This window comes from Xenopus laevis, chromosome 3L (genome assembly GCF_017654675.1).
Source record: "Xenopus laevis strain J_2021 chromosome 3L, Xenopus_laevis_v10.1, whole genome shotgun sequence".
In the NCBI taxonomy this organism is placed as follows: domain Eukaryota; kingdom Metazoa; phylum Chordata; class Amphibia; order Anura; family Pipidae; genus Xenopus; species Xenopus laevis.
In genome coordinates this window covers 140778997-140907546 of record NC_054375.1, presented here as the reverse complement: position 1 = coordinate 140907546, position 128550 = coordinate 140778997, and the positions used below count along the sequence as shown (strand labels likewise).

The following is a 128550-nucleotide window of genomic DNA, read 5'->3' as shown; positions in this document are numbered from 1 at the left end:
TTTTTATGCAACTTAAACTTGCCTCCAATCCTGGAATTTAAAAATAAGTGCCTGTTTTGAGGCCAATGAGAGAAACATCCAAAGATTTGGTGAGCAACTTGCTGCTCATAAGACACTGGTTGTTGGTCACTAAGTTAAATAATACTTTGGTTTTGAAGGATATAAAGCCCTGATTTTAGATACTATACCCAAGACATAATGATATGCTACACTATTTTATGCATACTTACCAATGAATGCTTGTTTTTCATTTTGCTCACTAAACATGTAGCAACGAGGGAAGAAAGTGTGTGGATTCACATCACAGAACAAACGCCATTGCCTTAATGCCATGCACAGACCAATCTAGAATACAGAGAACATATTTAGTTATCCATTTTATAAAAATAAAAAGTCAAAGTCAAAGAAGATTGTAGCAAATTAATATACAAAAAATTCTAGGAATTGGAATGCAACAACATCTAGAGAGCCACTGATTGGCCACATTTCTGGCTTCTATATTCCCACCAGGTCAGAAGAAGTTACACTGTAAGTATGACCAGTAACAAGAGGCATCACATTGTTTTCTCTTGGAAACCCTATGTAAAATAATTTCCACTTCCATTTACTGGAAACCGTCTGTGGGTCAAATTTACTAAAGAGCAAAGTGACTAACGCTAGTGTAAATTCAGTCACCGGCATAACTTCGCTAGCAAAGGAGATAGATTCTAGCGGTACTTCGCTCCCTAATGCCTGACAAATTTGCGCTCTGGCGAGTGGACGTAACTACGCAAATTCACTAAGATGCGCATTTTACTGAATGTTACCTCTTGTTCCTAAAAAAATATTTGAAAAGTCCCTAAAAACACTAGCGTCTTTTCCTTTCTCAAGGAGATAGGCTGAAAAAGAGTGTAAAATGTTTTTGGGGTAACCAGCTTCCCCCCTACATTTCCTAACATATGGCACATAAACTATACACTGGGCTCATATGTAGGGCAATACTTTATTTTATTTAGGTTTATTTTTTTTTAACTTTATTTTATTTTATTAAGTTTTCCTGGGCTTGTGTAGTGTAATGTATTTGCTGCAACATATACGTCCATTGAAATGTAACTTCCCGCCGTATGCAAATTAGCCAACGCTAGCGCAACTTTGCTTCGCCTGGTGCAGTAATGCTAGGGCAACTTCGCCAGAGTTTGGCACCCTGGATCCAACTTCAGATTTTAGTGAATTAAAATGGCGAAGTGTTGCTCTCTGAGCGAAGCCATCGCTAGTGAATTTTTGGTGGTTAGTAAATTTGCCGCTTTGACTTAGAAATAATGGGTTCCAATCATGTTAACTGGAAGCCATATGATTCAGCTGAAATAAGCAGTCATGTACAGGCAGACTGTAGACAGGCAAATGTCAAAATGCCATGCACCAGTATTTATTAATGGGCTAATGTTGGGCTATTTGGGCCTTTACACAGTTTAAATACCAGGGCCTACAGTTCAGACATGGATCAAATTATCTAAATCAAGTTGCATTTTATTTTTTGTTGGGCTATTATAATAAAATGGCAAGTGACAAGGATGTGGGGTTGATTTACTAATACATTTACAAGTAGCATTTAATAAACAATTCATTTTGATCAATCTACTGCAAGATATACATTAAATGGGAGACCTAATTGGTTGATATGGGTCATTGTAAATCACTGCAGTTGGCTCACCTTGCTTGTGAAGGGCACACTGTAAAAGTTATTGGTTATCTGATCCTCTTTCAGAAGACTGGGTTGAATTGCTCTGAATGACAGGATGAGGCTGGGTTGTATATCATTAGGACTGCTAAACTAAAAAAAGGAAATATAAATATAAAAGTTTATTCATGGAAGGCAAGTACACTCAAATGAGTAGTAAACTTCTGGAGCATTATATTACTACTTTTACCACAGAAGAAATAACAACTGGCCTAGTAACTGCTAGTTATGCTGCTACCATACTCTGTAATTAAGTTGCACTAAGTACTGTAGCTTGCTAACTTGCTTGGCTCCTCTCCACCAGTCACATCATGCACTTTAACTGAATAGTAAATGTAGTGCATTTATATTTATGTTCATAGAAAGAAATATGTTTAGCTAAAGGAAAGGGAAAGTCATTGTACACTGTTCTGGGTTGAACAATGACAGTGGTGTGAAAATAGAAAACATATAATAGTAAATATTAACACTATTTATCTTAACGCTCAATTAAATTGGCCATATCCATGAGTGGTTAGATTAAGATTACCCACACATTTCTTACATAGATCTTTGTATTGTACTAACTTAAATATGGATTTACCTTCTGCCCATTTGTTGGGTCGCAAAATAAAGTTTCCTTGGGACCAGCATCTATCAAGAGAAAAACATTGCATTAGTATCATTATAGCAGTTTATTAGATTGCTCAGAAAGGTTCCACTAGTAGCAGGTTCTGCCATATATTTTAGGCACATTAGGGAATATAATATTATCTCTATAATATTAAGGCTTAAGACTAGAGTACTCAACTGTATAACAAAACCATGGTTTTTGGTGTCAGGTGCCTGCAGAAAAAGTATCCCTTATAAATTCTGGCCTAAGGATGTGTTTACATGGAAACCTTTCAGATCAAATAATCTTATTCAATGTACCTTAATTAATCAATCATTGCTGTATCATATATCACAAAATTGTGTCTAGAATCCTAATGTCCCAATTGTACCGTAACCTTTACTTTGTAAACTCTAATTTGTAGGGCCCTATTGTACTCTGTAACCCCTTGTTTGTTATCCTCCATATATTCCTGTTTGTAACTAAGGTATCACTGCGTATCTTGTCGGCGCAATATAAATAAATGATGATGATGATCAGAAAGTCACTGGAAGATAAAGTTGGATGCAACTTTTATGCAATTGTCGCCTATTCCATGAGGTTTTATCCAACTCTACTTCATCAACTTTGTGCTCATGAAACCCCAGGGCAGACATTTATATGCTAGCATGTGGGGAGCACTAGGTTCATTTTTATCATTAGCAATTCAATATTACTGAAATCCTTGAAGAGATATTTTTTAAGCAGACTTACTGAAGGTGGGGGCAATTTTCTTCACCCATCCTCTACTCATTAGGCTGCTCTCAGCGTCGTTTAATATTTCATCGTCCATCCAGAAAATTTTCTTTTTCTGTGGGATATTTAAAGAGAAACATATTAGAGATTCCACATATAGAAATTTCTTAAAAGTGGCTTCTACAGAATAAATTGCTTGCATGGGATCATGTTTCTTATGTGCGATATTAAGGGACCTTAAGTAATGTAAGAGAAATTAATTCATAAGTGGTTTGTAGCTGAGCAACAGTTTAATGCATCTAGGTTGCAGAATCCTTCACTTGGGCTATACAGAGAAAAGCTAGTGGTGTTCATCGTTCCCACCACCTTTATACATGGAAATAACTGTAGTGGAAGAACATAACAGTTTGTTCTTAAAAGAAAAAGGCTTGTAATACAACTAATACTAACTGTGTACTTGTTGCATATTGGGCAGATATCAGGGATAAATGTAACAATGCTCTTCACATCTACCTATTTCCTTATGAGTTGGCTATCAGCATATCTACTCACAGCAATACACTGGTACCAATGTAAAATATTGTAGTTTGCAAAAATGGCCATTACAGGTAAATTCAGAATTTCTATGTTACTTTAGTGGATTGTGTCTATGTTAGACCCAGGTGCCTCCTTCCAGCCAATCATGGCTCTCACAACAGGACACATGAAGAGCAGAATGTGGCTTATCTGTTATTCACTCCTAGTGTTCTTTAACTTTTCTATGTAAAGTCATTATAGCCTTGGGGAAGTCAGGCACCAAACTAAGATCATTTGTAGGAGATGGACTCTCTGTGCAATGTCATTTTTAGTTTTTTTTCTCCTAATATACTTATATTCACAACATAGGCTAAAAGAATTCCTGGTGCTGGTACATTACTTACCACAATTGCTGTTTTAACCTGGTCTTCAAAGCATATGTTTTGTCTGGATACGCATTCATCATAGCAACATTTATCCCGTTCAGGTGAAACTGCATCTGCAAAAGAGATATAACATACATATATTATATTGTAATGATTTATGAATAATGATGTATTATTTTAACAAACTATTAAATGAAGATGGCAATTTACTACAAAATACCCACAACTGGAGAAATTCAGAATAAAACCATAAACATATTTTATGAAGCCACATGATAACACAAGACAGTTCTCTGAAATAATCTTGTAGACCATCATGTAGTAGGACATAAACAGGGGCAAATCTATTTACTGACAGTTAGGAAAGTGTTAACTAATCACAACAATTTTTCACAGTTGATAAAGGTGTAGATTAGAAGCTGAACACATTCATTAATTTGCTCATCTAAATCATGTTCCACCACTATTATGAAAGAAGTGTTGGACTATAAGGTTGAAGATAGTACAGGTACTAACTAATCCATAAGGTTAAAGATGGGATATGGAGTAGTAACAGGTACCAATTAATCCATCCACTAGTAACAGGTAGCAACCGCTCATCCAATCAGAACTTAGCATTTAATGTCCTGCTACATTTAGCCATATTAGAGGCACTAGTATTTATGTCCCCCACAGGCACTACAACACTTGCCTATTCTGCTTGGTTTTTACTAAATGTTTACTTACCATTAGGCGTCTCAGCAGTTTCACTTTTACTAGATGTATTAGCCTTCTTTCTTTTCCTCTGAGCTTTTCTTTTGATATTAGTGATAATAGCAGTTGTTTTTCTTTTGATATTAGCTATAATAGCAGATTTTCTTTTCCTGTTGGCTTCAATAGTTGTTTCAATTTCGCTATTAGCTTCATTTTCTATTTCGCTGTTAGCTTCAATTTCTATTTCACTATGAGCTTCAATTTCTATTTCACTATCAGCTTCAATAGGTTGTTTTTCTAGTGATTCCTGTTTGATCTGTTAAGATAAAATATTGCAAGAATAAGAAATTGACAAAAGTAAGGTAAAAGTGTAAAGGAAATGCTACAGTTCCACACGTTAGGCCCATAACCCACTGGTGCAATGTGGAAATGTGTCTAATATTATAGGAAAAAACTAAAGATTCATGAGCAGCCAATGTCCTCTCTTGTTTAACTGTGTATAAACAGGTATGGGACCTGTTATCCAGAATGCTGGGGTTTTCCTGGATAACAGATCTTTCTGTAATTTTGGTCTTCATACCTTTAGGGGCACATTTACTAAGGGTCGAATATTGAGGGTTAATTAACCCTCGATATTCGACCATCGAAGTAAAATCCTTTGACTTCGAATATCGAAGTCAAAGGGTTTACCGCAAATACTTATAGATCCAGCTATAGAAGGAAAAATCATTCGATCGAACGATTAAATCTTTCAAATCAAATGATTCGAAGGACTTTAATCCATCGATCTAACGATTTTCCTTCGATCAGAAAACGCTTAGCAAACTTATGGGGAAGGTCCCCATAGGCTAACATTGAAGCTCGGTAGGTTTTAAGTGGCGAAGTAGGTAGTCAAAGTTTTTTTTAAAGAGACAGTAGTTTGACTATCGAATGGTCGAATAGTCGAACTATTTGTAGTTCGAATCGTTCGAATCGAAGTCGTAGTCGAAGGTCGTAGTAGCTTATTCGATGGTCGAAGTACCCAAAAAAACTTAGAAATTCAAAGTTTTTTTACTTCGAATCCTTCACTCGAGCTTAGTAAATGTGCCCCTTTGTCTACTAGAAAATTGTGTAAACATTAAATAATCAAGTACAAGGAACTATTTATTATTGCAGAAAAAAGTAAAAAATATGGAATTATTTGGATAAAATCTATGAAAGATGACCTCTCTATAATTTGGAGCTCTCTGGATAATGGGTTTCAGAATAATGGATCCTATACCTGTGTATATATAAGGTGTTTTCACAGCAATACATGTGCCTTTTCAAGAAGCAGCAATGTAGAAGTTAATATATATATATATACACACACTTGTTTTTATTTTTTAAATAAGAAGGAAAGGGGCATTGAAGATACTTTAAAAACTCCACATGCACCTTAACGTCCATTATATATTAGGTCAGTATGTAGGAAAGTTGCTAAAGTAAATCTGTACTATGAAAAGAAAGGCAGTCTGAAGAATAAAAGAATGTTCTGTTTTAATCTACAAATATCTCCTGCCTACCTCAATTTCTTCATTAGGATTTTCTTTTGTTTTCTGATAAAGAAAGAAAATATATATTATCAGTTTATAGTTAAACGCTTCATTTGACAGTAAAGAATATTCTAATACTGGGTATTTAAACATAGCCCTTTGGCAAATTATCACTATTAATATGGGCCAGGTGTAGAAAAATGGAGTGTAGAAAAATTGCATTAATAACAGTCGGAGGCAGGGGCAGAACTAGACCTCCCCAGGCCAGAAAAACCTATTTGTAGGTCTCCTCCAGCCCATGATTTCCATATACCCAACATGTACTGTATACATCTGGCAGCACAAGTCAAAGGGGAGGTATCACTGATTCTTAACAGACCCCTGCTGCCTGAAATGCTACACATTGGATATCTGAGGTATACACTGAACATACATATCAACTGTAGCATATTAAAGTATGTTCATGTACCTACATTCTCCACAATATGTGGCCCAATATGGAGTGGGTGCCAACTGACAAATACCTGAATCCAAATTTTATATGGACTTTTATATGGACTTTGCACCTGTGGCCACAAAAAATAGCAGCCAGTCAGTGACTATATTTGTTCTGCCAGCTACAAGTACAACAATGAAGCAAAAAGTCTATTGGATACGGCCCAGGCACAACAATTCCTTGTGTTGGTAAATAAACAACAGTGTGTTTATCACACGTATCAAATGAATTAAGAATTGCTTTGATTGTGATGATTGGAGGGTTTAAGATGCACATCTTTTTGACAGAAAATGATTCAAAGCATTTTGTTATTCTTAAAATGATAGTTTAGCTAATATTATGCAGATAACTGAGATTAACATTTCTATAAAAGGTAAATAAAATATTTGTGAAATTCTGATAAATTTCCACTGCAGATTTTACAACTTTTGAGACTTTTTATTGGTGAGCTGATTCTTATAACTTAACAACATATTGCAATTAATTATATTATTTGAAATCTTACCTTTTTACAATATGTGAAACAATAAGAAATAGATTTCCAAAGTCTTTTAGTTAAAGTGTTCATTGTAGAATCTAGATGTTATTTGATTTTCTATAAAGGAAGAAAAAAAGAATATATGTTATACTATATATATATATAATAATACACAAGAGCCATAAATATCCTGTAAATTATATCCTTATAATACACAAAAGCCTTAAATATCTTGTGAATTATATCCTTATAAATGGTGACTAGTGATGTCATCAGTTATAAACGTGAGTAGTAATGTCATTTTTGTCACACAACTCACTAAAACTTGTGTATTATAATAAATAAAGTAACCTTTGGTGCAAAATATAAAGATATTAGAACTCACTTCAGAGTTCCATGGCCTGGAACTCCTCGCTAACTTCTAAGATCCTTATATTTTACAAGGGGTACTTTATTCACTATATATACACCTCTCTTTCTCTTATTTATTTATATATATATATATATATATATATATATATATATATATATATATATTTCTATCCTTAATATCAGTTTTAGTAGTTTTAATATACCACACACTCTGCCTCTGATACTTACATCAGTTGGCTGGAAAATCAAATGACAACTTGGATCCTGTTTCCTGTACTACATGTACAGAAAGCTTAGGGTCCATTATGACATCACTATGGTGTTTTATGACCTGTATAAAAGCACTCAGCCTTTGACCTTATATGGTCATTAAATTGATATCAGTGTTGTAATCAGAGCTCAGTGATGTCATTGTTGTAATCAGAGCTTAGTGATGTTATTTCTGTCATGACTCACACAAACTTGTGTATTATAATAAATAAAGTATCCCCTGTTGCAAAATATGAAGATATTAGAACTCACTTCAGAGTTCCATGGCCTGGAACTCCTCGCTAACTTCTAATTTGCTTATATTTTACAAGGGGTACTTTATTCACTATATATACACATCTCTCTTATTTATTTATTTATTTATATATTTCTATCCTTAATATCAGTTTTAGTAGTTTTAATATACCTATCTCTCTGCCTCTGATACTTACCTCAGTTGGCTGGAAAATCAAATGACAACTTGGATCCTGTTTCCTGTACTACATGTACAGAAAGCTTAGGGTCCATTATGACATCACTATGGAAGCACTCAGCCTTTGACCTTATATGGTCATTGAATTGATTTCATTGTTTTAATCAGAGCTTAGTGATGTCATTGTTGTAATCCGAGCTTAGTGATGTTATTTCTGTCATGACACATACAAACTTGTGTATTATAATAAATAAAGTATCCCCTGTTGCAAAATATGAAGATATTAGAACTCACTTCAGAGTTCCATGGCCTGGAACTCCTTGCTAACTTCTAAGATCCTTATATTTTACAAGGGGTACTTTATTGACTATATATACACCTCTCTTTCTCTTATTTATTTATTTCTATCCTTTCTATCAGTTTTAGTAGTTTTAATATACCTATCTCTATGCCTCTGATACTTACCTCAGTTGGCTGGAAAATCAAATGACAACTTGGATGTTTCCTGTGCTACATGTACAGAAAGCTTAGGGTCAATTATGACATCATAATGGTAACAAAAGAGGTTCATTATGATATCACAATGGTAACCAACGGCAACCATTGTGAGGTCATCACAATGGTAACCCATGGCAACCATTGTGATGACATCACAATGGTAACCCATTGCAACCATTGTGATAACATCACAATGGTAACCCATGGCAACCAAACATCACAATGGTAACCCATGGCAACCATTGTGATGACCTAACAATGGTAACCAATGCAACCATTGTGATAACCTCATAAAGTCTAAAGTCTATTTTGTTTTTATTTTTTGCAGTTGTTTTGAATGAAACAGATTATGCACTTTTGTGAATAAACCCAATAGAACGTTAAGGTCCAGAAATATAGTCTTTGATGGGGTGTCAAAGATTCTCCATTGTATGTCACTAGCTTCTACATGAAATCAGATCCTGATTTAAAAGATTTCCAAGAAATACATATAACGCTGTCTGTACTGTATTTCACTGACTCTTCACTTTGTAACCTTTTTAAACCCAATGAAATCTATAGATATCATTATCTTTATTCTTATATACACATAAATTACTCATGCTCAATGGAGCACATGGGAATTAAATATATCAACAAATGAGTGATTCGATTTTTCTAGTAAACTCCAGGTAGTACATGAAAGCAAAACTTTAATGGTTGCCATGGGTTACTGCTAGGGATTCCACCTTTTACCAGGCAGGAGGCACTGGGATGCTGGAGGTGGGTAATGACAAAGATTTCAGGATGATGGTATAAATAGACTGGCCAGTGATTTAAAGGGGCAGATCAATGATGTAATGGGCCAATCCTTGCAGTGGATTCTAGACCATCACAGCAGACATGAGGTAAAATGGAGATATATTTGGGGTGGATCAGGGATTAGGTAGGCAGGCCAGGGGTAACATTTATAGAAATGTATTGACAAGTATATTGTTGTTAAATTTGAAATTCAAGTCCCATTTTGACTGGACTACTAAAATACCAGCCAGGTGGCAACCCTAGTTACAGCCCAGGTGCAAATTTTCCCATTGAGTTCAAATCATTTATAGTCCAGTTTGTGTGCAAGAGGTGCAGGGACATTAACAATTCCAATGGAAGCCAGCATTGTTTTGCAGTTTTATGTATAAATATCTAAAGGGTCAGTTGGAATGTAGACTTCCAGATATCTGAGTTATCTCCCAATTAACTTCAAGTGAGGGAGGAAGAAACGCTGGAAGCACTTCTGATTTGTCCATATTGATAGTATAGTTGAAGAGAGCTTTCTAGGAGAAATAGTCATTGGTCTAGAGGTTAAATGATCAGCCTTGAGGTGGGAAAAATTCTGACCCGCACCCGACCCTAACCCGCCCTCCCTCAGCCCACCCATGCCCGACCTCTTTTATAGACCTGCGCCTGCCGCACCAATTGCATCACAAAAGGGGCGGGGCAAGCAGGCACACATCCAGAGTTGGACTGGGGGGCCTGGGGCCCACCAGGACTGCTGTCCAGGGCCCAGCTCTGGCCCCACACCCCCCTACTGTGAAGTGCAGAAAAAGCATGAAGGCGCTCAGCGCCCAATTTTTTTAATAATCGGAATATCTGGACAGAGGGGCCAACCCTGCACGCGTCTATAAAAACAGACACCGGAAGTTGGAAGCCGGCAATGCAAGGTGGCAGGCGGGGAGAGCAGGAAGAAGAGCTCAACCCGCCACCCACAAATGGGGGTGCGAGGTCGGCCCGAACCTGCCAGACCCGCAGGTCCCACGGGTATTGGGCTGGCCCACACTTCACTAACAGACAGGAGTCCTGCAGTGGGGAAAAAGTTTTTCAGAAATAGATGCGCTTCAACTAAAACAATTGCAAGTGAAAAGTATAAAACCATTACCATTCTCTCTGTGTACAGAGGCTGGAGCGATTCATTCAGTCCATTCATGGGGATAGTTCTGCAACACAGAAATCAATATTAGAAACCAGTACTCATAATTTCACACATGTCAAAGAAATATAGTGGCAGAATAGAGGGAATTCTCAGTATTAAGAAGCCAGTGAATATGTAGAACTGAATCTTTTGTGGGGAGAAATCAAAGTGCAAAAACAAAACACAAAGAATTCTAAGCAAATGTTTTTGTAATTTGTTGAACTATTAGCGCTCCCACATATTAGAACCTCATTTTAATGTTTTCTTTGACTAAGTAGTCAAGAACTTTATATAGGCATGGGCATCAATAATCCCTGCATGTGTCATTGTAGCACAATGTGGAGCCTATTTACTAACTTTCGAATTTCTATTTTAAAAAATTTCTCAAAAAATGAGTTTTTTTATTTCTTTAAAACTTTTATAATTTGAGATTTATAAAGTGTAAAAACCATGAAAACTGTAATACAAAACTTCACCAGTAAAAGATGTCAGGGTGCTATTGAGGTCAATGGGAGCTGTGGTTATCATATTTGTCCATTTTTAATTAATTCAGACTTTTAGAGGTTTTCAAGTTTTTTTTTATATTTATTCAGATTGTTAAGCATTTTTTTTTGTTGGCACTTTTTATATTCAGATCTTTTTTAATAAATGACATGGCATTTACAAAAACATAAATGGGCCTCCCGCATAACCGGCAAGAGAGACCAATATACTATGGGGACAATACTAAACTCTGAATGCAAAAATCACAAATTTTTTGGAATTTATTAAAACCCGTGGATGGAAAAGTCAGAATCTGAAATCCGACATCTCAGACTTGTTGAGGTTGCATATAAGTCAATGGGAGAAGTCCCAATGATTTTTTTTTGATGTGTGCTGGGTTTCATGCAATACCCTGAAGTTTTCAGGAAAAAATCTGAGTTTTTGGGGTAAAAAATCTGAAAAAATAGTGAAAATCGGATGAAAAATACGAAAAAATCATGAAAATGTGATTTTTTTCCCGCAAAGCTAATTTTTGAGAAAATGTAATAACCTGAGCTGATTTGAGTGGACCATTTTACAACATGTAAATAAATATGCAGTTTCATATTTCAAATGAATATCATACAGATTTTTACTTGAACAATAAACAAATATTGCTAACTATTTTGACCTGTTTCCATTTATTTAATATTCACTTCTGCTCAAAACACATGAATTTTAAAATTCAGAAAGAAAGAAATATTAAACGCATTTTAAAAATTACATGAATGGGGTGAAAACCTAGTTTAATTCCTGAATTTGCTCAGAGTTTGTAGCAGATAATGTTGAGGTAAAATCGGACATTGATAAATAACCCCCTACATATCTCAGCACAGTAAGGGGGTTATTTATCAAGGTCCGAACTTATCTCAATATTGGCTGCTACAAACTCTGATCTAAGCCGCTCGGGTTTTTAACGCTTATTTATTATTAAATTTTCCCAAAATTTAGCTTTGCCGTAAAAACTCAGATTTTCATGATTTTTTCGGAGGTTCTTTGGGGTTTGGCACCAGACCCAGCGCAAATCAATAAAATCATTGGGACTTCTCTCATTAACTTATATGCAACCTCGACAGGTCTGAGATGCCGGGATTTCAGATTCTGAGTTTTCCAGCCTCAGGGTTTAATAAATTCTGAAAAATGCGTGATTTTTTAAAAGCCCAATTTTATAATAAAATAAAAACATTTTCATGATTTTTGCATTCGGGCTTAGTAAATAACCACCGAGCTTTTAAATGTTCCAGGTTAAAGCTTCAATACTCAACTTTTATGTTGCTTGATGTAGCTCCATCTACATTTGTGGGGTATTGCCATTAAAATGAGAAGAAGCTGTAGATGAGATGCTTTATGTTTAGGCATTTTCACATATTCTATGCAGAAAGGGTACAATGTTAAGTTGATTCAAGTTTCCCCTATGTTAGAGAAATCATGGGAGGTTGCATGGTCTTATTGCTGGATATATGAGGGGGAGAAATGACTGTGCCCACTGCCGATACCTAAAATATTTAAAATTAGCTGTTACCCCAACCTGACTATTTTAAGAAAAGAGGATAATCCCATTTAAGAATATTTAGCATGTACTATATTTAGCATTGCTTAGTAATGTCCACAGCACTTGATTAATGTGTCGTACAAATCTGTGATTTCAAAAAAATTCTGCTGAATGGGACAGTTGTCTTTGCAGAGGGAATAAAGACTACACTTCCAAAAGGCCAAATTAAATATGGGGAGATTAAACAGGAGATAAAGTACCAACAGAACCGTCAGATGAATCATTCAGACTGTACGGATTCCAGCAAAGTTAATTTTCTACTAAGTGTCGTTCACTCCTTGTAGAAGTGATTGTGCTGATACTCAGCTGAAAGGCTGGGTTAGGTAAAAGGCTGCATCAAGGAGAAAGAACAAATCAAGAATATACAAAATTGTGATCTGATAGCAAAAGCAATACAGCTTGCGATTATGTATCCACAGATGTGATGTTGGGGTTTTTACTGCAAACAGTGGGGCTTCTTGCCTGAAAACAGCTCGAGCTGCTTTAACAATCCTAAAAAGAACTGTGAGGAGCATAGGGGATTTGAGAGCCTAATGAGAAAGAATCCCCAGAGACTAATTAATATAAGTATATTGTGGTTTTTAAGGGAATATATTAAATTCAGAGAAAAATACACTATTTAGTTGACATTAAAGGAACAGTAACATCAAAAGATTAAAGTGTTTTAAAGGGGACCTGTCGCCCCAAGAAATAATTCCAAATAATTTTTATCATGTTAGTTGAGCAAAATAAAACTTACTGTCACGGTTGGCACCCTAAATTCAGAACCGATGCTAAGCGCCCTGTTCTCGGCTCTTGCTTCCGCCTTTAACAGCCGCCTTTCACCTCGGGAGGAGCCCTCAACTAATTGGATGCCACCAGGTCTTATTAAGAGAGGTGCAAAGCGAGGGGTTCTGAACAAGCAATGGGGCACAACTGTAGTACAGAGTCTTTTGGGCAGATGGTCACGGTACAAGGCGTAAACAGAATCGTAGTCAGATCAGGCCGGGTCGGGGCAGGCAGAGTACAAAACGGAGTCAGGCAGGCAAGGGACAAACCAGCAGATCAATCAGCAGGTATACAGAATAAGCAAAGTGGGATATCAGGCAGGAGTCAGGATACAGATGTCAGAATCATCAAAAACCCAGGCAGGGGTCAAAGCAGGAATCAGATCACAGAATTCAGAAGCTATAACAGGACAGAAACCACCAGGAAACTCACTAGGAGAAAACCTATAACGGGCAATGATTACACCAGGAAGTTCCCTTTTAAACATTTGGATTTCACGCCAATGCGCGCTGGCGTAATGTGCCTGCGCCTTTAATTCATGTAGAGGCACGCTGCGCATGTCCTAAGGAACCGGCGCCTGTGGCAGTGAAGACCGGCGTGGCGGGAGTCCCCACTGAGGGGGCGGCAGGCGTCCCTGCCGTCCCCCCATTAGACCACCATGGTATGTTATTACACTAAAACTACATTTATTATTTAAATTTTGTTTCCTTCAGTTTTGGAATTATACAATCACAGCAGGCAGGAGCCATTTTGTGGACACTGTTATTAAGACAAGTTGTATATCACCCCAAAATCTTGTGTATGCGCCCGAATGGGGGACCTAATGCCCATACACATTGCCCTACACAATTATATAGTGTGAGGAGGGAGGAGCCTCAGGCATAGAGGTGGAGCAGGTAATATTTGATAGACAGCTCAAATATTTAAACGCCTTTAAAACAGGTATTGATGCCTTAATGAAAAAAAAACAATTTGGGTTCCATGTTTAATTTGCAAATGACTTTTGTTATACAGCTTTTTATGTGTAGGTGACAGGTCCACTTTAAAGTAATAAACATATTATGAAGTTGTGAGAACTCACAATCTTATTTTATAATGAAAATACGGTTGGGGTGGGTACCATGAGTTCTTGCCAGTGCACTGAGCGACTTTATTTCCCACTAGGGCACTGCAGCAGGTTTCAGAACGGTTGAGGAGGCCCCACTGAGCAACCAGCAGTAAAGCTGGGCATAGACGCAAAGATTTGATCATACGAATCTTCGTTTCGTACGGTTTTCGGGCCGTGTGTGGAGTGTCCCGACATTTTTCGTGTCATTGCGATCGGTCATTCAGCAGGTCGGGAGATGGCACCAAATGATCCTTCGTCCAATGTGAAGGTAAATCTGCACGACTATGGATATACTGTAATTATGTGTAATTGAGACCACAAGGTCAGACTGGCCTTTTACAATATCGCAGGATCTTCCAGTCCTAAGGGCCCCAGTCAAGGGCTAAACCCATCAATTTCTACTTTTCATTGCACTAGTCCACTTTATTTAGCTTCTGTCATCACGTTCACTATTCTCTAAACTGTATTGGATAAATATGAATAACAATATTCTGCCAACGTTCTGCCTGGTCCAGGTTTTGGTGCTCTCTGCTTGGCACTGTTGAGACTAAGTGGTGATGTGGGGGAGGGAGTGGGTCCACTGAAGGGTGCCTGGTGTGTTTATGTGTAACACTTAAATGGAAATCCATATTCATAAAAGTAGTGCCTGGAATGTGAATGTGAGACCAAATTATCCAAAAAAAACTTTATTCATAAAAGTTGAGTTGAGGAATGTAACTTCCTTTATTCCACTAATCTTTCTTACTTGAGTTGTATTTACCCCACCCTTGTGATCCTCCTCGCCTTATATTATCTCTTTTCCTTTATATGTCTTATGCACTTCTGCAAGCGAAAAATCATATTCATTCAGATGATTCTTTATTCTATTTGTTTGTCACCAGTCATTTAAGTCTTTTAGCTTCTCTACATGTTATAAACAGAGGACCACTCCAGCTACGACGTCTTATCTCTTCACTTCCAGCTCCGGACAAATCCATCAAATTAGCTAGAGAACAAGTTGTGGCTCCAAAAATGATATTTGAGTTAACTTTTAGTATGATATACAGAGTAATATTCTGAGACAATTTGCAATTGGTTTTAATGTTTTATTATTTGTGGTTGAGTTGTTTAGCTTTTTATTAAGCAATTGTTCAGTTTGTAATTTCAGCAATCTGGTTGCTAGGGCCCAATTTGCCCTAGCAACCATGCATTGATTAAATAAGATGCTGGAATGTGAATAGGAGAGGGTCTGAATAGAAAGAGGAGTAATAAAAAGTAGCAATAACAATACATTTGTAGCCTTACAAAGCATTTTCTTTTTAGATGGCGTCAGTGACCCCCATTTGAAAGCTGGAAAGAGTAAGAAGAAGAAAGCTAAAAAATAAAAAACTATTAAAACAAATAATAAAGACCAATTGAAAAATTGCCTCAAACTGGCCATGCTATAACATACTAAAAGATAACCTAAAGGTGAACCACCCCATTAAGAATCAATTTTTTATACAGTATGTAAAGGGGGAGGGGAAAGGAAAAGTAGATGATGTGTGGTAGAGAACATCCAGGTTATTTTAACCTATCAAGGGTATCTGGTTGATATCATTTTGGTATGTAAATTAATAACGGTGAATGTGGCTTGGCAACTCTATGTATTTGTGTTAATTGTTATTGTGATATGTTTTATATGTTTGTTAAAAATAAAATACAGTAAATACTAAAAGAAAATCTATTTTTATTGTTGACTATTCAAAATCATTTGGAAAAATACATCATTGCATTTAAGCTTCTCTGCTTGCCAGTATAATGAATTGCTAACTGCCTGGGACTCGTTCCTAAGTGAGATAAAGGACCAGTAATGTCAACATTATTTAAAAAAAAATGTGTTTGTATATTGTTTGAAAAAACCCATCAAGACATGTTTAACTTTAAAATCGCAAAGTCTTTATTAAAAAATAACACCGGAACTCACGCACGATGGATCATAGCTTACGCTCCTCTTCAGAAAAGGTGACAGGGCAACGATCCATTGTGCGGTGCTCGATTTCTCCTCCCTGCCTTCTATAGGAGATCGCCATGGAGGAGAAATGGAGCAACGTGTGATGGATCATCACCCTGTCGCCTTTTCTGAAGAGGAGCGCAAACAGAGTTTCGGTAAGTTAATTATGTCTTGGTGTTTTTTTCTGTTATATACAAACTAATTTTTTTTTAAAAAAATGTTGATGTTACTGGTCCTTTAAATAATAACTCAATGGGGTATATTTATCTAAAAGTGAAGTTAGAGATCACCACAGTCCTCGAGAGTGAAAGTCCGCTACTCTCCATTAATCCATTAATCCATGGGATTTTTAAAAGAGTATTTATCAATGGGTGAATGTGAAAGCTCATCCTTTGATAAATATCATACCTCTCAACATTTCGGCAATAAAATGAGGGACAAAAAAGTTGGCAAATGTTTTTGACAATGACTATTTTTGAAGGTGAATTGCCCTTTTAGCTGTGTGTCTAACTTCTCCCAAGACACCTGTTATCTTATATTGTTATAATTACTAATTGCTTATCTGAAATTGTTACAAAAGTTTCCAAGTGCACCTGGTGGTTGTTCTGGGCTCTCTGCCAAAAGCCAATTAAGTTAGAAACTTTGTTTCTTTTTCTGGCTGTTCAGTGCAGAGAAAAACAGGATTTTCCAGTACAAAAGAGGGACTGCGGGTTCAAAGTCTCAAAAGATTGACTGTCCCTCTAAAAACGGGACAGATGGGAGGTATGAAATATGCCTTTCAAAATCCCATAGAAATGAATGTCGAGTGGCGGAATTTCACTCTAGAGGACTGTGCCCATCTCTAACTTCGCTTTTTGATAAATATACCCATGGTTTTCTGCTGGCCTATGCACATATAACTGGACAGGGAGATTGACATTTGCCTCTGCAATTATAGGATCCCAACTTCAAGCACAACAAAGGTTTTAATACATTATTTCGTCTGTCTGTCTCCAGCCATTTGTCTGAACAGAGAGACTCCTTTCTAAACCTGCAGAGATATTTACAATCTAACGCCCATACGCACAAAAAAGTGGGGTATCTACAGATGCAGCCACTTTGGTTTGTCTGTTTGACACAGAATAACTAAACACAGATATCCCATTTATCTCATTTAACACAGAAAACTGTGACACAACATCCCATCTAATTAAAGCATTCACCATTGTGAACAATGGTGCTTTGGTATGCTAATGAAAAGGTTAAATGCATTAAATGAGTTAAGATAACTTTAGATAACACAGTTTCTTCAATTAACTCTGAGTCATGACGCATTTAACTCACAAATCCAAGTGGCTTCATCTGTACTTGTCTCATGCCATACACATAGACAGTTAAATACCTTTTGAAACATGCAAATCACTCCTTTTGATCCTGTCAATGCACAATGGATCTGGAAAAAGGCCAATATATCGGTGAAGCCTGAGAGAAGGGTCTTCATGATGGAGGCCAGTTAACAGATTGGGATTGGCTCATTTAATTCATGTGATGTTAAAAGTCAAAAATAGGGAAGGCATAGTAAATGAATACACCATGTAGGGAAGTGGTTGCCATTTTAGTTGGCATGGGACAGCAAAGGTTCTTTGGAATTTGGTAAACTACTTACTTTTTTGTTAAATATATAGTCAGAATTCTAAAGTGAAATCTGCCAGCAAGAAACAACATTTTATAATTAAATTATTTAGTAAAATAGAATACAGTACAACAGCAATAAAAACATATGTAGAGATATGCTCAAATTTGCAGTGTGATTTACACATAGCTGTGAAATCGGAGTCAGAATTGTGGAGTTGGAGTTGGAGTCAGAAGCAATTTTGTGTATCTGGAGTTGGAGTCGCCAAAAATGTTTCAGACTCCGACTTCTAATAACTTTAAATACAAGCAGATTTAAGAGCTTCTAAATGGCAGCAGCAATTCTCTTTCTAAGAACAATACTTAGTTTTGTATTGTATTTTACAGCTAGATGCCAGGTTTAATTAATATATAAGTTGTATATAGGTTTTCCAATTGTGTTTGGTTTATGTAGTTTAACTTTGATTTTGGTTTAAAATTACCAAAAGATGTAGTTTTGAGCTTTGGAAGTGATAAAATGCCTTGTATGTTGTGTTTTTAACTTCTTTCAATCAACATGAAAAATACATTAGCATATTTAAGGGGATCTATGGTCGAAAACTATTATCCCCCTTAGCCTGTGGGGAGTGAAGATGAGCATATTTCCGATTGCAAAACATTATTTTATATTAGTCATTTTTGAATTGTAATCACGTTAAACCTTTATGGCCATCACCCACCTCTTCTGCTAGTCCCATCCGCACACCAATAAAAAACGTGTAGGCATTCTTGTTTACAGACTCCAGCTGGATGTGCTGTCATCTCTAAACAAGACCCCTTCAACCCCTTAGTACCTGAGGAAAAACAGGCTGATGGCAGTAATCATTGATAAGGACAATGGCACAAGGGAAAATGGTGCTACCGCATGCGACAAATCTCCATAAAACGTCACCCCTTTGCTAAATCTTTGGAAGTAAAATACATAACTGGCGGCAATATGGCTTAATCCTGGGGGAAATGCCTTCTTTCACATTTCCAACAATTACTCGGAATCTCAGTGAGTAATGCAATTTACTTGCTGTGATTCAAATGTTAGAGAAAGACATGGCATTTTACCCTAATGTTATGGAATGAAATGCCCAGCTATGTAAACAGGATACACCCATACGGTACATAGCTATTGTCTATAAAGTACACAGCTATGTAAAAACTGGAAATAATTGGAAATAATCAGAAAACTGTACCGCATAGCACAGGGTTTGGTGAAAAAGGAAACAATGGTTTATTAGTTTGCTCCCCATTGTGACCTTTATAATTTCCTTTGTCCTTAGCTAGAATTACGGTTGGGATTTCTTCCCCATTAGGTTTTGCCCACTTCAAGTCTTGGGGTCGCTGGCAGGTTCGGGTTGAGCAGTTCTGTCCATTCTTCTGCCTGGCTTCTGGCTCCTGCATTTATAGATTTGCGCCTGCCCAGCCCCGCACTTATTGTGACATCACTGTGGGGCAGAGGTGGGTCTTTAATTGCAGGAGCCGAGTCAGATCAAGTCAGGTATGGGTTAGGTGAGGGCACATTAGGGTTGGGTGTGGGTCCAGATAATCTGGACCCGCACATCACTATTGGCAACCAGCTCTTGTATTCACAGGGTAACATGGTGATCCCCTGATCCCAGGAGTGGTTTGATTTGATATAGTAATATGTATCTCTGCAGTTGCTGCCTTCTCATTATCTGGTGTGGCTCATTTGGAGGGTGGAGGGGATAGTTATTTAGCATTAGCTGGGGTTTTTTATACCTAACCCCTCTAACATCAAAAGGGCCTGTGCAGCCAGGGGCTGATGAATAGGGATGTAGCGAACGTCGGAAAAAAAGTTCGCGAACATATTCGCGAACTTGCGCAAAAATGCGAGCGGTTCGCGAACGGTTCGCGAACCCCATAGACTTCAATGGGAAGGCGAACTTTAACATCTAGAAAAGACATTTCTGGCCAGAAAAATGATTTTAAAGTTGTTTAAAGGGTGCAACGACCTGGACAGTGGCATGCCAGAGGGGGATCAAGGGCAAAAATGTATCTGAAAAATCTGCCTGTGTGTGCTTGGAAGAGATAGTGTAGGGGAGAGCTGTTAGTGATTTCAGGGACAGATGATAGTAAGTTTGCTGGCTAGTAATCTGCTTGATACTGCTCTGTATTGGAGGGACAGAAGTCTGCAGGGATTTGAGGGACATTTTAGCTTAGGTAGCTTTGCTGGCTAGTAATCTACTGTTCTCTTTAAACAACTGCCATACGTTGACCTTGTAGGCATTGTTTGCCCAGTTTTTTTGGACGCAGCCACTGAAGCACAGTTGCCAGAAAAAATATGCCATATAAATGCTGAAAATAGTCATTTTTCGCCATACGTTGACCTTGTAGACATTGTTTGCCCAGTTTTTTTGGACGCAGCCACTGAAGCACAGTTGCCAGAAAAAATATGCCATATAAATGCTGAAAATAGTAATTTTTCGCCATACGTTGACCTTGTAGACATTGTTTTCCCAGTTTTTTTGGCCACAGCCACTGAAGCACAGAGGCCAGAAAAAATATGCCATATAAATGCTGAAAATAGTCATTTTTTTGGTCGCAGCCACTGAAGCACAGTTGCCAGAAAAATTATGCCATATAAATGCTGAAAATATAAATTTTTTTGGTTGCAGCCACTGAAGCACAGAGGCCAGAAAAATTATGCCATATAAATGCAGAAAATATGCATTTTTTTGGTCGCAGCCACTAAAGCACAGTTGCCAGAAAAAATATGCCATATAAATGCTGAAAATAGTAATTTTTTTGGTTGCAGCCACTGAAGCACAGAGGCCAGAAAAATTATGCCATATAAATGCAGAAAATATGCATTTGTTTGGTCGCAGCCACTGAAGCACAGTTGACAGAAAAAATTATGCCATATAAATGCTGAAAATATAAATTTTTTTGGTTGCAGCCACTGAAGCACAGAGGCCAGAAAAATTATGTCATATAAATGCAGAAAATAGGCATTTTTTTGGTCGCAGCCACTGAAGCACAGAGGCCAGAAAAAATTAAACCAGTAGGGTTTGCACCCTAGTTTGTAACGGTGGCGGAGGGAGGAGGAGGACGCTAAAGGACAGCTGTGTGTGGAGTCATGAGGCTTGAAGAGAAGGACAGCTGCATAGAAGTCAGAACAAGTCTTCCGGCGTGCAGTAACCCTCCGAGATCCACCCCTCATTCATTTTAATAAAGGTCAGGTAATCGACACTTTTGTGACCTAGGCGAGTTCTCTTCTCAGTTACAATCCCTCCTGCTGCACTGAAGGTCCTTTCTGAGAGCACACTTGAGGCTGGGCAAGACAAGAGGTTCATGGCAAATTGTGACAGCTCTGGCCACAGATCAAGCCTGCGCACCCAGTAGTCCAGGGGTTCATCGCTCCTCAGAGTGTCGATATCTGCAGTTAATGCCAGGTAGTCCGCTACCTGCCGGTCGAGGCGTTCTTTGAGGGTGGATCCAGAAGGGTTGTGGCGCTGCCTTGGACAGAAAAACATTTGCATGTCTGACGTTACAGACTGGCCAAAGGGCTTTGTCCTTGCAGGTGTGCTCGTGGCAGGATTACTGGCACCTCTGCCCCTGGAATGTTGATGAGTTCCTGAAGTGACATCACCCTTAAAAGCATTGTACAACATGTTTTGCAGGCTGGTTTGTAAATGCCGCATCTTTTCGGACTTGTGGTATGTTGGTAACATTTCTGACACTTTATGCTTGTACCGAGGGTCTAGTAGCGTTGCGACCCAGTACAGGTCCTTCTCCTTAAGCCTCTTGATACGGGGGTCCTTCAACAGGCATGACAGCATGAAAGACCCCATTCTCACAAGGTTGGATGCAGAGCTATCCATCTCCGCTTCCTCATTATCAAGGACTGCATCATCCACGGTCTCCTCCCCCCAGCCACGTACAAGACCAGGGGTCCCCAAAAGGTCACCACTAGCCCCCTGGGAAGCCTGCTCCTGTTGGTCCTCCTCCTCCTCCTCCACAAAGCCACCTTCCTCCTCTGACTCCACTTCTGGCACCTCTCCCTGCGTTGCAGCAGGTGCCTGGGTTCGTTCTGGTGATTCCGACCAGAAATCGCGCGCTTCCAGCTCCTCGTCACGCTGGTCTACAGCCTCATCTGTCACTCGTCGCACGGCACGCTCCAGGAAGAAAGCGAAGGGTATTAGGTCGCTGATGGTGCCTTCGGTGCGACTGACCATATTTGTCACCTCTTCAAAAGGTCGCATGAGCCTGCAGGCATCGCGCATAAGCACCCAGTAACGGGGGAAAAAAATCCCCAGCTGTGCAGATCCAGTCCTACCACCCAGTTCAAAAAGGTACTCGTTGACGGCCCTTTGTTGTTGCAGCAGACGTTCCAACATAAGGAGCGTTGAATTCCAGCGAGTCTGGCTGTCAGAAATCAAACGCCTGACTGGCATGTTGTAGCGCTGCTGAATGTCAGCAAGGCGTGCCATGGCTGTGTAGGAACGTCTGAAATGGGCCGACACCTTTCTGGACTGGGTGAGAACGTCCTGGAATCCTGGGTACTTGGAGACAAAACGTTGGACTATTAAATTTAACACATGTGCCATGCAGGGCACATGTGTTAAATTGCCTAGTCTCAACGCTGCCAACAGATTGCTTCCATTGTCACACACCACTTTTCCGATCTGCAGTTGGTGTGGGGTCAGCCACCGATCGGCCTGTGACTGCAGAGATGACAGGAGTACAGATCCGGTATGGTTTTTGCTTTCCAGGCACGTCATCCCCAAGACAGCGTGACAACGGCGTACCTGGCACGTCGAATAGCCTAGGGGGAGCTGGGGGTGCACAGGTGTGGAGGAGGAGAAGGAGGACCCAGCAGCAGAGTAAGAAGAAGAAGAAGACGAGGTAGAGAGCGATGGAGGAGTAGAGGTGGTGGCAGAACCGCGTGCAATCCGTGGCGGTGACACCAACTCCACTGTTGTTGTTGAGCTACCCATTCCCTGCTTCCCAGCCATTACCAAGTTCACCCAGTGGGCAGTGTAGGTGACATACCTGCCCTGACCATGCTTGGAGGACCATGCGTCAGTAGTCATATGGACCTTTGGCCCAACACTAAGTGACAGAGATGCGGTAACTTGGCTCTGCACATGTTGGTACAGGTGTGGTATTCCCTTTTTAGAAAAAAAATTGGGGCTGGGTACCTTCCACTGCGGTGTCCCAATTGCTACAAATTTGCGGAAGGCCTCAGAGTCCACCAGCTGGTATGGTAAAAGCTGGCGGGCTAAGAGTGCAGACAAGCCAGCTGTCAGACGCCGGGCAAGGGGGTGACAGTCAGACATTGGCTTCTTACGCTCAAACATGGCCTTCACAGAAACTTGGCTGGTGGCAGATGACTGGGAATGGGAACAGGTGGTCAAGGTGGAAGGCGGAGTGGAGGGTGGTTCAGACGGGTCAAGGAGAGCAGAGGTAGAGCAGTAAGATGCTGGACCAGAAGGAGTGTGGCTTTTAGTTTGCCTGTTGCCTTTGAGGTGTTGCTCCCAAAGTGCTTTGTGCTTGCCGCTCATGTGCCTTCGCATAGAAGTTGTACCTATGTGGCTGTTGGGCTTACCAAGGCTCAGTTTCTGACTGCACTCATTGCAAATTACAATGCTTTTGTCAGAGGCACACACATTAAAAAAATCCCACACTGCTGACTTTTTGGAAGTGTGCGATCTGGCGGTAACAGTAGAAGTTGGCGGAGTTTGCGGTATTGGCGGCAATGGCGGGTGCGTTGGCCGGCTGAACACAGGTGCCGATACATGTTGTTGCCCTACTGATCCCTGCGGGCTGTCCTCCCTGCTTCTTCTAAGTCTTATTCTCCTACTGCCTCTCTGACTCTCCGTCTCTCCATCTGAACTACCCTCCTCTTGCTCTCTTCTACTAGGCACCCACAAAACATCAATCTCCTCATCATCATTCTCCTCAGATGCATCAATTTCTTCTGACACATCACAGAAGGAAGCAGCAGCGGGGACCTCCTCCTCATCACTCATTATGTCCATCTCTATCGTGTTCTCTGCCAGAATTAAATCTGGTGTAAGGTCCTCATCTCCTTCATCTTCTTCTGGCAATAATGGTTGCGCATTACTCAGTTCAAGAAACTCATTGGAAAATAACTCCTCTGACCCCAGTGAAGAAGGGGCACCGGTGGTGGAGGAAGTGTTACGTGGGGTGGCCATAGCAGTGGAGGATGAGGAGGATGTTGTGGTAAAGTTAGAAACGGTAGAGGATGGGGTGTGCTGTGTAAGCCAGTCAACTACCTCTTCAGCATTTTGGGAGTTCAGGGTCATTGGCTTTTTAAAACTGGGCAATTTGCTAGGGCCACAGGATTGCATAGCAGCACGGCCCCTAGCACGGCCTCTGCGTGGCGGCCTGCCTTTGCCTGGCATTATTTTTAAAAAAACAACAACAACAACAAAAAACTCAGTTGGTTTTTCTGGAAACGATAATACACACAGCTAGATGGCGGGTTGAAGAAAACACTGTGCAAATAATGCCTACAAAGTCAACGTATACACTACTACAGCGGTGGATACGGATTACGTAAAATATATGAATGCTGCTTGAAAAAAAGTAACTCAAGTGGTTTTTCTAGAGACGATAATATTATCAATATTTAGACAAAATGTGAACAAGGTCACACAGCTCCATGGCGGGTTGAAGAAAACACTGTGCAAATAATGCCTACAAGGTCAACGTATACACTACTACAGCGGTGGATACGGATTACGTAAAATATATGAATGCTGCTTGAAAAAAAGTAACTCAAGTGGTTTTTCTAGAGACGATAATATTATCAATATTTAGACAAAATGTGAACAAGGTCACACAGCTCGATGGCGGGTTGAAGAAAACAGTGTGCAAATAATGCCTACAAGGTCAACGTATACACTACTACAGCGGTGGATACGGATTACGTAAAATATATGAATGCTGCTTGAAAAAAAGTAACTCAAGTGGTTTTTCTAGAGACGATAATATTATCAATATTTAGACAAAATGTGAACAAGCTCACACAGCTCGATGGCGGGTTGAAGAAAACAGTGTGCAAATAATGCCTACAAGGCCAACGTATACACTACTACAGCGGTGGATACGGATTACGTAAAATATATTATGGCTGCTTGAAAAAAGTGACTCCGGTGTTTTTTCTGGAGACGGTAATATTATGGATATTTAGACAGAATGGGAACAAGGTCACACAGCTCGATGGCGGGTTGAAGAAAACAGTGTGCAAATAATGCCCACAAGGCCAACGTATACACTACTACAGCGGTGGATACGGATTACGTAAAATATATTATGGCTGCTTGAAAAAAGTGACTCCGGTGTTTTTTCTGGAGACGGTAATATTATGGATATTTAGACAGAATGGGAACAAGGTCACACAGCTCGATGGCGGGTTGAAGAAAACAGTGTGCAAATAATGCCTACAAGGCCAACGTATACACTACTACAGCGGTGGATACGGATTACGTAAAATATATTATGGCTGCTTGAAAAAAGTGACTCCGGTGTTTTTTCTGGAGACGGTAATATTATGGATATTTAGACAGAATGGGAACAAGGTCACACAGCTCAATGGCGGGTTGAAGAAAACAGTGTGCAAATAATGCCTACAAGGCCAACGTATACACTACTACAGCGGTGGATACGGATTACGTAAAATATATTATGGCTGCTTGAAAAAAGTGACTCCGGTGTTTTTTCTGGAGACGGTAATATTATGGATATTTAGACAGAATGGGAACAAGGTCACACAGCTCGATGGCGGGTTGAAGAAAACAGTGTGCAAATAATGCCTACAAGGCCAACGTATACACTACTACAGCGGTGGATACGGATTACGTAAAATATATTATGGCTGCTTGAAAAAAGTGACTCCGGTGTTTTTTCTGGAGACGGTAATATTATGGATATTTAGACAGAATGGGAACAAGGTCACACAGCTCGATGGCGGGTTGAAGAAAACAGTGTGCAAATAATGCCTACAAGGCCAACGTATACACTACTACAGCGGTGGATACGGATTACGTAAAATATATTATGGCTGCTTGAAAAAAGTGACTCCGGTGTTTTTTCTGGAGACGGTAATATTATGGATATTTAGACAGAATGGGAACAAGGTCACACAGCTCGATGGCGGGTTGAAGAAAACAGTGTGCAAATAATGCCTACAGGGCAAATAATGCCTAAAAGGTCAACTTATACACTACTACAGCGGTAGTAAAATAAAAAAAAGTAAAATAAAAAAAAATGAATATTAAAAAAAAAAAATTAAAGTTGGTGCTGCTGAACTACTAGGAGCAGCAGATTAGCACACCAGTCCCACTCCCCAACACTGCTAGACTAATAGCACTGGGCTCTTATAGTAGTAGTAGTAGTAGTAGTAGTAAAACAACAAAAAAATAAATAAAAGCAGTCCTTACAAGGACTACTGTTATTGCAGCAGTCAGCAGATGAGATCAGAAGCAGGACAGCTGCCCACTGCAGCTACATACAGAGCACTGCAGTAGAAGGTAGATTACTAGCCAGCAAAGCTACCTAAGCTAAAATGTCCCTCAAACCCCTGCAGACTTCTGTCCCTCCAATAACAGAGCAGTATCAAAACGATTACTAGCCAGCAAACTTTCAACTGTCCCTGAAATCACTAACAGGCAGCAGCTCTCTCCCTACACTATCTCTTCAGCACACACAGGCAGAGTGAAAAAACGCTGCAGGGCTTCGGTTTTTATAGGGAAGGGGAGTGGTCCAGGGGAGAGCTTCCTGATTGGCTGCCATGTACCTGCTGGTCTGGGGTGAGAGGGAAAAAAAAGCGCCAACAATGGCGAACCCAAAATGGCGAACGTCGCGCGACGTTCGCGAACTTCCGGCGAGTGCGAACACCCGATGTTCGCGCGAACAAGTTCGCCGGCGAACAGTTCGCGACATCTCTACTGATGAATCTTTTTCAAGGCACTCACTCCACATTATGGTACCACAATGGTAAATAGGGATTTTTATTAGGCTAAACCCACTAACAATAAAGAAAAAGATACATAATACACTTCTCGTACTAATAAAGTAAGTACTGGAGGGGTAAATTTGCTTCATAGCAGTCCAGCTGTGATACCCATCACAAGGTTGCTCCCCCTTCCACCTGTTTGAGAAAGGAAAACTATGAAAGTTCACCCTTTTTTTCCATACTTACCACCCTCATTCTCCCACACTAATCCTACCAACACTGAATTGATAACCAGTTTCAATGTCCTCTCTCTATCCAGTTTGGCTTCCATTCCCCTCCACCAAAGCAAAAAGTCCACATTCCACACCCACCCTAATCCTTTCTTCGCCCCAAAGAACAGGGCCCTAATCCAAAACCCAAACAAAATGGGAAGGCATCCTCAAAAAATAAAGAAGACTCGTTCAATCCTCAACAAGCTGGACTGTATCTTCTTTATTGTGCTACATATCACACATCAAAACAATACAGGCAGTTCTTTGGGACAGACCTTGCTGTGCAGTAACATGTCTATATAAGAATTAACATTAATAATATCTATAGAACTGCTGGCTGTTTGTACATATTTATAATAGTTTCATGATAAATTTAATTGCATTAATAATATCTTTGTTCCTCAAGCTATACACTAATGGATTAAGCAGTGGGGTGACAGCCACGTACAGTAGAGAGAATAGCTTATCTATTTCTTGGGAATTCTCAGAATCTGGCTTCATGTACAAAACTAAAGTTGTCCCACAGAACAGAACCACAACTGTGAGATGGGATCCACAGCTGGAGAAGATCTTGAGTTTCCCTGCTGAAGTACGGATCTTTAAGACAGAATATATAATGTTTCCGTAGGAGATCAAAATGAAATCAAAGGGTAGGAACCCAATGAACACACATACCATCAATATTACAAATTTAATGTTTGTAGTGTCACTGCAAGAAAGCTTCAGAATGGCTTTCAGGTCACAAACAAAATGGTTAATTTCTTGATGATCACAGAACAGTAAATGAACTACAAGCCAACAATACAAGAATGAAACTGTGGCACCGATGAACCAAGAAACAGAGGCAAGAAGAACACATACACTTTTCTTCATGATGAGAGAGTAGCGCATGGGGATACAGATGGCTACATAGCGATCATAAGCCATGGAGGTCAGGAGGAGAAATTCCACCATAACACATAATGCATATAGATACATCTGAGTCATACAGCCTTGGAAAGAAATGCTGTTGTCACCTGTTATAGTGATGGCCAGAAATTTTGGAATGACGGCAGTAACATAGACAATATCTTGGACAGACAAGTTGCACAGGAAAAAGTACATTGGAGTGTTCAGATGGGGCACTAAACATACAAGCGCAATAATAATCATATTTGCACATACAATTAGAATGTACACCAGTAACATAGAAATAAAGATCAGAAGTTGTATTTTTTCATGACTTAAAAATGCCAAGAGGTGGAATTCTCTCTGTGATGTTTCTTGCTTCATTTTCATCCATGATATGTGTTTGGGGAAAGACGAGTAATGTAGTTGAACATGTGACTCATGCAATGGTCATCTCAACATATTGTATCCTCATTTCTTATTTGAGGCCACAACATTAACTGCAAAACATTGGCATACTGATCCACCTCCCCCATGTGGGTTTTGGACTCATTGGCATCTGTAGTCTTGAGATTTTTTCAGTACCTGTTAAAATAGCACATTATGGAGATTAGGCAAGTAGGAACGATATATAGTAGTTTCATTAGCCCACTGCCAGTTAGAAAATGAAAACAAACATCTTGTTAATTGGGGCAACTATACTTGTGCCATTTAATACCTGTGTTCATAAATGAGCCGTCTCACAGATTTTCTTTTTTAGTGGAATAATTAGCCAGTACCTTGTCCATGGTGCTATCGAAGCCGTATAAGCCCATGCTAATGGAATAATGTTAAAAAACATTTAATATTTAAATGTTTTTTTTAGTAACCTTAAGACACAGTGCTCCAAGTTATGAAAAGATCCCATATGTGGAAAAACCAATGTCCCAAGCATTCCGAATAATTTTTATTGTTCTGTGTTCAACATATGCCCAAAAAGTTGATGATACCATAGACTATGCATTTGAAGCAGGCATTATAAATGCAACTACAAAAGAGTTTTTAACAACCCCACATCCAAGAACCCCACTTATATACTTGCTTCCTAAAGTACACAAAAATGTGACTAATCCACCTGGCCGCCCAATAGTCTCTGGGATGGGATCAGTACTACAACCACTTTCACAGTATGTTGATACATTTTTACAAGAAATTGTAATTAAATTACCACAGTGCCTTAAGGATACCACAGACTTTTTGACTCGAGTATATAACTTAGGCACGATGAAAGAAAATTGTATACTGTGTAGCATAGATGTACAATCCCTATACACATCCATACCACATGAAGAAGGGATGAAATATGTTGAAGACAAACTGCTACTTGAAAATATACCGCATGCTAAGATTTACTTCCTGTTAGACCTAATTGCACTTGTACTGAAGCAAAATTATTTCAGGTTTAACCAAGACCACTACATACAAACTCAAGGGACGGCTATGGGAAGTAATTTGGCCCCTAGCTATGCCAATATCTTTATGGATGCCATTGAGCATAAACTAATCCTTGATAACCCCATATACAAAGCCAAGATAGCATGTTACTATCGCTTTGTGGATGATATTTTCTTGATATGGGAATCCACAAAGGCAGAGCTAGAACAATTTATGGCCACCCTGAATACACTGCATCCAACCATAAAATTTACTGCAGAATACAGTGAACACAAAATACACTTCCTTGATGTACAAATAAATAATCAAAAAGGATTACTTACTACTGAATTGTACACTAAACCACTGGAAAGGAATAACACCTTAAGACATGATAGTTTTCACACACCTGGCACAATTAGAGGGATACCAAAAGGACAATTCATGCGTATCAGAAGGATTTCAGGTGATGATGAAAAATATATGGAAGCCTCTAATACCTTGATTAAAAAATTCTCTGAAAGGGGATATGACAGTCGTCAATTGCACCTAACAAGAGATGAGGTACTTAAGATACCACGTAATACCCTACTAAAGGCCACAAAGAAAGACAATGTGTGTGAAAAAATTCCCTTTGTTATGGAACATGGACCACTAAACAAGAAAGTGGAACAGATTGTGAAAAAACACTGGTCTCTATTAGGACAAGACTTCACATACGGAAAAGCCTTTAAAGAGCCCCCATTGTTTTCATATAAACGTGGGAAAAACATAGCAAATGCGGTTGTAAGAGCTGAATTAACAAAAAGTGGTAATGCTAGCAAAAAAACTAGATTCTTGGCCAAACCAAAAAATGGCACCTTCCCATGCCTTAATTGTGGAAATTGTAATTCGATTATAAAGGGGGATAACATTACTCATCCACATAAAGGATATAAAATCCCCATTAAGGATTACTATACATGCAATACTGAATATGTAATCTATGCCCTTAAATGCCCATGTGGAAAACTGTATGTTGGACAAACATCACGTACAGTGAAAACTAGAATTGGGGAACACAAAAGATCCATTACAAACTTTGACCCAACAAAAACAAAAACACACACACCGGTTGGCAGGCATTTTTTTAATGAAAAACATAATGCAGCAAGCCTACGGTGGATGGTCTTGCAACATATTGAGTTACCAAGCAGAGGAGGAGACAGAAAAACAATGCTTCTAAGACTGGAGGCAAAATGGATAGAAAAATTACAAACCATTGAACCAAAAGGAATGAATGAGGCATGGAGCCTAAAATGTTTTTTATAATAAATTTATTAGTACTAATGAAAAAAAAACAAAAAAACTTTCTTCACAGGTTTTTCCACCATCTGAATTATCCTATAAGGACTCTTACTATGGACTGAATACTAACAGATGGTAGGATTACATACAATATTGTTACATATTGAAATGTTGACACTATTTGTTGCCATGTGTGTCGGTTATCAGATAGACCTTAGGTAGTTTCTCAAATGTATATATATGCACCTGGCCAGTAGATGGAGCTGGTGCACCCAGTGTTAATCACCTGTAACTTGATATCACTTTTCTATTGGACACATGTAATTGGTCACATGATGAAGTGTGGGGGGTGAAGGCCTTTAAAAGGACTCATTTTGCTTAAATTTCTTCAACTGCACCAGAGGAAGGACCTGTGAGGTCCGAAACATGTAGTGCTTATGCATCTTCAATAAAAACACTACACTGAATTGTAACCAGCTCTCCAGTGGAATCATTATTTGTATCCTGAAGCTTATGTGGACCTGGCGAACCCCACCACTGTGTGATTGAGCAACTAACTTTATTACACAAAGGGGATATCCAATTTATGTTTGATTTTTTAAAGAGAACCTCCATAACCCACTGCCCAGTCATTCTCTTGAGATTATTGTAAAACCAAGTTGAACTTGGGGTTGCCATAAAAACTGGTCAAACTAATCTTTATCTGTCACATAGTTTGACAACGCATCTTTTAGAGTAAACAAATTATTAAACTTGAGGAATGGAGCATGGAACTAGGGCACCAGGGGCTTTTTAGAAAACCTTAGACCATCAGCTCACCCTCCAAAATATTGTTCTTCTTCTAATTCTTCATTCAACTACCCTTTGCTCTTGATATACTCTCACATGTCCATTTCTCAATTTCCCCTCTTTGTTTTTATACAGAATTGAAGATTTAAAAAATATAATAGTTTTTGGGGTGAAGACAGGGTTCGACTGGCTTGACACAGTATCAAAAATCCTTGCCGTGGGCCTCAGCTAGACACTTTCTTGTTTTTAACATAGGCTTATATGAAACCTATAACATTTAGCACAATCTACATCTAATTGCTGAGAGAGTGGTCACTGTATATCAGGTTTTCTGGTGAACCTAGGAAGAATCAGTACAACGGTGGTTGAAGATAAAAACCAAACTGTTTATACTGATACTTATCATACACATGGGGGGGTAGGGCAAGTAAGGTGTGTTTCCCCTCTAAATGTTCTCGCCTGAACAAAACTATCAGGGAAACTGTAACCTGGAAAGAGAAAAAGCTCCACCATTGAAAACTGAATAAACCCAGCTCAGTGCTGGAATTAAAGGAGAACTATAGCATGAGTGAAAATTACCCTAATCTTGTAGGCAACAATAAGTACTATATGTTGCTGGTTTCACTCTGGGCTACAAATGATCATTATTTGGCCCCTTTATAAGATCCTTTAGATCCTCTCTGGTCCCTGTCCATGTTTTTAAATGAGGAGTGGACATTTAACAGCCCATGCCAGAAGCATAGTAGGAGGGGGATAGCCAATCACAGCCCTGCAGTCACGCAAACAAAGTCATGCTTCAGTTCCCTATCAGGTCAAACTAGCTGCTGATTAGTTCTTACAACAGTGAAATGTGGCAGCAGGGACTCACTCTGAGGCTTATTTATCAAAGGTCGGATTTTAGTGTTTTAGAGGTTTTCGAAACCACAACTAAGCTCACTTTCTCTAAAACCATGAATGTCATGAGATTTATTAAAAGATCCGAATTAAAAAAAAAAATGGAAAATAACGCTGAAGGGTGCCCTACAAATCGAAATACCTCTAAAATCTCTAAAAAACAACAAAATTTTTTGGACAATTCCTAGTGGAAAATAAATCCAAAAACCTCTAAAAGTCTAAATTAATTTTACAGTCCAATAGGATTTGCACAACTCCCATTGACTTCTATAGGACCCCAACTATACCTGGCAACTATACCTGGAAAAGTTTTGTATAAGTGTTTTTAATGGTTTTTAGACTTAAAGTGGACCTGTCAACCAGACACAAAAAGCTGTATAATAAAAGTCCTTTTCAAATTAAACATGAAATCCAATTTCTATTTTTTATTAAAGCATTCATAGCTGCTGTAAGCTCATTTAAAATCTCCGCTGTCAATCAAATATTGACTGCCCCTCCTCTATGCCAGTGGCATAGAGGCGGGGCAGACAATTACTTTCACTTTCCATTCAGCACTTCCTAGATGTCACTGCTCTCCACACATTCCCCTCTCTTAACCATTTAATTGTGTAACCAGGGCATGGAAATGGACATTGGGTCCCCCATTCTGGTGCACAAACAAGATTCTGAGATGACACAAGGCTTGTCTTAATAACAGTGTGCACAAAATGGCTGCTGCCTGCTTGCTATAATTTTCAAATCCCAGACTGAAGGAAACAAGATTCAAATAATTTATATAGTGTAATTAAAGTTCATTTTGCTTGACTAATGTAATAAAATAGGATTTTGAATAATTTCTTTGGGTGACGGGTCCCCTTTAAATCTCCAATTCTAAGAGCTTTTAAAACCAATAAGAGGACCACAAATTTTTAGAGACTCGTGAAAAAAAATGAAATTTGATTGCTAGTAAATGGGCCACTCTGTAATGTTTATTGCTTCATTTTCAGTTATGATGTGTTTGGGGAAAGTAGAATTATTCAAAGGTGACATAAGTATAAGGGAGAAGTCATCAAGTTTGTTTCAGAAAGCATTTGTTATCATAACATTTGCCTATCTTCTTAGGAATATTTGAAAAGCTCAGATTAAATAGAGACTGTAGTTGAACAGAGATTCTTGCCACAAAAATATAACTTTTACTATTAACTAAGTGGTTCCTGCTGCTCATAGGCAGATCACATGTTTTTCTTAGCTGGGCCCTAATGGTAGTGCATGAGGAAAGAGTTTCAAAGAGGATACACTCACTTTACAAGTGGTTTAAAAAAATATAATGAATTGCTGCACAATAGGAGCTTTATGTAGTACATGATACAGACACAAATGACATACAGTAATCAAACACCAGGGGGGTTAGTTACTTAAAACTCATATTTATCTCATATTTTTATTAAACCAAGTGGGTCAGGAAAAAACTCAGTAAAATCAAGTGCAAACCCGAATCGTATGCATATTGTGCAGATCACAATATCTTTAAATTGTAAAAAGGAGATCTGCCATTGACTTCTACATAACCTCGACAGGCTTCTTATCACTCAATAGCTATTACAGAGGCTAGTCCTCAGTTCTGCTAACCCTCATTCACAGGGTCCATTCTACCTGATTTCCAATGTGATGCTCTCCTAATTTAGTACCATCTTCTTGCTATTGAGGGTTTACTGGTGTATTTATATAGACATTTCTGATAAAGCTTACATTATTTTAGCCTTCTCCTTTAACAAAAGCCATAGGTACAAAACAACAATCAAATATGCACCTTAAAAATGTCAATATCTTGGCCAGCAAAATGACTAATTGGGTGTATTTTAAATATTATAGCAAACTATTGTGAAATGTTCATGAGTCCACCAAAATCACACTGTGGACACACACTACACAGACTTCTTGGATGCAATTAAAATTCAACAAAACTTTATTTCATATACAAAGTTAAACAACTGACGCGTTTGCATTTAACCACACATAATCTAGCATCATATGAAATAAAGCTTTGTTGAATTTTAATGGACTCTCTCCCCCTTCTATAGGTTTGGGGCACAGCACTTAGACCACCCTTGGAGAGCGGTGAGTGACCCTAATTTTGAGACTGCCTGTGGGATTAAAAATACGGCAGGTTCAGGGCATGGGCACCCAAACCATGGAATGTATCTGGGGAAAATATAAAGGAGTTATATAGCTGTGTGAATATGTATAGCTCACTGGTTTTAAGGAATGCTTAAAGAAACATTTTATAAAGTTTTGAAGCACCTAAAAAAAGGTGCTCCTGATAAAGAGATGTGCACGAGTTCATAGCTCTAATTGCAGTCTTGTGGCAAGCTTTACACATGCTGTTAGGATCCAAAATTACTTGGCCAATAGATGCAGTATTTTTCTGAAAGCATCACAGGATTTTTCACATCATTTTGTATAAAGGGGGAGATTTGTGATATTTTTGATGGCATCAATAATATCTTTGTTCCTCAAGCTATACACTAAAGGATTTAACACGGGAGTGACGACCACATAAAGTAGAGACAGCAACTTATCCATTTCTTGGGAATTTTCCGAATCTGGCTTCATGTACAAACTTATACATGTCCCACAGAACAGAACCACAACTGTGAGATGGGAGCCACAGCTGGAGAAGATCTTGAGTTTTCTTGCTGAAGTACGGATCTTTAAGACAGAAGATATAATGTTTCCATAGGAGATCAGAATTAAACCAAAGGAAAGTAAACCAATAAGTACACATGTTACAGTCATTAGAATTTTAATATTTTCAAGGCCACTACAAGAAAGCTTGAGTGTGGCTTTCAGCCCACAAAAGAAATGACTGATTTTGTGATGATCACAGGTTAGTACATTCGAAATTAACCAACAATACATGAATGAAACTGTGGCACCGATAAACCAAGATATAGAGGCAAGAAGAACACATACACTTTTCTTCATGATGAGAGAGTAGCGCATGGGGATACAGATGGCTACATAGCGATCATAAACCATGGAGGTCAGGAGGAGAAATTCCACCGAAACACATGACCCATAAAGAAACATCTGAGTCATACAGCTCATGAAAGAAATTATGTTGTCGCCTGTTATAGTGATGGCCAGAAACTTTGGCAAGATGGCAGTGACATAGACAATGTCTTGGACTGACAAGTTGCACAGGAAAAAGTACATTGGTGTGTGCAGATGGGGCACCAAACATACAAGTGCAGTAATAATAAGATTTGCACATACAGTTAGAATGTACATCAGTAACACTGAAATAAAGATCAGAACCTGCAGTTTTTCATGACTCAGAAATGCCAAGAGGAGGAATTCTCTCTGTGCTGTGCTGTTTCCTGCTTTACTTTCAGTCATGTTGTGTCCTTGAGGGAAACAGAAGACAGAAGTTCACCAGTAACAACACAGGGTGCAATGCTCAAGACCTTCATTAAATATAATGAATTATCCAGGAATGTATAGAGGGGTAGACACACATAAAAGTCTCTACCAGGCCAGAGTACAGCAAACGCTGAATACATTATAGGGACATGCAGGGCCGGACTGGGAGTTAAAACCAGCCCTGGCAAAAAAATCTAAGCAGCCCACGTGTGAGCAGAATATACAGGTATAAATGGCAACAAATGTTATACATAAAACACTATATTCAATAAAATGCACAAGGTTTGCTCAGGAAAAGTAACCCATGGCATCCAAGCCCAAGTTCGAATGCAGTTATGGGATCCTGTAAAGCTCTGTGGCAGATACGTTTTTTCTATATGTGGAATTTCTCTGAATATAACAAGGTCACCATGAAGCATAAGTTCACTAAAAACCAAGAGAGTTTGAAACCACATAAAATAACAAGCATTGTGAGTATTGGTATGATAATTACCTGCTGCATTCTTTGAACCATTAAAGGGGTGGTTCACCTTTAAGTTAACTGTTAGTATGTTATAGACCGTCTAATTCTAAGCAACTTTTCAATTGACCTTTATTTTTTCTTTTGTATAGTTGAATTATTAATTATTTTAATTATTTACTCTTCTGACTGTTTTACAGCTTTTAAATGGGGGTCACTGACCCCATCTAAAAACAAGTGCTCTGTAAGGCTACATATGTATTGTTATTGCTACATTGTATTACTCATCTTTCTATTCAGGCCTCTTCTATTCATATTCCAGTCTCTTATTCAAATCAGTGTGTGGTTGCTAGGGTCATTTGGACCATAGCAACCAGATTACTGAAACTGGAGAGCTGCTGAATAAAAAGCTAAATAACACAAATAATAAAAAATTAAAACCAATTACAAATGGTCTCAGAATATCACTCTCTACATCATACTAACAGTAAATTTAAAGGTGAACAACCCTTTAAGCCTCTACCAACACCCTGCATAGGTGGTTATATAAATAGTAGATATTATTGTAAAGATTCTTTAAAACATGGCCTATCAAGTGCAGTAAATAGATTAGTAATACAGCATCAGGCACGCAGACGCTGCTATAAAATGATTACAGACAAAGTCAAAAGAACTAAAAATTTCCATCGATAAAAAAGGAGACGCAACTGTGAAATGTGTGTCAGATATGAGAACTTAGAAACTGTACCTGTAATGCTAAGTATACATTATTGGTCCTATGAAGACTCTCAACAACAGGAACTCAAATAAACTGGCATAAACATAGGAAACATCTTGCCTCATAATGTAGTTTGTGAGAGAGAACACGGGAGTTGGTGTTTATGCATACGGCCCTACCTGTCAGTGCAGGACGACTGGGGTTAAGTTCTCCTCTCTGGAGGCAGGACAAACTTAATGAAATCTTAAGCTCCTCCTCTTCCTGTGTCTCCTTCCATCCTCAGTTTTTAGTTTGTCCTGCTCGGAGGTGGACACATCATTCTTCCTCTCCACATTTATTATTTTATTTCCTTTTTTCCTGTTTTTTATTTGTGTGCTCTACACTGTATTGAGCCCCCTTATATGGTAGTGTGCTTGTTAGTGTATCGAGCCCTTCCTCTACACTTCTACTCAGGTGAGCCCTCTTCTTTCTATTGTGTGCTCCTTGTTTCACTACTATTATTGCTGAGCCCTATGGTTGCATGCTCCGCTCCTCTCTGAGCAGCGTTTATGTCACTTTTTGTGAGCCCTCTCTCACCCAATCCTGGCTGAGATTCGCGAGCTCCATTCTCCCCTGTGTATATTTATAGGCGCATTCAGGATGACCGGCGGTTTCCCCTACCATCCTGCAGCCCTTTGGTCTCTGTTCCTGCGCACGGCTGCTTTTAGAGCGGCAATGAGAGCCGCGGGCGCCAGTCCTAGGCCGCATCCTGCTCCCAACGTCACTTCCGCCGCGCCTCTCTTCTGTATACGCGCCAAGGCTTACCGCGCAGTGCGGTGACGTCATCAGGGAGCGAGACAGGCTGGATACACGCAGCACAGATAAGTGCGATCGTTTTACTGCTATTGGGCTGTATTATTATTGATTCACAAGGGAGACAATCTGTATTAGTCTGTTTGACCAATCTAATCATCATGGCACATTCTAAAGAGCTTTTTGATTTAATTGAGGATTTCTCTGAAACCCAAAAAAGGCCTTCCAGACCAACTAAAAAGAGGGGAAAGAAAAAGGAAGCATTACATGCCTCTCCTTCTCCTCCTATCCTACATAAGATGTCAAAATCTACTCATTCAGCAGATTCTGATGATGGTTTAGATCCTCCAATGCCTATATCTACTATTGCCACAGTCCATGCTATTCAGGACCCTCCTACACCGCCACAAATTTCGCCGGGCCCAGCCAGCCCCGCTCATACTTCTCAATCACAGTCTGTACCACAAGATTTTTCTCCAGCTTCTAGTGCTACAAATCAACAATTTTCACAATTCTTTGGATGGTTACAACACATATCCAATCATCAGTCCAGCAGGCTGTGGCTGGCCACGTACAAATTCCTACTAGGTCTAGACCTAAGACTAGGCTTCCACGGAATAACCATTCTGATTCTTCACAGTCTAATTCTAATTCGGTTTCAGACTCCGACTCTAATGGCAGTGGCTCCTCTGATACAGAATCTTCGGCTTCTGACGAGGCAAATTCTTCAAAACAACCTGATGATATCAAATTACTTCTTAAGTACCTTTGTGATACCCTTGAAATTAAGGAGACGCCTTTACCTGTATCCAAAATAGACAAGGTTTTGGGTAACACCCACAAGAAATCCAGAGCATTTCCCACTAGCAGATCCGTTACTCAAATTATCTCTAATGAATGGTCTGAGCCAGACAGACGTAACACTGTTCTGCAAAAATTTTATCCGAAATATCCAGTTGCAGATGAACTCAAGCAATTTGCAGACAAATCGCCTAAGATAGATTCGGCTATAGTTCGTTTGTCACGGAACACTACACTACCAGCGGAAGATGCAGGCTCTTTCCGTGACCCTATGGACAAGAAGATGGAGTCGGCTCTGAAGAGGGATTTTATTCATTCAGCAGCAGTCTTACGCTCAGCGTCAGCTTCTGTCAGCGTGGCACGCACAGCTAAATTTTGGTGCCAAGAACTAAAAAAGTCGATTTCTTCCAAACAGTCAGATACTGCTGCTACGATAGATAAACTTTACATGGCTCTATCTTTTCTCAGTGAAGCATAACTGGATGTTACCAAACTAGCCACCAGAGCGTCTGCAGCTGCCATTACAGCACGGCGTGCACTTTGGCTCAGACAATGGTCTGGGGACACTGCTTCCAAGCACAGATTAGTGTCACTAAAATTTGAAGGATCACAGTTGTTTGGCTCGGAGCTCAAGCAAATCATTGCTGAGGTAACAGGTGGAAAGGGTGCATTCCTACCACAAGGTAAAAGGCCTCACAAGGTGGTTCATAAACGTAACTACCATCATCGATCTTGGGGCTCCTACTCGCGACAATCCAACAAAGGTCGTCCAAACTCTACCAACACGAACAAGAAATTTAAGCCATGGCAATCACAAGTAAAGAATACTAGAAAAGGGGGACCTTCCAAGAGTCAGGATTCCTGACTCAGTAGGAGACGTCACTTTCAAGGTGGGAGGCAGACTGCAACAGTTCGCAACAGTCTGGCAAACCTCCATTTCGGACCCCTGGGTACTCAATATAATTTCATCAGGCCTCAAAATATATTTCACACGGTTCCCTCCAGCATACCGGTTTGTCCCCTCAAAACAACCTTCAGACCCTGTCAAGGCAGAAGCCACCTCATCTATTCTGAGAGACCTTCAAGAAAAAGGAGTAATCTCTTTAGTTCCTCCCAAGGAACATTTCCAACTGTTTTATTCCAATCTATTTTTGGTACCAAAAAAAGATGGAGGCTTCCGCCCAGTTCTCAACCTGCATCCGCTCAACAAGGCGGTGAAATACCAGAGGTTCAAAATGGAGACAATTCGCTCCATTACAACGGCCATCCCACCAGGAGCGTTCATGACGAAGGTGGACCTGAAGGATGCGTATCTTCACATCCCAATACACCCAGATCACCACAAATACCTCAGATTTTTTATAAACCATCAGCACTTTCAATTCCAAGCTATGCCTTTCGGTTTGACCTCCGCTCCAAGGGTGTTTACAAAGGTTCTGGGTGCACTAGTAGCAATGATTCGCACATTGGGAGTTCACATCTACCCATACTTGGACGACATTCTCATTTTCGCAGAATCAAGCCCAAAGGCTCATCTTGCAACGCAATTATGCATTCATCACCTTTCTCGTCACGGATGGATAATAAACCATCAAAAGAGTTTATTAGCTCCAACTCAGACTCTCCCATTTCTTGGCATGGTAGTAAACTCTACCCTCCAAAGTCTTTTCTTGCCGACGGAAAAAGTCATCCATATTCAATCAATCGTCCAATCCTTGCAATCCAGGACAGCAACAGCGTATTCTGTCCTTCAACTTCTGGGTCTCATGGCCTCAACCATAGATGCGGTGCCATTTGCAAAATTTCAAATGAGACCTCTGTAAAGAGAATTCCTCAGACAGTGGAACAAAGATCACCAAGACCTCTCACAGACGATAGATCTGTCCTTGACAGTTCAGTCCAGTCTCCGTTGGTGGGCCAGAGAAGACATCCTTACCAAAGGAAAGCCATGGCATCTTCCTGCTCCAGCAGTAATTTCTACGGATGCCAGCCTGTCGGGCTGGGGAGCAGCATGGCAACACAGATCGTGTCAAGGGCTTTGGACTCAGCAAGAAAGAAAGCTCCACATAAATCTTCTGGAAATCAGAGCGATCTTCAATGCACTCATCCACTGGTCGCCACTTCTCAGAAATTCTCATGTTCGAATTCAATCCGACAACAGCACGGCTGTAGCATACCTCAACAAGCAAGGAGGCACAAGGAGTACTGCAGCAAAGCGGGAAATCTCCAAGATCATCCAATGGTCAGAGACGCATACAACGACGCTCACTGCCATTTACATTCCGGGTCTACAAAATTGGCAAGCGGATTACCTCAGTCGCAACACTCTGGATCCAGGCGAATGGCAGCTCAAGACGTCGGTGTTCCACCTCATCACCGCGAGGTGGGGGACTCCCTGTGTCGACATCATGGCCTCCAGACACAACCGTCAGGTACCCAGATTCTTCTCAAGGATCAGGGACCAGCTCGCAGCCCTTCGGTTACCTCTCGTTCCAGACCTGTTGACACAGGGGCCAGCCTGGTATCAGGATGTCCACAAGCTGAGTTTAACGGCTTTTCTCTTGAATCCAGCCTCTGGAGACAAAAGGGCTTTCCGCAGTCTGTTATTGCTACCTTACTATCAGCTAGAAGACCAACTACTGCTCAAACTTACCATAGAATCTGGCGCATTTTTATCTCATGGTGCGATTCGAATAATTTACGATGGCAAGATTGCAAATCTCCTCAACTTCTTCAGTTCCTTCAGGATGGTTTCGACAGGCAGTTGGGCGTTACTTCGCTCAAAGTACAAACTTCGGCTTTAGCAGCTTTGTTTCAATTCCATTGGGCTCTTTTACCGGAGTTCAGATTGTTTTTTCAAGGTCTTTACCGTCTCAAACCTCCTGCTCACAATCCTGTACCTACTTGGGACCTGAGCTTAGTATTAGAGGTGCTTAAATCTCCTCCATTCGAGCCAATTGATTCGGTAGACTTTAGGTTCCTCACACTCAAGACGATTTTTCTTTTGGCCATAGCTTCTGCACGTAGAGTTTCAGAATTAGCTGCATTATCTTGCAAACCACCATGGCTCAAAATTCATCAAGACAAAGCAGTACTCCGTACTAATCCTCAATTTTTACCGAAAGTGGTATCGGCCTTTCACGTGAACCAGGACATAGTCATTCCAGCATTTCGGTCTCAGGAAGTGGACCAAGATTCTGAGAGTACTATTGCTTTAGACCCTGTTCGAGCTTTAAAGATTTATGTTCAAAGAACTCAGGATCTCAGACTGTCTGATGCATTGTTCATCCTTTTTCAGGGACATAAAGCTGGTTCACCAGCGTCAAAGAGAACTATTGCTAGATGGATAGTGGAAACCATTGCCAATGCTTATTCGCAGACAGGATTGCCCCCTCCTATTCAGTTGAGGGCCCATTCCACTAGGAAAGTCAGCACTTCCTGGGCATTCCACAATAATGCTTCTTTGGAATCAATTTGTCAGGCAGCCACTTGGTCTTCTCCTAACACTTTTTCTAAGTTTTACAAGTTTAATTTGTATAATTCCGATCAGTCGGATTTTGGAAGGAAGGTGCTAATAGCAGCAGTAGCACGTAGTTAGCTTCCTTTAGTTCATACCAAATTGCAGTTTTTTTGTTGATAGTTCAAATTTTTTCTGCCCTACCCTGATTTTGACGGCTTTGGGACATCCCCAGTCGTCCTGCACTGACAGGTAGGGCCGTATGCATAAAAGGAGATTTACTTACCTGGTAAAGCTCTTTTGCATAGGCCCGTACTGTCAGTGCAGCATCCTGCCCTTTTTTTGGTGTGGGTGCCGGTTGCTGCCGATCCTTAGCTAGATAGGGAGTTAGTTCCAGGTTTATGTGTGTCTCCATTCACAGACTTTACAACAAACTGAGGATGGAAGGAGACACAGGAAGAGGAGGAGCTTAAGATTTCATTATAGTTTTCCTGCCTCCAGAGAGGAGAACTTAACCCCAGTCGTCCTGCACTGACAGTACGGGCCTATGCAAAAGAGCTTTACCAGGTAAGTAAATCTCCTTTTTGTGCTCTCCTGATCCTTTACCTATGCCTGCCCCACCCCTCTTCTAGGCAGGCTCAGTCTGGGAGAGTTTTGATACATTGTTTAAGAAGAACGGCAGCTGCTGCGCTGAGCTCTTCTGAACCTCCATGATTATACCTGCCAGTCTTGAAACAAGTGCTGCTTCCACCAAATGCGCGCAGCCTTCTGCTACTGCTTCCTGCTCTATGCTCCATGAGGTACACATGCGCTGTCAGCCTCCAGACCCTCGCAGGTAGCTGCTTTCCTTTTTTATTGGTTAGTGAGGCTAGGGGCGGGCTGAAATGTATCGGCACCTTCAGCAGCCTATTTGCACAGCAGAAAGGTCCCAGCAGCCCAGCAATTGCCCGATCTCACAGATGGCCAGTCCGGGCCTGCATCAACATATGAACTAGGAATGCACCAAATCCTGGATGTGATTCATCCCTAATGTGAACTATTACAATAGTATTTAAATTAGCACTAAGAATTTTGATTAGAGTGCTTCCTTGCAGTAAAGGTTTAGGAGATGTTTAAGCTGGTAGTCTTACTTGTGTGTAGTAGCAGCACCACATCAGACTCACCACAATCTATTTTGGCAATGTAAGTGTGAATAACCACTGTAGAGAAGTTGTAGTTTCTACCAGTCATGTCCAGTGGCAGACACTTAATTCAAAAACAAACTGAAGTGGTAATTATTGAATTCAACATTCCAAGGTAATTTAGTATTACTTGGTCCCAAAGCAAAATCTTTTTTTAAGGCCAACCCCAAGCATTCTAGATAATGGTGTATTTTGTGGCTGGAGTATTGGAGAGAAGGTTTCTATACTAGCTTCTCACACATTTGCATGTCTTCATTAACTTGGTGGCAGTGACTATTTTGACAGATTTCATAGTTCTTACAATAGTACACTGAACTATACTTCATAGATTGACTTCATAATATCTTCCTTGATAACATGGACAGAGGTAGGGTATGGGTAAAAAAACAGGCAGGAATATTACTCATTCAGCAGCTATCCCAGAGTTGAAGCCCCTCACGCTGGTTTTCTTCTTGAGATCTCTCAGCACCTAAAACAGTCCACCTCAGGGGCTACACTCGTGCATAGTGTGATGCCAAGCACACCAAGCCTTTTTACTTTCTGTGGTGAAGCCCTAGGTTCTTTTTCTAATGACCCTTATCCTATCTTTCACTCTTACAGTGAGATATTATAGGAAATAGTCCTCACCATAGCTAGCTTACAGGCCATATTCCTGCTGCTGAGTCCTCCTGCCTCTTTTTAGCACCATCTACCCACTGCAATAAGTTGTGTCAAACGAGGCTTAACCCTGACATCCCCTCCCTGGATTGGGGAAACAACCTGATGCCTTTGGCCTGTAGGAAACTCCTACTCCGTCCCAACTCCAATAGGCTCAGCCCATTGCTAAAATCAACTCCTTACTGTAATTGAATTATTAACTATTAACTATTCTCCCCTATACATACCAAGATGCCTTTTTTCTCCAATAGTCCATTTATTGGTTATTTCTAATCTTGCCATAGAGTCATGGGCCCATAATTCTTGTAATACTTATTTACTTTATTAAAGTCTGCTCCAACTGGAAGACAGGTAAATAGAAATATAGATAGCTAGATAGATAGACAGACAGGGGCGACCCTGGGCATTTTGCCTCCTGAGGCGGCCTTCCTTTTGCCACCCCCTACCCCTCCCCATGGCACTCACCTTTTCAGCGCCAGAGGGGGTCGGGGGCGGTCCATGTCGCACCGGAAGGGGAGGTCCACGTCGCTAGTGCAGAGAGCGCAATTGCGCTCTCTGCACTAGAAGAGCCGAATTTCCAGGTTGAAAAACTGAAATTCGGCTCTTAGTTACCAGGAGCAGCATTTTGCCACCCAAGCAGGAAGAAGATCGCGTGGAAGAACATGTCGTCTGTGAACTCCGTGGACTGGACCTGCGCAGAAGGGTAATTAACAAGTTAGGGGCATTTGCCCAGTGGGACGGGTAGGCCAGGGGGGAGGAGGGAGGGTGGGCAACACACGGGAGGGGGGGAGGGTTTTTGCGCCGACTAGGTTTCCTTCTCCTTTAAAACCAGCAGTAGCACACATCCAGCAGGTGCCCAGTCCTACAGGACACTCTTCCTGTGATCTCGTTATCTCTTGAGCCAACTTACTTCATTTCCTATGTTGGCAGATGACACTAGCAAATTAATCCTTTCCGCTATTCTAGCTGGAGTCTCTGGTTGCTCTTGTAGTGTGAACATCATTTTTTCTCTCTCTCTTCTAGCATAAACTACTACCAGAAGTAGCCTTAACAAACTGAACCCAGTTGACATCTTTCGTCTAGTGTACCAGTGTCCCCAGGGTGTGGCTTGACGGGGATTCCTATACCTTCCCAACGCATGTAGATTCAACCCATGGCTTTTAGTAATTCCTTGCTGTAAAGGACGATATAGAAAGCTGCTTGTATAGAAAGCTGCCTGTATACCTGCTATAGCTGTTTTTGGTCAACGGAACAGAAACTTACCTGTGCAGGGCTCATAAGCAGAAGGTACAATACAAACACAATATCTACAATATCAATTTATTGAGCAGCAGTTGTAAACAGACTATTCCTTAGACAAAATACATCCTTCTTCTGAATTGCCCAAGATAAATAAACAGGATGTTATTAAGCTCATGCCCTGCTGTGAAAATAAATAGATTATAATGGTGCTCTAGGTACATATTTTGCAAGTAAAATCTTTGCAGCTGTCCAAACCTGTCTGTTCCTCAAGCTGTACACTAATGGGTTTAACATTGGAACAACAGCAATATAAAGCAAAGAAAGAAATTTCTCTTGTTCTTGAGAATCCTTCGAATCTGGTTTAATGTAAATCCCTATTGAGGTGCCACAGAACAGCAATACAACTGTTAGATGTGAGGAACAACTGGAAAAAGCTTTGAGTTTAGCAGCTGATGTTTGCAATTTTATGATGGTAGTTATGATGTACACATAGGATGTCAGGATCAGTACAAATGGAAGAATCCCTAAAAAAGGCATTTCAGCTGACATAATTGTTTTTACACATGAGGTGTCACTGCACGAGATCTCCAGCAGCATTTTAAGTTCACAAAAAAAATGATTAACATCTTGTGACTTACAAAATGATAAACCAGATAAAAGCAAAGAGTAGCACATTGCATTAGGAATATACAAAATCCATGCCATTGTCACCAGCAGGACGCACACTCTTGTATTCATGATGATGTAGTAACGTAGAGGAATACAAATAGCCACATAGCGATCATAAGCCATAGTGGCCAATAAGAAAATATCTGTATCAATGCAGAATGCAAACAGAAAAACCTGCGATATACAGCTGGGAAAAGAAATGCTGATGTCCATTGTAATTGTGATGACCATCAGCTTTGGCAGGAAGGCAGAGACAAAGATAATGTCCTGGAATGCCAGGTTGCACAAGAAGAAGTACATGGGGGTGTGCAGCTGGGATACCAGACATACAAGTACAATAATCATCATGTTTCCCAGCACAGTAGTTAGGTAGATCATGAGAAGCCCCATAAAAAGTAAAGGTTGATCTTCCTCAGAGTGGGAAAATGCCAAGAGATAGAAATCTTTCTTGGTTGTAGAATTCATGACAAATTTATTATTTTTCACCTTCTGATAAAAAGGAAAAAATACTTGAACCTCACAAACACACAAGTACTGCACCCAGATCAGAGTAAGTAGGATTTGTTTAGTTGGACATAATGGATGACTAGCTGACAAGACAAGCTGGACTGAGCATTTTCACAGAAGGGGTTGGATTGAGTTTGATAAGAAAAGCTTATCTCCTAATGAAGTTCCAAATTGTTCTATAGTGCAAGATGCAATTCAATGAGAATAATTTATCTCACTGTTCACAAGAAAATATAAATGAAGTCCATGGGAAAAGCTGGAATTAATTAGGAGAAACGTTTTCTGTCCTCAAATTGAATTTCACCCATTCACTTGGTAAACCATAGTATATGTTCTCATGGAACGGAATGTAGCCCTAGGTGGTACAGATGGAGCAGTGGCAAAACCTTGCTGTGAACAGAAGAAAGAATGAACGTCCAGGGCAAATACAGTAGATACTTACATGGGTTGGATGAGTTTTAATCATTAATATTTAGTGTAGAGACATGATTAAGGTATTGGCCCCAATGGTATTTTTTCAAGACTATTACTAAAAAAATTAAACTGTAAAAAAAAAGAATATAATTCTACCCTGCACTGTTTTTTTTCCTGACATAAAGTCAGAAAATTCTTATGGATTATAGCTCAACATGACAAGACCTTGCAAAGGGGCCCCAATCAGTACAATGTTGAACAATATGTGTAATGTTGTTCTAAGCCAATTGCTCCATCAAAGTTAACTGTAGATATCTAAGCAGCAAGCAGAAAGTGATGTTTTGCTATGCTTTTTCAAATGACCCTGCATTTGAATTGGAAATACAGCATTTAAAGGATTTCTATACCTCATTAAGACTATATCTAATCCCAATAGAGTGCAGTGAAGTCTTTAAATAACAATATCCCCAGGTACAGAAGGGAATCAAACAATATAGACTTTTCCATTTTATTTTCACACACAGTTCTTTTCCACATAGATTTAACGTAACAAATAATTGAAATCAGAAATTTTCTATTTTGACCTAACATACAGAGAACAATGTATTCCCAATGGCAGAAATAAAGGCATTCTGTCGTGATTTTTATGGTGTAGTTGTTATTTCTGCATGACAAATAATTCACTCTACCATATAAAATGTTTTTCCTGAACCAACAGATGTATTTTTTAGCTGTAATATTGGCAGCCATCTCAGGTAATTTTGCCGGACCCTGTGCTTTCATTAAGAGCCAACACTACATGATGGAACTGGTTTCAGATAAGCTGTTTCTCCTACTAAATGCAACTGAGATTATTTATTATTGAGTGCGATTTTCATATCTCAACCTAGCAAAGCAGGTGTCAGGAAGCTGGTATCATGTTACCTTCCCACTGTTCTGTTGTTGGGCTGCTATGGGGAAAGGTGATATCACTCCAGCATCTAGTAATATAACTACTGATGCATGGTTCATGGAAGAGGAAATTCAGAAGAGACTAGACTATGTAAAGGCAAACAAAGGTCCGTGACCAGATGGTATTCATTTCAGGGTACTAAACGAGCTTAGCCCCTTGTGTGGCCCTCCACATGAAAGTTTTCCTGCTATGTCTGCTTACCATGTGTAAATTTTGAAAGGTATCATTGCAGAGATTAATTGGCCCCTGCATTGTTTAAACCTCAAATTGAGACTGTAACCACCTGTATTGTTCACACATGTAATCTCCCCTGCATTGTTCACACTTGTATTGTTCACACCACTAAAGCCCTGTACTTTTTTACACCTGAGATCCAGACTGAAAGGGAGTGTGTGCCATACTCTGCCTGCCCTATGCTCCATGTGTGTGCCATACTCTGTCTGCCCTATGCTCCCTGTGTGTGCCATACTCTGCCTGCCCTATGCTCCCTGTGTGCCATACTCTGCCTGCACTATACTCTGCCTGCCCTATGCTTCCTGTGTGCCTTACTCTACCTGTCCTGCTTTGCCTGTGTGTGCCATAATCTGCCTCCCCCATGCTTCTTGTGTGTGCCATACTCTGTCTGTCCTATGCTCCATGTGTGTGCCATACTCTGTCTGTCCTATGCCCCTTGTGTGTGCCATACTCTGCCTGCCCTATGCTCCCTGTGTGTGCCATACTCTTCCTGCCCTACTCTACCTGTGTATGCCTTACTCTGTAGGGACCCCTAAGGTGTTCAATCATGTGGGGCATATGGATTTAAGTGTATGTCTTAATATGACTTAACTTTTTTCACATATGAGTGTAAGTGAGTCCTGCAGTGAGCACCAAACATTTGATTTTAAGGTCTGCTACCACAATTAATGTGGACATGATCTTGTGGTAACATTGGTGTGGTTTATAAACAGGGATGGCTAACACTGGCTTCCATTATCGGTCCTCCACCATGTAGGCCAGAAAAATTCCAGTCCCCGGTACCACAGTAGTTGGAAAATACTGCTCTAGTGATCTCTTTCTCACTAAGCCAATCCACTTGTCCCTACACTGGCAGGGTGACACATAGAAAACCAACCCTTTCCACTATTCTAGTCTGAGTATCTGGTTGCTCTTCTAGTGACCATAATTATATCTCACACTGAAAAGTAGCACTTCCATTATACTTAAATAGACTTTAACTTAGCCTTTTGAGTGCTCCCACAACCCCCCTTTTGTATATTGTATTGTAGCCGGAAGCTGTGGCTGAGCTTCATGTGGTTTGTAGCACCCGTACCCCTCCCTTTAAACCAAAAGTGGTCCTATGCTTTTAAAAATGGGCATTGGTTTGGGCAATCTCTCTCTCTCTCTTAAAAGCCGCATACTGGCGAGGGAGGATTTAGCCCTCAGACTGAAACCAAGGTTCTGGATACACTGACTACAAGTAATGCTACTATGCAGAGAAGTAAAAGACGTTTTATACTATTACCAGAGGTAAACAAGTTAGGGACCACCGTATGGGGTTTACCTTGACGTGGTATGGTGGCTTATCAACTTTATGATCATAACTTTGTAACTAAAAACCCCTGTTTTGTAAACACATGCACTTGCATTTATACTGAATTACTTATGAGACACGGGACCAGGGAATGTGCACTGAAACATAGAACATCCATTATACTTAAATATACTTTAACTTAGCCTTTTGAGTGCTCCCTTTTTGTATATTGCTCTTCTAGTGACCATAATTCTATATCTCATTCAAGAATGCACTATTACAGTAAATAGCCTAACAAATAGCTAGGCTTAGCTTACAAGTCTTATTTAGGAACATCACTGGAAGTCAGTAACAGCAAAGTAGAAGACTCATGGGCACTTGTGTTTTGCCTAAAATATAGGATTACCATTGCAAGTAAAGCTGAACTTCAAAATGATACACACAGTAACAGTAATTGAAGGAAAAGACAGGTACAAGACAGACCACTCAGGATTATAAAGGAGCCCTGTGGTTTTTGAGACCTTTATCACATTTCCAACCTCTGAACACCAGGGTGTTGAGTAACCACTGACTGTGTCTGAGCTGGAAACAAATAACTGACATAAATTATGCAACAAATCATACCAATTGTGCTACTTTGCTATAGGATAAGAACTTTGACTGAAAGTAGTAGAAAGGTTAATGCATGAGTGACCAATGGCAGTGATCAAGGGTGAGAAGTAAGAAGGACTAATCAGTGCTCAGTAAGTAGTAGTGCTAAAATTCAAAGTAAAGGGCTAAATTGTGTAACAAAGAATAAACTTACTGGGCATATTTTAATTTTTACTGCCATCATTAGAATATTAAATAGTGCAATCATATGAACTTGCATCTCCTCTAGCTGTATACAGTATTACTAAGTCTGCTGAGGGCACCTGGGAAACATAAGTATGTATAAATCCTTTGGGTCAAGGAGCCAAGCCAACCCAAACCTAAATGTAAATTATCATTAACCAACCTCTACTGAAATAGCCCCTGCACTGTTGTAGTTCACCATGCTGCCTGGAGATTTACATTTTATGTGTTATCAGATTGTTTTCTGCTGATTTGCCCCCTTTCCTAATGTGTGCTTAGCTTACCCTGTAACTGGAAATTTATAATTATTTTTTTTGTCTTTTAGTGGGCTTTGGGACCCCCTTTTTTCTTTTAAAAATGATCAAATGTGGTGTGGATGTGGACTATGATTTTCCCCATGAAAAACAGTAGTTATTACGAACAGCAAATATGTGCTTCATGCCAACGATACAGCCAACAAGCAATGTCACAGTATAAAAAGAGCCACTCCAAGATTCCTATATAACTACGTAGTACATTTGGGTAGAAAAAGACAATTCTTTGTAAAGTTGAACCTTAACATTCCTGACACCTTTTGCAAAAAAAAGAAATGCCCTTGCTCTTGCTGATGTTTTTCAGACATGACAGCTTCTTTTGTTTGACAATTTCATCCTCCACATGTCTGTGACAAAACAAAACAAAGCAAAGCAAATTCTTACTCTGGAGATGAAAATATATAATATCATGCCAATGCATAAATGTATTCCAATAGCACTTCCTGCACTGTTGCACCAAATGGTTTATAACTGATAACCTTTGCTCTGTGTGTTTAATGTTGTGTAGCCAGCTAAGATTCCTGTTATCTCCAGGGAATTGACCCCATAATGCAAACAAGTATGCGGAAAGAATACCAACAGGCGCAAAAACTGCTGCACAGGTACCTTTATTCAGCGTCACACGACATGTTTTGAGCTTAGTAGCTCTTTTTCAAGTGTATATACACTTGAAAAAGAGCTACTAAGCTTGAAACATGTTGTGTGACGGTGAATAAAGGCACCTGTGCAGCCGTTTTTGCGCCTGTTGGTATTCTTTCCGCATACTTGTTTGCATTACTGGATTTTGCTTTGGATGGAAGCAGGGGTTCAAGATACCTATAAGAATATATCCTAAAGGGTAACTATACCTATTCCCTATATTCAGGGAATTGACCCCCACCTGCGAGGTCAAACAAACTAGAACCCTCTGTAACTCAATTCACATAGTTAGCCCCAAGACCCCCTGCAAGAGCTGTGTGCTGTCTGGACCCTAAATTCAGACTAAACTGGGCATGCTCACCAAATGGTAACCCATTGGCCCAGCAGCATTAGCTGTGATTGGCACCATTAGAACTCAGGGCCAGATTAGTCCCTATAACAGCCCGCCTGGCCAATCATGTGATTGTCCCTTCTGGAAACTGCCAGCTGTTCCCTTTCTGGTTTACAAAGTTGGCTACCAAGAATTCTAAACTGTTGGTCTTTTTATATACATAGAAGATCACAGAGACTACCCAAATGTAACCATCGCAACTGTACCCACTTGTTCCAATGACCAGCAGTAGCAGTGCTCAACCCTGGCATCATGATCAGGCAGAACCGCTAAGTGCCAGCTGTCCACCCTCTAGACTCTGAGGAAAACCTGTAATGTTGAAGTTACCATGCTACAATAAAGAGCTTTGTACCCTAAAGGAGTTGTGTGTGTGTTTCCTACCCTATGGCCATATCCTCGCGCAGCATTGTGCCGTTACACTGTCCAGAACTCAATTCCTATAATCCAGTTTATGAGGGTTAAGCTGCTCATTCTCAAGAGTGATCCAAGTAAAAAAAGAGAATAATCTAAATAAAATGAAGACTACGTTGCTAGATATAGAGGCTAGCCAAAGAAATCCCTACAAGTTAAATTGCAGGAAGTTAAACATAGGTGTAGAAAGAAGCCCTATGTTAGATCTAAGACACAAGATGAACGAGTAGCATTTGCATGCCAAACATGGATTCAAAGTGAAAATGTCCTGAAAATATTGTGCAAACATTGGCACCTCTTAACGTTTCTCCTCTTTTGATGCCTTTCTGTAGGGGATAGATGATTGGTAATAGACTAGTCGGAGCAGAGATGCCATTGCCAAGAGATATATTTTAATTAAAGCTGAACATCTCACCACACAAATGACACACACACAATGATTGTGCCAGTTATTTAGGCCAATGATTGTGTCAGAATCTAAATTCGGACTAAACTGAATTTTGCCCATACGTTTTCACATGAATCATAAAATAATGATTTATTGCGGAATTGAATCTGGCCCTTTACTGTATGTGAGAAACAGTGAGATAATATTTTTACATTGAATTGCATCTGCCATTATGAGAAAAACGGGAACTGAATTAGGAGATAAGTATTAAATTGAGCAGGATCGTATTAGGACTGTGCCCTGTTGTGAACAGAATCATACTTTAATAATGTTTCAGGTACATATCTTTCAAATAATATCTTTGCAGCTGTCCACACCTGCCTATTTCTCAGGCTGTACACTAGTGGATTTAACATTGGAACAACACCAATATAAAGCAATGAAAGAAATTTCTCTTGTTCTTGAGAATTCTCTGAATCTGGTTTAATGTAAATCCCAATACAGGTGCCACATAAGAGCAATACCACTGTTAGATGTGAGGAGCAGCTGGAAAAAGCCTTGAGTCTAGCAGCTGAGGTTTGCAATTTTATAATAGAAGTTATGACATACACATAGGATGTTAAGATCAGTACAAATGGAAGAATCCCTGTAAAAGGTATTTCAACTGACATCAATTGTTTTACATGTGACGTGTCACTGCATGAGATCTCCATGAGTATTTTAAGTTCACAAAAAACATGATTAAGATCTCGTGACTTACAGAATGATAAACCCGATAAAAGCAAAGAGTAGCACGTTGAATTAGGAATATACAAAATCCATGCCACTGTCACCAGCAGGACGCACACTCTTGGATTCATGATGAGGTAGTAACGTAGAGGAATACAAATAGCCACATAGCGATCATAAGCCATAGTGGCCAATAAGAAAATATCTATACTAATGCAGAATGTGAACAGAAAAATCTGTGTTATACAGCTGGGAAAAGAAATGCTGGTGTCGCCTGTGATTGTGATGGACATCAGCTTTGGCAGGAAAGCAGAGACAAAGATAATGTCCTGAACTGCTAAGTTGCACAAGAAGAAGTACATGGGGGTGTGCAGCTGGGATACCAGACATACAAGCACAATAATCATCATGTTCCCCAGCACAGCAGTTAGGTAGATAATTAAAAGTCCTATAAAAAATAAAGGTTGAAATTCCCCAGAGCGGGAAAATGCAAAGAGATGAAAATCTTTCTGGGTTGTGCAATTCATGCCAAATGTCTTCCTTGTTTCTTCTTCTGACAGAAAAAATACTGGAACCTTACAAACACACAGTACTGCACCCAGATCTAAATAGCTAGGATTTATTTAGGTGGACATCTTGGGAACTAGCCATCCCCACCCGTAAAGAAATCACAACAGAAACAACCATTGTAGAATTTTTTTTTTCTCTGTGACGGCTTCTCTCTGGTCAAATTATACTTTTATAAGAAACTCAAAATCAACCAACAAGCTTAAACTCAAACAAATCTCATACATTTTTGTACTTACGAAGACACTCATCTAGACTGAATTGTGGAAAAAATATAAAACTCTAAGTAGTCGCATGAATCAAGGTCTTAGTTTGTGGCAGATGTACAAATGAGTTGTCATTAAAGTGTAGGTTTGCCTAGATTTATACTTCAATAGTCAGATAAATAATGCAGGTCTAATGCATAAAATCTTAATATGAAACATCTTGCACAGGAGCACCATCCAGGGCAATGTTGAATAGGATTTCTAATATTGATGTATTTTAAACCAATTGATCCATTAAAGTCTGCTCCAAGATATTTAAGCTGCAAGTAAAACACAATGTTTCGCTATTCTTTTGCAATTGATCCTGCATTCAAAGAAACAGCATGGGAAATTCAAAATTTAAAGGCTTTCTGAACCTCATAAAGAGAGTATCTAATCCCAACGGAGCTCAGTGAAGTCTGTAAATAAGCACAATCCCCAGGTAGACTTTGTTACCAAAGGAATTCTACATTATAGCTTTTTCCATTTTATTCTGGCACAGTCCTTTTCCATTAAGAATCAACCTTACAAAGAATTACTATAATACAACATATTCTATTTTGTCCCAATTTACGGAGAACAGCAACAGAAGTATGAGATACCAATGGCAGAATGAATAAGATTAATCAGGAATTTAATTAATTAATTACTTTTAGAGCGATATATTATAATTCATCTATATAGCACTTTCAAGCACTTTAATTTCATGAACTAATTTTTCTAATTGATGTAGTAATCTAATTTATTTACTTTTTAGAGCAACGTTGCTACATAATTAATTGGGGAGGGTAGAAACCTCTTTTAAGGGACCTTCCCTTCTGTATAAATTGGTTCTATTCTGGGTAAGATCAAAAAGTGGTTTTAAAGCTATTTAATTGTATGAATGATATTTTACTTTATTACTTTTTTAACCCAATCAATTGTGTTAACATATATATTTGATATAGTGGGACGAACTTAATTTAATGCACTGCACTTTACTATTTATTCTAATTTTCCTGTGATTGTTCAAACGTAGAGGACAATCAGGGGGATTTCACTCGAGTGTGTATATTTACATTTGTAAGTTAATAGGCAATTGAAGAGGGCTACAAGATAGCCTATGTGACTGTTTTAGTTTCATTGATCAAGCTGGGTACTTTTCTTTCTTTTCTTATATTGTGTTTTACTAAGTACTGACTGAGGTCAGAACTCTGCTTGAATCATAAGGATAAAAACATTACAATAAACGAATGGATCTTTGATGTGATTTTGGTCTCCATCTCTAATATAGTTTTAAAAAAAACCTGACTGTATGCAGTGAAATTCTTCCTTCATTTACTGCTGTGGATAGGAATTGTCAGACAGTCCTTAACTGCTCTGCTGGGAAACAATTATATCTATGAACAGCAGGGGGAGCTCTGCCTTAGTTCCCAGCCATGCAGAACTCAAGCAGCTTTGTTTGTTTCCCTGTAGAGTAGTCGGCGACTGTGTAGAGATTTGTATCAGATTTTATTTTTGCCTTTACATCCCCTTTACTGTTTCAAACTTCAGCTGCAGGGACAAAGATCATGGAGCCAGATTTAAACAGATAAACTGGGATTCTATTTGGAGGATTATTTTGCTGCAGCCGCTGGTTCTGCAGAATTGGAGAAAGTTTGTATTAAACAATACAAAAACTATAAAATCCACATTAGATTACATGACAACACAGGACCCAGTGCAGTCTGAATATTCTGATTATTAATCAGTCTTGCTGTATCGGCTTCTGGCAGATATTATTTGACTTGTGCTGTTTTTATAATTTATGACGATCCCTAAGCAGCCCAGACCACACTGAGCATGTGCACAGTCTTGGTCTTGCAAAGATATTTAAAAAGTTACAAGATGGTGACCCCCTATGGCCAACTTTGAAAGCATAAATCATTTGTTTGATTAGGCTTGTGGTGCAGTAAGTTCATGTTTATGTCAAAATACAGCATTTCTAGCCTTATTCTATTTCAGACTTTAATTCCCCTTCAATCTTGGTATCCATGGAGCACATATCTCTTCCTAGAAGGGGCATGTACAATTACAAAACATATATCCTCCTAGGTAGGGTGTGTAAGGTACCCCTCAAATTGTTTTTTTTTTTTGTTTATGATATTATTTATAATTTATAATTCTTTCTAATATGGGAACGTGTAAATCATCACTCATGTTACCCATTTCCTATGGTCCTATGGTTTAGTGAATTCTAGATTTTCCCTTAGAGCCAGATGCAATTAAAAAAAACTGCAGGTTACAGTTTGTTACACTGTTATAGTAGTAAAGTAAAGCCAATCTGGCCTGGTCAGAAAAAATGTAATCTGGTTTATACAGTAGCCTGTAATAACCAGACTAGAAAGAGTAGTAGGGGTTGAGAATTCATAATTAATCAGAAGTGAAAGAATGAAAGAAGAAAGAATTAAGTGCAGGGAATACAAAAAAAACCTTATCTGAAAGCAGGAAGTCAGGTGGAGTTACGGTAACCAAGATTACATTATCCAGGGGTTCTATGTATTTGCTGCACCAGTGAATATATATACATACATTCTGGGACCGAGTAGTGATAATTGTTTTCCCTTTTGCACACTGTAGAAATATCAGTACACAGCAATTCAGGCTAACCCTGATGGACTTTCTGCTACAAGATATTTCTTGTAACCCCTGAATTTTCATATGGCTCGGCATACTGCATGATCGTCCACCAGCACCAAACCCACATGTGATCTTCACCACACAAGTGCCATCATCTTTCCCAAGCGATATAGACATGCAACAAGTCTGCTTTCTCTGACTGTGACATTTATCTCTGGTCTGTATCGACAATCTCCAAAACCAAGAAATCTGCAACTCACAATAATAAAACCAAGCAAATGCAAACATGTGGTAACATCAAAAGAAACATTTGAGGTATGACGGAAGGGCAAACCATAACTGGGGTCCACTAGGATATTTCTCAGAATACCTGTGGCTGGGCCAAGTCTGCCTCTGGGTCTGATGAAATCTGCTTAAACTGCTGAAATCTGAAAGTGGGGCTACTTTGGGTATAGAAGAGTTATGGGACCTAATTTGGAACTTTAGAACTAGTATTGTCACATTGATATAAATTGTACCTGGGCGGATGGAGCAGTTTGTTAACCTGTGTAACCTCCAGATAGTTAAACAATAGTTAAATGATTGTGATAGATAAACGATGGCATGGTTGCTGATTAATTAACATTTTTTTATGAATGTTTAAAAAGGGTTTAAAAAATGTATTAGTGATTAGTGATGGGCGAATTTGTCCTGTTTTGTCCTGTTCTGCTTCGCCTAAAAATTCACAAAGCACAAAAAACGCAAAACACATTGAAGTCAATGGGCATCCAAATAATTTTTCCGCATGACAATTTTTGTGCACGTGACTATTCTAACGTGCGTCCAAATTATATTTGATGTGCCGGATTTTTCATCTGCAAATTTTCGCCACAGTTTCACAAATGTATTCGCTGGCGGTGAAACGCAGAAATTCATAGCAAATCCGCGCCTGGCGAATTTATTTGCCCATCATTAATGAGCACTTAATATTTTTGCATTGATGAACTGTTGTTTCTGAGTCCAGTGCATTCACTAGGATGTAGGACAGTTTGTAGGAGAGAAGTATTAATAACAAAATAATTATGTTTAATTTATTTTTGCTTAGAACCCTCCATTGTAAGAAATTGTTTTTAGCAAGCCAACTACATTCATTGTCAGTGTGTGTATACACTAGGAAACTTTTGAAGTAACATTAGCAAAACTTGCCCCAGTCCAGAATCTCAAAGCTCTCCAGTATAACAACAAATCAGATCTTTACATTCAACTTTCAAACTGCACCAGACTGATCAAAGCTCATGAACTGACTAAGCAAACTCATGTAGTGGCCCGATTATTTCTCTTTAGTCTAGTCTTCCTCTTCAGCAACACACCCGTACCCTATGCACGTATACCCCTAATACCTAATACCCTTTTTCTAATAGATTGTAAGCTCTTTGGGGCAGGAACCTCATCCCAACTGTGTATTGAAAACTCAAAGCACTTTTTTTTACCCATTTTAATATATAAACAATAACAAAACAATAATAACTATACCCTTAGATAAGATTGTGGTGGTTGTGGTGCTACATAAATACATACAATACAATACAATATTGCTCACATTTGCTTTTTAAATATACAGAGGAAGCCAAACAATGGCGAAACATATGTAGGCTGCAGAACACGTTTGGAGAGTGGAGAGTATCGTTTGTCACATTGGATTTGGCAGAAAAAAAAGGGGGAAAAAAAGGCTTTTATATCTTTGGGATATGACAAAGAGGAACGCGCTTCCAACACGCTCTTTGAAAACCACATCTATTTTGATGTCAGAAATCCGGTGGACTGACCAGAGCACTAGAGGCAGATGAGTATAAATCTATGTTATACCAGTACTTACAAATGGTCGCAAATAACTAAAAGGAAAAGCGCATGTAGCGTATCTAAACCTTTGATGTTGACTCTAACACTGCCTACAGCAGAATCGTTACCTTACTTTGTAACACGTGTGAATAAGTGCTTCTGATCTCCCTGAGACTGGAAACTGTTTTGTTTCATTGCCTCACGCTAGAAACAATGTAACCAGTTACACCGGATCTGTGAAATCAGTGCGGCTCACAGGGATTAACACAGAGCTGCAGGCTGTACAAAAGGCCAATACTATAACTCTTTGATTTGGCGTGTCCTATCTCACAAAGCCTGGATAATTTGTTACAATAAGCTCCTCTCTCCTCTTCCGTGTTTGTGTTTTTAACAGATGAATTAAGGATCATTGCCTTTCTATTTATAAACTGGTGAAATGAATTCTGGAACAAACGCTCATGGGAGAAATGGATCTAAACTATGAACTTCCGAATATAAATAATTAAAATATCTGACTTAATTATGAACTTAAGTGATGAACGTATAAATTCAAACAGTGCATTTTAAGTAATCAATTTGCATTATTGAACTATGGAATGGTGAAGGGTAACTTAAACCAAACGGTTAAATAAAAATTTGTTGCATGAATTTATAATTACAGAGTGCAATCTGGGATTCTTTTGTTTTTGTTCTAATGATCTGTATTGTTTAATCTCATGCACCGTCAGCTACTGCTGGCTTTGTTATTATTTTCAATTGCATCTGTGTGCACAGCCACTTAATATCTACATAAATACATACAATACAATACAATATTGCTCACATTTGCTTTTTAAATATACAGACAGTTATAATAGATGTCTATGGGAATATTAAGATATAAATATTATATATAATTCTAATTAAAACAATGAAAAAGGTACTATATGGATTCCTAAGGCTGGTTCTGGGCCATACAGTTGCTATATTCAACTCTTGGGACAGCATCAGCTAAAATCAGGCGATAATGGGGTTCCTGGTACATATTTTGCAAGTAAAATCTTTGCTGCTGACCACACTTGTTGGTTTCTCAGGCTGTATACTAATGGATTTAACATTGGAACAACACCAATATAAAGCAATGAAAAAAATTTTTCTTGTTCCTGAGAATTCTCTGAGTGTGGCTTAATGTAAATCCCAATACAGGTGCCACATAAGAGCAATACCACTGTTAGATGTGAGGAACAGCTGGAAAAAGCCTTGAATCTAGCAGTAGAGGTTTGCAATTTTATAATAGAAGTTATGACATACACATAGGATGTTAAGATCAGTACAAATGGAAGAATCCCTGTAAAAGGCAATTCAGCCGACATCAATTGTTTTACATGTGACGTGTCACTGCATGAGATCTCCAGCAGCATTTTAATATCACAAAAAAAATGATTAATTTCTCGTGACTTACAGAATGATAAACCTGATAAGAGCAAAGAGTAGCACATTGAATTAGGAATATACAAAATCCATGCCATTGTCACCAGCAGGACGCACACTCTTGGATTCATGATGAGGTAGTAACGTAGAGGAATACAAATAGCCACATAGCGGTCATAAGCCATAGCAGCCAACAGGAAAATATCTATACCCATGCAAAATGTAAACAGAAAAACCTGTGTTATACATCTGGGAAAAGAAATGCTGGTGTCTCCTGTAATTGTGATGACCATCAGCTTTGGCAGGAAGGCAGAGACAAAGATAATGTCCTGGAATGCCAGGTTGCACAAGAAGAAGTACATGGGGGTGTGCAGCTGGGATACCAGACATACAAGTACAATAATTATCATGTTTCCCAGCACAGCCGTTAGGTAGATCATCAAAAGCCCCATAAATAGTAAGGGTTGATCTTCCTCAGAGCAGGAAAATGCCAAGAGATGGAAATCTTTCTGGGTTGTACAATTCATGGCAGCATTGTTTCTTTGTCACCTTCTGATAGAAAGAAAAAACATGCTGGAACCTTGAAAACACTCAGTATTGCCCCCAGATCAAAGTAACTAGGATTCATTTAGTTGGGCTTCTTGGGAAACAGCTGATGTCATGCAATGAGACAAGCTGGATTGAGCACGTTATGGTTTCTTTTTTTTCCAGTTTTTATATAAATAGAGGGGGTACAGAAGGAAAATGGGGGGCATCAGGTACACCATACAATAGTTTGTGACATCAAGTAATAATACATAATAGTATATATGACCGTCTACCAATGATATACCATGTGAGAGCAGCCCCTCTAAGACAAACATATCATCTCTATGTAGCTCCTATGGGTTTTCCCTTTAAAATGTAGCAGCTATCCAGTCTTTCCAAATGATGTCAAATTTATTGCTGTGAATGGAAGATGCAGAAGAATCCATAAAAAAGTGTAACTTTAAGATCCACCCTTTGGTCTTGAACCAGAATTTGGCTGTAAAACTTCTACTCTATAGGGGCCAATCATGGACAAGTAGGAGAAGTCACTGCTGGGGCTATAGTATATGAAAACCTTGGTAATAGTTGGCCTTCACAGACCTTTATTTGCCTATGGAACTTATGCAGATACAGTAGATACTTTCATGGGTTGGATGGTATAAAGTATTATATTAATATACAGTAGAGCAATTTTTTTCAGGAATTGGTCCAAATAATACATTTGTTAACTTTACGTGCTGTATGCTGTGTTATACCAGTATTCTTTAAGCAAGTTTTCTCCAGCTGTGAGGAAATAACAACAGAGTCGATATTGTAGGTTATAATTTCTCTGGGGTGGCTGCAGACTGATCAAATTATATATTTATATAAGAACTGAAATGAACTAATAAGCACACACTCACACATTTTTTGTATTTCTGGAGACACTAATCAAGAATTCACTGTGGAAAATTTGCAAAGGTTTTAGCTTGTGGCAGATGTGTAAATGAGATGTTATTTAGGTGTCAGTTGTTATTTTATTAACATGTATTTATATAGCGCCAACATATTGCGTAGCACTGTAAAGTAAATGTGATTAAACAACTAAATCACATGAATTATATGCATAAAACATATGGAGTTACATACATCACAATCAATACCGTTACAAAAGGTGAGGAAGGCCCTGTGCAGAAAGAGCTTACGCTCTAAAGGGAAGGGAGTAATACACAAGGTGTGGGAGTGGGCAAGATTGAATTAGGTGGGTGAGAAATGTGGTATTGTATGTGGTGTTGCATTTGGTAGTTAAGCAAAGTGAGGGTAGGCTTCACAAAAGAAGTGCGTTTTAAGAGATTTCTTGAAAGCAGAAAGGTTGGTAGAAATTTGGACAGACAGTGGGAGAGATTTCTATAGGAGGGGTGCAGCCCTTGCAAAGTCTTGAATGCGAGCATGTGAGGAGGTAATGAGAGAAGAGTTGAGTAGCAGGTCAGTAGAGGAGCGTAGTAAGAGGTTGGGAGAGTATTTAGAGATGAGTTCAAAGATGTAGGGGGGGAGTTTCTGAAGCAAACACAACTGTTGTACCACAATAGTACGTTATATTTTCATTGCTTTAAAATGCTTTCATTTATTTGATGTTACTGTTCCTTTAACCTATCACTCACTCTACTAACTTCTGGCACACCCCCCCTTACCCAACATTCTTAGACTTAGCAGTCTTGGCTTCTTCACTTAGAGGACAACATGAATTTCAGCCAGTATAAGTGATACTACGTAGAGGAGGAAACCCACACGACATGGAGATGATAGAGTTCCATAGGAGGGGTGCAGCCCTTGCAAAGTCTTGAATGCGAGCATGTGAGGAGGTAATGAGAGAAGAGTTGAGTAGCAGGTCAGTAGAGGAGCGTAGTAAGCGGTTGGGAGAGTATTTAGAGATGAGTTCAAAGATGTAGGGTGGGGCAGAGTTATGAAGTGCTTTGAATGTCAGGGTCATTAATTTGAATTTGATTCTGAAAGGTAACGGAAGCCAGTGCAGGGATTGACAGAATTGCGTGGCAGAGGAGGAGCGGTTGCTGAGGTGTATGAGCCTCGCAGCAGTGTTCATTATGGACTGGAGAGGTGACAATCTCTGGAGGGGAAAGCCAATTAAAAGAGAGTTACATTAGTCTAGACGTGATATGACGAGAGAATGGATAAGAATTTTGGCAGCATCTTAGTTTGTCTCGATTCTCAACTCTTGCCCTATATAATCCCCAAAATAGTTTTAATGACTTTTGCCTAGATTCTTACCTCAATAATGATATAAATAGAGGGAATGAAGCAGGTCTATTGTATTATATTAGTATATTAAAATACAATATGTTGAAGGAGCACCATCCAGTAAAATGATGAATAGAATATGTAATGTTGCCAATTGCTCCATAAAGTTTGCTCCAACTCTGTATATATGTAAGCTGCAAGCAGAACGTGATGTTTCCCTATGCTTCTGCAAGAGATCCTGCATTCAAAAAATACAGCATTTAAAGGCTTTCTAATCCTCATTAACAGAGTATCTAATCCCAATAGAGTTCAGTGAAGTCTGTAAATAGCCACTAACCCCAGATACTCTTTGTTACAGAAGGGAATCATACAATATAGATGTTTTTAATTTTGTTTTGATACAGTCCTTTTCTACTAAAAATCAAATTAACCATTAAAAGCATGCAATTTTTTTTATTTTGTCCCAACATATGGTGAATGGTGACAAAAGCATAAATTCCCAATGGCAGAATTATTGGCTTAGAATTCAGCAAACTGCATTGTTGTTCAGAAAACAGTAAGCTTAAAACTAAAGTAAAGAATGAAACGGGACTCATTTTCTAATACTGACCTCGGCGTTAGTAGCCTGTCAATCATGCAAAAAGTATAGTGGAAAATATTACAGCCAACCAAATATGATGCATTAAAGAACAGTTACAATAATAAATGAAAGTGCATTAAATGAATGGCAATATAATGTATCGTTGCCCTGCATTGGTAAAACGGGTGCTTTTGATTCAAAAACACAACTAAAGTTTATATGAACAAGTTGCTGTTGTGCCATGGGGCAGCCATTCAAGCATAGGATACACAGATAGATCAGTTCTGAAGAATCCCTTTATATATTATGGAGCTTAACTGTTATTTGCTGTGTATCCTGTACCTTTTTTATTTTTTTTAGTTTTGAATGGCTGCCCCCCATGGTTACACAACAGTTTGTTTATATAAACTATAGTAGAGTTTCTGAAGCAAACACAACTGTTGTACCACAATAGTACGTTATATTTTCATTGCTTTAAAATGCTTTCATTTATTTGGTGCTACTGTTCCTTTAACCTATCACTCACTGTACTAACTTCTGGCACACCCTCCTTACCCAACATTCTTAGACTTAGCAGTCTTGGCTTCTTCACTTAGAGGACAACATGAATTTCAGCCAGTATAAGTGATACTATGTAGAGGAGGAAACCCACACGACATGGAGATTGATATATAAACTCCTTGCAGACAGTGCCTAAACTAGAATCAAATTCAGGACCCCAGCTTTGAAACACAGAAGTGCCACATGATAAATTTAAGGACCAATAGGCAGTCCTACAATGAGACATGGGACAATTTTTCAGTAATTTTGATGTCCTTGTTTTTTGTAGCTCTTGAGGTAGGGTAGAAAAGATAGAGAAGATGCCTGAAGCATGATAAATTGTACCTCACTGTGAAGGTGGCGAGGCTGTAGAAATCCCTGTCCAGTCCGAAACCTGGTGGCAGATTCCCTTATTACAATTAAGAGGGGCTTTTGAGGTCTTCTTGGACAGGCAAAATATTAAGGGGTTCATTTTTAGATGAAGAGTGGTCTTTTTCTAGTTTTTCTAAGAGCAGTTATGACTAGACTCCTCCTGGATGAATGTGTGTAACTGTGCTTTATTAATTGATCTATTGCTGAATTAATTGTCACATATATATATATATATATATATATATTATATATATATATATATATATTAGGGATGGACCGAATCCACTATTTTGGATTCGGCCGAACCCCCGAATCCTTTGTGAAAGATTCGTCCACATACCGAACCGAATCCAAACCCTAATTTGCATATGCAAATTAGTCGTGGGAAGGGGAAACATTTTTTACTTCCTTGTTTTGTGACAAAAAGTCAGGTGATTTCCCTCCCCACCCCTAATTTGCACATGCAAATTCGGATTCGGTTCGGCCAGGCAGAAGGATTCAGCCGAATCCAAATCCTGCTGAAAAAGGCCGAATCCTGGATTCGGTGCATCCCTAATATATATATATTGTGGTAGTTATTTTTTAGCTATTTATTTATTTGGAATAACAATATATGTGTATATATTTATTATGTCTTAATATGCGCTTACATAAATGACTTTTATCTACCAAAACTCACTATCGTAAGCATGAAAGAGATCCTGTCTTGGTAAACTCCAATATATCTTTTAGGCCAGTGATCCCCAACCAGTGGCACTTGAATAACATGTTGCTCTCTGACCCCTTGGATGTTGTTCGCAGTGGCCTTAAAGCAGGTGCTTAATTTTGAATTACAGGTAAGTTTAGTTGCATAAAAACCACATGTACTGCCAAACAGAGACTCCTGTAGGCTGCCAGTAAACATAGAGACTACCAAAAGCCAATCAGAGGCCACATTTGGTACCCCTGGGAAGTTATAGCATGCTTATGTTGCTTTCCAACTTTTTTTTTTTTACATTTTAATGTGGCTCACAGATAAAATAGTTTGGGCATCCCTGTTCTAGACAAAAGCAGTTTGACTTTTATGATCATTCGGAGATCAAAAACTCTGGCAGAGATGGGTCTGAAAATATATATATATACACTAAAAAAAGTTTCTGTTTCTACTGTGTGACCACTGCCAGCATCCACCTGTGATCTGCACAATATATATATATATTATATATATTAATCTTAAAGGAAAAGTCTTGCAGCACTTGGGGGTGCCAAATGTTAGGCACCCCCAAGTGATTGTAGTTACTTACCTGAAACCTCGAGCTGGTGCTCCAGCAGAAAACTATACCAGCCCGGGGTTATACCAGTGAGCACCCCCAAGTGCTGCAAGCCTTACCTTCTCCTTTAATAAAGTTTAGCTATGAAAAAAGAAACACTAGAGAAAATTTGCTTACAACTATTCTCTCTGACAAAGTTTCACTGCCCCAAGTATGCCAGCATTCATTTGCCGAGACAAAACTTTGCATTTAGATAAGTAAGCATATTTGCCACGAAAAACCTTCTGACAAAGTTGAGCTGACGTTTCCCAAATCGAAAATTAGCCCTTTAATAAATTTGCCCACAGTGTGGAGAACTAAAACAAAAAAATGAACAGGATCTTATGAGACCCATGGGCAGTTGCAAAAAGAACTAGGGGCAAATTCACTAAAGAGCTAATTTCCCCCAAGGAAGCCTTCTCCACACTTCCAGCCACTTCGTCAGCACATACGCTAATTCATCAAAATGGTGAAGGTGTGTCTTGTCAGTCTAGCTGAATTTGTCAGCACAAGCATTTCATAACGAGCTTTCGCTAACGTTCATTTCTGCCTAGTGAAACTTCATTGGTACTCTTATGCTTAGGTGAATTTGAATAGGGTGGGAACATATAGGTTGTATGGACGTCTTTATTAGAGATGTTGGTGCAAATGCTTGAAGTGGTAACTTGTTATTAAAAATGTTCAAGGAAGCAAATGAAACACAAGACAAATGTGGCTTGCCTCTCAAATGGTTAAAAAAATGTATTACAACTTTGAAACACAATCCCACTTTAAAAATGTTATTTGTTTGTTTGTTCTTTTCGGCATACAGGACATAATGACACTGACATAAGATTGAGAAGGTTGTAGCTTCATCTTATTATTTTGCCAGGTCTAACCTGGTGAAGGAAGCTCTGGTGAAAGGGGTGACGTTATGGAAAATTTGAACTTTATTGAATAGTATTGATCGTTTGCCTGAGCGAAAATTCGTCTAGCAAAAGGGAGTAAAACTTTGTTAGAGATGTACTCTTTCTCTAGCGAATTGTCCTGCTCGTCTGTAAATAAATTGGCGATGTCCCTGCAGATTGATTTCTGGCTAATTTTCGCTAGTGACGACTACTTCGCTCTTTAGTGAATTTGACACTTTGAATCAGACTATATAGTGTTCCTGGTACATATTTTGTAAGTAAAACCTTTGCTGCTGACCACACTTGTCGGTTTCTCAGGCTGTACACTAGTGGATTTAACATTGGAACAACACCAATATAAAGCAATGAAAGGAATTTCTCTTCTTCCTGAGAATTTTCTGAGTGTGGCTTAATGTAAATCCCAATACAGGTGCCACATAACAGCAATACCACTGTTAGATGTGAGGAACAGCTGGAAAAAGCCTTGAATCTAGCAGCTGAGGTTCGCAATTTTATAATAGAAGTTATGACATACACATAGGATGTTAAGATCAGTACAAATGGAAGAATCCCTGTAAAAGGTATTTCAGCCGACATCAATTGTTTTATATGTGACGTGTCACTGGATGAGATCTCCAGCAGCATTTTAAGATCACAAAAAAAATGATTCATTTCTCGTGACTTACAGAATGATAAACCTGATAAGAGCAAAGAGAAGCACATTGAATTAGGTATGAACAAGATCCATGCCATTGTCACCAGCAGGACGCACACTCTTGGATTCATGATGAGGTAGTAACGTAGAGGAATACAAATAGCCACATAGCGATCATAAGCCATAGCAGCCAACAGGAAAATATCTATACCCATGCAAAATGTGAACAGAAAAACCTGTGTTATACATCTGGGAAAAGAAATGCTGGTGTCCCCTGTAATTGTGATGACCATCAGCTTTGGCAGGAAGGCAGAGACAGAGATAATGTCCTGGAATGCCAGGTTGCACAAGAAGAAGTACATGGGGGTGTGCAGCTGGGATACCAGACATACAAGTACAATAATCATCATGTTTCCCAGCACAGCAGTTAGGTAGATCATCAAAAGTCCCATAAATAAGAAAGGTAGATCTTCCTCAGAGCAGGAAAATGCCAAGAGATGGAAATCTTTCTGGGTTGTACAATTCATGGCAGCATTGTTTCTTTGTCACCTTCTGATAGAAAGAAAAACATGCTGGAACCTTGCAAACACACAGTATTGCCCCCAGATCAAAGTAACATTTAGTTGGACTTTTTGGGAAATAGCTGATGTCATGCATCAGACAAGCTGGATTGAGCATGTTCTGTTTTTTTATACAGGTTTTATATAAATGGAGGGGGTACAGATCGAAAATGGGGGGCATCAGGTACACCATACAATAGTCTGTGACATCAAGTAATCATACATAATAGTATATATGACCGTCTACCAATGATATACCATGTGAGAGCAGCCCCTCTAAGACAAACATATCATCTCTACAGTATGTAGCTCCTATGGGTTTTCCCTTTAAAATGTAGCAGCTATCCAGTCTTTCCAGATTATGACGTATTTATCAGGTCATCTCCTGCCTAGGACTGAGCACTTTCACATAAGTGGGCACATTTACGAATGTGTGAATTTTCTCTTCATCTAACTTCACCAAAGTTCATCTGACTTTGCCAGGTGTATTTTCACAAAACATCTTATATTTACTAAAAATCGGAAGTTCACTTTTTCAAGAGGAATGTGGTGAATTTGTGGTGAACAAACAGAAGTGGGTAAAATTGGCTAGAGAATTTTGGCTATGCAGAAAATTAGCATGGCAAGGGTGATGATGATGATAGTTGGCCTTCACAGACCTTTATTTGCTTATGGAATCTACACAAAGTCTTCCCTGATACTTCCAGTTCAGATACAGTAGATATTTCCAAGGGTTGGATATTTTTTAAAGTATTATATGAATATACAGTAGAGCAATTTGATTCAGGGATTGGTCCAAATAATATCTTTACCAGACTAATACAACTTTCTCTGTATACAACCAAAATTATTCTTTTTCAGCTGGGCCTGACATGACACTTGCAAGGGATGAGAATGCTAACAACATAGTTCTTCTAGGTTTTATTAACTTGATGTGCTGTGTTATACCAGTATTCTTTAAGCAAGTTTTCTCCAGCTGTGAAGAAATAAAAACAGAGTCGATATTGTAGATTATAATTTCTCTGGGTGGCTGCTGACTGAAATGAACCAATAAGCACATACTCAATAAGAATCATACTGTTTCGTATTTTTGGAGACACTAATCAAGAATTAATTGTGAAAAATATGCAAAGCTCTATATGTCATGTCAATCAAGGTTTTAGCTTGAGGCAGATACGTAAATGAGAGGTTATTAAGGTGTCGGTTTGAGGGGGTTTGTCTCGGTTCTTAACTCTGGCCCTCTATTTGATTGGCCATATATAATTCCCAAAATAGTTTTTAACCGAGATTCTTACCTCAATAATGAAATAGATAGAGGAAATGAAGCAGGTCTAATGTATTATATAATTATAATATAATACAATATGTTGCAGGAGCTCCATCCAGTAAAGTGATGAATAGGATATGTAATGTTGCCAATGGCTCCATAAAGTTTGCTCCAACTCTGTATATATGTAAGCTGCAAGCAGAACGTGATGTTTCCCTATGCTTCTGCAAGAGATCCTGCATTCAAAAAATACAGCATTTAAAGGCTTTCTGATCCTCATTAACAGAGTATCTAATCCCAATAGAGTTCAGTGAAATCTGTAAATAGCCACTAACCCCAGATACTCTTTGTTCCAGAAGGGAGTAATATAGCTTTTTACATTTTATTTTGACACAGTCAATAAACTCTGAATGCAAAAATCACAAAAAAAAAAAAAAAAAATCGTTTTTTTTTATATAATATCAGACTTTTAAAAAATCAAGAATTTTTCGGAATTAATTAAACACAGAGGATGGAAAAGTCGGAATCTGAAAATCCGGCATCTCAGACCTGTTGAGGTTGTACATAAGTCAGTGGGAGAAGTCCCAATGATTTTGTGATGTGCGCTGGGTTTTGTGCAAAAAGTTTTCGGGCAAAAATCTGATAAATATCTGATAAATAAACGAAAAAAACAGAGCGGATTTGATCGGAGTTTGTAGCAGAAAATATTGAGATAAATTCTGACTTTGATAAATAACCCCCATGGTGAATGGTGACAGAAGCATAAATTCCCAATGGCAGATTTGGGGGCAGATGTATCAAGGGTCGAATATCGAGGGTTAATTAACCCTCGATATTCGACTGCCGAATTAAAATCATCTTGCACAATTCCTTCGATCGAACAATCAAAGGAATAATCGTTCGATCGAACGATTAAAACCTTCGAATTGAACGATTCGAAGGATTTTAATCCATCGATCGAAGAATCGATGGATTCGTTCGATTCTAATTCAAAGGTCGTAGTCGAAGTAGCCAGTTCGATGGTCGAAGTAGCCAAAAAAACATTCTAAAATCGATTTTTTTTCCCCTCTATTCCTTCACTCGAGCTTAGTGAATGGGCCCCTTAATGTCTTAAAATTCAGCAAACTTCATTGTTGTTCACAAAGTAGTAAGCCTAAAACCAAAAATTAAAGAATGAAACTGGAGTTGTTTTTTAAAACTGACCTCAATGTGAGTAGCCTGTTAATCATGCAGAAATGATTGCTCTCAATACAGCCAACCAAATATGATGCATTGATCTATGGCTCACTCTACTAACTTCTGGCACACCCCCCTTACCCCAGTCAGTGCACCCATTAATGCTGTAAGAGATGGTTATAAATAAAGGAGTGTAATAATGTTTAAGATATTTTCTGCTTATAAACCTCCATTGTTAGAAATTGTTGTTAGCAAGTCAAATCTGTTCACTGTCAGCTCTTAGTAGAAGGCTTTTGAAGTAGCATAGGCAACACTTGCCACAGTTCAGAATTCTATAGTATAACAACCAATCAGATTTTTATATTCAGCATTCTAACTGCAAAAGACTGAATGGTTCCTCACTGTGAGGGTGGTAAAGTTATGGAATTCTCGACAGTTTAAAAAGAAAGAAGGACTCGTAGGAAGTTGCACCTCTGAAAAAGCCAACAAGGCGATAAGCATTAGGCAGCCTGGACAGGAAACATAGAAAGAAAAATGATGAATAATGATGGGCGAATCTGACTCGTTTTGCTTTGCTGTAAATTTGCAAAACGGGGGAAATTTGCCAAAATGCATTGAAGTCTATGTGCGCCAAAAAAAACTAGTTTTTCTCTCTACCAGAATCCAAGTTATTGGGTCTTGATACTCTGGAGTACTTTGCCGGTTTTACTTTTTAAGAACATATGCTTTAAGCATACTGTCATGTGATTTATGGTGTAGTTTTCTTTCCCAAATTACACTGTTTACACTACACTTAATTCACTCTACCATATAACATTTATTCCTGAACCAACAAGTATATTTTTTTTAGTTGTACTTTTGGTTTGTAGGCACCATATGCATTTTCCTGATCCAGTGCTTTCAGAAAGAGCCAACACTTCATGATGCAAATTCTTTCAGACAGGTTGTTGTTTATCCTACTCAATGTAACTGAAGGAGTCGCAGTGGGACCTGGATTCTTACTATTGGTGGATGTTCTCTACCAGGGAACTGTTATCTTGTGTCAGGAAGCTGTTATCTGGTTACCTTCCCATTGTTCTGCTGAAGGTCTGCTGGGGGTATGGGAGAGGGTGATATCACACCAATTTGAAGTGCAGCCAGGCCCGGATTTGTGGTGAGGCCACAAAGGCCTGGGCCTAGGTTGGCAGAATATTAGGTGTCGCCATGAAGCCCAGCCGCCTCCCGTGGAGCACAGTTCCCCATCGCTCCTGTGCAGGCATGCATGAGCCCTGCACCGGAGGGGGATAAGCGGGCAGGTGCTGGGCGTCAGGACCAAGCGGACTTGGGGCGCCCCCCAAGCAGTAAAGAGTGACAAAAGTTTATCAGAACACAAGTCACATGACTGGGGGCACCTTGTAAACTAACATGTCTACAAAATTAAATATAAATATGTTTGCTTTTTTGAAAAACAGAATTCAGTGCAGGATTCTGCTGAAGCAGCACTATTAACTGACGCATTTTGAAAAAAAACATGTTTTCCCGTAAAAGAATCCATTTAAATTTACTACTAAAAGAAGGTTTTACACAGCTGGGTGCTCTTCCTCTCCTATATTTCAGCCAATGTAGAATCTTATCAATGGGTTGGATATTACATTAGTAGTTAAAGTTGCCATAAGATGTGCCTTTAACCCTAAGGGGTATGTTATTACCCACCCATACCAATCCAAACCTGAGTTTAATCAAGAGGGTAACTATCACGAAAATGAAATATACTGTAAGCTTTATCATACCGAAATAAAAAACAGTTCCTTTTAGTTAAATTATGCAAGCAGAAACCTTTCTGGGTATTTTGGGTCAGTAATTTCCGCATGTGACAGCTAACCGCATCTGGAACTTAATTTAGGAGATAAGCATCAAATTGAATCTGACCCTTAGGGGGTTATTTACTGAAACTAAATAATAATTTGGTTAAGGAAAAGTTTCAATAAAATAGTGAAAAAAACATGAATCCTATGAATTTTTGGATTTGACTCCCAAATAGTTAGATCTTTTCAAGTTATCAACTGAATCTCCTAATTGCTTGGATTATCGTATGAAACCCACTATAGACCACAATATCTTTAAATTGGAAAAGAGACATCTGCCATTGACTTCTTCAGGACCTTGACAGTTTTGAGATGGAGTTTTTCCGGATTCAGCTTTGGGGTAGAATAAATTTCAAAAAATGTTAGTTTTTTTCCCTGAAAAATTCAAGTTTTCCTCTTTAAAAACCCGACCAGACAAATTCGAGCTTCAATAGATAACCCCCTTAGTGTGGTGAACTACAACATAGAGAACTGTGCCCTGTTGTAAAACATCAGACTATAATGGTGATCCTGGTACATATCTTTCAAGTAATGTCTTTGCAGCTGTCCAAACCTGCCTGTTTCTCAGGCTGTACACTACTGGATTTAACATTGGAACAACACCAATATAAAGCAAAGAAAGAAATTTCTCTTGTTCTTGAGAATTCTCTGAATCTGGTTTAATGTAAATCCCTATTGAGGTGCCAAATAAAAGCAATACAACTGTTAGATGTGAGGAACAGCTGGAAAAAGCCTTAAATCTAGCAGCTGAGGTTCGAAATTTTATGATCGTAGTTATGACATACACATAGGATGTTAAGATCAGTAAAAATGGAAGAATCGCCACAAAAGGTATTTCAAGTGACATCATTTGTTTTATATGTGACGTGTCACTGCATGAGATCTCCAGAAATTTTTTAAGCTCACAAAAAATATGATCAAGTTCTCTTGACTTACAAAATGATAAACCCGATAAAAGAAAAGTGTAGCACACTGAATTAGGTATAAACAAAATCCATGCCATTGTCACCAGCAGGACGCACACTCTTGGATTCATGATGAGGTAGTAACGTAGAGGAATACAAATAGCCACATAGCGATCATAAGCCATAGTTGCCAATAAGAAAATATCTATACTAATGCAGAATGTGAACAGGAACATCTGTGTTATACAGCTGGGAAACGAAATGCTGTTGTCCCCTGTAATTATGATTGTCATCAGCTTTGGCAGAAAGGAAGAGATGAAGATAATGTCCTGAACTGCTAAGTTGCACAGGAAGAAGTACATGGGGGTGTGCAGCTGGGATACCAGACATACAAGCACAATAATCATCATGTTTCCCAACACAGCCGTTAGGTAGATAATTAAAAGTCCTATAAAAAGGAAAGGTTGAAATTCCCCAGAGCATGAAAAAGCCAAGAGATGAAAATCATTCTTGGTTGTGCGATTCATGCCAAATAACTTTTCTGTCTTCTGCTGATAGAAGGGGAAATACTGGAACCTTGCAGATCAAACTGCAGATCAGAGTAACTAGGATTCATTAGTTGGACTTCTTGGAAACTAATTGATGTTATACATTGAGTCAAGATGGACTGAGTAATTCAAAATATTGTGTTACAGATGAAGGAGTCGCAAATCTTTACTGTGAATGGAAGAAAACCCAAAAACTTTGCTGTGAATGAAAGAAAACCCATATAGAAAGTATAACTAAAAACCACTTTTTGGTTTTGAATCAGAAGTCTGGCTTTAGACCCTGGTCTATAGGGACCCAATAATACACAACTAGGAGAGGGCAGTGCTGGACCAAGCAACAAACAAAGTTGTGAGTTTTTCTGTAGAATAGTAACAAAAATGTAATTAAAAGTTTAAGCCATTTATTAGGACAAACAGGTGAAGGCGTTTCGTGACTGTTGGGGCACTTACTCATAGGCAGTATATGAATCCTGGTAATAGTCAGCCTTCACGTCTGTTATTTTATCTCAATGGAATTTCACTTTCTTAGTGTAAAAAATAGTAAATATTACCATGGGTTTGGTGATTTAAAAGGTATCATATTAATATATAGTGTAGAGTCGAAATGGTATTAATATTAGACTATAACCACTTTCTCTGTCAAAGAAAAAAAATGATTACAAATAAATACGTAAAAGAAAGATGAAAAATGACTAATAGCAATCTTTTTGAGTAAATTAAGATCAACTGAACTTATATATAAATTTTTAAGACACAGCAGATCACTAAAAAATCCCCACACTCAACACATGATTGAGCCACAAAATACTAAGGCTTCCTGCCAAGAACAAAAATAAAAACAAAGCATTATGTCTCAATAAAAATGTATAGTACATTTTCACCCATAAGTGTTAGTAATGTATACTTAACTGAGGCTTTCGGTAAATTATATCCTTTTATTTAACAGTAATAACAAGTGGTGGCCACCAGCATGCTCAATTAAAAAATGGATTTCATTAAATATAACAAAAACAAATTAAGATATTTGTATATCTAAAAATAGCTAAAATTCTCAAGTTTAGCAATATCTAACATGTGTTGCTCAATAAATAACTAAAAATAACTAATATATATTTATATATATATAGACTATTACTACCGCATTTTCTTTTGAAAGAAAACTGAAATAACTCTTATGTGCACTAAATTATTTTCTTGCCTGATGTGACAGCTGCAAGGAATAACATCCATGACCATATCATTGCGTGCTGCATTAGACCATTATTCTTTATGCAGGTCTTCTGCAGCCACAAAGCAATCACAACAGAACCAATATTGTAGAAAATATTTTCTCTGATGGGTTCTCACTGGTCATATTATACGTATTTGCTTATACGAGAATATAAATAAAAATGCTCAAAAAAACATACTTTTTGTATTATATGAAGACACTTATCTAGAATAAATTGTGGAAAAAATATAGAAAGCTCCAAGTAGTCACATCAACCAAGGTCTTAGCTTATTGCAGATGTACAAATGATGCAGATGTTATTAAGGTGTAGGAGAGAATATAATGCAGGTCTAATGCATTATAGCTTAACATGACACAACATTTTGACAGAGGCACCTTCCAGTAAAATATTGAACATTATATGGAAAGCTGTTGGGTTTGAAAAGTCTGTTCCAACTGGAACATTTAAAGGGTTTCTGAACCTCATCAACAAATTATCTAATCCCAGTAGAGTTCAGTGAAGTCTGTAAATAACCACTACCCTCAGGTACACTTTGTTACAGAAGGGAATCATACAAATGTAGTAGGCCTAAAAGTAAAATAGAGAATTAGTCTCACTGGGCTCATTTGCTAATATGAATGCTGTTACAGGAAAACAAATGTATGGTCAATTAAAATATCACAGTTTAACCTTATCACCTTCTCTTCATAGGAACCCTTAATCCAGCAGTCCCTGTCATCATCACAACAACTTTAAAGGAGAAGGAAAGTCGTCTTGCACTTGGGGGTGACAAATGTTAAACTGCACCGGCCCGGGGTTCTTCTAGCGAGCACCACGAAGCAATCTTCTTTCTTCAAAAACTTTGTTAAAGTTCGGCTTTTTGTTCTACTGCGCATGTGCAGCCGCACGCAGAAAGATGAAGGGGCAAATTCACTAAGATTCGTAGTTGCGCCAAGCGTAACTTCGCCGCACTTCGCCACACTTCGGCAGGCGTAGTTTCGCCAGCGCTCCGCAAATTCACTAAAATCCAAAGTTGCGCTCAGGGGTAGCGTAAGGTTGCGAAGTTGAGCTAGCGTTGATTCGCTAAGCGAAGCGAAGTTACGATAGCGATGGTTAATTTGCATACGGCGCCAAATTTCAATGGAGGAATATGTAGCATCACTACACAAGCCTGGGAAACCTTAAAAACATCAAATAAAATTTTTATTTTGCCCTACACATGTGCCCACTGTATAGTTAAGTTGCCATGAGTTAGGAAATGTAGGGGGGAAGGAGGGGAGCCCCAAAAAATTTTTTGATCTTTTTCATCCTATCACCCATAATATAGAAAACACGCCAGCGTTTTTTGGAACTTAGAAAAAATGTGAACTTTTTTTGAAGCAATCCCTATCTACTCTATTGCGCTTCGCCTGGTCTGAGGTGGCGAAGGAAGTCTAGCGTAAAAGGTAGCGTTCAGTACAATGCGCGTTAGTGAATTTGCGTAGTAATGTCCGTTGCGCAAATTCGCCAGGCGTAAGGGTGCGAAGTAACACTAGCGAATTTACGCCAGCGTTCATTAGTGAATTTGCGAAGTAACGAAAATGCCCAACGCTAGCGAATTGACGCTAGCGTTAGGCGCTTCGGCGTTTAGTGAATTTGCCCCGAAGACGGAAGAGGATCTCTCTTTGGTACTCGCTGGAATAACCCCGGGCCGGTGTAGTTTTCTGCTAAGAGGAGCAGCGGGGGTTTCAGGTAAGTCAATTCAATCACTTAGGAGTGCCTTACGTTTGGCACCCCCAAGTGCATGAAGACTTTCCTTATAATATTTACATCTAGAAAAGAGTCCCTGAATTGGTAACACAAACAGTATGTTACCTACTCTATTTGATGTTCACTTTGGTTGGTGATACACTGGTCACATCATAAAAGTTATTGCTCCAGCTAAATTGAGACTGGAATGTAGTAGCAGCAAAGTAGAAGATATTCTTGATAAAGTAGACATTTTATTACCTCAAAAATAGGACTAATAAAGCAAGTAAAGCTGAACTGCAGAAGGATACACAATATAACAGTAGCTGAAGGAAAGGGAAGCCTCAATCACACAGACCAAGATAATCGAGCTAAAGGTCACAAGTGAAGGCAGGTCAGGGCTAAAACAAGTTACTCAGGATTACAAAGTGTTGTTGGGGTTGAGTAACCAATAACAGTTTCTGAGCTGGAACATACATCTCTTGACATATTAGATATTGACAGCACCAGTCAATAGTTTCTTTTCTTAAAATGCCTTTATTAGGACATGGACTCTGACCCCAAACATTTGGCAAAGTTTCAGACCATCCTTGGTCTTTTTTGAAGCCAGAATATTTTACTCTATTGCACATTCATGAGTCAAAATCTAAAACAAATATGCTTGTAAAAAAAACAGACTAGTGATTGGCAAATTTGTCCCATTTGGCGTTGCCACAAAATTCACGAATTTCGTGGGAAATCTGCGAAACAGGCGAAAAATTTGTGAATTTTGACGCTGATTACATCGCCAGCATCAAAACAATTTGACGCAGGCAAATTTGCGAATTTATTTGCCTTCACTGAAATGCCAAAATTCGCCCATCACTAAAACAGACAAAACCCCGTGCAATTTTTATTAATGCTAACTTATTTAAGGGAAAAAAATGTGACAAAATATGCCCACTCTTGTTTTTTATTGTAAAAAAATTACATGCGAGTGGGGATCACATTGTTCTATTCATTTTTAATCAGGCTGAAAATCTCTAATGTTTTAATAAACTAGGAAATAAATAAATATGTTGTTACAGAATATTCCCATTGTTAGATATTTCCTTTAACTTCTACAAAACCTCGCTAACTTGCTGAGATTTTTCTGGTGACTATTTGAGGTTTCAGAAAATACTCGCGCATATTTATCGCATCCTCGTTTTGTCAAATTTGAAAAGGAAACGCCAACTTGATTTTTGAGAATCAGCCCCATAATCTCGCAAGGGATGCCTGGAGAAGGTAAGTATTGATCCTTTGGTTCTGTCTGTCTGCAGGCCCGGATTTGACGGATACAAAGGCCCAGGCCTAAGGTGGCAAAATTTCAGGGGTGGCATGCCGCCCAGCCGCATACCAAGAGGCAAAAGGGGAGCTGCAGCTCCTCAGTGAACTAGATCGTCGCTTGAACGCTGGCTCGTCGCTTGCGGGGGGGGGCGGTGTGCCAAACTGGGCGAGCGCTAGGACCTGGCGGCCTCGGGGGGCCAGGCTAGTAAATCCAACTATGCCATATGCAGATTTTAACAAATTCTAGGAGAGGCCAAGCCAACCCAGCATTTGAAGAAGAAGAGTAGAATTTGGGATTATTTGATTTATGGCAGGATATGGTCATTCAAATTAGGACTCTAATGATTAAAACTCAGAGTATGAAATAAAAATAAGTACCATCAGACAGATGAAAGCAGTAATATGGAGAATAATCTGTATATAGGAACCCCAAAAGTCTCCAAACCAACTAGTAAGAGACAAATGTGTAATTTGGGATACATGGTTGTCGATACTGTCATGATAATCTACAATGTAAGTACAACAATCAGAACCAATAAGGGTACAAACAGGAAATCAAGGGCCAAACTACTACTTATCTGACATCTTCAAAAACGCTGAGCTGTATGAAAATTTCAATTCCACGGAATTTGCATGTGGAATACTGCTTGTGAAGTTTGTTCGTTAATTTACACATAAACAATGCTGCAGACTATTTGTCTAAATTAACAGATTGTTTATATCAGTATGTGACCTAATATTGATTAAATATTTTCTTTAGGCTAATGCCATATATGGCTGATTTTTGGCCTGTGGATAAACACTTAGAATTACCATCAGCGTTCTACCTTGCCTGAACCCAGAACCACTGCATTCAAATGCAGAAGATTTCCATACTTTTGAGAGGATAACTGGGACATAACTGGGAGGATAACTAGGACATAAGTGGAACATCAGCAGACAATCGAGTTTTTTTACTATAAAATCCAAATTTTTAATGAAAAAAAAACTCATATTTTTTTGGGATATACCCCGAGGATGGAAAAACTTCAAATCCAAAAATACGGCATCTCAGACCTGCCGAGGTTTTATATAAGTCAATTCGAGAAGTCCCTAAAATATCCTGATCTGTGCTGGATTTCGTGCAATAATCTGAAGATTTTGTTGGTTTCAAGCAAAAATTCGAAAAAATAGGCCGCAAAATTTGTACGATTCGAATTTTCATACGATTTCCCAACCCCCGAACTGGAAAGGTATTGATAAATAAGGGGGAAATAACCCGTGTGGATTTGCTTGGAGTATATTTCAGAAAATAATGAAATAAATTCGGATTTTGATAAAAAAAAACCCTATGTGAAACACATTCATTGTTAATGCAATGTTGAACTATGATAGGAGAAAAATCAGGAAAAGCAGGCACTCAATTAACTGGGATTGCAACAAAAGTGATTACCTTTTTTAGACAACTTTTCAACTGGCCTTCATTTTTATAGTGTTGATTTATTTGCCTTCTTTTGACTTTTTCCAACTTTCAAATGGGGTCACTGTCAGGAGCACCCGATGGCAGCACATCTCCGGCAGCATCGAGTCCAAGATGGCGGCGTCCACCCAGGTGGGCTGTCAACAGCGACTTTACAACGTTTCGATGATGTCACGTGCGGAAAAAAAAGGACTTCCAGGTCATGGGTTCAATGCCCGATTATAGGAATTGCTGACTTGTGTTCCTGGGTTTCCTAAATTGTTGTTTCCTGGATTCCTGACCCTGTGCTAGACCCTGATTCTGATCCTTGCTGCCTGCATATTGAACTCTTGCCTGAACTTTACTACGCTTACGCCTGACCCCTTTGGATACCCTGAACTTGGACTTAACCCCTAAGCTTCCTCCTTGGTCCAGACTTCTCCGATAGGAGTCGATAGGACCCTCACTGACCCCATCTATAAACAAATGCTCTGTAAGGCTACAATGTTCTGCTATTGCTTCTTTTTATTACCCATCTTACTATTCTGGCCTAGCAACCAGATTGCTGAAATTGCAACCAGGAGAGCTGCTGATTGGGGATGGGCGAATTTGACCTGTTTAGTTTCGCCACAAATTTGCCGCCGTCGAAATGTCGCAGACACCCATTAAAGTCTATGGGCGTCAAAATTTTTTTGACGTGCGTCTTTTTTTGTCGCATGTCGCCATACAAGTCTATGGGCGTCATTTCCGTGGCGAAACAAGGCGAAAAAAATGCCCATCCCTACTGCTGAATAAAAAGCTAAATAACTAAAAAAATCTATCTATCTGTCTATCTATCTAAAAAGGTAATCATTTTTGTTGCAATTCCAGTAAATTGAGTGCCTTCTTTTCCTGAATATTAGCCCCGAAAACTCTCCCCATAAGCAGAACATATGCATCTTATTGTGGATCTGAAAATTAGCAACAAGAAATGGGTATAAACTAATGAATTAGGAGATTATTGTGGAAATTACTGGGGAAATATACTTACTAAACATTACTGAGTGCACTACTTTAGCATCTGATGTGTAATAAAAAACACAAAAAAAAGTTGACTCTTGTTAATGACTTGTTAATGGATCTCTGCACCCCTGAGAAAGATGGGCTCAATTCCAATGCATTTAGCATTCTTGCTTGAACATAAGGTACTGTATATATAGTCATTTCTTACATCATTGCCTGCTATATTATGTACATAGCCTCTGATGAAGATAGTGAAGTTGAAACAAGTTGGGTTTCTTGGTTATATTAATATTGGTATCATTTTGTAAATTAGAGATCCCTGTTTTTAACTATATGTTCTTGAAAGTCTGGCTTCAGGTGTATACCAATAGCTATGATGTACACACAGGGCATTAAGATCATCTTAAATTGAATAATCATTTTAAGAAGGTATTGCAAGTAACATCACATGGCAGATTTATTGCATTTTTTCATCAAGGGGGTTATTCATCAAGGTCGAGTGTTTTTTTTTACCTCGAATAAACTTGAATGAACTCGAATTACCTCAAATGGTATCTTATTTAGTTAAAACTCAAACGTCTAAAATTGAAACTAATTTTACCGACCCAAAAACTAAAATCTAATTCAAACGGAACTCGAATAGAGTTTTTCTTTGAAAAAAAACTCAACTGTAGTGATGGACGAATAAACTCGCCAGGCACGATTTTGCCAGGCTCAAATTTGCAGCAAATTTCCATGTTTCACCGCTAAATTCGCAAAACTCCCGCAGAAAATGGACGCAGACGGAAAAGTCGCTCGTGTCAAAAACATTGCGCATCAACACTATTCAGATGCCCATTGACTTTAATGCCGGCATGAAAATTGACGAGATCGTCAAAATTTACGTGGACATCAAAATTTGAGTTCCGCAAATTTTTCGCCATTTCACAAATTTCGTGGGAAATTTGCAAATTTTCCGGCAAAACGGGAGAAATTCGCCCATTACTACTTGACTGTCAGGAAAGCTATTAACATCTTCAAATAGGTCACCGGATCTCTGCCATTGACTTCTACATGAACTCGCCAGGTTTTAGGTGGCTTACTATCGAATTTGAGTTGTTTCCAGTGATAAGGTATGATAAATCTCAAATTCGAATTTTAGTTTGGCTTGTTTTCAACTCAAAAATGTGAGTTTTGCAGAAAAAAACAACTTGAAAATTTGAATGCACCATTCAAACCTTAGTAAATCTGCCCATTAATGTTTTCAAATTCAAGTTTTAGTAGCTCAAATTTTTGAGATTTTAAAATTGTAACATTTTGAATGAAAAAAAATCCGAAAAAATAGGAAGTGTATTTTAACATTCAAGATTTTTCCTATTTTCGAGTTTTTGCTATGCAATATTCAATTAATTTAGTCTGAAACTTTTATCCAGAACATGTTAAATCTGTGGCAAATAAACATCTTGTCGATCATTTGCCTCTGTGCCTATTGAGGTCATTACTTCATTGGATTCCCTAAAGAGAATATCTCAACAGACCTTAAGACTTATAAAATCTTCCTCATTAATAAATCTGTTTTGTGAATTTGGCTGCAGATTATGGAGGGTAAATTCAGAACTAGACAGTCAGATGAATGAGCTCTTTTCTATAGTTTCCCCATAATATCCATTTAAGGTAATCGGTTATGATCAGATTATTGTGCAGTAAGGACAGGGCTGCAGCCAGAGCCTGGACAGAAGTACTCCATGAATGCCCTTTTGCACCCCTTTGTGCTCTTGAACTTCTGTCCTTGTAAATAACCCATTAAAAATAATATTTATCCCAATGTAAACAAGCAAGATAACTAAGAGGAATCAATAAAGAGAATTCATTCTGATCATTGCAAAATATCTTTCCAGATTGACCCAACATCATGGTTTGTATTGCTCAACACTCTTTAACATCTTTCCTTCTAGTTTGTTCATCACACCCAGCAGGATTGATTAGTTACACTCGTGTTTCTATTGCTATTAAATTGATCCCAGCCCCATCTTCAGCACTGTCAAACCCGAGGGGCAACTACAGAGAAGACGGATATTACCCCTTACACAGAGACTTCTAAATTAAGGATAGTCTTCTCTTCCAAAAAACCCTGGTGTTTCTTGTCTCGTGTATTCAGTCTACCCTTATATTGTTTCTTCAAAGTTGTAGAGATATTTTTCCTCCAAGAATGCAAAAACCAAACCAATCTCTTGATGTTATTTTTTCGTTTGATGGACTCACAAAGGACCCAAAACTTGATGTTGTCCTCTTCATTATCTTCTTGGTAATATACATCTTTACAATATTAGGGAATGGTGGTTTAATCATTCTGGTCATGAAAAGCCCTAGTCTACACACTCCCATGTATTTCTTTTTATACCATTTATCTTTCATAGATATGTGTTACACCTCGGTCATCATCCCCAGAACCCTCTCAGATATTCTGTCCAAGGATAAAACCATTACTTTATTGGCTTGTGCTATTCAAATGTATTTGTATGCTGCCTACTTTAATGCTGAAGTTCTTCTGTTAGCTGCTATGGCTTATGACCGTTATGCAGCCATATGCAAACCTTTACTCTACCACGTTGTTATGAAAAGAAGAGCATGTCATATATTGATAAGTGTCTGCTATTCAGTTGGCTTCTTTGACTCATTCATACACACCAGGAACATATTTAGACAGAGTTACTGCAACGTGTTAGTTATTTCCAATTTCTTCTGTGACGTACCTCCAGTCCTAAAATTGTCATGCTCAGATACCTCTATGACTGAACTTGTTCTTTATGCTGTTATAGGAGTAAATTCATTGGTATGTGCGGTAATCATTGTTACATCATATGCCTACATATTCTCTGCCATACTAAAAATCCAGTCTGGACATGGAAGGCACAAAGCATTCACAACTTGTTCCTCTCACTTAATCTCTGTTGGAACATTATTCGGAACCCTGATCTACATGTACATGCGCCCAAACTCCAGTTATTTGAATGATCAGGACAAGGTGGTCTCTGTATTCTATACAATGGTAATCCCTATGTTAAATCCAATTATTTACAGCTTCAGGAACAAGGATGTAAGGAGAGCATTCATGAAATTGATATAACTAAATAAAAGGCATTCTAATTGAATAAATGTAATTTTAAAAAATAATCTAAATAATAATAAAATAAATAAATATATAAAATAATAATAAAAAAGAAACAATAATACATCTAAATAAATTAATTCTAAATACATTCATTCTAATTTAATAAAAGGCATTCTAATTTCAACATTTTACTGAAAATCATAAAATGTTTACTATTTTCTTTTCTGACTTTTAGATACTACGCATATATAATAATCAACTATGAAGGAAAGTATAAACAAAGCTTTTGCAACTAGTGTCTGTTCTATCCAGATATGCATAAAAAGAAGGCAGCATTTATAATCCTCAGATTAGTAGACGTTTCAGCATCAAAAGTAGTTACCTAGCAGCTTGTATAAACTGTATTTAAAATTAGCAAGTACAGGTATGGGACCTTTTATCCAAACTGGTAGGGACCCGGGGCTTTCCGGATAATGGATCTTTCCATAATTTGGATCTTCCTACTTTTCTACTAGAAAATCATTTAAACATTAAGGGGCCCATTTACTTAGCTCGAGTGAAGGAATAGAATAAAAAAAACTTCGAATTTCGAATGATTATTTTGACTACTTCGATAATCGAATTGGCTACTTCGACTTTGAATTGAACGATTCGAACTAAAAATCGTTCGTCTATTCAGCCATTCGATAGTCGAAGTACTGACTCTTTAAAAAAAACTTCGACCCCCTAGTTCACCACCTAAAACCTACCGAAGTACAATGTTAGCCTATGGGGAAGGTCCCCATAGGCTTTCTAATGTTTTTTTGGTCGAAGAAAAATCGTTCGATCGATGGATTAAAATCCTTTAAATCGAACGTTTCGAAGGATTTAATAGTTCGATCGTACGACTTTTTGTTCGATCGAACGAATAGCGCTAAATCCTTCGACTTCGACATTCGAAAGAATTTAACTTCGACAGTCGAATATCGAGGGTTAATTAACCCTCGATATGCGACCCTATGTAAATCTGCCCCTAAATAAACCCAATAGGCTGGTTTTGCTTCCAATAAGGATCTTATTTGGGATCAAGTACAAGCAACTGTTTTATTTTTACAGACAAAAAGGACTATGGGTGGGAGACCGCCTTTCTGTCATTCTGAGCTTTCTGGATAAAGGGTTTCCGGATAACGGAATTGAATTCTGAATTGAAGCAACAGAGACCATGGTATTGAGAAAGGATTTTTAAGGTGGCATTAAGAAAACTAACTGAAGAGCTAAAAGTGTATAAAGGTGCTTATAATGAGATAATTAGAAACTATATGGCTAGTGGGAGATATATTGCTATATCCTAGATAGTGTGGAGCACCAGTAGGTCACAGTGGGAAGATGTTTTTTGTTCAATCTAAGCCATAATAAATCTATTCCTCCCCATGAGCTAGACTTGTTATGACTATGCATAATAATTTATTTTGTTGTGTCCTTGCAGGTGGTCTTACACATTTAAAGGTTAATTCCTAAACACAGGGAAATGGGCAAAGTGCAAAATTCAAAAGCCAATCACCATGGTTTTTCTACCCACAATTATTTAAGAAAATATGGAGAAAATGCCACAAAGCAGAATCTTATGCTGCAAAATATGTATTAAGTGTGCACACTAAACAGATATTTTGCAGCATACGATTCTACTTTCTGGCATTTTCCCCTCATTTTTTCATATACTACTGAGACTACATGAGTGCCTGGGGAAGGAGTATGTTGGAGTTTTTGCCTTAAATATTAGCAGCCAAATTGGACCACTGGAAGTTTGTGCATATACTTTTTTTGCCCACAATGCAGTACTTTCAGTAAAATTGAAGCCTAATTGTGAATGAATAATACACCAATATCGAGCATACATTTTCTCCATCATTTCCCTTTAAATGGTGCCATTCCTGGTACACAAATCTAATAACAGCATTAGTGTCCAATTTACTTGCCAAAGTCCGTTGTGGTTACTCGCACAATCCACTAAGGGTACCTTGGAATTACCAGCAGATCCAGGTTGATGGTAATTTCAAGGTTTCCTTGTGCAAGTAATTCCATCAGAAAAGGATGAAGGGGCATAGTGGGGCTCATCGCAATTTGCAAAAAATGATCTATGGACCTAAGAACATTTCTCAATATTGTCAATTAAGCATCCAATGGTGTTCATTGCAACATTACATTTTTGTACTTTATAGAATACAAAGGCAAAGGCATTTATACTGGTTGCTTTATTTTTGTAGGGCCTTCTTATGAAGTTTTCATCATAGAGGATTCTGGGAAGGATATACATTATCTGATTTTACATTAATCATGCTACAATACTAAAGATGAGGTTGTACCAATGCAATTGACTCCATAGAGCTGAGACCAGGGGGAAGAAGGCAGAGAATTAGTCCTAAGGAGCAGAGTCCACATGATTCCTTCCTCTTTTTCCCCTATAAGAAAACCTCTTCCCACATGGTTGCAAACAGGGCGGTAAAAAGCTAAGCAGGAACTTTCCTCTTGCTGACTGGACAAGGCAGTGACTCATTTATATCTAACGTTAGGGCATCAGCAGCCACGATTTTGGGTTTGTGTCAAAAATATGAGATAAAGGACAAGTAGCAACCTCTTTTTTAAAAGATATTGCTTTCTGAAGCATATATTTGTAATATAAATGTTTTCTCCTAAACAGTGCAGACAAAGACTTTTAGATGGTAACATTCTCCTGAACATCGAGGGCCTATTTATCAACAGTCTCATTTCCATGGTTTTATAAACCACAACTAAACTCATGGGGGGGGGTTATTTATTAAAGTCTGAATGCCAAAAACAAGAAAATTCTAGTTTGTTTAACTATAAAATCTAATTTTTTTAGTGGGAAAAAACCCTCAGATTTATTAAACTCCAAGGATGGAAAAAGTCAGAATCTGAAAATCCAGCATCTCAAACCTACCGAGTTTCTATATAAATCCCTACCCTACTTGGTAGTTTTTGTGGTCTGCAATGCAATTAGCCCATAAATCTGACTATTTCGGACTTTTCGGGCAAAAATATGAAAAATTCCGGCTTTTCTGGAGAAAGAAAAAATCGTACTTGGATTTTCGCTAGATTTTTTCATGTTTGTCTCAGATCTGATTAAATCTTGATTTTTTAGTAATAAATATTGTGGATTCAATTTTGTTAAACTTTTATGATTAGAATAATGAGATAGATTCTGACTTTGATAAATAAGGCTCACAAACCCTGAATGTCATGAGATTTATTAAAAAAAGGGAAAAAAATAGAAATAAAGAATTACACTAAATTCTACGCTACAAAATATTAATACCTTGAAAACCTCTAAAATTGGAGCTTTATGAACAAAAATATTGAGGTCTGCTATTAGGATAGCAGCACAGAATAACAACATGTATTAAATATGTTAGATAATTTGTAGTTGTGTAGTGTGAGATTTTTTTACTATAAACCCACAGTATATATCTCTGATATAGAGATGTAGTGAATAAAAACAACTCAATCATCAAAAAGTAACCTTGTTTGAATCTTGGGTATCATCCTATTCTGGCTCTGCTTCTGCCTCCCAGGTATTGTCATCTTGGAGATCAGTGTAATTCACTGGTCTTACCTGGACCTAACATCATTGTTTACCAAAATTCAACGTTATGCAGTCCAGCTGGTGGTAAACCTGTGGGTCACAACGTCAAATTTGACCTTGGATATTTAATTATACTAACTAGCATTGTAACATTGACAGGTAACATTTTTTAATGGATCAAATGTAATACTACAGATTATCAAACATAGGTTAGAAACAAAGAATGAACCTAAAAATTTAAACCTAAAAGTACGGATGCACCGAATCCAGGATTCGGCCTTTTTCAGCAGGATTCAGATTCGGCCAAATCCTTCTGCCCAGCCGAACTGAATCCTAATTTGCATATGCAAATTAGGGATGGAGAGGGAAATCATGTGACTTTTTGTCACAAAACAAGGAAGTAAAAAATGTTTTCCCCTTCCCACTCCTAATTTGCATATGCAAATTAGGATTCGGATTTAGTTCAGTATTGGGCCGAATCTTTCACAAAGGATTCAGGGGTTCGGCCGAATCCAAAATAGTGGATTCGGTGCATCCCTACCTAAAAGTGTCTGCAGTTACATTATATTCCTTCAAAAATAACAAGAAGCTTGTCACAATGAACAATTAGGGATTTTAGAAATGGTACATTGAAAATACAAAAATCCATCAAAATCTTGGTTTGCATTTTTCAACTAGAGGATTTTAATTATAATGACACGCATGATGCAATATGTTCAATTGAACATCATGCTAAAATATGGAAAATACACAGTGAAAACTCTTGCATAGTTTTGTTGGCCTTCTAGATAAAGATTTTTACAACACACTAAGGGGGTTATTTATCAAAGTCCAAATTTATCTCAATATTTTCTGAAAAAAACGCTGACCAAATCCGCACAGGTTTTTTCGGCTTATTTATTAATACACTTTCCCGAAAATTCTGTTTGTGGGAAACAAACCCGGCAAGGTCCCTTAGCAATAGCAGATAATTCACGGACTGCACACACTCTATTTATCTGCAGTAGGGGACGTAGCCCCTCTTTTTATTAATTTTTCACCACAAAGATCAACGTTTCGGGGGGTTCAACCTCCCTTCATCAGGACTAGCTACACCCTGGTCTTTCCAGATGGCATACGCATTCCTGCTGATTCTGATTTCCACAAAAATTCTCACTAAGCTTCCAACAATCTTGGTGACCAAATCAAACCTGGTTTGCAGACATCATGTTGGTGGATCAACCTTTTCAGTTACATCTTACACCAGAATTTCTCACTCAAGTCTCCTCATGATGCCCCTAAGTACATAAACTACATTTGACAGTTTTTCTGTTTAATTAAGATTGGAAACAAAAGGGTTTCTCTCCATCAGTAATTAACACCTTATTGTCGGCTTGAATCCCCTCCACAGCCAGGGCATACCATAGAGCAGTGATCCCCAACCAGTAGCTCGTGAGCAACATGTTGCTCCCCAAACCCTTGGATGTTGCTCTCAGTGGCCTCAAAGCAGGTGCTTATTTTTGTATTCCTGGCTTGGAGGCAAGATTTGGTTGTATAAAAACCAGGTGCACTGCCAAACAGAGTCTCCTGTAGGCTGCTAGTCCACATATGGGCTACCAATAGTCAATCACAGCGCTTATTTGACTCCATCCAGGAACAGTTTTCATGCTTGTGTTGCTCCCCAACTCTTTTTACATCCAAATGTTGCTCACGGGTGAAAAAGGTTGGGGATCCCTGCCATAGAGTATGGTGCATTTTCTTGTCTTGGTGTGCTTCTCAAGGAATTAGAGGGGACAGCTGCACATATCCTCAGTTCCAAGCAGGTCTTGACATGCAGCTCAGTATCACATCACTCAAGGACCAGGCCTCAGTCTAGTCCACATTTAATGGGCCATACTACCAGAGGTTAAATTGTTCTTCCAGGTGCTCCAGCAGATCAGACCACCAGCAAAGAACTCGATACCACCCTGGGACCTTTATTTGGTTTTAGCTTCCTTACAAAAAGCACATTTTGAACCACTGATCTCTGCTAATCTTAGATTTCTATCTGGGCCAGAATGAATTCAGTGAGAAAAAGTTTTTTCCAGGAAAATTCATGGACAAGATTCAATTTGAGATGCAATTCAATTAGGAAAAGCATATCACTTAAAGGAAAACTGTACAGAAGTCTATAGGAACAAACTGAAACTAAATTAGGAGAAAAGTTTTATATCCTTGAATTGAATCTCGTCCACGAGTTTTCAAGTGTTAAAACAGGAGATGACTTTTTCTCACTGATTGCATATGGATCATTTTTTGAGATAAATTAAGGGGGCTAAACTCCGGTCGGGCTTTTTGGGGCAAAACTTTAATTTCTCAGGTTTCTTTTTGCCCGATGCAGCAAAAAGCCAGAATCTCAGACCTGCCAAGGTTGTGTATAAGTCAATGGCAAAGGTCTCTATCCTATTTTGAAGTTTCTGTGGTCTGTGCTGGAGTTAGCCAATAATATGACATTTTTGGCTTTTCAGGTAAAAATCTGCAAAACTTTTTGGGGAAAAAACACAAAAAAATAGAGCGATTCAGAAAAAAACTCCTATAAAATTATATGATTCAAGTTTTCACTCAATTAAATTGAGTTACCCGAACCAATTTAATTGGGAATTTTTATTAATAAATAAGGTCAAATCGTGGATCTAGTTTGGTCAGACTTTATTTTAAAAAATTCAGATTTTTTATAAATAACCCTCAAAATGTTGCAATGAACTATACTTTCATTATAACAGCCAATTTACTTCTGTAAAAGCTGAATTAGGTTATTGTATTCTCTGAAGAGAATATCCCAACAGGTCTTAAGACTTATAAAAAGACTCCATTGCAAATACTTTCAGAACTAGAAAGAATTAAAGGAATGGACTAATTCAGTCATACATTGCTGTTAACCGCAATATATATTCTTTGTATACTTATATATGAGACTTTTATGTATGCATAAACCCATTCGACATGGTCCAGCTCAGTCAATTTTATTGCTCAACCCTTGTTCCCTAGTTTCTTTATCTTAGAAGGAAGAATCACCCAGTAGAAAGTAGAGCAAAGGTTTCATGTGGCAGGTTTCATTACATCCATCACATGGAGTCAATCATTCTTTAGTGATGTATTCATTCTACTGATATATTTCTTTTTCTTCATAGTTTTGGATATGCATTTTCCTTCATTTAACCGGTCACTGAAAAATCAGTATTTTTTGCTTGATGGACTTACAAAAGACCCAACACTTGAAGTTGTCCTCTTCATTATCTTCTTGGTTATATACATCTTTACAATTTTAGGGAACAGTGGATTAATTTTTCTGATCATAAAATGCCCTAGTCTACAGACTCCCATGTATTTCTTTTTGAAACATTTATCTTTCATAGATATGTGTTATACTTCTGTCATCATCCCAAGAACTCTCTACAATTTTCTTGCTATGGAGAAAACCATTACTTTACTGGCATGTGCTGTTCAGATGTATTTTTATGGAGCCTATTTTAACACTGAAGCTCTTTTATTAGCTGCTATGGCTTATGACCGTTATGCAGCAATATGCAAACCTTTGATTTACCATGTCATTATAAAAAGAGAAGTATGCCATTTATTTGTTTGTACATGCTATGCAGTTGGCTTCTTTAATTCTTTTATACATACTGGGAACACATTCAGGCAGACCTACTGCAACTCTCTTAAGATATCCCATTTCTACTGTGATGTAGCCCCAGTCCTGAAGTTGGCATGCTCAGATACCTCTACGACTGAACTTGTCATTTATGCTATTGTAGGAGTGAACTCATCTGTATGTGTGGTAACCATTGCTACATCATATGCCTACATATTCTCTGCCATACTAAGAATTCAGTCTACACAAGGAAGGCACAAAGCATTTACAACTTGTTCTTCTCACTTGGTTTCTGTGGGAACATTATTCGGAACTCTGATCTACATGTACATGCGCCCAAACTCCAGTTATTTGAATGATCAAGATAAGGTGGTGTCTGTTTTTTACACAATGATAATCCCTATGTTAAATCCAATCATTTACAGCTTCAGGAACACAGATGTGAGGAAAGCATTTCTGAAAATGGCATAACTAAAAAATTTAAAAACTAAACTTAATTTGATTTTAAAGTGTAATTATTCACTCACCAAAAGTTTCATATATTCTTGTCTAACTTACAGAAAGTTTTGAATGCATATTAGTCAACTGTGTACTGACTTGAGAACTGTATAACACATTTTTAGAAATTAATGCTTTCCATATACAGGTATATATATATATATATATATATATATATATATATATATATATATATGGAGAAAGGAGAACTTTGAAAGCTCTCAGATTACATCCTAACTATATGAATGGTAACCTAATATATTTTTTAGCATCAAAGCTTGTTAGCTACTTCATTGAAGAGCAGGTTTCAAAATTCAGTTTTCTCACATCTGCCTTCTTGATCCTATTTTCTCTGCAATCCCACCACCGTTTAATAAAAATGCAAAACTATATATTCAATCTTTCCTTCTTGACTGGAATTTTTCCTTTATATATACAAAGTATGGTAGCCCAACATCAATTAATTTCTCACCAGGTAATGGAAGAGGCCCAGGTGCACAGCCCTGAGCCTTCAGCAAGTGGAGCAGTTCAAACCAGGAATTTGAAGAGCAGGTACTCAAGTGAAGACAATCTTCCACCAAGCAATAAAATTTAGTAAAATGGTTTATTATGTCACATATATATATATATTTTACAAACACATTGGGGGTTGTTTTTTCTTATGAAATCAGACTTCTAAAAAATCACGAATGTTTCGGAATTTATTATACCCCGAGGATGGAAAAGTCCAAATCAGAAAATCCGGCATCTCAGACCTGTCGAGGTTGCATATAAGTCAATGGGAGAAGTCCCAATGATTTTTTGATGTGCGCTGGGTTTCGTGCAACACCCCAAGGTTTTCTGAGTGTCTCTATTTTTGCTGATGATACCAAATTGTGCAAACTGTTAAGATTTTACATCAAACATACACCAGTAAAACTACACTGTATCAACTGTCTCAGGTGCAACGCAGGAGTAGGATCTTTTACTCATCTGATCTGGGAATGTCTTAATATCCAGATATTCTGGTCACAAATAACAACATGTATGGCTGATGAACTGTACCTACCAAATATTCTTGACCCTAGATTTGCTTATTGGGACCAGTCCACTCTTTTATGAGAAAAAGACTACAGCCATGCACTGGATGAACTCATCACCTCCCAATACATTGGATCAAACTAGTCAATTAACATCTTGAACTTTATAAACTGAGATCTAGAGGACTAGATAAATTTGGTAAAACATGGGAACCCTGGACTTCATCCCCTGCGATAGCAATGGCTCCTTGATACTTCACTCTACATAACACTGTATAAGTTTGTCTGCCAAACATTTGTTTATAATGTATGTTTATCTGTTTTGACAATTAAAGTAAAAGTAAGATAGTACACCTATTGAAAAAAAAACTATATGTTCCATGCAGAATGATGCTGCTTTGCAGAGAGATTTTTCTAAAATGGGCAGCAAATTGGCAAAATAGGTTCAATGTTGATAAATACAAGGTTATGCACTTGGGAAAAAATAACTAATTCCAGTTTACTAAATGGAAGTGTGTTTTGAGTCTTCCTTTATTAAGAAGGTTTTGGGTGGATGGCAGAATGTGAAACTTTAGGCAGTGTCAGTCAATGTTTTCTAAGTATGCCCTTGCACACAAAGGACATTGACTAAAAGGATTAAAACATAATTGTACCTCTTTATAAATCTCTGGTAAGGAAACTCTGGTGAAAGAGGTAACGTTCTGTACAATTCGTAGTTTAGTGAATTTGCAGAGTAACGAAGGTTCGTCTGAGTGAAAATGCGCCTGGCGAAAGGGTGTGAAACTATGCTAGTGATGGTCTCTTTTGCTAGCGAATTGTCCTCTACGCCTGTTAGTAATTTTGCGATGTCCCTTGGATTTATGGTGAATTTTCGCTAGCAACTACCACTTCGCCCCTTTAGTAAATCTGCCCTCACATCTCTGAATGCATCTTCAAGTATTTACTAAACCAATCATTATACTATTTTAATAATATACCATTATCTTTTCACATACATGCTTTCATGATTTTGCTACAGCTATACCCCTTCTCAGAAACTTCTGTCTATTACACTTTGGCTCAAACGTTTAGCCATTATAGAGCGAATAAAGTGCCCCCTATATATAAAATATAAGGATATTATAAGCCCCTGTGTTGGGGGCTCATTCAGCTACCACAGTGTCACTGTTCCGTGTCATTGCCAGGGTTCTAATGTAGTATAGTTAGGACAGTGGTCCCCAACCAGTAGCTTGTGAGTAACATGTTGCTCTTCAACCCCTTGGCTGTTGCTCTCAGCGGCCTCAGAGCGGGTGCTTATTTTTGAATTCCAGGCTTGGAGGCAAGTTTTGCTTTCATAAAAACCAGATGTACATCCAAACAGAAGCTCTTGTAGGCTGCCAGTCCACATAGGGGCTACCAATAGCCAATCAAAGCCCTTATTTGGCATTCCAGGAAAATTTTTCATGCTTTTGTTGCTCTTTTTACATCTGAATGCTGCTCACGAGTGAAAAAGGTTGGGGATCCCTGAGTTAGGATTTCAACACTGCTATGAGCAGTGGCTTAACTAGTCACAAGCAGGCACCCCCCAACAGTGGACCTGGTTGCTGGATTTGCACCCTCCGCCCTGTAGCCCACAAAATGACTTATCTTGGCTCTGAGGGGGGTGAAGGCCCAGTTGCAATCTCACTCCCAGCAGTTACACAACTGTTTGTGAATACCCAGGCTGTACACTCACTCTGGACTTTGGTTAACCCATTCAGCCTACATCAGAGGGAAACCATTACAATTTCTGTCAAGTGATTCCTGTGGTGTCTGATGAAAAAGGTAACCATTTGGGATTCTTTTGACAAAGTTGGCTAGCTTGAATATTTCAATATAAACAGACCCTGTTTTGTTTCAATGAGAGGTAATTTGAAATAGCATGATAAACATCTTAATCTCCTTAAAAGGGAACTCCGGCTTCCAAACCAAAATTTGGTAAAGAGGCCCACATAACACAGAAAACAAAAAGAAGTGATGCTGTTACCTCTAACTAAATGCAACAACGATTGTTCCACCATGAAATCATGTGTGCAGGGAATTGTGGGGGTTGGAGGATGCAGGCTGAGGACAGATGGCTGTTGATACAAATTAACAGTAGTCAGCCAGCTCAGAAAAGTAGTCAGACAGAACAGGGAGCTAGGCTTAGGTAACTGTCAGAAACCATTAAAAATCGTGAAAAGTCTGCATATTTTTTATTGATGTATATTGCAAAGTTGCTTAAAATTATTTTTACTTTTCAAAAAGCTTAAATTATGTTTTTGTGGAGCTCCCCTTTAATTTTTTTTTACATTAATTTGTTTGGTAGTGAGCACAACTTCCATTTGCTATGATTAAACATCAATAAGGACTTGATAAAATATGTCTGTGGCTTTCTTGCATTGCGTTGTTTGCAATGGTTCGTTTTCGCATATTAGCAATTTGTTTTCTTTACATAAAATATATATTGATTTCTTTTACAAAGTATCTATTAACTTGAAAGGTTACTTGAAATGGTTCTGTAGTATTATAACAAAGTTTCCCACAGCGTTTTTCTTTGGGGATTAATGCTATAAGTAATCAAATCATTTAACTACCTTCTTTCAATACATTATCAGCAGGTCTTGTTTGAATTGTTGCTAGCATCCGTTCGCACTCTATCTCCAGGTGACTTTTCACTTTGGCGAACAGTCGTTACTCCGCACATTCAATAAAGTGCAAATTTTACTGAACATTATTTTTTCGCCAGAATACGCCACCTCAGACCAGGCAAACTGCTAAAATGAAGCTACATCTTCCTCAATCGTATATCCTGTCTGTCAGAAATGCGACCTTAATGTACCCGCCCTATTCAAATTGACCTAAGTGTAAGAGGAGTAACAACATTTCGCTAGGCAGAATCGTTCGTTTGCATAATTTCGCTTTCAAACGATCACGCTGCCTAAGTAACGCTAGCGAAAAGTCGCCATCGTTCAGCACCCACGACGCAACTTTGCATTTTAGTGAATTAGCGTAGTGGTAACTAATTTTCACCTGGCGAAGTGTTTGCTGGTGACAATTCGCCCTTTAGTGAATCTGCCCTATAGACTCCAATGCATAAAAAAATTGTTGTGTGTCAAAAAAAAATTGCTGGCCATAGACAATTTTTGTGAATTTTTGGTAAATTGAAATGGGTCAGATTCACCCATAACTATTTAAAGGAAAACTAAACCCTAAAAATGAATGTGGCTAAAAATGCCATATTTTATATACTGATCTTATAGCACCAGCCTAAAGTTTCAGCTTGTCAATAGCAGCAATGATCCAGGACTTCAAACTTGTCACAGGGGGTCACCATCTTGGAAAGTGTCTGTGACACTCACATGCTCAGTGGGCTCTGAGCAGCTGTTGAGAAGCTAAGCTTAGGGCTCGTCACTAATTATCCAGCAGAAAATGAGCTTCCCCTGTAATATAAGCTGATGCTACAGGGCTGATTATTAAATTCTGATGCTAATTGCACTGGTTTCTGTGCTCCCATGTAGTAATTATCTGTATTAATTACTAATCAGCCTTATATTGTGACATTTCTATTCTATGAGTACTGTATATTGTGAGTGGCTCCCTAAGCTCAGTAAGTGACAGCAGCACAGAGCATGTGCAGTGAATCAGCAGAAAAGAAGATGGGGAGCTACTGGGGCATCTTTGGAGACACAGATCTTTACTGCTAAAAGGCTGTGGTTGCCTTAGGCTGGTACAGAATCACAAAACATAATGTACAACATTTCTAGCTACTTCTTTAGTTATGCTTTAGTTCTCCTTTAAGATGTTATGAGACCCAAGATCTACTGTGTAAAGAGCTAGAAAAATGAGATAGAGATGTTCCAAGTATATATTTGCCAAATACTATTCTTGTGGCTGACCAAACCTGCCTGTTTCTTAAGCTGTACACTAATGGGTTTAACAATGGAACAAGGCCAATATACAGCAAAGAAAGAATCTTGTCTTGTTCTTGGAAGTTCTGTGAGTCTGGCTTTATGTAAATCCCAATAGAGGTGCCACAGAACAGCAATACAACTGTTAAATGTGAGGAACAGCTGGAGAACGTCTTGAGTCTCGCAGCAAAGGTTCGCATTTTCTTGATCGTAGCTATGATGTACACATATGATGTTAGGATCAGCATGAGCGGAAATATCCCGATTAATGGTATTTCAAGTAAAATCAATTGTTTAATAAATGAGGTGTCACTGCATGAGATCTCCATCAGTATATTAATATCACAAAAGAAATGATTCAGATCATGTGAATTATAGAATGATAGATTAGACAAAAGCAAAGAGAAGCACACTGCATTAGAGGCATACAGAATCCATGACATTATCACCAGCAGGACGCAAAGCTTTGGCTTCATTATCAGGTAGTAACGGAGAGGAACACAAATGGCCACATATCGATCGTAAGCCATAGTAGCCAGTAGGAAAAAATCTGTATCTGTGCAGAATGCAAACAGGAACATTTGTGTTAAACAGCTGGGGAAAGAGATTCTGGTGTCTCCTGTAATTGTGATGGCCATCAGTTTAGGCAGGATGGCGGAGACAAAGATAATGTCCTGGAATGCCAGGTTGCACAAGAAGAAGTACATGGGGGTGTGCAGCTGGGATACCAGACATACAAGCACAATAATCATCATGTTTCCAAGCACAGCCAGTGAGTAGATCAGTAAAAGTCCGACACTGAGAAATGTTTGATCTTTCTTCGAGATAGAGAAAGCTAGGAGATGGAAATACTCACGAGTTGTGCAATTCATAGACAATTCCATCGTGCTCCTTTTAGTGAGAAAGTTAAAATGTTAAAATGTACTGGAACATTAATGACACACAGACTCATCATTGGGAACTTGCACGTGTTTAGTTGTAGATCTTACGATCTAGGGAGAGATTATGCCGTGAGATGAATTATTTACAGTTCCTGAAGGGTAACAAATTCTTATGCTTATGCAGCAAAGTTTCAGAAAACCTTACCAGCCAAGGTTTGTTGTTTTATTCAATATGTGCTGGCTATAAAAAGAAGAGTAAAAAGCAGCACACTTTTCTGCAAGGAGAAGCAGGAGAAACCAACCTACTATTTCTCTCATCATTGTCTGCCAGGGCAAAGATCTCTGTCTGCAACTTTTTCTCTATGAGCACACAACCTCTGCAATTTGAAAAGTTAAATAACTGGTAGTTTTTTAAATCAGTTAGTTTATTTGGTGTAACTCATGCTACTTGTATTTATTGAATCATTTCTTCAAAATGTATAACTAATACGATTTTAAGCAATAAATCACTCATCCCCCCACCTTGGGCACATTGAAGCCACTAAAATCACAGAAACGATTTCCTGTAGTTTCTTTGCTCTTATCTGTCTGACATTTCTCAGATGACATCTCTATTATGCAAAATGGGATGATATGATCAACAATTAATGGAACGTGTAATTAGCAGATATCCAAACTAATAATCACCTTATCATGGGCATTTTTATGTTTCACCACACCAGAAAAGAAAATGTAGCCTAAGCCTAAGATTTGGGGAGATTTATTTGCTTGAAAAATTCTTCACATGCCTCTAGGGTCACTCATTTATCTAAAGGCTAAAGGGGGTTATTTATTAAACTCTGAATGCAAAATTACGAAAAATTCTTAATTTTTTTTTTTTTATAAAATTGGACTTTATTTAACCCAGAGAATGGAAAAGTCTGAATCAGAAAATCCAGCATCTCAAACCTGTCGAGGTTGCATATAAGTCAATGGGAGAAGTCCCATTGATTTTTTGATGCGCAAAACACCGAAGTATTCGGTCAAAAAACATAAGAAATATGAGTTTTTGGGTGAAAAATACAAAAAAATTGTGAAAATCTGAATTTTTCCTGCAAAGCAAATTTTCCAGAAAATGTAATAATAAATAAGTGTAAAAAACCTGAGCGGATTTGATCGGAGTTTGCAGCAGAAAATATTGAGATAAAATTGGACTTTGATAAATAACCCCCTAAATGTTAGAATGCATTGTAATCAGTGTACTCCTTAAATCACAAATCATTCTTTTCCTAGTCATTGCATTCAGTAGTTGTGGAACAAATCCAGGGCAGCAACTTGTCTGCAAAGTTCTTTATTGGGATAATGAGTTACACAACATGTTTCGGGCCCACGCCCTTTATCAAGTGTAAAAAGGAACAACCAAAAACAATCATTTATAATCTCATGTGACTACCAGCAGTGCAGTATGGGTAAAAGTTTTCCATTAACTATTTAGTGTTATACATCTTAAAGTGCATTGTGCAACTATAACTCCCATATGGCTGCACACAGTTCATCATGGATAAAACTTTTTCATTAACTATTTAGTGATATACATCTTAAAGTGCATTGTGCAACTATAACTCCCATATGGCTGCACACAGTTCATCATAGATAAAACTTTTTCATTAACTATTTAGTGATATACATCTTAAAATGCATTGTGCAATTATAACTCCCATATGGCTACACACAGTTCATCATAGATAAAACTTTTTTCATTAACTATCAGTGATATACATCTTAAAGTGCATAATAGAGATTTTACAAATTTATAAAAGCCTCTCACAAAGTGTAAAATTACAAAATATGATCTCTAATAAATATTGTAAAAACTTATTGTGACCCAATTCATCTAGCTATTAAAAGTGACACACATTATTTCATATAATACATGTTGAAATCCCACTGAAACATAATGTTAAAACCAGGTTACTGCTCAATCCGCCTAACCTGTAAAAGACCTGTAAAAACAAGGAAATTGCCATTAGCCTATCCAATTCACTTGAAATCTTTATGTTGTATCAATTTAGCACTTCTATTATATCAATTTAACAGTACCTTCTAATCTCGCAACGTATGTTGCTATTCTAAGACATTCTGTAATTATTTCCTATCACTGGCTTCTATGTATATATTATCTTTCTTAGCAACAAGGTTGCAATATTATAGTTACCAATTCAAAAATAAACGATATATATATATATAAAGACTCCTGATTGAATGGACTCACCCATATGTAAATGCAGCAGGAGTTCCATGTCATTACAACTTGGAATCTAGTTATAATTCCTGGGAACAAAGGACGACAAGCCATTACTATTAAAGAAAACATGATAAATTGCACTGCTCATTTAACCCTTTCGGATAAGCACTATCCAAGCGCTTTATCCATCTGGCCTCCCTCTGCAATAGTATCAAGTTATGATCACCTCCTCTACTGGGTTTTGCTACTGTCTCTAACACTATCCACTTTAGCTGACATACATTATGTTTTACAGTATCAAAATGTCTGGCTACAGGAGTGTCAGTATAGGTATCATTTTTAAAATTGCGTATATTGCCTTTATGCTCTTTTATCCTAGTACTGACAGACCTTATTGTCTTCCCTACGTACATTTTCCCGCAGGGACATTTCAGAGCATAAATTACGTGGCTGGTTTTACATGTGGCGTATGACTTTAGTTTGATTACCTCACCTGTAATGGGATGATTTATACAAGGTCCTTTTATAATGGAATTGCAACAGTTGCAATTCATGCACGGGTATGTGCCTACTTTTGGTGTACCTTTAAACACAGTATTGCTATTATCCACTCTTGAAATGGCACATAATGTGTCTCTTATTGACTTACCCTTTTTATACGAGAACCGCGGGGGATTCGAAAAAACTTTTCCGAAGATAGCATCAGTTTGCAGAAGTGGCCAATATTGTTTCACTATCTTTTCTACCTTCTTACTCCTTTTGTCGTATGTACTTACGAAGGTTAATCTATCCGATCCCTAAGGGACAATTTATGAGAGCCAAGAAGATAGCATCCAGTGAAGTGGGTTATAAACATGCAAGTAGCGATCTGACAGAAAGGTTTCTGCAAAGGGGATACCCCAAAGGTAAACTTAAAGCAGTGGTAGAAGAGGTGAAAGGGATGGACCGTGCTGCTTTATTACAGCCCAAACAAAAGCAGGGTGAGACGGATAGATTAACCTTCGTAAGTACATACGACAAAAGGAGTAAGAAGGTAGAAAAGATAGTGAAACAATATTGGCCACTTCTGCAAACTGATGCTATCTTCGGAAAAGTTTTTTCGAATCCCCCGCGGTTCTCGTATAAAAAGGGTAAGTCAATAAGAGACACATTATGTGCCATTTCAAGAGTGGATAATAGCAATACTGTGTTTAAAGGTACACCAAAAGTAGGCACATACCCGTGCATGAATTGCAACTGTTGCAATTCCATTATAAAAGGACCTTGTATAAATCATCCCATTACAGGTGAGGTAATCAAACTAAAGTCATACGCCACATGTAAAACCAGCCACGTAATTTATGCTCTGAAATGTCCCTGCGGGAAAATGTACGTAGGGAAGACAATAAGGTCTGTCAGTACTAGGATAAAAGAGCATAAAGGCAATATACGCAATTTTAAAAATGATACCTATACTGACACTCCTGTAGCCAGACATTTTGATACTGTAAAACATAATGTATGTCAGCTAAAGTGGATAGTGTTAGAGACAGTAGCAAAACCCAGTAGAGGAGGTGATCATAACTTGATACTATTGCAGAGGGAGGCCAGATGGATAAAGCGCTTGGATAGTGCTTATCCGAAAGGGTTAAATGAGCAGTGCAATTTATCATGTTTTCTTTAATAGTAATGGCTTGTCGTCCTTTGTTCCCAGGAATTATAACTAGATTCCAAGTTGTAATGACATGGAACTCCTGCTGCATTTACATATGGGTGAGTCCATTCAATCAGGAGTCTTTATATATATATATCGTTTATTTTTGAATTGGTAACTATAATATTGCAACCTTGTTGCTAAGAAAGATAATATATACATAGAAGCCAGTGATAGGAAATAATTACAGAATGTCTTAGAATAGCAACATACGTTGCGAGATTAGAAGGTACTGTTAAATTGATATAATAGAAGTGCTAAATTGATACAACATAAAGATTTCAAGTGAATTGGATAGGCTAATGGCAATTTCCTTGTTTTTACAGGTCTTTTACAGGTTAGGCGGATTGAGCAGTAACCTGGTTTTAACATTATGTTTCAGTGGGATTTCAACATGTATTATATGAAATAATGTGTGTCACTTTTAATAGCTAGATGAATTGGGTCACAATAAGTTTTTACAATATTTATTAGAGATCATATTTTGTAATTTTACACTTTGTGAGAGGCTTTTATAAATTTGTAAAATCTCTATTATGCACTTTAAGATGTATATCACTGATAGTTAATGAAAAAAGTTTTATCTATGATGAACTGTGTGTAGCCATATGGGAGTTATAATTGCACAATGCATTTTAAGATGTATATCACTAAATAGTTAATGAAAAAGTTTTATCTATGATGAACTGTGTGCAGCCATATGGGAGTTATAGTTGCACAATGCACTTTAAGATGTATATCACTAAATAGTTAATGAAAAAGTTTTATCCATGATGAACTGTGTGCAGCCATATGGGAGTTATAGTTGCACAATGCACTTTAAGATGTATAACACTAAATAGTTAATGGAAAACTTTTACCCATACTGCACTGCTGGTAGTCACATGAGATTATAAATGATTGTTTTTGGTTGTTCCTTTTTACACTTGATAAAGGGCGTGGGCCCGAAACATGTTGTGTAACTCATTATCCCAATAAAGAACTTTGCAGACAAGTTGCTGCCCTGGATTTGTTCCACAACTACTGAATGCATTGAACTATTGGGTATTACACACAGAATACCTGTGGAAGAAGCCAACAAAGAAATTCGGTGAGCTTGCTCTGAATACTATATTTGCTTTTCCTAGTCATTATTGTTATATATAACTTATTGGGGGGGGTCCATATAAGTGGAATTAACTAAAATTAGAGTAAGTAATATTGTTGGAGCAAAAAGAATGTCATATTCACAAAAGACTTAATTCATTTTATGATTTCAGTGGTTTTGAACACTTTGGTGTTAAATTGTAGTTCTATGTCACTTGGGGGGTTATTTACAGTGCTACGCAATATGTTGGCGCTATATAAATACATGTTAATAATGTTAATAAATAAGCCCCGAATGCAAAAATCACAAAAAATTTGTGATTTTTTTTTTATAAAATCGGGCTTTTAAAAATTCACTAATTTTTCGGAGTTTATTAAACCCAGAGGCTGGAAAACTCTGAATCTAAAATCCCGGCATCACAGACCTGTCCATGTTGCATATAAGTCAATGGGAGAAGTCCCAATGATTTTATTGATGTGTGCTGGGTCTCGTGCCATACCCCGAAATTTTCAGAGGCTTCAGGCAAAAATCTGAGGTTTCGGGTGAACACTTCGAAAAAATCGTGAAAATCGGGTGAAACCTCCGAAAAAATTGTGAAAATCTCAGTTTTTACTGCAAAGCAAATTTTCGGGAAAATGTAATAATAAATAAGCGTTAAAAACCAGAGTGGCTTAGATCGGAGTTTGTAGCAGCCAATATTGAGATAATTTCAGACCTTGATAAATAACCCCCTTGATGTAAGTTTTTGGAGTTTTTAACTCCATTTTATTGGAGTTAATAATACATTTCAGAAAGATGGCATTACACCGGTGAAATGGCGTTACTCCAATTTTTAAAAAAGAGTTTTGGCATAAGATGGCATAAAAAAAATATAATTAGAGATGAAACGATTGTGAATTTGTCGTTCTGATATTTTCTTGACGTAAATTAACATTCTACTCCGATTCAACACCAAATTAGCGTTAATAAATGCAAATTTGACCAGTGTTTGCAACTGGGCCGAAATGAGTTGTAGTGAGGAAGATTTTAATTGTGAGAAGGACATGGTTTAACAGAATTGGTAAAACAGATTGAGTATCAAATACAAGTTGTTTCTGGGGCATATTAATCCATCTTACTAGTAGGGTAAGTGTGATGCAATTGCAAAATTTTACATTTGAGAAAATCTATATACAAAAATATTTAGGCTATTGTATCGCTTGTACACCTGACCGGTAGGTAGCCCTGCCTGCAGAATATCATTTATACAGAAGGCATATCAGATAATGCACACAGAATGCTAATGCATTTTGCACTGGATTATCTGAGAATTTTGCAGAGTTTAACATAGATATATAGATAAAAGAGAAATATAAGGTAGGCATAAACAATAGAAAGATATGAAGGAGAAGAGAGCATTAGAACAGAAAAGCAGATTCTAAACAGAAACAACTTACAAGAGAATCCTGCTTCATTAAGCCTTAACAAGTCATCAGTGCAGTCAGTGCAGCTTTTTGGGAAGTAGGGTATTTAAATGTTTAGTGAACCCGAGAGAAGACAGTGTAATCCCAAAAGAACTTGTTAAAATGTATAAATAACCATTACCCAGGAAGAATACAGTACAGGGAATCACACTAAACAGATCAAGTGAAAATCCTGTAGATTTGCAATTCTCTGCAGCAAATTATATTATAATGTAACAAATTGGTGTTTGTACAAAGCATGAATTGGCCAATGGCAATGTTGATAGGATCAGAATCCATTTAACAACATGGCGTGAATATACTTTTTTTTTTTTAACACAAATGAATATATAGATGTGATTATATAGGAAAAGATAGAATTGATCAAGTAGCACTTACACTTTCATTTAAGGACCTAATTTAAAGATATTCTGTTGATGGTACTTAAACAATTGGTCTGGGCCCTCCACCTTTGGCCATAGTTCCATCAATATCTAGGGCATAAAATCTTTAAATCTCACATTGATTAACTGGGGATGTACCAAATCTAGGACTGGGTTTGGAATTCAGCAACATCTGAGCATTTTGTGCTGGATTAGAAATCAGTCAAATCATGTTTAGCCAAACCAATTCAGAAACCTTAAATGTGTGTGACTTTGAAGCTCTGGAAACAGATTGCTACAATTTTTGGTTCACAAATGATTAATTTTAATTTATTTTTGTCAAACTTAAATATGCATATTAGGGTAAGAATTCGGTTTTGGATTTCTAACCAAATCTGAAAAAACAACAAGTATTTGATGCAGCCCTATTAGTTATGTGTGAATTTTAGATGTTTCGCTATGCCCGAAAAATTACCAAAACTGCGAAAATATTCTCAAAATGGCAAAACGTTTGCAAGACACCTTCTTTTGACGAGCATCATTTTCTTATGCATGCTTCACTTTTTTTAACTTGATTTTATTACTCGCAAAACGAAAAAGACGCCAAATTTGTCGCCAGCGTGAAACACGGAAATTTGTCACGGAACTGACTATGCTGAAATTTTTTGCTCATCACTAATCCTTATAAATGACCATTAAATAAGGCTTCCAGTAGTTGTACAGCAAATAAGCATTCTCCCTTTATCCTACCCTAACTAGCCCTCTGTCAGGACCCCGTAAGGGGGAGTAGCTCCACAGTTTGGGAACTATTTGGCATGGTAAATAAGAGAAGTAAAGACTGCAATGTTTAGCAACAAGCGATTAGCAAGGTAACTGTAACCATCCTGTTGCAAGCACAGTCAATAGGTACATATATGACAGTAGTCCATCAAAAACAAATCTATACTCATATTCCTACTAGAAAAATCAAATTACTAGTGAAACAGCGGACCAGGGAATGCACATTGATTAAACCCCCTTTCTTGTTTGTAGTTAACTTGGCTAGACCAGTTGCATTTCCAATGTACTAATGTATTTTACTTAGCCTTGAATTACTCCCACAAACCCCTTCTTTTTGTGTTTTTCCTACTATAAATGCCATCAAGTGAACCTTCAGGCTTTTGAAAAGCTGTTTCTCTACGATATGATGTTGGACGATCCCGTTGTTCCTGAATATGAGATACTGTAGCTGCTGAAATTCCAAACTAGAGAACTGCCGATAAAAAAATTAGTTCAAAAACCACAAAAAGAATGAGCAATAAACCTACACAGTTGCAAATTGTCTCAGATTAGCACTATTTATTTAACATTTTTATCATTTGTATGTTTGTTTTGAAAATACAGTAAACTTTTTAACTGTTAACACATTTATATTTTACATAAATGACATTTTTTTTAACCAACGAAAATGCTTTATTGTCCTTTCCACAAAAGTATCATACATATCATACTCATTATATCTGAAGAATGTAAATGACATTTTTTTCAAGGTCAGTTACAGGAACTTCTAATGGGCTCTTGGGAAAAATGATTTATGTTAATAGGGTAAAGTGTCAGTTATGAGTTCTCGGACAAGTAGTAAAATGAACTGATAAATTATATATATTTAAGGGTTACTGATACAAATTAAGACTCTTCATAATCTACAACAAGGATCCCCAAACCTGAGGCTATCAAGCAACCCCTTGGATTTTTCTCCCAGTGGCCTCAAAGCAGATGCATATTTTTTTAATTCCAGGCTTGGAGGCAAGTTTTGGTTGCATAAAAACCAGGTGTACTGCCAATTAGAGTCTGCCGTGGGCTGACAGTACACATAAGGGTTACTAAAGGCCAATCACGTTGCATATTTTGCCCCAGCCAGTAACATTTTTCATGCTTGTTTTGCTCCCCAACACTTTTTACATTTGAATATTGTTCATGAGTAATAAAGGTGGGGGGGACCCAATCTTCAAAATGCTATATACTATATTTAGATAATGTACAGGTAGCAATCTAATATTTGTTCTTAAACCAAAACTGTTGGTAAATTCAATTTTTGCTTGTTGCTGTAGAGGCTCAACATCTGACCCTTGAATTTTTCATATACTATCTTTGAAGCCCACCAAACCTGTTTATTTCTCAGGCTGTACACTAATGGATTTAACATTGGGACGAGACCGACATACAACAGAGGAAGCAGATTGTTTTGTTCATGATTATCATCAGACTCCTGATTCATGTACAAACTGATGACAGTTCCAGAGAACAGTAACACAACAGTGAGATGAGAGGAACAGCTGGAGAACGTCTTAAGCCTGGCGTCTGATGATCTGATTTTCAGAATGGCATATATGATGCATATATAAGATGTTAGGATTAGCACAAGGGGAAGAATTCCCATTAACACCACCTGAACTGTTATCACTTTCTCTATATGTGTGATGTTACCGCAGGAAAGTTCTAGGATTTTTTTAATATCACAAAATAAATACTGCAGATCATGTGACTTGCAAAATGTTAAATTAGATAAAAGCAAAGAGAAGCAAATTCCATTACTGACATACACAATCCATGAAGATGTCACCAGCAGGACACATATCCTTAGGTTCATGATGACGTAGTAACGCAAAGGGATACAAATAGCCACATATCGGTCGTAAGCCATTGTGGCCAATAGGAAAAAATCTACACAAAATGCTAAGATAAAGATCTGTGTTATGCAGCCATGGAAAGAAATATTTGTGTCCCCTGTAACTGTGATGGCCAACAACTTTGGCAGGATAGCAGAGACAAAGATAATGTCCTGGGCTGCCAGGTTGCACAGAAAGAAGTACATGGGGGTGTGAAGCTGGGATACCAGACTCACAAGTATAACAATGAGCATGTTTCCCAGCACAGTCAGGAGGTACATCAGTAACAGTCCCATAAAAATTAGCCAACTGTCTTTTCCATCGCTGGATAATGCAAGGAGATAGAAACCTTCCTGTAATGTTTCATTATGTTCATGCTCCATATTCTTCCTCAATGTAGGTCATAGCAGGTGCCTGAGAATTGATTGTAAAAGTTAATTATACTAATTTAGATTTAGGGGGTAATTTAATAAAGTCCAAATGCCAAAAAAATCAATTCGAGTTTTTCTTCGAATTTTTCTTGGAAAAAAACTCAATGGGAGAGATCCCTATCCTGCACTGGAATTAGCCTCAAAATCTGACTATTTCAGGAAAAATTCTGAAAAAATCGGACTTTTCATGCAAAAAGCCGAAAAATCTAGTGTTTCGGGAAAAACCTTGAGTTTTCCCCCAATCCGATTAAATCATTCCTTTTTAATAATAAATAAGGTCAAATCTGGTTGGACTTTTTATGTTTGATACACAACCCCCCTTAATATAATTTTCATAAAATCAACTGCTGTTTTCTGGTCTTTGGGTTCTTGGTTCAAAAACTGCATTCAAATACGCCACACGTCACCATCTAATCACCAGACATCGCTGTATACAACATGTTTATCTAGCTGTGAAATCATTTTACACCATTTTTCTGTTGTTGTATATGATTTTACACAAAATTATAAACAGGCCCCTAAATGTGGTAGTTTTGCTGTTTTTTTATGAACAAAGCAACTCAAAGATGCAACAGCCTCCGGCTGTAGAAGAGAAATGTCTGCCTATTACTGTAAGGAAAGATGACTCTTCGACCGTTCTGGTACAGAATGGAGGACTCTAGATACCATAGTCTATTTACTTTTCCCTAGTAGGCCATGAAAGCTTAAATTCAAATGCATCTGATATACTTTTATTGTCAATAAACATTTACACAAGTGTTAATTCACATATAAAGTATTCCCTACATCTAATTCAAGATCAAACCATTACATAGAGTGCAGAAGATCCGCCTCACGCATAATAAACACATTAACAAACACAGATAAATATTATTTAGTTTTGGGATTTGCTTTCTGTGTTTATTATATGTGTGGTGGATCTTCTGCACTCTAAGCAACCTGCAAAACAAAGCTGAAGTGCTTAGTAATTTGCAATACCTCTCCGACCATCTTTCCACACAGTATTTCTGCCCAAGGCAACTATATGACTCAACCCTACTCAAGCCCCCACATAATTAAACCACTCTCGCTCTACGTTCTGCTCAGTCAAATTCCACCCCACATACTTGGCTAAGACTCCTCACAGTCCACTTGCTGCCCCTGCTGCCTCTTTTCCTCTACTAATTGCCCCACTTTAGTGCACCTTCAATACTGGAGTTGTCATGATTATAGTTCTTCAAGGAAAAGTCACAGACGTAAAAACTCCTGGCACCGTCAGGACAAAAAAGCTGAAAATACTTCACCTGTACATTAATGACATATAAGTCCAGATTGTCAGAGAGTGAACTGAACTAAGGCAACAGGTTTGTTTGTTCGTTCTCTCTGCAAGTTCAAATCGTTTCAAAGACCAGAGCTATAACTGAACTATTTAAAGATGTTCAAGCCTGCAGAGAAATCAATTTACAGAGCCTACTGAGGATTGATTAAGCAAAGTTATTATCCAACATTATCTACATTTCTATTTGTTTATGTAGAACCAAAATGCAACCAAGATGGTGGCACTTTCCTTAAGCTTTTATTGGCCACTAGCCTAAAAATAGCAAACTAGAAAAACACCAATGATTCATAACCCACAAAACTAAAAGGTCCCTAAAAAGCCTCAAGATGGGCAGAAAGACAAAAAGTAGAGCAGTGCTCAAACTTTACATTCATTTACTTTCATTTTACAAAGCAGAAGAGCATAATAAATGTATCACCCATTTCAAGTTTGTGCAACAGGAAGCAGAAATACATGGCACAATTAGTGATGGGCGAACTTATTCGCCAGGCGCAAATTCGCGGCGAATTCCTGCGGCTCGCGAAACGGCAGCGAAAATTCGCCGGCGTAAAAAAAATGGACGCAGTTTCCCGAATTTTTTGCCGTTAGTGATGGGTGAATTTGGGGTGTTTCGCCAAAAAATTTGCAAATTTGCTTTTCTCCCATGAATGTAGGTTTCAAACTCTAACCACTCCAACTTCTCTACCTTCACCCATTGCTCTCTTTGTTGCAGTCATATTTCATCCCTATGGTCCCTATTCTACTTTTATGGATCACTTTGCTGCATGGCTCTCACACTGTGCTGTGTCTCTGCTGTGACCCACCAACACTCATTAAAGGTGACGTCAACATTCCAATTGACAACTGTGCTTCTCCAGATAACTCAAAACTCCTATCACTTACAATTTCATTTGGTCTCCCTCAGTGGACTGACTTGCCTACTCACAGTGAGGGTCATGCTCTTGATCTTATATTTTGCCATTTGCGCTCTCTTTTTCCCCCTTTATGTCCATCACTACTTTCCTTTCAGATAAAACTTTCTACTGCTCTCACACATACAGAAATCTTAACACATTTGACCCACAACTATTAGCAGTAGCAGCACAGCAGATCTCATATTAACAACCTCTATTATCTGAATATGGAAATGAAATGATGCACTTTAATTTGCTCTTGATACCCTTGCTCCTTCCACCACCTGTCACAGTCACCCAGCCTTGACACACTAGCTCAACTTGATACATCAGAAGAGTAATGGATCAGCTGAACACCAGTGCAGAAAATCACAAATTGATCCTGACTTCAAGTTCATGCTCTCCTTCTCCTACAATCAAGCTCTATCAATTACTAAACATCTGCACTTTTTGTCTTAAATCTCCAGTCTATTCTCTAAACCACAACAGCTGTTTGCCACTCCATACTGTGCCCCCCATCTAAACCTCCACCCATTACTGTAAGTATTCAAGACCTTGCTCATTTCTTCAAGGGTTAAATAGACCACCTTAGACTCAGAATACCATTAGATCAGACATTTAGCACATAATAATTCTGTTTTGGTGCAACACACCAAATTCAGTTGCTTTCATCTATGTGCAACATTACCCAAATATGACAGTAATTAAAACCCTTATTCAGTCACTTATTGTTCCCCACCTTGACAACTGCAACTTATTGCAGGTGTTCGTATATCTTACTTTTTGAAAAATGCTGCTGCTCGACTCATTCATCTTTCTCTCCACATCAGCTCTCTCCCAAGACTAATTCATTTTTCTCATCTCTCCATATCAGCCTGTCAGGAACTAACCTTGTGGATGGTTGATGGGTTGGAGCCTATGTGCTGTGTAACCAAGGCTTGATGAAAAGGCAGAAGCCTATGATAGTGAGCAAATAGATTTAATGTAATGACAGAAGATGAAAGTAAAGCCAAGCCAATACTGACCAGTAATTAGGTAACAAAAGGCAAAATAACACAAAGTCTTTCAGTAGGTGAGGATCAGGTAAGGGGCAACCAAGAGCAAATCCATGAAGTAGGTGGTAGTCGAGCTGTGGAACAGGCAGAAGTCAGAGCTGGGAAATCAACAAGAACAAGGATTCAGGCAGTGAGGGAACCTAGGCTAATATCCTACATTTCTAACTAATGATGATGAATTTATGGATCAATGGAATAAGATATTGTCTGACTGTTCTCTACACTTAATGGCACTTCTCATTGATAAAAAACGTCAAACATATGATCTTTTATGAAATAAAATTTCTAAAATAAAAAAAGAATATTCAGGTTCTATTGAACAACCTGAATTTTTGAAATTTACTGAAAATTTGAATAAGAAAATAGAGAGGACAGAAAAAGAACTAATGGACTTTAAAACCAATAAATTTAAGCGAGATAAAAATGATTATGAATCAAATAAAGTTTATAATTGGTCTAGAATACGTGATAAATATAAAAGAGTACACACACCGGATCAAAAAAGATTTTATTCTCAGAAGTCTATATTAAAACCCCCCAAAGATAAGCATGTTAGTTTTTCGGGCACTGATTATGATAGCTTTGAAGAAATTGGTACTGGTGGCTGCTCCTCCTCTCCTTTGTCTTCACAGGGAAAAAGGAATACGTATGTTCAAGAAGTTTTTTCTGAAAGAGAGATGTCCTCTGAACCCTATTACCCTGCAAAAAACGTGTATGGAAAGAAGAACAAATGGATAAACAAAAGGAATTTCCTATCAAGTGATTCAGGAGAGGAAGACGAAAGAATGAGAACATCCAAATATCCAGAGAGAGAGAGGAACAAAAGGTGTTGAATCTTTCTGATCGAACTTTGACTGAGGAAGAATTAAAAGTTTTGGAGAAGGGTTTAACCTGTTGTCCCACAAAAAACTTTGATTTGTTTGATACAGTAATTGATATCAATAGATTTGTCCGAAAAATATTGTTAAAAAAACACCTCTTTAATGAAGATAAGGGGGAATTTGATAAATTTGAAAATTTGAGAATTGAATCGGATTTTGAATTTAAACAATCCAAATTTTCTAATTTTAAAGAGTTGAAAACCATTATTCACTGAGAAAATCTACAGCGAGATACTGATCCAGATTTAGGGAGAGTTGGCAGTGAAACAATAGAAAATAAATGTAAACCGAAGTTGGATTTCTATCCTGTTTATTTAAGAGATCAATTGATTAATATGTTTCAAAAAAATGTAGAAAAAGAACTTACAAATTTATACAATGAAGTGAAAGCAGTAAACAATGATTCTTTACGTAGAGATAATTTGACTTATAGAGAAAGACAAGCTTTAAACAACCTTAAAAAAGATCAAACTATAGTTATCAGGAAAGCAGATAAAGGAGGGCAAATTGTTATCTTAAATAAAAATGATTATTTGATGGAAGCTAATAGACAACTATTAGATATATCGTCTTATAAAAAACTAACAAAAAATCCAACAGAGAAATTTAAAATAGAAATGGAGGGTTTAATAATGGCTGTTTTACAGTTTAATATCATAGATGAAACTACAGCTACCTTTCTTAAAGTTGCAAGTCCTAAAACTGCGATTTTTCATTATCTCCCAAAAACACATAAACCCAATAGACCACCGGTTGGTCGCCCAATTATAGCAGGGATTGGCTCACTAGGAGAAAATCTATGCGAGTTTATAGACCATTTTTTACAACCTTTAGTATATAGACTACCCAGTTACTTAAAAGATAGTGGCCACGTAATACATGCTTTGAATAATTTTCAGTGGGATGCCTCCTATAGATGGGCCTCCATTGATGTAGTGTCCTTATATTCATGTATTCCACACAATTTGGGTTTAATTGCAATTAAATATCACCTTAAACATTATAGTACATATGATACAAATTTGATCTCCTTTTTATTACAAGCTATTCACTTTTTACTTACACATAATTTCTTTCTTTTCAATAATGAGTATTATTTACAATGCTGTGGAACAGCTATGGGTGCGAGGTTCGCACCATCTTATGCTAATCTTTTCTTAGGATGGTGGGAAGAAATGTATATTTTTCAAGATGAAAATCCATATTCAGAATATATACAATATTATGGTTGTTTTATAGACGATATTCTGATTATATGGTCCGGCACACATGAACTTTTCACTGAATTTCTTTCTTTAATTCCTAATTTACAGTTCACAAATGAAATTAATACACAGTCCATTAATTTTTTGGACATTACTCTTTACACTGAAAATGATTCTATAGTTACAATTATATATAGAAAACCTTGTTCAGTTAATACTATTCTCAATGCTAAGTCATGACATCAAAGCATTTCACTAAGAACATACCGTATAGTCAATTCTTACGTTTACGTCGTATTTGTACTAAAGATGATGAATTTATTGCTAAATCTGAGGACCTTTATTTTAAACTAATACAAAGAGGCTATAATAGAAATATTCTGGATCTTGCTTATGATAGAGCGTTAAAGATTAAAAGAGAGGATTTGTTCAGGAGATATAGTAATTCGAATAATGTGAATACCTATAAGAAAGTGAAAGCTAATACAGGGACTGTATCATGTATTTTAACATACAGTCCACAATTTAATCAGATTAGGAGCATTATCCAAAAAAATTTAGTGATTCTTGAAACAGATCCTATTTTGAAACAAATACTAAAAAGAGGACATACTTTCATTCCTAGGAGAACAGAAACCATAGGAAACAAACTGACCGCTAGCTTTATTAAATTTCAAGAACAAAAAAATACATGGTTAGAAACGAAGGGATGATATCAATGCGGTGCAAGTAGATGCATTGCGTGTAAATTTTTGAAAAAAACTACGTTTTTCTTCCATAACAAATAAAACCTATAATATATGGCACTACATTAACTGTAATACCAAAAATGTAATTTATCTTTTGACTTGTACTAAATGTCAGAAACAATATGTAGGTCAAACTGGACGTAAATTGAAAGATAGGATTAGAGAGCATACGTGTGTTACTCCTATAGCTAAACATTTTGCGGATTGTAATAATAGAAATGTATCCTTTCTAAGTGTAACAGCTATAGATAAAATAATCCCAAATAGTCGAGGAAGAAGTGTTACTTCTGATCTCCTAAAAAAAGAAGCAAAATGGATCTTTTACCCAGCTACTAGACAACCTAATGGGTTAAACTCAGAATTTGATATCTCTTGCTTTATCTAACGAAACCCTTTATTTATTTATTTATGTATTTATTGATGTATGTATTGCAGTCTATTTATATCATATTGATTATATTTATTATTTTTAAACAATTTTACATCTTGCATCTGAATAGTTGGAGATACTTGTGAATTTTTTATACTTTTTGTAACCTTATACTATTTTTAATTAAATAGATTTTGTGTGTTCTACAAAGTGGCCACTCGAGATCACTATGCTTTAGGCTATTTTTGTTAACTCCGCCTAAGTGTTTTTCTATTGGCTCTTTATCCTTTAAATATTGTGTCTGAATTGTAAGAAAATTAGCCTATGATTAAGTTTCCCTGTGTGACACGAAATGCGTCAGGCGTTATTCCTTTTTAGATGTGATGTAAAATAAAGTTTCATATTTTATATATACTTTTCTGGCTCTTGGAATCTACTTTCTTTTGGATGTTCCGGATTGGTGCCTGCCTAATGGGATTTGTTGTGAAATACTCCCCTATGCTGAAGGTCTGGGGCATGTGCACCCGGACCCAACTGGGAAAGCGGTAAGCTTATCCTAATGATACATTAAGATTCTTGCTTCTCGTGAAGTTTTTGCATTTTTGTCTTGAGGGAACCTAGGCTGGAGCAGGAACAAAAACAAGTATTGGGGGCAAGATCACCAAATATCTGATATCAATGATCCAGCTATAGGAGGCAGAAAGGAACTTGCATATATAGACCCATAATTACCAAATTGTAGACATTTGGCTTTAATGAGCATGAGGGTGGAATATGAGAAAACAGAGAGCAATGGCCTAATGGACAGCTTCGTAGAATGCCTCCAGTGGCTTAACAGGAGAGTGCACTGTCCGAATATCACGCAGACCAGGGATTGAATCCCCTAGAGTACTGAAACAGGCCTGCAATGATGCAATCATCTCTCAAATCACTCACATTTAAGAACTTTAAAAATTAAGCCCCTCCCCATATCATAACTCTAATTTAAAAATAAACTTCACCCAACACTTCATCCTATTCCGTCTACAACATTAGTCTCTCAAACTCCCTGCCTCAAGCTATCAGACTCTCCCTTTCCTTCTCTCTAAAGATCCACTTGTTTAGAGAAGCAAAGTAAAGTTTGCCAGGAGGGAGCACAAAGCAAACAGGATTTTTGTCAGCAGAACAGGTTTTAAAATACAATGACAAGTTATGTGCACTATAACAACGGTTGTAAAACAAAAATCCCGAGGAATTACTTAGAGCCAAGCAAAAAAACATCTCATCCTATATTAAAATGTACAGTATTTGGGAGTGGGGCACAAAGTTATGGACTCTTTGTTTCCTTCTGCTGAACTGACAGCCCTGAACAAAGAGCTCTTCTGCAAAGCTATTTTAATTAAAATCTTATTAATTCATCACATAGCAAGAAGTATGCCTGAGATCTCTAATTTAAGTGGAATGGGGATATCCATCAACTTGAACAGCCCAATTTTTATGAATGCAAAATAACTCAAACTTCTCAAGTTGGTTGTCATATACTGTATGTCAAACACAAACCCCAGGGGGAGTGTTTGAACTCTGGTCTAGGTTTTTCTGTCTATAACATCCACCTTTGGCCTCGGGCCTAGCCCCTGGTACTTGGGTGCTGAAGGTATTACCTCCACAGAGGTATCCAAAGACTCCCACAGGGGCAAGAGAGGGAGCCAAACATAAACTGCAGGGAAAGGGCAGAACGAGACAGTCAGGCAGTACCGAATCAGTACCCAATAAACTTCATGAGAATCATGAGACAAATTTGAAGTCAGGAACAAGTTGGGATCAAAACAAGGAAATAATATAAGAAACAGGACCATGGAAACAAGGACCAGAAAAGGAATCAAAGCATCTAGAAGCAAGCAAACTTACCTACCAAGGGCAGTGAATGAGCTCAGAGCTGGGGTTTATATAGCCAGACGGATGGCTAACTGAGCACCTGTGCCCAGATAAACAATAGCTGAATTCAGTATGGCTACCTTTAAACTAAAGGAGAACACAGCGCAAAGCTAGGAGCCTGGCTATCTGCTTAGATAGAGCAGCAATAATGCAGACTACGTAGCAAACAGCAGGTCACTGGCTCAAATCCAGGCAGGATGTTACATTGGATCAGTATGTCTTTACATATGTATATAAAAATGCATCTTCAGAATCTGTTTCTTGAATTTACCATATACTGCCTCGGTAGCAGACCAAACCTGTTTATTTCTCAAGCTGTACACTATTGGATTTAACATTGGAACAAGGCCAACATAAAGAAAAGGAATCAGTCTGTCTAGTTCTTGAGAATCTTCCGAATCACGTTTCACATACAAGCTAAGGGATGACCCACAGAACATTAATACAACTGTGAGATGAGAGGAACAGCTTGAGAAAGTCTTGAGCCTGACAGCTGAGGATTTTATCTTTAAGATGGTTGCGATGATGTAAACATAGGATGTTACAACATTAGTCTCTCAAACTCCCTGCCTCAAGCTATCAGACTCTCCCTTTCCTTCTCTCTAAAGATCCACTTGTTTAGAGAAGCAAAGTAAAGTTTGCCAGGAGGGAGCACAAAGCAAACAGGATTTTTGTCAGCAGAACAGGTTTTAAAATACAATGACAAGTTATGTGCACTATAACAATGGTTGTAAAACAAAAATCCAGAGGAATTACTTAGAGCCAAGCAAAAAAACATCTCATCCTATATTAAAATGTACAGTATTTGGGAGTGGGGCACAAAGTTATGGACTCTTTGTTTCCTTCTGCTGAACTGACAGCCCTGAACAAAGAGCTCTTCTGCAAAGCTATTTTAATTAAAATCTTATTAATTCATCACATAGCAAGAAGTATGCCTGAGATCTCTAATTTAAGTGGAATGGGGATATCCATCAACTTGAACAGCCCAATTTTTATGAATGCAAAATAACTCAAACTTCTCAAGTTGGTTGTCATATACTGTATGTCAAACACAAACCCCAGGGGGAGTGTTTGAACTCTGGTCTAGGTTTTTCTGTCTATAACATCCACCTTTGGCCTCGGGCCTAGCCCCTGGTACTTGGGTGCTGAAGGTATTACCTCCACAGAGGTATCCAAAGACTCCCACAGGGGCAAGAGAGGGAGCCAAACATAAACTGCAGGGAAAGGGCAGAACGAGACAGTCAGGCAGTACCGAATCAGTACCCAATAAACTTCATGAGAATCATGAGACAAATTTGAAGTCAGGAACAAGTTGGGATCAAAACAAGGAAATAATATAAGAAACAGGACCATGGAAACAAGGACCAGAAAAGGAATCAAAGCATCTAGAAGCAAGCAAACTTACCTACCAAGGGCAGTGAATGAGCTCAGAGCTGGGGTTTATATAGCCAGACGGATGGCTAACTGAGCACCTGTGCCCAGATAAACAATAGCTGAATTCAGTATGGCTACCTTTAAACTAAAGGAGAACACAGCGCAAAGCTAGGAGCCTGGCTATCTGCTTAGATAGAGCAGCAATAATGCAGACTACGTAGCAAACAGCAGGTCACTGGCTCAAATCCAGGCAGGATGTTACATTGGATCAGTATGTCTTTACATATGTATATAAAAATGCATCTTCAGAATCTGTTTCTTGAATTTACCATATACTGCCTCGGTAGCAGACCAAACCTGTTTATTTCTCAAGCTGTACACTATTGGATTTAACATTGGAACAAGGCCAACATAAAGAAAAGGAATCAGTCTGTCTAGTTCTTGAGAATCTTCCGAATCACGTTTCACATACAAGCTAAGGGATGACCCACAGAACATTAATACAACTGTGAGATGAGAGGAACAGCTTGAGAAAGTCTTGAGCCTGACAGCTGAGGATTTTATCTTTAAGATGGTTGCGATGATGTAAACATAGGATGTTAGAGTGAATGTAAGAGGAAGAAACCCAACGAAAACAGTTCCAACTGATATTAATGTCTGAATATGTGCGGTATTGCTGCAGGAGAGCCCTAACAAAGTTTTAATATCACAAAAGATGTAATTTAGATCATGTGACTTACAGAATGATAGAGCAGATATTAAAAAACAGTAACAAATGCCATTACAGACATACAAAATCCATGGAGTTGCTACCAGTAGGATACATAGCTTTGGGCTCATGATGAGGTAGTAACGCAAAGGAATACAAATAGCCACAAAACGATCAAATGCCATGACTGCCAGTAAGAAAAAGTCTGTATCAACACATATTGCAAACATAAATAACTGTGTTAAACATGCAATAAAAGAAATACTGGTGTCCCCAGTAATTGTGATGGCTATCAGCTTTGGCAGAATAGCAGAAACAAATATAATGTCCTGGACTGCCAGGTTGCACAGAAAGAAATACATGGGAGTGTGTAATCTGTAATCTAAATATACAAGTATAATAATAAACAGGTTTCCAAGCATGGTTAGTAGGTATATTAACAAAATGACAATGAAAGTAATATGAGTGTCTATTCCACAGCTGGAGAATGCAAGGAGATTAAATTCCTTCCCCGTTGTATAATTCTGTTCATTTTTCATTCTGCTGCCTTTATTGAGAGAGAGAGAGAGAGAGAGAGAGAGAGAGAGAGAGAGAGAGAGAGAGAGATGAATAAAACAGATCATGACATCAGTACTGATATTTTATTCTTTGGTAATTAACTGTAATAATTTTACCCTAGTAATGGATTTTTGGAACAGAAACAGAGGGTGACTTTTTTGGTGGGGAGGCTACATGACCTTTTGAAGAAATTGTAAAATACAGAAAAAAACACATATGGTACAGAAAATGTTTCTTATCATCTTCTTTTGAGCTGTTACAGCTGGTTGATACCCTTGCTACTACACAATGTGTTCTCTCTTGGAAGAAAAATGACTTTGGATGGAGAGGAAGATTCAGCTGTGCATCTGCAGTTAGACTTTTTTGATTGTTTGAAATTTCTTTAGAAACTTACTGCTGCTGTCTTTGTAAGCACAGACGTTTCAAAAAGAACTGAAGCACTGTAACAACTACATTTAAAGCTGCTTTAGTCCCTTTGGGGGGATGTTATTCAGGCCCAGATGTGTTAATTAAAGTAAATGTTTTTTCCTAGTCATTATGTGACCAATTCAAATGCTTTCATTGTTTAACCTTCTTTGCCGTTAATCCAAATAACAAAAACAGATTCTAATTTACAAACATTTACATTTTCAAGGTATGATTGCAAGGCAGTGGTTCCCAAACTGTGGGGAGCAGCCTAAATGGCAGTTAAGGCGATTTGGGGAAAACACCTACTTACATTGTTAAATACTTCTGAAAAGCCAGTTTAAAGATCAATTAGAGTGAGACTTGCGGTAAACACTATGAAAAAACATTATGTTGTCACAGGGTCGGGCCAAGCGGAATGGGCGCCCTAGGCAACCCGGCTAGTTAGCCCACCACACACAGTGCTTGCACCCAAATGAGTGTTTATGAACCTAACCAATACTGTTTGCATGGGCAGTAACAGAACGCCTGTTAAGGGAGGGGGGAGGAAGACGGAGAGGAGGAAGTGGAGTGAAGGAAAGGGAACTAGGGAGGGAAGAGGCAGAATGGGCAGCGAACATAGACTAGGGGCAGGGTCAGACTGGCCTGCCGGGGCATTAAGAAAAAACCCGGTGGGCCCTGGACTTGGTGGGCCCCTAGGCCCTGCTTTAGTTAACTTGCGGTGGCTTGCCATAATAAAATAATTTATAGTCCGTGCAATTAGGTCTGGGTGAACACTTATGCAGCTGCAGGCGGTGTGGGCCTCATTAAAATCAGAATTGTTTCGACCCCCGACTGGGGGTATTATACATGGAATTGCCGCTGTGCCATCCTACTTTGAATTCTGGGGTATTATACATGGAATTGCCTCTGTGCCATCCTACTGTGAATTCTGGGGGTATTATACATGGAATTGCCTCTGTGCCATCCTACTTTGAATTCTGGGGGTATTATACATGGAATTGCCGCTGTGCCATCCTACTGTGAATTCTGGGGGAATTATACATGGAATTGCCTCTGTGCCATCCTACTTTGAATTCTGGGGGTATTATACATGGAATTGCCGCTGTGCCATCCTACTTTGAATTCTGGGGTATTATACATGGAATTTCCGCTGTGCCATCCTACTGTGAATTCTGGGGGTATTATACATGGAATTGCCACTGTGCCATCCTACTGTGAATGCTAGTGAATTATACATGGAATTGCACTGTGGCATCCTACTGTGAATTCTGGGGTAGTATACATGGAATTGCCCTTGTGCCATCCTACTGTGAATTTTGGGGTTATAATACATGGAATTGCCTCTGTGCCATCCTACTGTGAATTCTGGGGGTATTATACATGGAATTGCCCTTGTGCCATCCTACTGTGAATTCTGGGGGTATAATACATGGAATTGCCTCTGTGCCATCCTACTGTGAATGCTGGGGTATTATAAATGAATTGTCTCTGTGCCATCCTACTGTGAATTCTGGGGGTATTATACATGGATTTGCCCCTGTGCCATCCTACTGTGAATTCTGGGGTAGTATTCATGGAATTGCCTCTGTGCCATCCTACTTTGAATTCTGGGGGTATTATACGTGGAATTGCCCTTGTACCATCCTACTGTGAATTCTGGGGGTAGTATACATTGAATTGCCTCTGTGCCATCCTACTGTGAATGCTGGGGTATTATACATGGAATTGCACTGTGCCATCCTGCTGTGAATTCTGGGGGTATTATACATGGAATTGCCCTTGTGCCATCCTACTGTGAATTCTGGGGGTATAATACATGGAATTGCCTCTGTGCCATCCTACTGTGAATGCTGGGGTATTATACATGTGAATTCTGGGGGTGTGTATGCATGTAATTGCTACTGTGTCCATCCTTCAGTTTTTATAGTTTTTAATTGGGGGGTGGGCCCTTGAGACAAGGTTTCCTGGTGGGCTCCAGGCACCCCAGTCCAACACTGACTAGGGGTAAGCAGAAGACGCTTAATCGGTACCTGCCAAGCACCCCCTTATTGTTGCACCCTAGGCAGGTGCCTCTTCTGTCTACCCCTAGTTCCGGCCCCGTGTTGTCATAGTTTGTTGTATTGACGAGCCAACTAAGTTTAAAGGAGAAATTCAATTGCGATCACTGTACACCTCAAATTACCAACGGTAATGAGTGGAAAAAACAGAAGAATTCAAATAATATAGTTTAGTACTTTAAATAACATTCACACCCATCATGTTAAGAAGAGTTTAAATCAATGTGCCCCTTCTGATAGGTGTAACAAGTGAAGTGATTGAGGTTATCACACGTGCAATAATTATGTACAAGAGGGATTCGCCGCGCATGCGTCCCCTTCCAAGAATCCCTGAAATTTATCCTTGTCATTGTTACTGTTTTTACGGCTATTACTGGTATGTACTCATTTTTGTTTAAAATTTCTCTTTCTGACTTTAGAAATAAACAGAGAGAGAGAAGACACTATTTTGGCCAAACTGTATGACAACGTTGTAAAAATTGGGGATAAAGTAATTGTACCTGAAAATGTAAATCTTTTACCACATTTTGAATTGCATAAAGGTTTCGTATACAGAATATACAAGAGTATAAACAGGAGGTTTCAAAACAACTGATGGTTTCTAGGGAGCTAATAAGGGCTGTGTTTAACTGGGCTCATATATTTCCCTGGGGAGGGCATAAACCTTGCACCTCCTTGCAGGGTTTTTCTGCCAGGGATTTACAGAGATGTAAATACTTATAGTACTGCATTCCCAGATCAGCCACCCAGCCAAAGAGAACCAAAACCTCCTTCTTTATTAAGTATCCCCAATAACAAGGGTTTGGGCTCACATCTTCCCACCGATAAAGGTGCAAGAAGTCCCTAGGTATCTGGGGGTCAGCAGCCCACACTTAGGAGGAAATGCATAAGATCGCCAACCCTTTTTTCTTTAGGGTTAATTTTCTTCCCAGACAAGGGTTGGGGAGTCGGGCTTCAGCTGCAAAAGTAATGGCCGCCTGCAAACAAGGGAGGTATGTAGCAAAGTGACGTGCTATTAAATATCCAACTGGGTCCAATTAGCCTCAGGTGGCTAATCAGCACTCCTTAAAACCCTGGCTGGTCAGTCTCTCAACAGAACTAGCTGGGAGAGACAGGGAAAGAGTGTACAGGATCTTGACACAGAGGATCCTATGTGCCTGTGCACACAGCGTGTAGAAGGTCTTTAACTGCACTCAGCAAACATGACTACATATCGGAATCATTAAGAAATTTGTCTGATGTGAATTGTTACAAACTACTTACCTTTAACCCTACAAAGAAATTCCAGGTAGAAATTGATGTTCTTATTAAAAAGTTTTACTCAATAATATTATCGATAAAAAGACCAGTCAATACTTGCATGCTGATTCTCCTAAAATCCTAATTTTTCATCATTTTCCCAAAATTCATAAAAAAGACAGACCTCCTTTGGGTAGACCGATTGTTGCAGGGATTCCTTGGATGAAAGGCTTTGTGAGCTAATAGATCACTATCTCCAACCTCTAGTTCTAAGGCTACCAAGCTATTTGAGGGATAGCAGTCAATGTGTTACACATTTTTAAACATTTGAAATGGCAACCAGGCTTCAAGTGGGCCTCAATTGATGTTACCTCATTATACTCTTGCATACCCCATCATTTAGGTATTACAGCTATTAAGTACCACCTTTCCCAATATAGTTCATATGACAACAACACTGTTACTTTTATTTTGGATTCTATACTGTTTCTGCTCACACACAATTACTTTCTTTTTGATCACAAGTATTATCTTCAATGCTGTGGCACAGAAATGGGTGCTAAGTTTGCTCCTTCTTTTGCAAACCTATACCTTGGTTGGTGGGAGGACCAGATCATTTTTCATGACTCAAACACATACAAAGATTGTATCATTTATTATGGGTGCTATATAGATGATATTCTATTAGTTTGGTCAGGCACAAGATTTTATTTCTCACATTAACTGTAATGATTTAAATTTAAAGACATTACACTCATATCTGTAAGTGATAATGTTTCTTCAACACTTTATCGAAAAGACTGTGTGGGTAACACAATTTTGCATGCCCATTCTTCCCATCCAGTTCACCTTATTAAAAGTATACCATATAGCTAGTTTTTGAGACTTCGAAGAATATGTTCTACCTCTGATGAATTTGTAACACAATCTTGCCTGTTACGTGACAGACTTCTAGATAGTATATAGTATGGGTAATTTGATTGTAGCTTTTTCGAAAGCCTTACATAAAAAATGAGGTGATCTATTTAAGAAATACAGTGGTGTGAAAAACTATTTGCCCCCTTCCTGATTTCTTATTCTTTTGCATGTTTGTCAGACAAAATGTTTCTGATCATCAAACACATTTAACTATTAGTCAAAGATAACACAAGCAAACACAAAATGCAGTTTTTAAATGAGGGTTTTTATTATTTAGGGAGAAAAGAACTCCAAACCTGTGTGAAAAACCTAATAACTGGTTGGGCCACCCTTAGCAGCAATAACTGCAATCAAGCGTTTGCGATAACTTGCAACGAGTCTTTTACAGCGCTCTGGAGGAATTTTGGCCCACTCATCTTTGCAGAATTGTTGTAATTCAGCTTTATTTGAGGGGTTTTCTAGCATGAACCGCCTTTTTAAGGTCATGCCACAACATCTCAATAGGATTCAGGTCAGGACTTTGACTAGGCCACTCCAAAGTCTTCATTTTGTTTTTCTTCAGCCATTCAGAGGTGGATTTGCTGGTGTGTTTTGGGTCATTGTCCTGCTGCAGCACCCAAGATCGCTTCAGCTTGAGTTGACGAACAGATGGCCGGACATTCTCCTTCAGGATTTTTTGGTAGACAGTAGAATTCATGGTTCCATCTATCACAGCAAGTCTTCCAGGTCCTGAAGCAGCAAAACAACCCCAGACCATCACACTACCACCACCATATTTTACTGTTGGTATGATGTTCTTTTTCTGAAATGCTGTGTTACTTTTACGCCAGATGTAACGGACACGCACCTTCCAAAAAGTTCAACTTTTGTCTCGTCGGTCCACAAGGTATTTTCCCAAAAGTCTTGGCAATCATTGAGATGTTTTTTAGCAAAATTGAGACGAGCCTTAATGTTCTTTTTGCTTAAAATGGTTTGCGCCTTGGAAATCTGCCATGCAGGCCGTTTTTGCCCAGTCTCTTTCTTATGGTGGAGTCGTGAACACTGACCTTAATTGAGGCAAGTGAGGCCTGCAGTTCTTTAGATGTTGCCCTGGGGTCTTTTGTGGCCTCTCGGATGAGTTGTCTCTGTGCTCTTGGGGTAATTTTGGTCGGCCGGCCACTCCTGGGAAAGTTCACCACTGTTCCATGTTTTTGCCATTTGTGGATAATGGCTCTCACTGTGGTTCGCTGGAGTCCCAAAGCTTTAGAAATGGCTTTATAACCTTTGAAATTGAACTCAGGTGTGATAAACCACAGTTAAGTTATTTTTTAACAAGGGGGGCAATCACACAGGCCCATGTAGATTTGGAGTTTTTTTTCTCCCTTAATAACGTAAACCTTCATTTAAAAACTGCATTTTGTGTTCAATTATGTTATCTTTGACTAATAGTTAACGGTTTTTGATGAGCAGAAACATTTAAGTGTAACAAACATGCAAAAGAATAAGAAATCAGGAAGGGGGCAAATAGTTTTTCACACCACTGTATAAATTCAATTCTGATCGTAATCCTACTAATTGCCTTTCTCCCACTGAATCTAATACACAAAAGAAGAATGACTTTGAAACGTTGTCTTGTCTTTTGACATATAGTGCTCAATTCAAACAAATCAGACACATTATTAATAAGAATCTAGCCATTCTTCACACAGACCCGACATTAGACAAAATCTTAGGACCAAAATGTCGCTTTGTCTCCAGACACTCCAAAAATATTGGAGATCTTCTATCCCCAAGTCTCATACAAAGTTCTGAATTTACTCATAACACTTGGTTAAACACAAAGGGCATAAATGTGGAGCTCGTAAGTGTATACTATGTTAATAGAACTACTACCTCTCTGTCCTCCAGTTCTGATAAAACATACAATATCAGACAATACATCAATTGTAATTCTAAAAATGTTGTATATCTTATGACAAGCAAAAAATGCCTCCAACAATATGTTGGACAAACAAGTCATACATTAAAAAAGAGAAATAGGGAAAATATACGTAACATAAAGCATCCAAACTGTTTTACTACTGTAGCCAGACATTTTGATACTTGTACTAACAGATCCCTTTCTTTCTTTTCTGTAATTGGTATAGAGAAAGTTTCAGCACATATCAGAGGTGGGAGCACTTTAAAAACACTTCTAAAACAAGAAGCAAAATGGATATTCTTTTTAGAAACCAGACAGCTATTTGGCATGAATCGGGAATAAAACATTTCCTGCTTTGTTTAAAAATATCAACAAATAAATGTTCACCTCATATACCGTATATACTCGAGTATAAGCCGACCCAAGTATAAGCCGAGGTACCTAATTTTACCAAAAAAAACTGGGAAAACTTATTGACTCGAGTATAAGCATAGGATGAGAAATGCAGCAGCTTTCAATGTTTTCTTTAACTGGACTACAGCTCCCAGCATCCTCCAGCGACCATTCAATTATCAAATCATAGGGGGCACTAAGTTTGGAAGTGAAAGTTGGGATTAGGAAGCTGTGCTGTGAGGGGAGCTGTGGACCTTTTTTGGTGGAAAGAAGGATTTGAGTGGGCAGAGAATAAAGGCCATAATGCAGGCTCTCATACACAAGGAGCAGTCGCTCATACACACAAAAGCCTCTTCTCCAGCACCTAAAGTTACCCCCTCCCTCTTGTACTCACTTTGCCTGGGTTTGTCAAGGCTCTGGTCAGTGATAGTCATGATCTGTTGCAATATGTCACCGACATCCAGCTTCCTGGGCTCCCCATTGTTTGTTGGGGGATCCTGCATAGGATGAGGAGTGAGAGTTTGGGTCCCCCATGGATGGGGAGTCCTGGAATCCCCACCCCCCTGGCCTGCATCAGCCTGCCTTGTTCATCCATCTGAGCAGCAACAGCGAGGGATCGCTCTCCTGTTTTAATGTGTGTGTCCCTCAGCTCTGTCTCCCTTGTCCTTCATAGTACACTCCTTCTCCTGCCCTGAGTCCCGTCTTTCTATTGATCGCTTCCACCATGCGATTTGAATATCCAGTATCCTCGTCTCCCAGCAGCACCAATGTGGCCAGTGCGGAGCGCGCCTGCAGTGACATCACACGCATCGCGCACACTGTTCAGACTCCAGCAGCCAGACCAGAGTAGCTGCAGGGGGGAGGGGGCATGTCCCGCGGCCACCATGACCTTCCTCTCGACGTTAACCAAGGCAACAGATCATTTCGTGCTGGGCCGCATGGATCTCCATCCCGGTTCAGCTAGGTACAAAGGATCATTTTTGTGCAAGCAGGCCTGACTCAGCATATTTCAGCTGAAAAACTGGGCTTATACTCGAGTATATACGATACCTACTAAATACTAGAATTTTGACATCCAATTTTAAATTATTTTTGCCAAAAATATTTCTATTGTTGTTTCTTTACAGATACTGAAGATTTTCCTTTCTAGAATAATACGTTGCTAAGTAACTTGCATTATAGAAATCAGGTAATGGTAAGAGTCTACTATAAATATGATTTAAAGTTGCACCAAGGTTTTTTGCAGGTAGGCTCTTAATAGAGCAGGTACTGATTGTTACTAAAACAGAGATATTACTGTATGTTGCTTTTAACTTTTGTAACTTTTTAAACTGTCTTTTATCCAGTGATATTTCTCACGAAGGTTATTTATCTACATTACACAATTGGACCGTGCACATCTATTCATCACTATGAACTATTTATTAAGAGAATTTAGAGGAATCAATTTAACGCTGTTAACAAGGCCTTAAGAGTTTATTGGCTCATTTACGAAATTGGTTGGTGGAGCTTTTGGTGTGGTACTATAAAGTTGTTTGTTATACACTTGTTTGATACACTTGAAAAAGGGCCTTGGTGCCCGAACCATGTCATGTGGATACACAATAAATGTTATATGCAGTTATCCTGCCGACAGCATGTGATTCCCATACCCTGATATAGACTGTAACTACTATGAGGAGGCCAGGGATGGAGCTTCCAGGGAACCGCTACGTCTGGCTACTTATAAAGTACGGCTAATGAGTGTAAATTTATTATTGGGAATGGTGCTACTACCCTGGGAACAGTTTCATCTTGCTCCTAAGTAGAACTAACGTCAGCTGCAAGCAGTTCTGAGTATCTAGGATTCAATGAAGACTGTGCTACACACTAGCCCTTGCTTTTACCTCAGCTCAATATTATGGAGGTCCTAAATATTTCTCTATACAAGAGGACACCTTCTCTGCAGTCTTCTGCTGCTACATGCTAGAAAATAGATTCCCCCTGGATCAAAGATAGCTATTAAACATGCAGGTTCATCCAGCATCAGATAGCTAAGAGAGAGCTAGAGATCTTGGCCTTCGTTTTTATTTCATTACATAGTGAAATGTTATCTAATTATATCTGAATATAATCTGCATAAAATGATATTTAGAGTCAAATGGCTAGGTCAAGTCTCTTAAAGAAAGATAGGCTTATTTATAAAGATGTGTACAATAATTCTTACCAAAAAAGGTGTACATAATGGTATAAGTGATATTTATATTTTTCCCGATTTTACCCATTACCATTTCTGAAATCAGGAATCAGAACTAAAAAGTCATATTTTCATAACTGGACCTCAGAGCTGGTAAGTGTGTAAGTTTTACAGGTGTCTATTTTAATTCACTACAGGAATTTACACAATAATTTATTCTCATCTAAAAAAAAAGGTGATGCACTCAAAATCATTTTGTGGCTTTTGTTCTCTGCACAATAATTTTTTGAAGGTACTTTGGGTACACCGCATGAAATTGTTAGAGTGCATCATCTTTTTTTCTACTTCTGGATTACATTCATGTTGAGTCATGTGACTATAAGAGGATAGCATCAACAAGGAACTTCAATAAGTGCTTCTACTAATCCTATTGATCTGTCTTTTACACAGCACATCATTATTCTGTTCTGTTTCGGTGCAAATTCTGTTGATTTCTGTGCAACATTATCCAAATATGACCGTACCTCAACTTAGATAAAAATAAAACCCTTATTCAGTCACTTATTGTTTCCTGCCTTGACTCATTGGCTCCAAATCACCTCTCAAATCATTAACACTCCGTAATATAACAAAATATAAATAAAGGCGATGATGACTGAGTGACACTGCCTAGTTACATATCACATGTTCACAAAAATCCCCAGACCCTCCCCATTTCATAACTCTGATTTCAAAATAAACCCCACCCAACACTTCATCCCATTCTGACTACAAAATGTTTCTGTCTCTGGAACTCCCTGCCTCAAGCTATCAAAGACTCTCCCTTTCCTTCTGAATCTCCCTAAAGACCCACCTGTTTAGATAAGAATACTCCTTGCATCATGAGATATCAACTTATCATAAATCACCAATTGTTTTCATCTTCCTTCTGTTTCAAATGTACCATAACGCATTAGATTGTAAACCCTTGTTGGCCCTTTGACTCTGCAACCCTTGACTCTTTTTTTCACTCTGCAACCCTTGACTCTCCTCAATTAAGGATGCCCATAAGCAAAGTAAAGTTTGCCAGGAGCACAAAGCAGACAGGATTTGTGTTAGTGGAACATGTTTGAAACTACAATGAAAATGTATGTTTCCAAATGCAAGGATTCTGACTGGTAAAATGGGAGAGCTGGAGGTGCTGGTGCTGGAGGGAAAATATGATGTGATTGGTGTGGCTGAAACATGGCTGAATGAGTCACATGACTGGGCAGTTAATATCAGTGGCTATACTTTGTTTTGGAGGGACAGAGGCAATAGAAAAGGAGGAGGTGTATGTCTGTATGTTAGGCAGGATTTAAAAAGCGTATATAAAGGAGGAGGTGATGTTAGAAAATGAGGTGCAAGTAGTCTTATGGGTGGAGTTTTTCACCAATTGTAAAGAGTCCAGCAAATTATAGACCCCCTAATGTAAGTGAGGAGCAGGCTAAGTTCCTGAAGCAAATAGAAAAGGCTGCTAGTTTGGGTAAAGTAATGATAGTGGGGGTTTCAGTTACCCAGATATTGACTGGAGCAAAAGAACTGCCAGATCAGTTAATGGGAACAAGTTTATAAACTTGTTGCATGACAAATTTTATGGCAATTGTTGTCGAAGAGCCAACCAGAAAAAATACTATTCTGGATTTAGTGATCTCAAATGACCCAGAACTTATAGCAAATGTGCAAGTCATTTAACCCCTGGGTAATAGTGACCATAATGTTATATCATTTATCATGTCTGGCGCAAAAGCATTTGATACCGTTCCCCACAAATGACTGCTTTCTAAACTAAGGTCTGTTGGGCTTAATGAATTCGTTTGCACATGGATAGGAAACTGGATACAGGATCGGGTACAGAGGGTGGTTGTTAATGGTACATTCTCTATTTGGAGTAAGGTTCTTAGTGGGGTCCCTCAGGGCTCAGTATTGGGTCTACTTTTATTTAACTTGTTCATTAATGACTTAGGGAAGGGTATTGTAAGTAAAAACTATCTAGCCCAATTATTTGCATCCATGATGTGGCATCTTTGCAACAGGAACTTGACAAACTGGCAATCTGGGCAGCTAAGT

At 38.4% G+C, this 128550-nt stretch overlaps 11 protein-coding genes and 2 long non-coding RNA genes across 13 annotated transcripts; 3 read left to right on the top strand and 10 right to left on the bottom strand.

The window, feature by feature from the left end:
- Positions 1-27748: 27748 nt before the first annotated feature.
- LOC121401268 (olfactory receptor 13F1-like) lies at positions 27749-28549 on the bottom strand. The gene has a single exon (XM_041585614.1). The coding sequence runs from the start codon at positions 28547-28549 to the stop codon at positions 27749-27751; it is 801 nt and encodes a 266-aa protein (XP_041441548.1).
- A 17027-nt stretch (positions 28550-45576) lies between these two features.
- Positions 45577-46512, bottom strand: LOC108710344 (olfactory receptor 1-like). The gene has a single exon (XM_018251481.1). It carries the CDS (start codon positions 46510-46512, stop codon positions 45577-45579), a length of 936 nt encoding a protein of 311 aa, XP_018106970.1.
- Positions 46513-52694: 6182 nt separating this feature from the next.
- Positions 52695-53663, bottom strand: LOC121401267 (olfactory receptor 1-like). Its single transcript, XM_041585613.1, has one exon. The coding sequence runs from the start codon at positions 53661-53663 to the stop codon at positions 52695-52697; it is 969 nt and encodes a 322-aa protein (XP_041441547.1).
- Positions 53664-59350: 5687 nt separating this feature from the next.
- Positions 59351-60301, bottom strand: LOC108710343 (olfactory receptor 1-like). Its single transcript, XM_018251480.1, has one exon. It carries the CDS (start codon positions 60299-60301, stop codon positions 59351-59353), a length of 951 nt encoding a protein of 316 aa, XP_018106969.1.
- A 731-nt stretch (positions 60302-61032) lies between these two features.
- On the bottom strand, positions 61033-67387 carry LOC108710342 (olfactory receptor 1). Its single transcript, XM_018251479.1, has 2 exons — positions 66418-67387; positions 61033-61085 (listed from the first exon to the last, which is right to left on the bottom strand). The coding sequence occupies exons 1-2, from the start codon at positions 67385-67387 to the stop codon at positions 61033-61035; spliced, it is 1023 nt and encodes a 340-aa protein (XP_018106968.1).
- Positions 67388-72203: 4816 nt separating this feature from the next.
- On the bottom strand, positions 72204-73139 carry LOC121401182 (olfactory receptor 1-like). The gene has a single exon (XM_041585514.1). It carries the CDS (start codon positions 73137-73139, stop codon positions 72204-72206), a length of 936 nt encoding a protein of 311 aa, XP_041441448.1.
- Positions 73140-82035: 8896 nt separating this feature from the next.
- On the top strand, positions 82036-82953 carry LOC108710629 (olfactory receptor 1019). The gene has a single exon (XM_018251741.1). The coding sequence runs from the start codon at positions 82036-82038 to the stop codon at positions 82951-82953; it is 918 nt and encodes a 305-aa protein (XP_018107230.1).
- Positions 82954-89675: 6722 nt separating this feature from the next.
- Positions 89676-90602, top strand: LOC108710341 (olfactory receptor 1020). The gene has a single exon (XM_018251478.1). It carries the CDS (start codon positions 89676-89678, stop codon positions 90600-90602), a length of 927 nt encoding a protein of 308 aa, XP_018106967.1.
- Positions 90603-95450: 4848 nt separating this feature from the next.
- LOC108710340 (olfactory receptor 1-like) lies at positions 95451-96428 on the bottom strand. The gene has a single exon (XM_018251476.2). The coding sequence runs from the start codon at positions 96426-96428 to the stop codon at positions 95451-95453; it is 978 nt and encodes a 325-aa protein (XP_018106965.2).
- A 1847-nt stretch (positions 96429-98275) lies between these two features.
- Positions 98276-99461, bottom strand: LOC121401605. Its single transcript, XR_005966386.1, has 2 exons — positions 98689-99461; positions 98276-98419 (listed from the first exon to the last, which is right to left on the bottom strand). It is a non-coding gene; the product is annotated as an uncharacterized LOC121401605 (long non-coding RNA).
- On the top strand, positions 99459-100824 carry LOC121401604. Its single transcript, XR_005966385.1, has 2 exons — positions 99459-100413; positions 100681-100824. It is a non-coding gene; the product is annotated as an uncharacterized LOC121401604 (long non-coding RNA).
- Positions 100825-105083: 4259 nt separating this feature from the next.
- Positions 105084-106395, bottom strand: LOC108710339 (olfactory receptor 1). Its single transcript, XM_018251475.2, has one exon. It carries the CDS (start codon positions 106295-106297, stop codon positions 105311-105313), a length of 987 nt encoding a protein of 328 aa, XP_018106964.1. The 5' UTR covers positions 106298-106395; the 3' UTR covers positions 105084-105310.
- Positions 106396-116383: 9988 nt separating this feature from the next.
- On the bottom strand, positions 116384-117352 carry LOC121401266 (olfactory receptor 9I1-like). The gene has a single exon (XM_041585611.1). The coding sequence runs from the start codon at positions 117350-117352 to the stop codon at positions 116384-116386; it is 969 nt and encodes a 322-aa protein (XP_041441545.1).
- Positions 117353-128550: the final 11198 nt, after the last annotated feature.

Bases quoted from the DNA above. Each gene is read 5' to 3' on its own strand.
- LOC121401266 (XM_041585611.1), bottom strand. From the start codon at position 117,352: ATGAAAAATGAACAGAATTATACAACGGGGAAGGAATTTAATCTCCTT.
- LOC108710343 (XM_018251480.1), bottom strand. From the start codon at position 60,301: ATGAATTGTACAACCCAGAAAGATTTCCATCTCTTGGCATTTTCCTGC.
- LOC108710339 (XM_018251475.2), bottom strand. From the start codon at position 106,297: ATGGAGCATGAACATAATGAAACATTACAGGAAGGTTTCTATCTCCTT.
- LOC108710342 (XM_018251479.1), bottom strand. From the start codon at position 67,387: ATGAATTGTACAACCCAGAAAGATTTCCATCTCTTGGCATTTTCCTGC. The intron at 61,086-66,417 runs GTAGTCGTCACT...ATTTCCTCACAG, and splicing joins CAAATTCACTAAAGAGCGAA to CTGGAGAAAACTTGCTTAAA.
- LOC108710629 (XM_018251741.1), top strand. From the start codon at position 82,036: ATGCAAAAACCAAACCAATCTCTTGATGTTATTTTTTCGTTTGATGGA.
- LOC108710344 (XM_018251481.1), bottom strand. From the start codon at position 46,512: ATGAATTCTACAACCAAGAAAGATTTCTATCTCTTGGCATTTTCCCAC.
- LOC108710341 (XM_018251478.1), top strand. From the start codon at position 89,676: ATGCATTTTCCTTCATTTAACCGGTCACTGAAAAATCAGTATTTTTTG.
- LOC121401182 (XM_041585514.1), bottom strand. From the start codon at position 73,139: ATGAATCGCACAACCAAGAATGATTTTCATCTCTTGGCTTTTTCATGC.
- LOC121401268 (XM_041585614.1), bottom strand. From the start codon at position 28,549: ATGATTATTATTGCGCTTGTATGTTTAGTGCCCCATCTGAACACTCCA.
- LOC108710340 (XM_018251476.2), bottom strand. From the start codon at position 96,428: ATGAATTGCACAACTCGTGAGTATTTCCATCTCCTAGCTTTCTCTATC.
- LOC121401267 (XM_041585613.1), bottom strand. From the start codon at position 53,663: ATGAATTGCACAACCCAGAAAGATTTTCATCTCTTTGCATTTTCCCGC.